Source organism: Mesoplodon densirostris, chromosome 6 (genome assembly GCF_025265405.1).
Source record: "Mesoplodon densirostris isolate mMesDen1 chromosome 6, mMesDen1 primary haplotype, whole genome shotgun sequence".
NCBI classification, from domain to species: Eukaryota; Metazoa; Chordata; class Mammalia; order Artiodactyla; family Ziphiidae; genus Mesoplodon; species Mesoplodon densirostris.
The window spans coordinates 127,904,993-128,048,197 of NC_082666.1; the positions used below are offsets into that span (position 1 = coordinate 127,904,993).

General features: G+C 48.5%; 2 protein-coding genes across 2 annotated transcripts; one reads left to right on the forward strand and one right to left on the reverse strand.

Annotated features, from left to right (window-relative positions):
• The first annotated feature begins 10,549 nt into the window (after positions 1-10,549).
• On the forward strand, positions 10,550-20,688 carry LOC132492556 (L-threonine 3-dehydrogenase, mitochondrial). Its single transcript, XM_060102199.1, has 8 exons — positions 10,550-10,733; positions 12,319-12,361; positions 13,219-13,289; positions 15,077-15,226; positions 15,315-15,487; positions 16,960-17,050; positions 19,474-19,743; positions 20,549-20,688. Exons 1-8 carry the CDS (start codon positions 10,550-10,552, stop codon positions 20,686-20,688), a joined length of 1,122 nt encoding a protein of 373 aa, XP_059958182.1.
• Positions 20,689-56,014: 35,326 nt separating this feature from the next.
• On the reverse strand, positions 56,015-89,220 carry FAM167A (family with sequence similarity 167 member A). Its single transcript, XM_060101579.1, has 4 exons — positions 88,870-89,220; positions 82,993-83,092; positions 71,996-72,768; positions 56,015-56,311 (listed from the first exon to the last, which is right to left on the reverse strand). Exons 3-4 carry the CDS (start codon positions 72,353-72,355, stop codon positions 56,048-56,050), a joined length of 624 nt encoding a protein of 207 aa, XP_059957562.1. The 5' UTR covers positions 72,356-72,768; positions 82,993-83,092; positions 88,870-89,220; the 3' UTR covers positions 56,015-56,047.
• Between the last annotated feature and the right edge of the window lie 53,985 nt (positions 89,221-143,205).

Below are 143,205 nucleotides of genomic sequence, written 5' to 3' on the forward strand. Positions count from 1 at the left end.
GAGAAGAAGTTGAAGAGATGGGGCCTTCTAAGAGTCTGTAAAACAGAAAGATATATTTCATAAAATCATGGATTCTTTATGTTGGAGGAGGCCTTAGAGCTGTTTTTCTAAATCCTAACATGCACACAAACCACTTGGAGAGCCCCTTGAAATGCAGACTGTGATTTAGTAGGTCTGGGAGGGGGTTGTTTTCTCCAGGGCCCACAGTTAGAGGACCAAGCCCCTAGGGTATATCCGTGGTTCTCACCATGACAGCTCATGGGGATCACTTGGTCCTCACCTTGATAGCACATGGGGAGCACTCGAGAAGCTTAAAAAAAAAACTTATGCCTGGGCCTCCTGCCACTCCTCCTTCCCCAGCCAAGGAGCTTCTGATTTATTTGGGAGGTTCCAGAACTCCCAGGTGATTCTAATCTGCAGCCAAGTCTGAGAAACCACTCCCTTAGGTGAGCGCTTCTCAACTTTAGCACAGATCATCATCACCTGGAGGGCTTGTTAGAACACAGCTCACAGGGCCCCAACGCAGAGATTCTGACTCAGCAGGTCTGGGGTGCAGCCTCAGATCTGCATTTCCAACAAGCTCCTAGGTGATGCTGACTCTGCTGGTCCAGTGGCCTTGGAGGTCATCTAATTTCACAGCGATATTTCCCATGTGGGAAACCAAGATGAAATGACCCTCTCAAGGTCTCTTTGTACCGTATCTCCTGACCCCGGTCCGGAGCTACTTCCCCTGCCAATCCCTCCAGCTTTCCCTTTGGCGTCCCGCATTCCTCCTCAAGTCCACTGCTGAGCCGCTAAACGCCAGCACGGACCGGTGCTCTGGGGCTCCGGGGGGCCGGGCCCCTTGTGTTGGGAGGCCCTATGAGCTGTCCCCACCTGGACAGTCCCACGCGAAGACCTGCAGACTGGCTCTGCCGCTGCCGAGGACGCCGCACGCCGGACTCGAACGCGTCTCTCTCTTTCCGCGAGCTCTCCCTAAAATGGGTCGGAGGCGGAGCCCGCGTGAGGGGCGTGCACCGCCAGGAACACTACTGGGACCCTCGGGGAGTACCATGGCAACCGGCGCCCTCCCACGTGGTGATCCGACGCCCTTGCCAGGGCGGCCCGGACCGGAGAAGGGGATTGGTGCACCGGGGGGCGGGTTTGCTCGCAGAGACTATAAAGGCGCCGCGCGCGGCAAGTTCTGGTTTCTGTTCCGCGCTCCCGGACTTCGGGCCCAGTGCATCTGCAGCTCCAGCTCCGGCGCCGCAGCAGCGCAGCATCTCTGGGCGGCTGCGTCGGAAGGTCAGTGCGGAGGCGGCCGGATGCTTCCCCGGCGACTGACCCCGGGAGCTGAGCCTCTTCAGAACCGAGACTGACGGTGCAGGTCCCCTTGACCACCTGGCCCCCGCTGGCCCGATCGGTGTGACGCGGCGCGGGACTGGAGACCCAGCGCTCCCGGGCGCGAGCGGGGGTCCCCAGCAGTCGCCGCGGAGCTGGGAGGCCGGGGGAGGGCCGGGGCACTGCTGGGGTCGCCAGGCGCGGCTCCCGGCCCTTCCTACTTTTCGGAAGGGCACACCCTGCCAGGGAATAGGGGCGGGAGCGGCTGTTCTCATAAAACCGGTTTATCCAGCCATGCTGGGAGGCGGAGGCCGGAGACCCGCGTACGGCCCAAGTCCTCGCGTCTTCTTGGGTTCCCTTTCCCGGGCCGGCGCGCGTAGGAGGGAGTATGGGGGTGCCCGCTCCGCGAAGCCAGATCTCCCTGTAAAACCCTCTGTAGCTCACGCTGAGAGCTCCGGTATTTTTTCCCCCGACGCTTTCTGGCTTTCGGATCAACCCCACATTGAGTCTAGACTTCACCAGCTGGTTGATGGAGTCTTTACACTGAACAGTTTGTTAAGTGCTTTTGTAAACTGCTTTTATTATGTGGTGGTCCGATCATTTCCCCCTTTCTAAGGACGGAGAAACTTGAGGTTTGGCGAGGTAGTGTACGCAGGCTCGCGCGGCGAGGGAGGGCCGTGCCTGGCCTTGAACGCCCTCGGCTTGTGGGTGCTCTCGTCCTGGGGAGCGGCGAGGAGGAGTAGCCGAGCTGTAGGGGAGGAGGGGCGGCGGGGAAGGTGCCCCCTGCGCCACCAAGAGGGTGTTTCCTCTTTGTCCTCTCTCTTGGGTACCTGATGTTATCTCTTCTTTTGAGGGAGAAGAGTGGGGGTGATGGAAGGAGGGTTTGAGACTCAACGGACCTGGTTTGCAACCCCTCCTTTTGGTAATTAGTATCTGCCTGACCTTGGGCGGGTCAAAATTCCTTCTGCAAAATGGAGACAAGATCCCAGCTTTAGAGTTACTCTGAGGCTTAAGTAAGAGTTCAGGAAAGCAGGTGCTTCGTCAGCGCTCAGTAGTTGAGGTGCCTGATTTTTCCTTGGGTCATTACTATGAAGAGGACACGTTTGCTTTTATGATTTAATGAGCTGGAGGATGTGAAGCGGAGACTGCCTTGCAAATGTGTCTTAGAAGCGTTATTAGTCCTTAGAAGTGTCATTAGTCCCCGGGACCAGGAAGTTGTCAACTGGGCAGTGGCTGACCTTTGGTGAAAGGTGCAAAGCAAGAGGCCCCACTTGGAGGGGCAGGGAACTCTCTGGAGATCCTTGAGATGGGAAGGAAAGGTAAAGGCTGGAGGAGAATAATAGGTTTCAGCAGGTTTATAAGCAGAGGGAAAAGAACCATTTAGGGGGATCGGTGAGACAAGGGCTGGGGAGTTTGGACGGGACGGGGGTTTGATGGGTCTCTAGGGTGGCGTTGATCTCCACTGGGCGAATTTTCTCACTCCTCAGTAGTATATGTATGCACTGACCATTTCTTGGGGCTGGATTTTTTTTTTTTTATTTAAGTTGTGGCTTCAATTACATAACATAAAATTTACCATCTTAACCATTTTTAAGAGTACAGTTCAGTACTGTCAGGTATATTCACAGTGGATCTCTAGAACTTTTTTATCCTGCAAAACTGAAGCTATGCCTGTTAATTGAATACTCGTATCCCCTCCTCCTTTCTCCCATCCCTTGGCAACTACCTTTCTACTTCCTGTTTCTATGATTTTTTGATTACTTTAGATAACTGGTATAACTCATATGAATGGAATCATACTGTATTTGGCCTTTTTTTATATAAAGTTATTTATTTTTGGCGGCATTGGGTCTTTGTTGCTGCGTGCGGCTTTCGGAGAGCGGGGGTTACTCTTCGTTGCGGTGCGCGCGGGCTTCCCATTGCAGTGGCTTCTCTTGTTGCAGAGCACGGGCTCTAGGCACGTGGGCTCAGTAGTTGTGGCGCACGGGCTTAGTTGCTCCGCGGCATGTGGGATCTTCCCGGACCAGGGGTCGAACCCGCGTCCCCCGCACTGGCAGGTGGATTCTTAACCACGGTGCCACCAGGGAAGCCCGCATTTGGCCTTTTGTGACCAGTTCATTTCACTCAGCATAATGTCCTCCAGGTTCATCCATGTTGTTGCATGTGACGGGATCTCCTATTTCAAGTCCGAATAATACGCCATTGTATGTATATACCACATTTTCTTTATCCATTCATCTGTTGGAGGCTGGATGCTTTTAGCTTCATGCTAAATGTGCTGGAGACATTACTTAATACATCTTTATTTACTGTCTCTGTGGCTGAGGATGATTAGAGCTAGAAATTTGGGGAAAACACAAGACAGCAAGAATGTTAAGGGAAATTGATGGCGCATTCTCAGGGAAAAGGCCTATTTCGTTGGTTTTCAATATTTCAAATTGGAGTTTCTTTTAATATTTCTGAAATAGAATTATCTGTCTTCAGAGCAATCACAATTGAATTAAGGTTTTTTTCCCCAAGAAACAGAAGTAATGTTTTCTGACAACAGGGGACATTCTGTTTATTGTGGTGTAGACAAACCCCTGTTATTTCTTGGTTTCTTCTTCCTGCCTACCTGTTTGACATGGTGTTTTGAGTTCTGACATGCATCAGGCACTGCTAGGAACTGCTCAGTGGGACTCACAGCTCCATGGGAAAGGCAGCCATACTGGCACCTGGCACCTAAAACCAACATGTCCAAAGCCAAGCTTGTTTGTCTTCTTACCTGACCTGCTCCTCCAGAAAGCCCGTGCTTACAGCAGCACAACTTGGAAGTCTGTGTTATTCTCCTCCATTCCTTCACAAGTTGCCCCACATCCAAGCAATCAAGGCCAGTTGGGCTCTGAGTCTGTATCTCTATCACCCCACTGTCTTCTTGACACCACTGCTTTCTTAGAGTTCTGCTCTGGTGAGTGCAGAAAGGGTAAATGCCGGGAGACAGGAAGAGTCATGTAACAGAGGCTTGGGCTGGGGAGACGCTCCATTATTTAAGGAGGAATGTCTGTTGGCCCGTTTCTTTTTCATCCCTTGGAGTTAAAGTAAGCAAGGTGCTTAGGGGAGAAGGTCTATGGACTCTCATCTGATCTTCAGTCATCTTTGACGGTTCCCCTGTATAAGTTTAATAACTAGCTTGGCAAAGCAAGTTTTACTTTAGAACAGCTTTTCTCAAGTGTGATCTGGGGAGCCCTGCGGTTCTTTGAGACCTCTGTAGGGTCCATGAGGTCCAGGCTATTTTTTTTTTTTTTTTTTGCGGTCCGGATGCATAGGCTCAGCAGCCATGGCTCACGGGCCCAGCCACTCCGCAGCATGTGGAATCTTCCCGGACCAGGGCACGAACCCGTGTCTCCTGCATCGGCAGGTGGACTCTCAACCACTGCACCACCAGGGAAGCCCCCAAGGTTATTTTTTTAAAAAATACTAAGAGACTGTCTGCCTTTTTCATTCTTTCTCTCTCAGGTATATGGTGGAGTTTTCTAGAGGCCAAATGGCTTGTGATGAGCTTTTCCTCTGATGGCTAATGAGATGTGTGCTTGTGTACTCTTGTGTTTCTAGAATCTTCTAAGGAGAGTAGGCTTTGAGTATAAATATGTGCATTTTCAGAGATGAACTCTGTTCTTAGTACTTCTTTGCATTCTTACTAGCTGCCTGCAGTTATAGCTGCTATCATCTCTGGGGACTGTTTTCTTTTAATAAGTCATTACTTTGAAATCCCTAAATTGAGTCTTGTGGGTATATGGAAAAAGAACAAAAAGTTTATAGTCTTGATTTTAAAACTTTTCTAAAATTTTAAATGGTATAAAAATTCTTTTGAACTTAATATTTTATTCTAACATAAAAGGAAATTAATTTATAGATTTTTTATATTTAAGGATAGATCAATGGTTTAAAAAGGGGGATATTAGAGGACTCGATTTTTTTCTACTCAAAACTGTACCATGTGTATAAATGCTGAAAAAAAAATGAAACGACGACATAACGGAGTTCTCTGACTCATGAAAAGAGGAATTTACTCCAAATAAATGTGCAGAACTAAATAATACGTGAAAATATGAAGGCTTTCATCAAGTTTTATGGATGTCAGAAATTTGTCTTCTGTGTCTGATGCCATAGAACTTTTTTGAATACTATTTTGGTCCCATTAGCATTATTCTTAGACCAACCATTCATCATCTAAAGAAAAATAAAATGAATGAATTAAATGTAGATATGGTGAGCTCTTTAAAAGCCAAAAATTATTTGTTACAGCTTTCCAAACTAGAAAAGAAAAAGCTATTAAGATAGGTTATCAAATTGCAGTGGCTGGAGAAACACACAATAAAGCCTTGTTTGGATGAAAAAGCATTGAAAGAAATAATAGCACTGCCACTTTCTAATAATACAGTAACTTGTCAAATTAAAGATTTAACTGCAAACATGAAGACTAGTTTGGTATCTTGACAGAGATGTGTATTTTTACCTTACAAATGGAAGAATTTGTAGTCATGGCTGCACTTGCCATTTTGTTTGTATTTATCTGGTATCAGTGCCAAACCAATTATCAAAGAATATCTTTTTGGTGAACGTTTGACAGCAAACACAAATAGTGCCAAAGTATTCAGCGTGGAATAACTTTTTTGAATTTCATGGTTTATTCCGGAACAACTGTGTTGAATTTGCACTGACGGTGCACAAGTCACACCTGCTAAACGTACTGGTGCCTTTGCAGGAATCAAGGCAGTGGCACCACTTGGTACTAGAAGTCATGGTATTCTTCACTGCCATGTACTTTCAGTGAAAAATAAAATTTAAAAATGGAAAGCTTTACTTAAGAATGCCCTTTATGAAGGAGTAAAAATGACTGATTTTATTAAATCTTGACCCTAGAGACATCTTTTTAAGGTGTCATGTGGTAAGTGGATGTACTTGTTCCATATTGAAATATGATGGTTGTCTTGAGAGAAAGCATTTTGTGTGATTGAATTGTGAGATGAACTGGTCCCTATTTTTCATAGAGAACCATTTTTGCTTGAAAGAATGACTGACAAACGATAGTTATTCATACCTGGATAATCGGCATACATTTTCTAAAAAAATGAACCAAGCGAGCCTGCCAAGGTATTTGTTGCAAGTTAAGTTGTATCCACTACCGTGAATTTGACAGCTTCCCAATACTTGGGAATTTTCTGATGAGATCAGTGATATCAACCAGTATGACTTTGGGGTATTGTACAGTGAAGTGTGTTAACAGTTGGAAGCTCTGCATAACTCACTGAACCAATATTTTCCCAAAAACAATGTATGAAATTACAAAACCATGCAGGAGTAAAAGATGTGTTCAAGGGACTTCCCCAGCGGACCAGTGGCTTTGACTTTGCCTTCCAGTGCAGGGGGTGCAGGTTCAATCCCTGGTCCGGGAGCTAAGATTCCTGCATGCCTTGCAGCCAAAACACCAAAACAGAAAACAGAAGCAATATTATAACAAATTCAATAAAGACTTTAAAAATGGTCCATATCAAAAACATCTTAAAAAAAAAAAAGATGTGTTCAAAGCATTAAATATACCAGTGGGTCTTAATGTAGCAGGTACAAAAGTTCACTGATAATGGCTTCAGATTCTACATTGCAACTAACCTTTAAGAAACTACCATGTGTTGAGTTTTGGATATCCAAGATGAGTACCCAGAATTATCTGAAAAGGCTTTCAAAATACAGCTTCCTTTCCCCACTGCTTTGCTTTGAGTCTAGATTTTCTTCATTTACTTCAATCAAAGCAGCAGACAGATTGAGTTAGAAGCAGATGTGAGAATGCAGCTGCTTTCTATGAAGGAAAACATCAAAGAGACAAGTAAATGTAAAACAGTGCCACTCAGTAAATGTTTTGTTTTGGAAAATACAGTTCTTTTCATCAAATATGTTTATTTTAACATGTTTATTGGTTTTAAATGAACTCATTCATAGGTTAAATGTTTCTCAGTTTTGCTGTCTACTACAGCAAACATTGTTAGATAGACCCCACTTAAAAGTTCTCTGTAGTCCCCAATTTTTAAGAGTGTAAAAGAGTCCAGAGACCAGAAAATTTGAGAGCTGCTGCCTTAAAAGTATAAAATTGAGTTTGACAGTGGCAAGATAATAATCTTGACTTGAAAAAGCTTCATGCGGGAGACGGTTGGAGGGTTTTTGGTTTTGTCTTTAATGTACATGCATTGTTCATCAAAGCAATCCCATTATAGGGACAGTAGAGCTGCTCGACGGTTAGGAACTGGGTTCCCTGAGAGGGGTGGTGCTTGCCATGGTTAAATGCTGTAATTCAGAAAGACATTCACAGGCCTCTGGCCTGTCATGAGCATCAGATGTTAACTAGTAATAGTTGTGGAATAAGAACCAACTCAAGCATGAATTGTCCACATTGTTAAACTAAAATACTTTACATTCAATTAAGAATTTGTACCTCCTTCATGCTTTCTCCTTCTGGGGAAAGAGAAGATGAACTGAGTTATATGTATTTCACATCCCTGTTTCACGTCTTCAGAGTTTACCTTTTCCCAGACTCCAGTGTCTTCAACCTTTAAAAGAAAAAAAAAAAAAACCCCAAACTTCTTCACCTGTGGCCATCACTACTTTGCTTTTGGGAACTGAGAATTGTCTTTGAGTTTCAGATGTTCTGGTAAACCTGGCTGCTTCTTGGCTTCCTCGCCACACTCTTGAACTTGCTGAAATAACTGACTTTAAGAATCAAAGTTCTTACCTGGTCTCGGGTGTCAGCAGTGGCTGCAAAGATGGTTTGAAGGGATGATGGAAGAAAAGCTTGGGTCTCTCCTATAGTGACCTCCCTTCCAATCCGGAGATGCGCCATCAGAAGGTTGTCTTCTGCTTGTTTGGGAAAGTTAGCTGGGATGCAGGGCCTCAGGACCTTGGCAGGGCTCCATCTCAGGCTGGGGATCTGATGGGCCAAGCCCCTGACCCTACAGAAGCCATCGGGGCTCTGCTCACCTTATTTCGGTGTCCTAAAGAACAAGACCTCTGTGGCTAACAAAAGGGTGTCCAAGCATAGGGTTTCAGCAGATTGTATTGCCCTTTTGTTTTCTATAATCTGGATTTTAGGGATTGCAGGAAAGCTTCTGATACCTCTGGCAGTTTTAACTTAGAATTACTGTTACCTACTCAAGGCACTGGGCTGAGTGTGATGCCAGGCTAAGTTCAGATCCTAAATGGGAAATGTCTCCAAGTGTGGCTTACTTTTTCTTGTTTTATAATGCAAAATATAAGATGGTTGAGATCTGGCCACTTCTTTGTGAGGGGGTTGGGCACTGGGGTCGCTCTGAAGGCTCATCCGCCAGTGCTGTTGGAAATCTGACAGCTGACGGACGTGGAGGCCACGGGCAGTGTGCAGAGTGCAAAGGCCTGAGCTTTGGGGGCAGGAAGGTCGCTGTTAGAACTGAGCAGCTCTGATCTGCTCTTGTTACATGTTTGCCTGGGTAAAGCTGATGAGGAAGGGGGGCTGGACTGCAATAATATATACATGATCTGGGAACAGAGGAGAAAATGGCTTTTCTAAATGATCCTTGAGTTGGCAGTGAAACAGAAGTTAGTCACAGCTTACTCAGTATTGCTGGGGGCCTTTTTACCTTAACTATCTGCTTTTCTAGTCTGGTTCATCCTAAAGGTAACATCTGAGTTAGCACGAGAGTCACAGGGCTCTGTGTTATTTATCAGGGGACCTGTTTGCACCTCGATGGTACGTGGACAGATGATTACAGTTGTGAAGATCTGAGGCCTTTGCGGGGATCCATGGTGTTCCTGGCGTGGACGGCTCTGTACCCAGTAACCTCTACTGTGACTTTAGATCCCAGTTGATGTCAGCACGGTGTGGCTCCAGTTCTAAATCTCGGCCAGTCTTTGTTTGCCTGCACTTTGCACCAGTGACGTTTATCCCCTTTTTGCAGGGCTGGGCTCACAGGGCTGGGCTCACAGGGCTGGGCTCACAGGACCGGCTCTTGACTGGCTCCCTGTCTGCGCCATCAGCAGTCTCTTTAGTTCGATTCATGAATCCAGAACATGGCTTTGCTCGTGAGCTGGCGATCTTAGTGTTAGTTGTGGTTAAAGGGTTTGTGGTTTTTTGTGTTTTTTTAAAGAACCCCATCCGTGCCTTCTTTCCCTTGTTCTTTTTTTTTTTTTTTTAGATGTTGGGGATAGGAGTTTATTAATTAATTTATTTATTTTTGCTGTGTTGGGTCTTCATTTCTGTGTGAGGGCTTTCTCTAGTTGTGGCAAGCGGGGGCGACTCTTCATCACGGTGCGCGGGCCTCTCACTATCGCGGCCTCTCTTGTTGCGGAGCACAGGCTCCAGACGTGCAGGCTCAGTAGTTGTGGCTCACGGGCCTAGTTGCTCCGCAGCATGTGGGATCCTCCCAGACCAGGGCTCGAACCCGTGTCCCCTGCATTAGCAGGCAGATTCTCAACCACTGCGCCACCAGGGAAGCCTAGGGTTTGTGTTTTGAGGGGTCGGGAGGGTAAGCAGTTACATACTGAACTCTGCTTCTTTTGTTTTTTTTTTTAATTTTATTGACATATAGTTGATTTACAGTGTTGTGTTAATTTCTGCTATACAGCAAAGTGACTCAGTTATACAGATATATATATATTCTTTTTCATATTCTTTTCCATTATGATTTGTCACAGGATATTGAATATAGTTCCCCGTGCTATACAGTAGGACCTTGTTCTTTGTCCATCCTATATATAATAGTTTGCCTCTGCTAATCCCAAACTCCCATTCCTTCCCTCCCCTACCCAGCCTCCCCCCTTGGCAACTATTGATACAAGTCTGTTCTCTATACCTGTGAGTCTGTTTTGTTTGGTAGATATGTTGATTAGTATCGTATTTTAGATTCCACATATAAATGATATGTGGTATTTGTCTTTGTCTAGCTTACTTCGCTTAGTATGATACTCTCTAGGTCCATCCATGTTGCTGCAAATGGCATTATTTCATTCTTTTTGATGGTTGAGTAATATTCCGGTGTGTGTGTGTGTGTGTGTGTGTGTGTGTGTGTGTGTACACACACACCACATCTTCTATATCCATATTCATCTGTTGATGGACTCTTAGGCTCCGTGTCTTGGCTAGTATAAATAGTGCTGCAGTGAACATTGGGGCACATGTATCTTTTCTCAACTCTGTTCCTTTGGTGTTACAGTGTCTGCAGAGATCATGCCGGTCGTTTGGATGCTGCGGCGGGTTGCCAGCCGGGTGCTGCAGAGACCGGCCTGTGGCTGCCAGGCTCCTGTCCTGCCCAGCCGGTTTCTGGGCACCTCCCCTCAGCAGATTCCAGCGGATGCCAACTTCCACTCTACCTCGTTCTCTGAAGCAGACCAACCGCGCGTTTTAATTACAGGTTGGGTTTTTTTCTTTTTTCCACATTTGTGGCTTTGTTATTTTCTTTGTGTGGCGGTGTATTTGTTTTTGGAATGTCTAACATGCCGCCAGGTAACACTTATTCATCAGAAACTCCCTTTTCCACTCCTGGCTCCCTCCGAAATAGCACAAGGCCCCTGTCCTTATTTTGCCGCTGTTGCCAGGGCTTGGTTTCCTTGCCCAAATCTTTTATTGTCTGAAGGGAGGACCTGGGAACCTGAAGAGGACCAAAATGCTGCTGTGGGACTCAGTTCCCCTTTCCTGCGAGGAATGGCCTGGGAGCCAAGGCGTGTGGATAGAACGTGGCCTCTGGAATCAGGCGCATCTTTCCTTGGCCAAGCTTCTCAGGCCAGGCAGTTCCTGCACATTTGTATGGAAGAGATAGCCAGGGCCTGCCCAGGGCCCGAGGGACGCCTCACCATCACCTCTTGACACTTGCAGCTCATTGTCCACGGACTGGCTTGCTGACCCCTCTCCCCTCGCAGCCACCCAACACCTGGTCCTGGTTCTGTATCTGCTCACTGAAAACTTGACTGTCCACAAGTCCTTCCAGCTGACTCAGGCCCCCCTCTGATTTGACTGACATGTTTTATTGTCCCCTGTTTGCCAGAGTTTCATCCCTTGGCTTCACGTCCTTATCCTTCTTACATTCCTCAGTGTGTGTGTGTGTTTCTTTCACCGGCACCTCCTCCTCCTCCTCCTCTCCTGCTGTAACTGGGTTTCAAGTGAGGCCGGTTCCCTCTGCGCTTCCCCCCGACTCTCCCAGCTTCTTGTCTGTGTGTTGTTTTATCCCCTCCTCCCTGCACCAACAGAGCATCTTCCAGGGCCCAGCGTTACCGTCAGTGGGCTGGTTTCAGTCCCATGTTAACACACGCTTACAGGAAATCCCAGTGTCCGTATCTTCCTGCCTCTTACTTTCTCCCAGATGGAATTTAGGGTTGTATTCCCCTAAAGGTGCTCCCAGACCCCCAGCTCTCCCGTTTCCATCAATGGCATTTGTAAGCGTCCAAATTAAGATGCTGTAATACTCATCTTTAATGTTCTTAGCCGCTCCTTGCCCATCCAGATATCTGCCCCTTTTTTCAGGTGACTTCTTGGCTTGTCCCTTCTTTCTTTCTCCCCTCATATTCCTCTCCAGGTCTAATGGAAGCAGGGTGCTTTGGATAATCCCAGCAGAGGTTGATATCAAACTATTATATCTAGCTTTGAGTGTTCTGATACCCGTAGCAGATAATTTTCACAGGCCATCAAATAACAAAGGCAAAGCCGGTAGTGAATTCCTGACCAGGAGGTGGTCCTGCTCTTCTGTGATTGTGCTCTTACCTGTACCCTGGCTTCCCCTCAGCCACTCTGTGCTGGAGAGCACTTTTGTCTCTGGAACTAATCTTACCTGGACCCGATCTCTGTCCTAGCTCCGAGGAGGTAATTCAGTTCTATCAGGCCAACCTGGGGCTTTACCTAGTTAGCTAAGAGTGCCAGTAGAGTTTTATTCTATTATTACATACTGGGAATAATTGAATTGGTTAGATTTAGATTAAAGATTCACTTTTTTCTTCCTTATCCAGGGGGTCTTGGCCAGCTTGGAGTAGGGCTTGCTAGCCTTTTGAGGTAAGAGCTCGCAAAGTTTAAATTTAAATTCTGAGTTTTTCAGGGCTTGTCTTTGGCCCCATTGAACCGTTGAATCTTTTCTCTCCCCTCTTGCTTACTTTAAGATATCGTATGTAAATGACCGTTTGGGATGCATTTCATTGTGCCTCTTCAAATCACAGACATTGTTTCAGGTCCTCGACTCAGCATCCCCCAAGCTGGTCCCTCGCCCTCTGCCTTTCCTAGGTTAGGCAAAGTAAGACCTGTCTCCCAGTAAATCACTTGGTTTTCAGGTGTTTGGGGGCAGAGGGAAGTACTGTATGTGTAGAAACTGAAAAGGAACAGTGTGGGATTTGGAGAGTGGGATAAAAGGATAAGAGGGGAAGGCTTCCCCGGTGGCGCAGCGGTTGAGAGTCTGCCTGCCGATGCAGGGGACACGGGTTTGTGCCCCGGTCCGGGAAGATCCCACGTGCCGTGGAGCGGCTGGGCCCGTGAGCCATGGCCGCTGAGCCTGCGCGTCCGGAGCCTGTGCTCCACAACGGGAGAGGCCACAACAGTGAGAGGCCCGCATACTGCCAAAAAAAAAAAAAGGGTAAGAGGAGAGAAGAATGGGGAGGGAAATGGAAAAACTCAGGGGCACTGGGAAGAAACAGGTGACGGATACCGGGATGATAATGGGCTGAGGTAGAAGCAGGAGGTGCCGCCCTAAGTGTGGCTGCAACTGCAGGGCCGTGAGTTGAGGACGAAGAGGGAAGAAAGGTGTGAGGAGGAGGGATTTGGAGGCTGATGGGACATGACAGTTCCTGTTGGAAAGCCTGTTTTCATAGCACCTGTTATGCCCTCAGTGTACCAACTCGCGTGTTTGATTTTCCCTTTAGGAAACGATTTGGGAAGGACAACGTGATTCTGTCTGACATTCGGAAGCCCCCTGAGCACGTCTTCCTTAGTGGTAAGAGGCTCACAGAGCAGGTAGAGAGGCAGCTCCCAGCATCAGTGTCACCGCTCATAACCAGGCTTGTGAATTAAAGAAAGAGGAGTATTTGAGGCACAGCTGTGCCACTTAAAAATGTTTCATGGTTTTGTCCTCATAAGTTCTATAAAACGGCTATGGGGGCTTCCCTGGTGGCGCAGTGGTTGAGAGTCCGCCTGTCGATGCAGGGGACATGGGTTCGTGCCCCGGTCTGGGAAGATCCCACATGCTGCGGAGCGGCTGGGCCCGTGAGCCATGTCCGTTGAGCCTGCGCGTCCGGAGCCTGTGCTCCGCAACGGGGAGAGGCCACAAGAGTGAGAGGCCCGCGTACCGCAAAAAAAAAAAAAAAAAAAAAAAAAAAAAAAAAACGCCTACGGTACAGCTACTGCTTGTTCAAGGGACCCAAGGACAGGAGAGTCCTTCAGACTTTGACATGAAATTGTGGAATAGTATCTTTGGATATTATTGGGAGCAGTATCTGTGGAATAAAACTGATTCCTATCTTTCAGAGTTTTTAGTGAACTTTGCTCAGAGAGAAAGCAAACAAAGATCAAGTTCTGAAATGAGGAAAAGGAACTTTAAATTTTGGAGAAATTAATCCTCGTATTTCAACGTGGACTTGTTCTTAAACTACTGTGCACACACACAGACCCCAGACTCCTCTGGTCAGGTTGTCTACAGCTCAAAGGTGTTCTTATAGTTCTAGTCCTTCCTGGTTCTGTGTCAACCTTTTGCTGTTTACCGTGGGGAAGAGTGGTAGTTTGCTGAAAGTGGGGGAAATTGGCACAAAATCGGCTCTACCTCTAGCCTAACCAGGTGTGGCGAACTCTTCATTTATACTTCTTTTATACCGTGGTGGGTTTTTTGTTTTTGTAAACCCATCTCTCTATTCCTTTAAAATATGCAACTTTTTTTTTTTTTTTTGGCTGCACCGTGTGGCATGCGGATCTTCCCCAACCAGGGATCGAACCCGTGCCCCCTGCACTGGAAGCGCAGAGTCTTAACCGCTGGACCACCAGGGAAGTCCTAAACTGTGCAACATTTTTTTTTTAAAGGGAATGCTATTTATTTATTTATTTTGGCTGTGTTGGCTCTTCGTTTCTGTGCGAGGGCTTTCTCTAGTTGTGGTGAGCGGGGGCCACTCTTCATCACGGTGCGCAGGCCTCTCACTGTCGCGGCCTCTCTTGTTGCGGAGCACAAGCTCCAGACGCGCAGGCTCAGTAGTTGTGGCTCACAGGCCTAGTTGATCCGCGGCCTGTGGGATCTTCCCAGGCCAGGTCTCGAACCCATGTCCCCTGCATCGGCAGGCGGATTCTCAACCACTGCGCCACCAGGGAAGCCCTATGCAACTTTTAAGCAGGGTGCAATCTCTGTGTGCCTATAGGTTTGACCACTCAAGCCAGTTGCCTGGTCATTACTCCGGTTCTTAATTTTATTCTGTTTGATACTGGCAAGCTACTTAACCTCTCTATGCCTCAGTTTCCTCATCAACAAAATATCCGCCTCGAAGGCTGTGAGAGTTAAATATACAGAAAGCCCTTAGAACAGCACCCGGCAGGTGTATGTCCTGTGTAAGCATTAGCTGCTGTCAGCCGTGGGGTGGCTGGGATTTATTATCCTCCATAAGGAAAATGCTGGTGAGCGTCCAAGTTGTTGCTACCAAGTCGGTACCAATGGAATTCAAAGTCCGTGGGCGAGGGGGAAAGACCGGTTGGACTTTTCAAGCCCAGACTTCTTTTACTTCCTGGTTCCACTGCTCCTTGCAGGCCCGTTTATTTATTCCGACATCCTGGACTACAAGAATCTGCGGGAGATCGTGGTGAACAACCGTGTCACGTGGCTGTTTCATTACAGCGCCCTGCTCAGTGCAGTGGGAGAAGCAAACGTGTCCCTGGCCAGAGCTGTGAACATCACTGGTGAGTCTCTGGATCTTGCCCCAGATGACCCAGATTTCCCAGTTCTTTGGGAAGAGGTTTCCCAGTTGACGACGTCGGCTCGTTTCAGGGCTGCACAATGTCCTGGACGTTGCCAAGGAGCACGGTCTGCGACTGTTTGTGCCAAGCACCATCGGGGCGTTTGGACCTACTTCTCCGCGGAACCCAACCCCTGATCTCTGTATCCAGAGACCCAGGACTATCTACGGGGTGTCCAAGGTCCACGCGGAGCTCATGGGCGAGGTAAGCATCACTTGGCAAGATGACTCTGTGTTTCCTTTTCTATTTCTGCCTCAAACACCTGCTGGTTCAGCCTTGGAGGGGACTCTCTCCCTCCCTTAATCTCTGCCTCCAGAAATGCTCGGGGACTGAGTGTGTTTGCCAAGTGGTCAGTAGTGACAGCTCCAGAGGAATCCTCAGTCCTGTGCTAACGCAACACTTCGTACACGCCCCTCGAATGGCACCCCGTCTTTCGTTTGCTGCCCACCTTATTTGTACTGCACTGTTCTTTCAGGTCCCCGATATTGGTAGTTATCAGAGGTAATTTTAAAATAACCTCAGACATCTTTTTGGTTTTATTTATTTATTTATTTATTTATTTATTTATTTTTACAACTTTATTGGAGTATAATTGCTTCACAATGGTGTATTAGTTTCTGCTTTATAACAAAGTGAATCAGTTATACATATACATATGTTCCCATATCCCTTCCCTCTTGCGTCTCCCTCCCTCCCACCCTCCCTATCCCAGCCCTCCAGGCGGTCACAAAGCACCGAGCTGATCTCCCTGTGCTATGCGGCTGCTTCCCACTAGCTATCTACCTTACGTTTGGTAGTGTATATATGTCCGTGCCTCTCTCTCGCTTTGTCACAGCTTACCCTTCCCCCTCCCCATATCCTCAAGTCCATTCTCAAATAGGTCTGTGTCTTTATTCCTGTTTTACTGCTAGGTTCTTCATGACATTTTTTTTTCTTAAATTCCATATATATGTTTTAGCATATGGTATTTGTCTTTCTCTTTCTGACTTACTTCATTCTGTATGACAGACTCTTGGTTTTATTTTTTAATATGCTTTGTCTTTCTAACTCTATAGCACATTTTAGCTGGTTTCTGATCCTTCATCTGCTATATCACAGTCACCATCTTTCCCTATACTCTTCCCAGCACTGCACCACAGGACAGGCTTGTGGAGATTTGCTCAGGACTATGTGCATGGTCTCCCTTCCAAAGAAAGGCTGGAAATCCTTACTCTCAGCTGATCTGTTATTTACAGTGTTATCTAGTGATGTTATCACCAGAATGATGATTCTTTGAAGATAAAAACTTCAGGGTTATTTGTTAAAAAGAAATGAGTGACTCTTAGCAATTCTAGAGCCTTCATTTCCTTGAGGAGGATTTATTTTTTTATTTTTTATTTTTCACTTAAAAAATATTTATTTGGCTGCGCGGGATCTTCATCGCAACATGCAGGATCATTTTTTTTTTTTTTTTTTTTTTTTGCAGCGTGTGGGATCTAGTTCCCTGACCAGGGATTGAACCTGTGCCCCCTGCATTGGGAGCACAGAGTCTTAGCCACTGGACCACCAGGGAAGTTCTAGGAGGATTTTAATATGACTGTATGGGATGAAGTTTCAGGAAAAGGCTGTTATTTCTTTGCATTGCTCTACCTGATTTAAAAGATTCTTTTTAAAGGAAGTTTTCTCTTTTTTTGTAGTATTATTATTACCGGTATGGGTTAGACTTCCGATGCCTGAGATATCCTGGAATCATTTCTGCTGACTCCCAACCTGGAGGAGGAACGACGGGTAAGTGTTATTTTTTATTTCTTTTTTTAAGTAAGATAAGCTTTCTAATGGCCGGGCAAAGTGGAGATGGATCTGTCGTCTTTTTAGTCGTATGCTGACCGGAGTTTTTGCATCCTTTCTGGGAAGTGCATCTGAGAAGCTCATTGAACCCCCCTACTGAATTAAACTTAAACTCATGCCAATGCTGTAAGTCCAGTGGGATTGGCCACCCACAGTGCCGGAGTCAAACTGACATTCGCGTTTGTTACCCACAACGTAGGAAGACATCAAATGAGAAATCACCTCTTGGGAATTCCCCTGCGGTCCAGTGGTTAGGGCTCGGCACTTTCGCTGCTGTGGGCCTGGGATCAATCCCTGGTCGGGGAACTAAGGTCCCACAAGCCGCGTGGTGCGGCCAGAAAAGAAAAGCCTCTTTCTTTGAATATACCTTTGTTTCTTCATACAGAGAGTTCTATTAAAATGGACTCTGCATATTTAGAAAGAACATAGCATTGCTCCCGCTGCTCTTGTTATTGTGCTTATTGCTGTTTATCCAAATTGTCTTAGTTTTTATTTCAGAAAAGCTTGCCCCAAAATGAGAGTGTGTTACTGCTCATCTCTAGTGCAGTTGGTTACTTGCCTGTTTAGGAGCCTGTATTATTCGTTGGTGAGTGGAGGACCAGGCCTGGTTAACTTCATTTTTTTCTTTTTTCTTTTACCAAGGAATAATTTACAATATTATATAAGTTTCAGGTGTACAACATAGCGATTCACAGTTTTTAAAGGTTGTATTCCATTTATAGTTATAAAATATTGGTTATATTCCCTTGTCTGTACAATGTATCCTTGTAGCTTATTTGGTTTCTGCATAGTAGTTTGTACCTCTTAATCCCCTACCTCTATCTTACCCCTCCCCACTTCCCTCTCCCTACTGGTAACCACTAGTCTGTTCTCTGTGTCTGGGAGTCTGTTTCTTTTCTGTTATATTCACTAGTTTGTTTATGTTTTAGATCCCACATATAAGTGATATCATATATTTGTTTTTCTCTGACTTGTTTCACTAAGCAAAATACCTTCCAAGTTCATCCATGTTGTTGCATATGGCAAAATTTCATTCCTTTTTATGAGTGAGTAGTATTTCATTGTGTGTGTGTATATATATATATATATATATATATATATATATATATATATATATATATATATATATATGCCACATCTTCTTTATCCATTCATCTGTCGATGGACACTTAGGTTGCTTCCATGTCCTGGCTACTGTAAATGGTGCTGCAAGGGACGTTGGGCTGCGTGTATCTTTTCGAATTGGTGTTTTTGTTTTCTTCGAATATGGACCCAGGTCATATGGTGGTTCTATTTTTAGTTTTTTGAGGACCCTCCCTACTGTTTCCACACTGTTGTCATTATTCACTTTGGACTTGAGCATGCGTCATATTCAGTAACTCCCACATTAGACATCCCTCCCATATGAGGGCTTCTGAGATACAATGTAAAAGATACTTGACAAAATCCAAGGGGTTTTTTACTGTAGATTTGTAGTATTGTCTGAAGTCCGAGAGGGTTGCGCCTCCAGCTTCGTTCTTTTTCCTCGGGATTGCTTTGGCAATTCTGAGTCTCTAGTGGCTCCATATAACTTTTAGGATTATTTCTTCTAGTTCTGTGAAAAGTGTCGTGGGTAATTTGATAGGGATCGCATCAAATCCGTAGAGTGCTTTGGGTAGTGTGTCCATTTTAACAATACTAATTCTTCCAGTCCAAGAGCATGGGAAATCTTCCCATTTCTTTGAATATCTTCAATTAAAATTTGAGGGATTTTAAAAGAGACTTTGGTTTTGGTTACTTTAAAAAATGTTGCCTTAATGTGGTGCATCGCCAAGTATGCACTAGGAACCCCTGGGAATCCTTGAGACCCTTTCAAGGGGTCCAGGAGGTCAAAACAATTTTCCTATCAGTACTAAGATGTTATTTGCCCTTTTCACTCTGCTTTACAAGTACACAGTGGAGTTTTTCAGAGGCTACATGATGTGTGTAGCACAGTGGACTGAACACAGAAGCAGAGATTCCCGCTGTCGCCCATTAAGACAGTAGAGAGGTTTTCAAAATGTAAAACACGCTGTTCTTCTCACTAAATTTTCTCTTGTTTGGAAAATGTGTTCTTTTTCACATAAAATATTATACATGTGAACGTGTGGGTTTATTATGGTCATTTTAAAATGCAGAAATATTTTTTTTTAATTCTCAGTTGATATCTGATATAGTAGATGTTGCTACAGCTCACCTTAATAAAACCTCTTTGGGGACCCTCAGTGATTTGTAAGCACATAAAGAGGTCCTGAGACTAAGACATCTGAGAACCACTGCCTTAATGCAAGAGGCTCAGTCACCATTTTGTTATGAGAAGACCCACAGACCAGGTTCTCTTTCAGACTACGCGGTCCAGATTTTCCATGACGCTGTCAAGAATGGCAGGTTTGAGTGCAACCTGAAGCCCAGCACGAGGCTCCCGATGATGTACATTGATGACTGCCTCCGGGCCACCCTGGAGGTCATGGAGGCCCCGGCAGAGTCCCTCTCCATGAGGACTTACAATGTCAATGCCATGAGCTTCACCCCTGCGGAGCTGGCCCAGGAGGTTCTCAAGCACGTTCCAGAATTCCAGATCACCTACAACGTGGATCCCGTCCGACAGGCCATAGGTTGGTACCCCATTGCAGAACCCCTCAAAGCCAAAATTAAGCTTCAGTCCGCCCCACAAGTCCTTGAGAACATAAACGGAGGAGGATAAGGAGAGCTCAGCACCTTCCCAAGGGGCCCGACACCTTCTGGAGAAGGAGCTGCTGTTGCACCAGAGCCAGCAGATGCTGCGGTTTGGGGAAATGATGTCTAAAGTGGGTGGGCTAGAACCATCCAAATAAACAGCTTGTCGGCACTTCACCATTTGCCAGTTTAAACGTAAAACAAGCAGGTGTAGTATGAGAGCAGCCCTGGGTTCTCAAAGGCTGTGACTGTGCCCCTGTGTGAGTGTCATCTGAGCATAGCAGCCCCACCTGACAAGTCTGCATGAGACTTTCCTCCGAGGTGATGGACTTCTAATCTAAGAAGGTGGTTGTGTGTGTGCCCGTAATAGCTGCTCTGCTCTACTCAGCTCAAGGGGGGATTTCAAATAGGACGTTTCTTTCGTGGATGATAATCCTTTATTTAAAATGTTCTAGAGGGCTTCCCTGGTGGCGCAGTGGTTGGGAGTCCGCCTGCCGATTCAGGGGACTCGGGTTCGTGCCCCGGTCCGGGAAGATCCCACGTGCTGCGGAGCGGCTGGGCCCGTGAGCCATGGCCGCTGAGCCTGCACGTCTGGAGCCTGTGCTCCGCAACGGGAGAGGCCACAACAGTGAGAGGCCTGCGTACCCACCAAAAAATAACAAATAAATAAAATAAAATGTTCTAGACCTTTTTGCAAATCTAGAGCCTGAATAACTTAAGCTCCTCTTCCATATCTTGTCCTAGCCGATAGTTGGCCAATGAACTTTGACGATAGCAACGCCCGGAAGGACTGGGGGTGGAAGCACGATTTCGACCTCCCGGAGCTGGTGACGACGATGCTGAACTTCCACGGTTCCGAGCGCAGAGTGGCCCAGGCTAACTGAAGGGGCCGGAGGGAGAGCTCGTGAGTCCTGGGCGGCTGTCCAGGGAAAGTCAGAACAACCCCGAGGTTCCAGACCCCGAGGAATCCAGATGATGCAGAGTTGAAGGACCAACTGGATGGAGTTTTCGAAGCTCGTATGGAACTGCCAGATGGAGAACTGACTTGGTTTTAGCATTTTCTCAATGCTGTAGGTTTGGTGGCAGGACCTCTGGAGTTTTGCTGTCTGCCTAACCTTGTCCAGACACACGAATCACAGAATGAAGACTTAAGTCATAATAGTTTTCCATCTTCTTAGTTAAGATGAAGCAACCATTTCCGAGAAGGGAGAAGTATGTGATGTTTGTATTAAATTAAACTTAAATATCGCTCCTAAGACTCCATTATTCTCTTGACTGAGACCGAAGATTACATTTTAAAGACTATCAAAGATAATCTCCCAATTTAAAAGAATTCTTTACTATCCCATCAGAACATAAAAAATGCCTCACGTATTAATCCCATGTTCACAGCGTTCAAGAGATTGATTGATTGTTGATTGATGATTGATTTTTGGCTGTGTTGGGTCTTCGTCGCTGCGCGCGGGCTTTCTCTAGTTGTGGCGAGCGGGGGCTACTCTTCGTTGTGGTGCACAGGCTTCTCCTTGCGGTGGCTTCTCTTGTTGCGGAGCACAGGCTCTAGGTGCACGGGCTCAGTAGTTGTGGTTCGCGGGCTCTAGAGCGCAGGCTCAGTAGTTGTGGCACACGGGCTTAGTTGCTCCGCAGCGTGTGGGATCTTCCGGACCAGGGCTCAAACCCATGTCCCCTGCACTGGCAGGCGGATTCTTAACCACTGCGCCACCAGGGAAGTCCCTGTTCAAGAGATTTTTAATGTGTCAAAAATGATCAGTTCTAATTTATTTGTCTGTAAGAAGATATACTGGTAGGAAACTAAGAATATCAAGAGATGATCTAGGGGACTTCCCTGGCGGTCCAGCGGTTAGGACTCCATGCTCCCAATGCAGAGGGCGCAGGTTCAATCCCTGGTCAGGGAACTAAGAAACCATATGCTGCACAGCGTGGCCAAAAATAAATAAAATTTTTAAAAAAGAAAAGAATAAAAAGAGATGCTCTAACTAGTAAAGGGGAGCACCTCTGACTTCGATTGCCTTCCTGCTGGTGAGCTGAGGGGTGGTGACCAGGACTGTGATCCCTTACCTGCCCTGTCAGCCTCCGGAGGAGCTTGTCTCAATATACAGATTTCTGGGCTCTACACCATCAGGTGGACTCAAGTGATAGAGATGGGAATCTCCAAGGACCACTGGTTATTGTCTTCCAGCTTCGGCCCCCTAATTTAGACCAATTCCAAACGCGATTTTCTAAAGAGAGCTTCATTACTACAGCCTTTCTATGCACTCTTAGGTGAGCCTTCAGAAGAGCTACGCTAACCCTCTGAAGCAGTTACTGTCTAAATATATAGACTTACTTTCTCCAGCTACCTCAGGATGTGCTGCCCCTGAAATCACTGGAAAGTGAAACTCCAGTCAATCAATCATAGCTCTCATGGACACAGCTGTCAAGGATTAAAAGGCATTTCTACTATCTGCTTAATGACAGTGTTATGTATTTGGAACTTGTAACTGCTCGGTAGAAGGGTGAATTTTTTTCTTTTGAGGCGTAATTGGATTTGAACTTCTAGATAATTATTTAATAGTTATGTTGATACAGTTTCCTTCCCTACTTAGTATAATTAAGCTTACATTTGTACGTTTTATTTGCTAAAACCAAACAGCTAGTGTTAAGGTCTTTTTTTTTTTACAACTTTATTGAGATATGTTTCACATACCATAAAATTCACTCATTTAAAGATTGCAGTTTGGTGATTTTGCAGTATATTCAGAATTGCGCAACCGTCACTACAGTCTAATCTTAGGCCATTTCAGCATCTCACAAAAAAACCTTCCCCAGCCTAAGCCACTACTAATTTACTTTTTGTGTCTATGGATTTGCCTGTTCTGGATATTTCACATAAGTGGAATCCTACAATATGTGGTCTTTTGTGAGTGGCTTCTTTAATTTAGCATAATGTTTTCAAGGTTCATCCATGTTGTAGCATGTGTCAATGCTTTATTTCATTGCTAAACAGTGTTCTGTTGTGTGAATGTATGACATTGTTTGTCAGTTCATCAGCTGAGGGATGTTTAGGTTATTTGCACTTTTTTTTAGTTTTTAGGAATAAATGCTGTTATGAATACTTGAGTAGATAATTTGGTTTTGAAGCTCATTAGAAACAATACTTCTAATTGTTCAGTTTGAAAAACAGTTCTTAAGTTCTCTTAATTTATTCTCAGTTCTCTTAAAGGAACAGAAATTCATTCCTTCCTTCCATGTTAAGGGAAGAAACAACTGAACTGAATGACCCTTTGTCCCTTACACCCTAGTCTTCCAGAATTTCCACCAGGTTCCTTACATGACCTTGTAATTGGGGCCCGCTGGAGGGATTTGTTCTAGAATGGCTTCCTTTAATCCTTCTAAATCTATAAATGCACCTCTGGAAGAACCTCAAAGAAGCATAAAAGAACAAATGAATCCTTCAAATTACATAGGTGATTCTTAGTCACTGACAGCTTTGCACTTTAAGACTAAAATTAGAGTTGCCCTTTCTATCTAGATACTCAATATCAGGTGCATATCTTGGGATCCCAGGAGATGACTCAATACTTTACTATAAAAGCTTTCCTTTCTGTTGGGAGAAAGGGTTTTTTGTGGTTAATTTGAAAGTGATCTGAAAAGCTACTTAGAAGGGGCAAGTGTGGCTTGCATCACAAAAATAGTTTTTTGATTTTTAAATAAAGAAGAATACAATGGTTGACCTTGCTCTGATGTTTTTCATCCTGAAGATTTCTACAGGCTACCAGTGTTGTTACTAGATCTGCTGGTGTGTTTTCTATGTGGCATTGCCATCATGCGCCTTTGTGACACTCCACAAAGAGCACAGCCCATGGCTGCTGTCAAGGTGTACTGTTTAAAATCGAGAAGCAGTCTCTGGGCAATGAATACTATTGCACCATTTAGGATACTTACTGTAGAAGGGGATGGGTGCTAATACTATTTTTTTTTAACTCATATAGGCCAGATTGCCAATTTGTTATTGTATTTTATGGTAAGGGCATGAGTGTTTTCAAGAGGCATTTAAAATCTTTTTTATTTAAAAATGTTTCTATTAAGAACTTAAAAATTAAAAGATACATAATGAAAAAAGTTGTCTTCTCCTCTAAACCCAATCAATAACAGATGTTAAGAGTATAGTGTGTGCCTATGTTTTTCCCCGTATGCTTATACAACATGGTATTAGATAGTCAAAAAAAATTTTTTTTTACCATAAAAGTAGTGCTAAGACAACACTGCTGAAAGTTTTGGAAGAGTCACTTGCAATTTTTGCTGCCTGACATACTAGCTGTTTTTTTAATATTCCCATCCAGTCTTCTCATACGTGTTACAAGTAACTTAAATGTAGTGTTGATATTTACCATTTAAAAATAGCTGTGTAATAATTCATTGAGTGGAATATCATAATTATGCAATCATTCCACTATTTAATTGCTTTATTTAGAAACCCAGAAGTATGCCTACTAAGTCAAAAGGTATAAACACTTTCCTTGCCTCTTAATTTTACATAGTCAAATTCCTATTGAGAGTGTTGAATTAATTGATGATGAAATTCTGCTCTACTATCAGCAGCCCTTGGTACATATTTACTTAGTAAGATATAGTTTACATGTATTTAAAAGTTTGATTTTTAAAAATATTTGGGAATATAAACTTTATTTTTTCGCTGGATAACCTTAAGATTCTAATTGAAATAGATTTGAATTAATGTAAGAAAGGTACTAAATCTCAGACTAATCTAATGGTAACTGCCTCTAACTTCAGTGCATTGGTTCCATAAGCCACCCGTGAAGATAGTAATTCTGTTTTTTAATCACATTTTATTAAGATAAATTAGGGTACTTGCTTTTTTGAAAATAGAATGATCTCATCAATTTTTATGGTTTTAATATCATGTATGCTTGACTATACTGAGACTAAATTGAACAGACAATGCCTCTTCTTCCAGTGTGAAGGAAGATCCTCCCAAAAGCTTTCTTTCTGCCCAACTTAAACATTTAACTTTTAGGGTTGCAGATGAGATGGTAAAATACCTACTTTTAACATTAGCTATGTGTTTCAAATTTGTTCATCTATAAACCAAGAAATGAGCTTTTCCCCCATTACCTTCATGTTTCATGAGTGTTACACACACTTCAAATTCACTGTTGAACGTTGACTTTTGTAGTCACCTAACAAATCAAGAGCAAACGATCTTTTCTTCCAATTTGTTTGAGATGCAGCATTCTTTTCATCCATTGTGTGATGCTGTTAATGGAAATTTTATCCCAGACCACAAGGACCCCTGTGGATAACACCAGGGCACTCAAAATCCATCCTGTGATTGCTACGCATCGCCTACGGTGTTGCTTTCCGTGCTTTTTAAATGGTGACATCCAACACTTGAAACTGTAGCTTTATGATCTCAGGGAGCGTTAGCAAATCTGTTTTTTTTAATTAATTAGTTTATTTTTGGCTGCGTTGGGTCTCTGTCGCTGCGCGCGGGCTTTCTCTAGTTGTGACAAGCGGAAGCTACTCTTCGTTGCAGTGCGTGGGCTTCTCATTACGGTGGCTTCTCTTGTTGTGGATCACGGGCTCTAGGTGTGTGGGCTTCAGTAGTTGTGGCATGCAGCCTCAGTAGTTGTGGTTCATGGGCTCTAGAGCTCAGGCTCTGTAGTTGTGACACACGGGCTTAGTTGCTTAGTGTTATTCTCTGTGCCAATAAGTGTGTGGATGAGAGCATTTCTTAAAAGAATTTATAAAAACAAAATCATTGGTGCTGTAAACCAGCTTTACAAGGATATCAAGTTAGTCTACTTTTAACACCTGCTTCAGGAATGTGGCTAAATGTACCGGACTCACCCTAAAACTACAACTCTGGTTCCTAGGGGTTGAAAAGCTGACGCCCACCCTGCAGGTTTGATGCTGTTTTTGATGGTGCTCAGGTAGGTGATACTGACACTATTCCAATTGCCCCCCCTGGTCGATAGCGGTTGTGCAATGGAGCCTGATTTCAAAGATGTTTGAGTGTGAAGAACATGTGAGTCTGAGTGTACATATCGAGATGGGGCTGCATTTGTACGTGGCGGGGCCAGGGGGAGCCCTGCAGCTGGGCCACTGTTGGGCTCACCACCTGCCTTTTGCATCGCTGGTGGGTTATCAGATCCGGTGGGCGCTAGATGAGTTACTGAGGGTGATAGGATGTGTATACCTGTGGAGGAGGAGAGGAGATGTGAACCGCCGGGAGAGAACTTCAGGGAAAGAGCAGGTTGTCTAATGTGTCTAATGTGGTCATGCTGCTCTCTGTACGTCACCTGCCCGACCAGTGCCTGCTTCACCTACACCCTACGCACATGACTGACCTTCCTATGTCCTTGCCCCAGACCCCAGCTAGTGATTGTTCTTATCTAAGGGGCTGTGAGGGGCATCCCCCTCTGCTAGTTTCCCTGGTAACTAATGAGCCCACCTGGCATCAATCCCCCTATAACTGGCAATCTCCCACCCCCCACCCCTGCCCTGCCCCACGAGCAAAGACTGCCGCCATATCCTGCCCGCCCATCCAATGCACACAGTGGGGTGTCGCTCCAGGACCTTGCTTCAGACGTGTAAGTTCCCCCATCCATTAAGCCACTCATGTCTCTCTTACTGACTCTGGGCTCTTTCTTTGATCTTGAAGCTGGGCAAGTGCAGGCCTTGTAGGCCTGCGGGGGGCAGCCCAACATGGGGTTAAGTCACATTAGGGTTATGGTCCCTGAGGTGACCATCCCTTTTGTTCTGTAAAATGTTAGGTAAATTTCAATTTCCCATTAATGAAGTTGCAACTATTTGAGTATTTTGGAGGGTGAGGCTACTGCAAAGGGCTGGGAATGGCCACCAAGGGTGTAGCTAGAATGCGAGACAGCCAGTGGGAGGCCTGGCCTTGATGACACCAGCACCTTCCATATTTAAAAAGGAAGAGGCTGGAATAAAAAGACAAGGAGCTTTCATTGTTTTTAGAATGATTTACTCACAATTGGTCATCCACTAATTATTTTATAGCAGGTTATGTATCAACATGAAACCAGAAATTTTCCAAAAAAGAAAAAACATATACTGCACAGTTTTTTTCAGTATTAGCTGATAACCATAGAGGTTGAGGTTCCATTCTAGGTATCTATCTTTTTTTTTTTTTTTTTTTTTTTTTTTTTTTTTTTTTTAGTTTTTAGTTAGTTTTTAAAAATCTTCAGAGGTTAGCTAGACTTACTGTGGTGATCATTTCACAATATTCAAGCAGCGTGAATGGGTAAACATAGTGAAAATAATGTCTCCCAGTGGGACCTCTCTAGAGGTGATCATGGCTGGTTACATAGTTGCATATTCAGATTTATATATATATGTGTGTGTATATAAAATAAATATATATAAAAATAAAATAAAATATATATAAAATAAAAATATATATAGCGTGTGTGTATGTCATGCCTTTCTCTTTAACAACCTATGAGACTAAACTGTGGGTTCATTTGAGTTTTCCTCATTTATTTTAAAAGCTGCATTACTTTTCATTGTATGGATGTACAAACATATACTTAACTGATTCTCTGATGATGGACATTTACACTCTTTTCAGTCTTTTACTATTACAAGCAATGCTGCAAAGAACATCACTGCAAGTATGGTAAACTTTTATTGTCTGAAAGAACCAAAGTCACTTTTTGGGAATTACAAAATAAATTTGTAATTTATTTATATACAAATAACTAAGTTCCTTTATATCACTTTTTTTCCTACCATAATAAAAATGTATTGAATCATACCACGAACTCAGAACATAGTGCTATTGTATTTACCCAAATGTTTTTATGGAAAAAGCTACATAGAATAAATGTCTCATGTTTCTTCAGTTGGGTTTACAATTGGGAGGCTGATTACTAAGACAGAGCAGCTGCTTTAGAAGTGGACCGACCATCATTTTCTGGGTCCTTACTTCATATTACTAGGTTTTAATTGTTGATGTTCATGATTTATATTCTATTCCAAATTAATATGACAAGATAATCCTCTTGAATTTTTTCATTTTGAAACATTCATTATCTGAAAAGAATCATCCAGCATTATCAGGATATGCAGATCAACTATACCAATTTCTTCACAAAGTCATCAAGTATCATGTTGAACTGATAATGAATAAACACTTAAATGCAAGTGGAAGATGGAAGGAGGGAGGCCTGTGTTCCCAGCATCACTCTACAAGGGCAGTTGCTGTTCACAGACACTCACTTGTCTATGGTGGGAGGTGTCTAGGACCCTCCCGCCCCCTGCACTGGAGCCTGCAGACAGCACTAGATCTGCCAGGAATCACGATCCAACGACCCAAAGGAGACCAACCGCCTAGCAAATACCCAATGACGCTTTAAATGTCATCCCCATTCTTTCCTTGATGACAATTTTGTATTTGAACATGAGCCTGCCTGGCACACTGGAAATCTACACATCTTCCAAACAAGTATAAAACTGTGAAAATCTGATTTTATTTAATTTTTATTTTTTGCCCACGCAGCATGTGAGATCTTAGTTCCCCAAGCAAGGATCGAACCCACGCCCCCTGTATCAGAAGGGCACAGTCTTAACCCCTGGACCGCCAGGGAAGTCCCAGAAAATCTGGTTTTAGAGGGAGGTTTGATTTGGGGAAGAAGCTTTGCACCTGGAGGAGAAATGAATTCTGTCTGTCGCTTTGCCCCCCGGTTGTGGATCTTGACCAAGTCACTTCCTGTCTTGGGTCTCCACTTCCTCACCCGTGAGAAATGATGTGAACCTGGCCCTGCAGGGCTGCTGCTTCCCCGCCTTCCAAAGCTGTGCTTTTAATTGAGGGACTAGACACATGCCCATAGTTAAGTGTTTTCTGAAAAAGTAACATTGGGTACGTTTGAAAGAATATCTGTAAACATGTAAATTATGAAGTATAAGAAAACCAGCTGGGGTGTAAACGTGGGGAGGGATAAATTGAGAGACTGGGTTTGACATATACACACTACTATATATAAAATAGATAAGTAATAAGGACCTACTTACTGTACAGCACAGGGAACTCTACTCAATACTCTGTAATGGTCTATAGGGAAAAGAATCTAAAAAAGAGTGGATAGATGTATATGTATAACTGATTCACTTTGCTCTACAGCAGAAACTAACACAACATTGTAAATCAACTAGACTCCAATAAAAATTATAAAAAAGAAACAAAAAACCAACTGCCACAAAGCCACCACTGTGCTCAGGAACTGCCCTTTCCCACGGGGCCCCTTCCCACCCACCCCACATTTTCCTTCTCTTGTGCAGTTTTGCTCATTAGAGCTGGACGTACAGTCTGTTTCCTCACTTCACTGGTGAGACATTAAGGTTCTAATGGAAGATGAATCAATATTCCTGTTCCTTTTTCTCCTCTAAATAAACCATTTTCAAAATACCTAAATTAAAAAATACTTTCCTTAAAATTATTCAGCACATTCATATTAAAGCAAAATTATTTGGTTGTCTTGCTGAAGACTATATAAAGCTGAAGTGTGGATTTCCAGTCAGTGAAATAGGTAGAATATATATACGGCAACAGTTTGAACATTTCTCGTTTTCTCCTTAAGTCATTGAGTTTTTGGGGGGGAAATTTTTGCTAAATATCTCCCATATGCTCTGATACTAAGTTTGCAATGTTTACTAAACTCTGGAAATGAACTGCTGTGCTGACATATTTATTCAGTCTTGAAACAGATGGGATTCTATTTGAAGGGGAGAAATGATTTTTTAGAATCTTTCTGTTTTAGTCAAAGATTAAAAAACTGTCCCTGTTCATATTGAATTTTGGTCATCCGGTAGTTTGTATAATTGTATGGAAACTGTTTTCAACACTTCTGTTTAAAGACAATTTACGACTCCCTGAGAAGATTCCTTTGCACTAATAAATAATGTCCTCTATTTTATATTTTAATACTCACTTTAGTGAGGGGGTGTGTGGGATGAATTGGGAGATTGGGATTGACATATATGCACTACTACGTATAAAATAGATAACTAATGAGAACCTGTTGTATAGCACAGGGAACTCTACTCGGTGCTCTGTGGTGACCTAATGGGAAGGAAATCCAAAAAAGAGTGGATATATGTATACGTATGGCTGATTCACTCTGCTGTACAGCAGAAACTGACACAGCAGTATAAGGCAACTATACTCCAATAAAAAAAATAAGTAAGCAAATATGAGTCTTCTGAAGTCTAGGTGATGGCTCGCAGTAACAGTTTCCAGGGGTAAGGTTTAGCTATAGAATGAATTCACAGAATAAAAGGAATACCTCTTCCAGCACAATGTGCAGGACTTTATGAAAGCTAAGCTTACAACAAACACAGTGATTCCTGAGATGAAATGGAGAAACCATTTATCCCTGTCCTGGAACCTCTGTGCTTTTGTCTACCAATACGGCCACTCCTGACCACAGCACAGGTTGAGAAAGCTGTTGAGCTACTTTCTCTCTCCATGGCTGTGTTAGTTATCTATTGCTGTGTAAAAAACAGCATGGCTTAAAACAACACACATTAAGCATTTCATAGTTTCTGTGGATCAGGTATGATCCTAGGAGATCCTAAGCAGGATTCTGTTTAGGAAGTGGCCGAATCAAGGTGTGGTCCAGGGCTGGGTTCTCATCTGGATGCTTTCCTCGGGGAGAACTGCTTCTAAGCTCACTCAGGTGGCTGGCAGCATTCGTTTTCTGGTGGTTATATCACTGAGGGCCCTGGTGTTTTGTGGCTGTTGGCTGGCAGTCGCCCTCAGCTCCTAGAAGTCAGTCCTAGTTCCTAGAAGCTTCTGGAAGTTTCTTGCCACGTGGGCTTTCCCATCATGATCACTTAATTCATCCGGCCAGCAAGGAGAGTTTCTAGAGTGAATCTGCTAGCAGGACAGAGTCTTACATAACATAACCCAGCCAAGGAAGGGACATTCCATCATCTTTGCCATATTCTATTGGTTAGAGGCAAGGTCTTGCTTACACCCAAGGGGAGGGGTTCCCCAGAGGAGTGACCACCAACAGGCAGGGACTGTGAGTCTGCCACAATGACCACGTTTGACGGCTGTCCAGCACCCTGAATTCATCATGATGTGCTATATTGTGAGGGTGAGGAGAGACTTGCAGTTTACTCCCAAAGCCTCCCATGAATTACATTCTTGGGCTCCTGCTGGATTTCTCCCTGGCCAGGTGATCAGGTCGGGACCACTGAAGATGCTCTGCTAACCTCTGACTCTACCCATTTGGGATCTGGCATCCTTTACTCCATCAGCCGTCTCTGAGAGACGATGCTTCCCGTCTTTCCTTTCACCTCAGGGTTTAACCGTAGCTAACACTTCTCCCTGTTCCCCTCTCTTCCTCTGGGGCCTCAGAGGCAGCTTCTCTCCCCACACTCCAAGCAGCTTTCCCATCCTCCCATCTATCTATCAACCAGGTTTCAGAGGGATGGAAAACCAAACTCTCAGCCTTACATTAGATGCTACATTTTTCAGGGCAAAAGGTGCTGGCTTTTATCAGATTCTCAAAGGGTCCCCCTCTACCCCAAAAGAGTAAAGAACCATGGTGTGAGGGGATCCTCACGTGTACATTTGGAGGAAAACGCAGACAGCTCATGTTTGGGGGCACATTTGGTGGCTGGGCTGGCCGTCTTCGCCCCGCCTCCCCGGCCCCACCGGCGGTACCAGGCCTGAGCCGGGCAATCCTCCATAGCCCCAGGTGTGGTCGGCCAGAGAACAGAACGGTAGGTCATGTGCCTGTGCCTGGCACGGTTCTCAGGCTCTACTTTGCTTATCAGACACTCTGCCCTTGCCTTGAAGCTCAGACCTTGTGAGCTGATGGCGTCCTCCCCTTGTGCCAGAGTCAACACGGCCGGGGCACGTGAAGCTGGCAGTGCTCCTGGAGAGGGGGTTGGGTGCCACCTTGTCGCTGAGGGCAGCAGGTGTGTTTGGCCTCATCTTGACAGGCCCCTTTGGTTCAGACCTTGTGAGCTGAGAGCATCCTCCCCTCCTGCCAGGGTCAACACTGCCGGGGCCTGTGAAGTTGGTGGTGCTCCTGGAAAGGGGGATGGATGCCACCTTGTCGCTGAGGTGCCAGGTGTGTTTGGCCTCATCTCAACAGGCCCCTCTGACGTCTCTCCTCATCCCCCCTCCTCCCGAGGCCCCGCAGCACTTATTTGGGTCAGTGGATCCAAGGGCAGCGACTCTTCCCTGTCTAGGGTCCCCCCGGGTCTGTTGTCAAGTAAGATCCACTGTTCTTCAAATCTCGGCCCCATGGACATTTCATTCTCACTGGCGGGAACCCTGGCAGGGCCTGTGCTTCCAGAAGCCAGAGCCGTGTGTAGGGGTACAGCACCATATCCCTGGGCAGGAAGCTCTGAACCTGCACCTGGCAAGTGTCCCTGGCTTGTGACGACAGGGCAGGCCGCACCGGTGGAGCAGAGACGGCGATCAGCTGAGCGTGTTCAGGCTCAGGAATTCTATGCGCCATCAAAGCTGCCGAGGCCTCCAGCTCTGTGTCAGCTCCATGTCATACTATGGAGGTTTGCAAGGATGCCACACCAGTGTTCCTGCCTTGCAGCCCCGGAAGAAAGAAGCAAGTTCTGCACATGGTCAAGACTCGAAAGGCATCTGCCGTGAAGCGTGGACTGTGTATTCTGGAAAGCGCGTCAGGCTGGCTGGGCCAGTTTGCAGGAGTGACGTGTGGCAAAAACCATACCTAAGGGACTTAGAGACATGAAAGGCCCCAACTTCTCATTCTCTGTGCAACTCATGTCACAAGAGGGAGGGAAGGAGGCCACGCTGGTTGATGTTGGGAAATGAGACCAAATAACTAGGTCAGAAAGGGTAGAACCGGCTCGGACGGGATGGGGGCAGGCGCCGTGGATGCGACCCAGCGACTTGGGATCAGATCGAACAGGCCGAGTCCCAGGGAGCAGGGGTCAGCGGGTACCCACCTCTGGTCAGAGAACAACCTGAACCCTGAACTAATCTGCACATGTGACTGTGATCAAAACACATGAGCAGAGCATCAGTAGAATGTGTGGGAAACGAGCATCCTGAAGGGGAGTCTAAGAATCTCCACCCAGGGCTTCTCTCTGGGTGCTGTGGATACAACACAAGTGCGCAGAGACCCTGATGCCCTTGGCCCGTGGGGACCCTCCAGCACGGGGCACGAGTTCTATCACCTTCTCTGTATGGCCACAGGTGAAAAGGTGGGGAGACACTGATACAGGTGACCTCAGAGATGTTGCAGTTTCTGGTCCAGACCACCACAATAGAGTGATTATCGCAGTAAAGCGAGTCACACGAATTTTTTGGTTTCCCAGTACATATAAAAGTTATGTTTATACTATATTGTAGTCTATTTAGTCTATACTATATTGTAGTCTATATGTACTGGTTTCCCAGTACATATAAAAGTTATGTTTATACTATATTGTAGTCTATTTAGTGTGCAGTAGCATCATATCTAAAAAACAATTTACATACCTTGATTAAAAGAAACTTTATTGTTAAAAAATGCTAACCATCACCTGAACCTTCAATGAGTCATAGCAGTAATAACATCAAAGATCACTGATCACAGGTCACCATCACAAATATAATGATAAGGTCCCAAGTCCTTGTGATAAGTAGGCAGAGGTCTGGGCTTGGTGTCTGATTGGGCAGTATGGTGAGGGGACCTCCAGGCTGAGGACCTACTACTGAGGGCGGATCATCCGTTTCCCTGTCCTGTGTTAGTCCGTTGAGGCTGCTATAACAGAATGTGATAGGCTGGGTGTCTTAAACAATAGATGTCTATTTCTCACAGTTCTAGAGGCTGGAAGTTCAAGATCAAGGTGCTGGCAGATTTGGTGTCTGGTGAGACCCTGCCTCCTGGTTCAGAGACGGCCATCGTCTCGCTGTGTCCTCACAGGGTGGAGACAAGGGATCCCTCTGGGGTCTCTTTTATAAGGGCACTAATCCCCCTCGTAAGGGCTCCATCCTCTCAACCTAATCACCTCCCAGAGGCCCCACCTCCTCATCCCATCACATCTCAGGTTAGGATTCAACATATGAATTTTGGGGAGACCCAAACGTTCAGTCCATCCACCTTAGCTGACTCACCCTTAAGGGAGAGCCCAGTGACTCCCTGGGTCACATTTATGCTCACTTCTGCCTGCTCTCCTGTCTTGCTACTCAAAGTGAGGTCCATGGACCACAGCACCATCCCTGGGAGCTTGATAGAAATGCAGAGTCTCAGGCCCCATCCCAGACCTGCGAGTCAGAATTAACAAGAGCCCAGGTAATTTGCGTGCACATGAACGTTTTGGAGAAACTACCAGAAACTAAGTTAGCAATGTATGGAAAAGAGTGGTCTCAGGAAAGGCATGGCCAGGGGAGCCCCACAGTCGTGGTGTCAAATCCTGTCTCCACCGTCCCGCCCACGTGACCCACTGCAAGTTACTCACCTCCTCTGTGCCTCAGTTTCCTCACCTGCAAAACGAAGACCATCACAGTACCAGCTTCATCGGACTGGGAGACGAATTACATAGGCTGGTGTATGAGAAGTGCCTGGTGTGTAATAGATGCTTGGTGGATAAGAATTCTCTTTCTGGAGCTTTCTTCCTGGCAGATTCTTCAGGGATGGGGCTGAGGAAAGGGTGTCTTTCCTCAAGTGGGTGAATTACTCCCAGATAATTCCAGTGCAAGGGCAGGTGACACTGCTTTGGGCCATTTACAGAACCTCACACCTGGGATTGTACCTGGGGCGTGCCCTTGTGCGCCAGGACGAGGCTGACTAGTGTTGGGAGGTGAGGCTCCCTGCAGTGGGGAAGGAGATGCTGCCCATGGCCCTGGCAGCTAGCAATGGTCCAGGCCCTCAGAAACGTGGTGGGTGATCAGATCTGTCAGGGCACAGCCCGACACCCACGGTGGCTCATGGAAAGGACACGGGGAGAGAGAGGTGGAGGGATAGGTTCAGAGCAGTCATTTTAGGAGCTTGGCTGGGAAGGGAAAGGGGTTTGTGATAATTGAGAACCGAAAGGATTTTTGAGAAAGGAGAGAACTGAAATGGTATTGGCAGTGGAGACTGGGGGGTAACTAAACTAGCCTTTATTTAGCCCCTGATATTTTTTCTATAGGTTTACTGTTTTAAAAAGCTTTTTTTTATTTTCTGGAAACTGTATGATATATACGGAAGTGCATAAAATAAAAATATACAGTTTAATAAATAATTACAAAGCAAAGTCCTATGTGGCCACCAACCAGCTCAAGAGGGAGAACCACGCCGGCACCAGAAGCCGGTGTGGACCATGGCCTCCCAGCAGGAGACCGCACGTGTCCCTATGTCTTTCTTCATGTCCCTATTTTACCCAAGAGGATACCGAGGCTCAGGTAGGTTAACTACCTTCCCCAGGGTCACACAGCTCGTAAGCAGCAGAGCCAGAATTCAAACCTATGTGTGTCTGACTGCAGGATGGGGCTAGGGGGCAGGGCTCCTGCATGGGGATGGGGGGTGGGTGGGCAGGACTGGAGGGTCAGGCCCAGGGCAGGTGGGCAGCAGCGGGGGGAATAGATTCGGGGACAGGGCTCCCTGAGCAGGGGAGGATAGAGGAGAGGTGAAGGGCGAAGGGGGAGCCCACCCCGCAGGTGTCTGTCCTCAGGTCCCCCGACTGTGCCCAGAGTGGTCACCCCTCAGTAAAGCTAGCAGGGGGCACCCTTGAGTCTTACTGCTAGAGAGAGAACTCGGCAGGCAGGTCTGGCCAGTGCAGGATCACCAATGAAAGAATATCCATGGACGTGACAGAAAGCCCAGCAGAAAGATGGACCTGCCCCCAGAGGGAAGGGTCCCAGTGCCCTCAGGGTCCACTGCTCTCAAGGGAGCTGGACTGTTTCCAGAGGAAAATGCTCTGCTGGTTGGTCTGAGGGTTCATGCTGAGTTTCAGTTGAGATAAGACAGATAACAAGGCACTGATCAATGGCAGGTCAAGGTAACCCTGCCAGAAAGACGTATCATTCAGAGGCAGCCACGTAGCCATTAGGCAACACTCGAATCTGATTTCTGCTTTCCCATAAGCAGCTGAGAATTTCTGAGACCTGTTTGTATAAAATTAGAAATTCTTAGAAAAGATACATGACAGATGTCACACCGACCCTTACCCTCTGCCTAGTTCACACCCCACCCCTCCAAGGTAAAATTTATTTTTAGTTTCTTATACATCTTTCCAGAGCTTTAAAAATGCATATCCAAGCAAATAAAGTACTAGAGTCTAACCCACCCCCCACTTTTTACCATAAAAGTAACTGATTGCATACTGATTTGCACCTTGCTTTTTTCCCCTAATTAAAATAAATTTTTGGTAGAATACACATAACATGAAATTTGCCATCTTAACCATTTTTAAACGTACAGTTCATTGGCATTAGGTACATTCACATTGTTGTGCAACTGTCCCCACCATCCATTTCCAGGTTTTTTCATCTTGCAAAACTGAAACTCTCTCCACTGAACTATAATCCCCCATTCTTCCCTCCTCCCAGCCCCTGGCAACCCCCATTCTACTTTCTGTATCTATGAATTTGACTCTTCTAGGTACCTCGTAAAAGTGGAATCACACAGTATTTGTCCTTTTGTGTCTGGCTTATTTCACCTAGTATACTTTCTTCAAGGTTCATCCATGTTGTAGCCTGTGCTAAAATGTCTTTCCTTTTTTAAGGCTGAATAATATTCATTGTATGGATAGACCACATTTTGTTTATCTGTTCATCCATCAATGGACACCTGGCTTACTTCTCATTGTAGCCCTTATAAATAATGCTGAGTATACAAATATCTTTTTGAGTTCCTGCTTTAAATTCTTTTAGTTATATACACAGAAGCGCAATTGCTGGATCATATGGTAGTTCTATTTTTAAATTTTTGAGGAACCACCATACTGTTTTCTACAGAAGCTGCACTATGTTACGTTCTCACTAGCAATGCATGAGTCCCAATTTCTCCACATCCTCTCCAACACTTGTTATTTCTTTTTTTTTTAATAATAGTCATCCTCATGGGTGTGAGGTGGTAGCTCACTGCAGTTTTCATTTGCATTTTTCTAATGATTAGTGATGTTGAGCGTCTTTTCATGTGCTTATTGGCCATCTGTATATCTTCTTGCAGAAAAATCCATTCAAGTCCTTTGCTCATTTTTATTTTTTATTATTTTTGATTAGTTTTTATTGGAGTATAGTTGCTCATTTGCTCACTTGCTCATTTTTAAATTGGGTTTTGGGTTTTTTGTTGTAGAGTTTTAGGAGCTCTTTAAATATTCTGGATATTAATCCCTTATCAAATATGTAATTTGCAAATATTTTCTCCCATTCTGCTTGCCTTTTTAATTTGTTGATAGTGTCCTTGGACACACAAAATTTTCAGTTTTGATGACCTCTAATTTATCTATTTTTCTTTTGTTTGTGTTTTTGGTGTCGTAGCCAAGAAATCATTGCCAAACGCAGTCATGAACCTTTTAAAATATCAAACTTAATATAAAAAAATCCATGTGAACAAACTATCAAAATCTAACCAAGATGAATCTTGCATGACTTACGTTCCTCATCTCACCGTGATCTCAGCCTTGTCCAACCCTCTTTCCTTAAAATTTTGATATTTTGTTCATCATGGGGCTTGGTGGGAGGCATTAATTTTGATCTTTAAAAATATTGCATTGAAAATACTAGTTGTCTTGATTACTGAGTTTCCCCGATACCCCCTAAAATTTTGTACCCGAGGTGAGTTCCTCCCCCCATCACCCTAGTGCCAGCCCTGCTCCAGAGACAGCAGTTAGCCAGGCTCTCTGGGGACGTACAGCTGTCTTCATGCAGGAGCCAGTTCTCCTCTTAGGTGAGGTGGGGTGAGCTGGAAACCCACCTCTGCAGAGAAGCCCCCTGCTCTGCCAGCAGTTAATGGACAAGTGTCCATTGTGGATCTCACCCAGATCTCCACCAGTGGCATGCTGGTGAATGTTCAACAGCTGGCCCTTGGTGGAGTGGGGATGGGCAGGGTGAGCAGGATTTGTAGTGTTTGCAGATTTCCATGACTAAATGCTCCCTCCATACGAGATTTCAAGCCACAAGCAGGATGTTGCTGAAAGCAGAGCTGGGAAGAGCTGGCAACGAGCAGACCCAAGCGTTGGGAGGTGTTGAAAGGAGAACCCAAGGCCACTGGGGGAAGGGGCAGCGCCTCCCCATGGGATGTTACCAGGCGTTGAAACTGCAGCACATCAGCCAGAGGGTAACCAGGAAAACATATCTAGATAGCAAAGGAGATTTTTTTTTTTTTTTTTTTTTTTTTTTTTTTTTGCGGTATGCGGGCCTCTCACTGTTGTGGCCTCTACAGTTGTGGAGCACAGGCTCCGGATGCGCAGGCTCAGCGGCCATGGCTCACGGGCCCAGACGCTCCGAATCATGTGGGATCTTCCCGGATCGGGGCACGAACCCGTGTCCCCTGCATCGGCAGGTGGACTCTCAACCACTGCGCCACCAGGGAAGCCCAGCAAAGGAGATTTAATGCAGGAAATTGGTTCCCCCAGGGGATGGAAAGGCTCAGGAATCATCCAGGGACAATGCAAGTCCAGGAGCGGTGAGAAGGCCCTCCATCCCTGGGCTGAGAGAGAGAAGGAGGCCATGGTGAGTACCAGAGCCAGGGGCTGGGGTCCCCTGGGAGAACCTGGGCCACAGAGGGCCTGTATGGCAGTGCTGGAACGGCAGACAAGATGGAGATGCTGTTGGAGATGCTGGTGGAGGGAGAGAAGGATGAGAGGGATTAGAGGAATACCCTGTCTTCTCTTCTCCTCCTGCCTTTCCGTCCCCACCAGTGCCTCCCATTGGAGACCTCACTGAGAAGGGAGCTTGCAGGCTGCAGGCTCCCCCTTCAACATACAGCAGAGCAGGGAAAGGATGAGGAACGGATCTGAGGGCAACCAGGCCCAGGGCTGGCACATCCAGGTGCTGGGCACCTAGCACTGGTCCATTATCACAGTGCCCATAGCAAGGGCCATGGGTACAGATGGCCTGGCTCTGTGATTCTGAGTATTGCTTGGTGATTAGACTATCTACAGAGAGAAAGGAGTTTGGGGCTTAAATAGTTGAGGACTTTAGATCTAAATGTGAAAATTACCCAATTCCTATAGAGCAGGAAACTGAAATGGGAGTAGATAAATGTTTGGAAAAAAAAATTTTTTTTTTGGCTGCACCGCATGGCATGCGAGATCTTACTTCCCCGACCAGGGATCGAACCATGCCCCCTGCATTGGATAGGTGAAGTCTTCTTATTTTTTTAATATTAATTTATTTATTTGGCTGAACTGGGTCTTAGTTGCTGCTGTGGCATCTTCATTGTGGCAGGCGGGATCTTTTTTAGTTGCGGCATAAGGAATCTGTAGTTGCAGCTTGTGGGATCTTTTAGCTCAGGCATGCAGAATCTTTAGTTGTGGCATGCGGGATCTAGTTCCCTGACAAGGGATCGAACCTGTGCCCCTTGCATTGGGAGTGTGGAGTCTTAACCACTGGACCACCAGGGAAGTCCCAGAAAAAATTTTTTAAATTAGAGACTTGGCTTAAGTAAATAATATTCTAACAGACCTCAAAACTTTGTTTTGTTTTACAAGAAAGAAATATTTCAGTTATTAAAGCTGATAGATTATTTTGATGAATGATAGTCATTACACTTATAAACCTAAATACAGAAAATAAGAAAGAAGCTGAAGATATTGAGAATGAGGAAATAATGAAGATACATATCATATATAAATATATGAGAAAAAATAAAGAATTTAAAATAAAATACCAAGTACAAGAGACAAATTATTAATTTTTAAATAAATTATCTATAGATGCATGTTTGATGAGAAAAGTAAAGACCATAATGGATTTTAAGTTCCTTCCATATGGCTGATTGGTGTTCACAAAGCTTCGTGGGTTGCAGATGAACATAAGTTGATAAAATTAAACCAATTCTTTAATAGGACATTTCAATGAACATTTTTATGACTTAGTTGGTAACAGAAATATTAAATAAATAGAAATATCAAACAGGACTATAAGGGCTAAGAAATTCTTTAGTGAAATTCCTTAGTTCAGTAGAAGATTCAGCACCAAAAACTAAGGCATTGATGCTAAGAGACATTTACTTAAGACAAAAGTCACCTACCAAATATCAACCGAATGTGCAACGTTGTTGAGAGCCTGATGTGATTCTCTAAGTCAAATTATGGTTCAGGCAATTACAGTTTCATCAAGCAGGTAATAGCTAGCCAGCCAAAAAGCAAAAACAAAAAAAAAAAACATGGCAAAAACTTTAAAAGATCAATACGTTATTTGGAAACTGCTAAAATGGTTTATTGATTTATTTTCTCAATCATTTATATCCCTTGATAAGTCATGGTAGTAGCTCTGTAATTTAGTTTATTTCAATATGAAATAGACTATATTTTTGCTGATTTGATTTGCATTTGATTTACATGATCCTTCCTGCTGTTCACTATTTTCAGATCACAGATGCACGGGGAGCTCATTTCATGGAGGAGAGGCTGCAGCTGAGTTTCAGTTGATAAGTTGGGAGAGGGCTTCAGCCCGTAAACGTGAGCAGGGATGCGTGAAAGAACTGATACAGGGGCTCATTGGACAGTCACATGTGGACAGGGAAAGCTTACTCGTCATTCCTTCAACAAATATTTATAGGACACCTGTGTGCCAGGCACTGTCTTAACTGCTAGGAATAAAGCAGGGAGCTGAAAAGATAAAGACCCTGCCTTTCATGGATCTTACGTCATTGAGGACAATGTTCACGTACAGAGGGATTTTTTTTTTAAAGAATATGAGAAAGAATATATATGTGTATAACTAAATCACTTTACTGTACAGCAGAAATTAACAGAACATTGTAAATCAACTCTACTTCAATAAAAGTTTTTAAAAATTGAACAATTTTGGCCTTAAAAGTTATACAGGGACTTCCCTGGTGGTCCAGAGAAGGGTAAGACTCCGTGCTTCCACTTCAGGGGTAGTAAGAAGTGGTTTGATCCCTGGTTGGGGAACTAAGATCCCACATCCTGCGCAGTGTGGCCAAAATAAAATAAAATAAAACTTATACAAATCCCTACCACCATGGGACACCCCAGTCCTGACCAGGTTGACACACTGGAGAAAGTATTTTACGGGTTGATGTTTGCTGCACTTGACCGTGAGACGCAGGCTAGGGTTATTCTGTGTGCCATGAACAAGGATGCATCCCGTAGGGGGCCAACAGGTGTCTGAGGAAGCCAAAAATCAGGTTTGTCTCACCCTTTCTGCTCCTATGTGTTCCACATTACAGAAAATGCAGTGAAAGTTATTAATTTTACATGTTACGATATGAAAAATGTTAGGTGTAGTTCACTTTAATTTTTCAAATGAATGTGTGTGACGGGGCATCAGAGAAGGAAGCATGCATATGTCAAAACTTTAAAAAGGATTGAGATGCACAAAACCAAGGGGTGCTTCACAATGGAGTTTCTCATCATGGAAAACAGGAATAACAATCTCTGCTTTCCTTCCATTGCCCTCAAAAGGCAGGACATAAATAAAGGGAATGGTGCTTATCACAAAAGTGCCCGACCCTATACCACCTCTTTCCCAGAGAAATGTTTATAATTTGAGGTATTTGCTATAATATGAAAAGAACCATTTTAAAATATGCAAGGAAAGACAAAAAAAAAACCCTATGTTTGCTTGACTTATCATATTTGACAGTTATGTTAAAAAGCATCTGAAAACTCTAAAGTAACTTTACCAGTTCTCAAGTAGCTTGGGGCTGTTAGGCTGGAGGCTTACAGCCCTATTCAGAACAGTGCTGTGTTATGGATTCCGCAAAGCTAGGTCTGATTTAAATGGCTCTCTCCTACTGTGGCCCCAGTGCCCTTGTCAGGTCCCTCCATATGACTTTGGAAAATGCCGTTAATACTTCTTGGAAAACGGACAATCCGGACATGGTGCCCCCATCCGGCGCCCATTCTGGGAGTCACGTGGGAGCTGATGGGATTTCGGTAGGAGGTAACTGTTAATGTTAGGACCACACACGGAAGAAAACAGTCCTGAGCTGAACAGGGTGTAACACTGGCTTTTAAGTTCTGGGAAGGCCAGGACTATGCCTTAATCCTTTCTGAATGCCCTGCTCCTAACAATGCCTTCCCCACGGAGTACCTGTTGAATTGAGATACTAATAAGCAAAGCATCATTAAACGCAACAATCAGCCATTATAGTCATTCCATCTTTTGAGAAACACATGTGGACTGGTCTGAGCAAGAAAATGAATGTTACATCCTAGTTCGACTTCTTAGCTCTGGTACTGTTGTTATTGATACGTTATTGCTCATGGTGATTTCGATTAATTACATAATAACTGAGTTACTCTTCCTGGGGGACAAGAGGGCAGGGAGGTGAGAGAGCTTGGAAAATTGGAAAACAGAGTTCCTTGGCACTTGGACTTGAATCGCAGGTCTATCATTTTCCATGTGATCTTAAAAAAAATCACTGGTTTTTCTGAGCCTCAGTCTCCTTTTCTGTAGTAATGGAGACCACAATAGTATCTAAGTCAAGAGTGGCTGTGAGGATTGTGAAGAGGTCTGGCCACAGACCATAAAATCCAGTGCAGATATGAAAGGCTCTCTGTGATATGATTATAACTGTGTGTAGGCACGGCCGGCAATTGATTCAGAGAAATAACCAACTGAACTTACAGGGGACAGCACACAGGATCCTGTCCACTGTACCATGGGAGGCCAGGAGAGGGAAAGGTGTTTCACAGAATCTCACTTGCTTTACCTCTTGTGTCTTCTGGTCCCCATCTCTAGGATTCCAAAAAGTCGTGGTTTTCCTTTTCATCTGTTATGTTAGTGTTTTCTAAGCCTTATTTTTTCCCAGATTGCTTAGGTGTTTTTTTGTTTGTTTGTTTGTTTTTAATTTATTTGCGCCAGGTCTTAGTTGCGGCACGTTTGTGGGATCTAGTTCCCCGACCAGGGATCAAACCCAGGCCCCCTGCATTGGGAGCTCAGAGTCTTAAGCCCTGTGCCACCAGGGAAGTCCTACTTAGGTGTTTTTTTAATCAACTTTATTGAGGTGTAATTTACTCAGGTATAATTTACTATGCATCCAAAACCCATTCTGATGAGCTTTGACAAATTTACATATTCATACAACCACATTCAAGACACAGAATATTCCTTATTACCCCCAAAAGTTCCCTAGGCCTCACCCCCAGTCAATCCCCACTCCTGCCCCAGGTAACAACTGATCTGCTTTCTGTCACCATGAATTAAATAAGACTTTTGTCTAGCTTTCTGTAAATGGAATTGTACACCTATTCTTTTGTATTTCACTTATTTTGCTCAGTATTTTCAAGATCCATCTATGTTATTGAATGTATCAGTAGTTCATTCCTTTTTATGCTGAGTAGGAATATTTATGCTATTCTATAAATATACCACAATTTTTTTATCCATTCACCTACTAAAGGACATTTTAGGTTTTTCCCCAGTTTTTGACTATTATGAATAAAGCTGCTGTAAACATTCATATATGAGTCTGTGTGTGTACATCTATTTCCATTTCTCTTGGATAAATACCTTAGAATTGCTAGGTCCTATGGTACGTATATGTTCAACCATATAAGAAATTCCCAAAATGTTTTCCAAAGTGACTGTACCATTTACAATTCCATCAGCAATATATGAGTTTGCTCCACATATCAATACTTGGTGTTACTAGTCGTTTTCATTTTAGTCATTCTCACGGGTGTGAAGTGGTTACCACTGTGGTTTTAATTTTCACTTCCCTGATTACTGATGATGTTGAGCACCTTTTCATGTGCTTATTGGCCATTTGTATTTTTTTTTCTGTGAAGGGTGTGTTCAAATTTTTTGCCCATTAAAAAAAGTAGGTTGTCTTTTTTTTTTAAATACTCTTCTGTAATGTGATTATTTATTTATTTATTTATTTATTTATTTATGGCTGTGTTGGGTCTTCATTTCCATGTGAGGGCTTTCTCTAGTTGTGGCAAGCGGGGGCCACTCTTCATCGCGGTGTGCGGGCCTCTCACTGTCACGGCCTCTCTTGTTGTGGAGCACAGGCTCCAGACGCACATGCTCAGTCGTTGTGGCTCACGGGCCTAGTTGCTCCGCGGCATGTGGGATCTTCCCGGACCGGGGCACGAACCCGTGTCCCCTGCATCGGCAGGCGGACTCTCAACCAATGCGCCACCAGGGAAGCCCAGGTTGTCTTTTTATTATTGAGTTGTAAGAAGCCTTTTTATTTTCTGAATACAAAGTTCTTTATCAGTCCTATATATTGAGAATATTTTCTCCCAGTCCCGGGTTTACTGTTCCATTAGCAATATCTCTCAAAGAGCAGACGTTTTACATTTTGATGAAGTCCAATTTTTTTTGGTTTGGGCTTTTTGTGTTTTTTATCTAAAAAATCTTTGCTTACCCCAAGGTCATAAAGATTTCCACCTATGTTTTCTTTTAGAAGTTTTATGATTTTAGTTTTTATATTAGGTCTGTGATTCATTTCGGGTTAATTTTTGTGTATGTTGTGGAGTGAAGCTAGGGTTCACTTTTTCTCTTTATGAATAATATGAGCATCCAGTTGAACAGTTTATTGAAAAGGCTATATTTTCCCCCACTGAATTTTCTTGGCAAGTTGTTGAAAATCAATTAACCATACGTGTGTGGGTCTATTTCTGTCCCCTCTGTTCTGTCCATTGATCTCTAAGTCTATCCTTATGCCAGTACTGTACTGTCTGGATTCCTATCCCCGCATAATGTCTTGAAGTCAGAAAGTGAGGTCCTCTAACTTCGTATTTCTTTCCAAGTTTATTTTGGCTCTTCCACATCCTTTGTATTTCCATGCAAATTTTAGAATCAGCTTGTTGATTTCTACAGGAAAGCCTGCTGGGAATTTGACTGGAGTTGTGTTATATCTATGAATTGGGTAGGGAGACTGAGTCTTCCAACCCATTAAAATGGTATATGTCTCCATTTATTTGGGGTCTCTTTGGATTCTCTCAATAATGTTTTATATTTATATTTCTCAGGGAATAGGTCTTACCCCAAATTTTTTAAATGTATACTTAATTATTCATGGTTTTGGAAGCTAATTTTAAAAACTTTCAACTTCTAATTGCTAGTATATGGAAATACAATTGATTTTTTAATATTGACTTTGTAACCTGAGATATTATTTATCTCACTTATTAGTTCTAATAGCTTTTTTTGTAGGTTCCTTGGGGTTTTCCATATATGTGATCATGCAGTTTGCAGTAAAGACGGTTTCACTTTTCACTTTCCAATCTTTCTGCCTCTTATTTATGTTTTTTGCCTCATTGCATAGGCCAGAATACCCAGTTCACTGAGGAAAAGAGGCCATGAGAGTCAGCATCCTTGCTTTGTCCCCAAACTGGGGATGAAGGCATTCAGTTTTTGCCATTAAGTATGATGTTAGCTCTAGATTTTTCAAATATTTCTTTATCAGTTTGAAGTGTTCTATTCTTAGTTTGCTAATAGTTTGTAACATCAATGAGAATGGAAACTTTTCAAATGTTTTTTCTACATCTGTGGAGATTATCTTTTTTTTCTTCAATTGTCCTGTTATGGTGAACTACATTAATTGATTTTTGAATCTTAACCAACCTCGAATAGCTGGGATAAATCTTGCTTTCTGTATATTGCTAAATTGAATTTGCGAGCATTTTTTTTCAATGAGAGATAATATTTTCTTTCTTTTTTATAATGTCTTTGTATGGTTTTGGTATCAGAGTAATGAGATTTTATGAAAGGAATGGGAAAGTGTGTCTTCCTTTATTTTCTGAGAGTTTGCAGAGAATTCATATTCTTTTTCCCTCTAAATATTTGATAGAATTCACTGGTGAGACCAGCTGGGTCTGGAGTTTTCTTTATGGGAAGGCTTTTAATTAAGAATTCAATTTCCCTTCAGTTAATTTACTTTCAGTATCATTGATTTTCTTCATTGTTTTTCTGTTTCTATTTAATTGATTTGGGGGCTGGTATTTTTTCTTTCCTTCCCTCTGCTTACTTCCAGCTTAATTTGCTCTTTCTTCTACGTTATTAAGGTAAGTGATTAGAATATTTATTTTATATTTTTCTTTCCTTCTAATATAAGTATTTAAAGCAAATTTCCCTCTAATTATTGCATTAGCCAGAATGTCATAAACTTTGATTATTATGTATCCATTTCAATTGGCTTAAAATATTTTCTAATTTCCATTATGATTTCTTTTTTGACTTGTGGGTTATTTAATAGTATGTTGCTTAATTTCTAATTATTCAGGGATTTTTTCAAATAGACAAGTCTAGAGAAGGGAAAGACTTGCACAGTCTCACTTGGTTTACCTCCCGTACCTTCCGGCTCCTCTCTTGGACTCGGTGTGCTCAGGTCTTCTCTTGTCATCTGCTATCTCTAATGTTCTATAAGCATTTGTTGTTGTTGTTGTTGTTGTTGTTTTTTACTGAGATCCAGGTGTGATGTCTTCACACCAAGAACACTTTGAGGTCAGCCATGCCTGGAAGGGCCAAGTCTTGATTTGCAGGTGACTTGCCTTATTCACAGCCGATTGGAAGGAGCACCAGCAGAGGGCGCCAGTGACTCAGGCCATGGGAAGTGACTGTCCTGCACTTTATAACCAACTGCTGTGGTTATAAATTTATATCTGGGTATGCTGCCAGGAATAATTAAGGTGAAGATGAACTGGTTGTTAGAGAGGAAGGTGGCCATTTAGAGAGGAGAGCAACCCAGAGAGGCAGGAAAAAAATAAGCAAGCAAGACTGTAAAAATAAAATGAACTGAGATACATCAACTGAGGACCATTAGTCATGTGGACAGTTAAACTATAAGGAACAGAGAACATTTCGCGAATGCAGTCATCTTGTTTCTGACTCATGGGAGGAAAGACAGAGAGAGATGATCAGCAGGGGTGGGGTTGAAAAGGCAAACTGAATTGCTTGAGTTACTATCTTAGAAAGTATTTCCCTCTTGAAGAGAAAGCCAGATTTTAGCTGCAAGCTGAGAAAGACTGCTAGAGCTTTGAAATGGAGCAAGGCCAACAAGGGGGAAATCTGGACCAGTCCAGGCGTTTTGATAGGAGCAAGCTGGTGATAGAAAGATGTAAGGGATTCTCAGTTTTCAGCTGTAATGAGGAAAATGGCTTCATTAATTAGAAACTGTAGCTTTTAAAAATGAGAATGAAAACACACCACATTAAGCAATAGATTTTAAAACATATCACACTCTTTTCAAGTTAATGGCCATTTTATTTTCTTTATAAAGGATTGTGTGCCACAACTGACATAAAACATGAATTTCAGTTGAGATGACATGAATGAAACCAAAGTGCTGTATAAAGCTTCAGCTTCTAGTCACCTTGCTTTTCTAGAATTGGCACAGTGCTTGGCACATAGTAAATATTAAAAAGTATTTGTAGAATTGAATTAAATTGTGACAGGGTACTCCCGCTAGAGATCTCAGTTTTTGAGTGGTGGAAATAGCATTTGAGCTTTGAATTTTCCAGCAAACATGAAAAATGATGACAATCACAAATGCCAAGAAAACAAGCAAATATCAACGTGTAAGTTCTTGGCGCTGCTACAGTATCTGGAAGACAATCCACATGTGAGTAGATTCCTCTGTTTTTCCAGCAGGGGGCACTTTAGGATTTCCTTAACTCAATAGGCCCGCATTATAAACTGAAAAAAACCTTTTGTTTACAGGGGGAAGAACTTCTCAGATCTGTTTTCTCAGACCTCCTTCTCTGTGTAGTTGGAAGGGAGAACTCGGAGGTGGGAGGGCTCCAGGGAAGAGAGGGCGCTTGGAAGAGCCAGGATGAGGAGTTAGGAGACCGCGGTGCAGTCCCAGCTCTGCACCAACCGGACGGTGACCATGGTCAGCCACTCCAGCTCCTGGACCTGCTTCTTTGTTTGCAACAGGAAAAAAAAAAAAATCGTACTCTGAGTGATAAAGGCACCCGACTCTGACAGCATACGGTGTGTCCCACCTGCAGCTTGGGGTCCATAAAAAGCCATGTTCCTTTGTTATTTTATATGATTTAATTGCAGCCCCATTTCATCAGGGTGAGTCGCTCTCCTCTCCCTTCTTCCCTGAGACTCCTCACTCCCAGAGGCTGCTCTTTACCCTCTGCTTTGTCCCTTAAAGTGGGTGCCATCACCTCCTCCCTGTGTCCCAGCCCCTAGGATGTGCGTCTCACCCGCACGTCCGTGATCCCCTGAAGTAAGGCGTTGGGCCTTAGAGGTGCTTTTGAATCTGTAAAGGAGTCAAGGTCGTTTTCCTGGGAAGGCTTCTGGCACGGATGCAGCTGGTCCATCCCTCTGGCTCCCTTCCCCCAGGGGTATGGTGGCTGACCCCCTCTCACCCACTTCCCTGAAAGGAACCACTCCTACAGTTTTTCTCAGGGAGACTCACTGTCTCCTCTGCTAGAAATAGAAGTGGCTGGAAACTTTTAACAGAAACTTGCTTTCAGAGCATTGCTTTTTACCTCCTGGGCACCGTGCTGCGTCTTTATGATGGCTCATTCGGTCTTGTCTTTCCTAGAGAGGGGTACAGGGAGCGGAGCTCAGAGGCCGCTGTGGGCGGGGATGGGGGATACAGGAGACGACATTTTGTGTGTGGATTGTGTCAAACTGAGTTAAATCGTAGAACACCCAGCTGGTGTCTGCAGAGAACTGCAGGATCGTTTGGGGTGGGAAACTCACACATCTGGTGTCAGAAGTGTTCCGGGCGGGAGTGTTTGTGTGAGTAAAAACCCAGTGGTGGCGGAAGGCGGACAGGCAGACAGAAGACCTCTTGGGAATTGAATACCTGCTCAGGTGCTGCCAGAAGCCCCAAACGACGCCCGCCGAGCTTGCTGGAATCCAGCACAGCTCCGAGAATCACGTTCCCTGACTCTTCCAGTGGTTCGTAAGCCTGGATGCCCTGGGTCAGGTCCTCCCCTGCTTGGGATGCTGGAACAATTCCACTTCCCGCCCACCCCGCCTGGTGCAATGGGACAGTGCAGAGAGCCCTTGTGCTGTCCCCCAGCCCTGTGCTGCCCCGAAGGGGTGTCGGATCCCGGGGAGGCTCTCGGGGCAGTGGGTGGTGCCCAGGCCGGCCCCCCCTGGGGAGGGGAGTTTACTGGAAGGAGGCAGAGTCCCTTGGGACCCTGGATGTCCTCCGACAAGTGGTCCTTTCTCAGGCTCCAGTTGTCCCCACGTGGAGGAGGGAGCAGGAGGAAGAAGCCATTGGACTGAGGGATTCCCTGTTTGACAGAATTATGGTTTAGGAAATAAATACACTCCAGTCCTGCAGAGCTGAACCACGCCTTACCGGACTATCTCCCAGGGAATTTCCACCCACTCCCGGCACCTGTCCCTGCCAGTCAGGAAATGCCCCCGGTGGACTTATCTCCCCGCGGTGAGTATGGGTGACTGCTGTCCAGAGCCCCCCAACGTTTGCGGTCTCTCTTCCTGAGTCAGTTTCCCTCGGAGACTGCCTAGCTGTCTCCACCGCTGTTTGCTTTGAGCCTGGGAAGAGGGTATTTAAAAATAGCCTTATCTGAAAGCTTCAGTGTGCCTGAGTGGTCCCCATCAGATAGGCCCGCGGTTGTACTTGGCCTGTGTGTCCTGGCAGGGCCACACTACTGTCCTCCTCCAGTCTCTTCTTCTCAACTGCAGACTCGGGGCTCTGACAGAGAGCATTCGGAAAGGGGGAGACGCTCTGCTGTTGCCAAGAAGCCAAAGAGAATGCTGTCTACAGAGCGTAAAAACCCCTTCCTAAATAAGACGGGTGAGATCTGCAGGGGCCGGGGTGGTCTCAGTCTTGACTGATGTCACCAGTGCATGAGGTGCACACTTACTGGGGCCACCAGGCAGCTATTGTAGCATCAGGCTGTGTCTCTGAAGGAAGAAGCTGCACCGTCCCCGAAATGTCACTTCTGCTGTCCCCGTACTCTGATCATCACCTTCTGTTCAGCTTTTCTCCACCAGCCCTGTCACTCAGCGAGTCCCAGGTGGCACCGAGACCGCCAACCATGGAGCCCACCGCTCTAGCACCGCTGTCACCCCCGCCCCCGTGTCCCCGTGTCCTCTCTCCCCTCCTCACTGGGTTTGGATTCCTTGGTTCAACACCATGGTTGCTCCTTTGCAAAACACTTTAACTTTTGATTCCTCGTCCTCTGTATACCTGCCTGACACACCCCCTCCCCACCGTCTGCCTGCCCTGTGTACGCACTGTGGCATCTAACCATTGCTGGAGGGAAAACAAAACAAAACAAAACACGCAACCACATTCGCTGGATTTGCATCACACTGAAAGACCACAAGCCTCAAATGGGCAGCCAGCACTCCTGGGTGACTTGACTACCATTCCTAATAAACGAACATGCCCATTCACTGAGATCATTATTTCAACACTTCTCTCTTCCCAAACCTCCAACATTCCACCACCTCCAAGTCACTCTCCTATTTCACAGAGAAAATAGGAAGGATCCAATGGGACCCTCCTCCTCTTCCCACCAGAGATCCCTTGACCCACTCGTCTTCAGCCTTCCCTCTCCCTACAGTGGAAGAGGTGTCTTTACTCCCCTCCCAGCCCCCTCTCTCCACCTCAAGAACTTCGCTGCTACAATTACTTTCTTCTCTCTCATGCACCATCAGTTTCTCCCTTCCTAACAGCTTATTGCCATTTGCATGTCTTAGATGCTGGCACCTTTATTATACATTTGTATTATGATTTGATACATTGTTAATATACAATGCACTCTATTATGTATTTATTTTGTTATACACTGTTTCGAGGAAGCCAAAAAATTGTTTCCCTGACTTTATGACTTTGTCCAGCTCCTATTTCTCTGCTCTCTTTACGGCAAACTGCCTCGAGAGAGTCAATTTCTTCAATTTCCATTTTCTCCTCAATCCACACAACTGGACTCCTGTCCCTACCCCTGGACTGAAAGGGCTATTACCATTGGAATAAAAGACAGATGATCTCCATCTTGCTTGAAAACACTGTTTAGCTCTCTGTCCACCTCTTCCTCGATTTCTCAGCAGCATTTGATATTGACGACTGTCTCCTTGAAACATTTTCTTCTTAAAGGCTCCCTGATGCCCCCTTCATCCGGTTTTCCTTGTACTTTACCAGCTGGTCTTTCTAAGTCTCTTGTGACTGTTCTTATTTCTCTCTCAGACCCCCAAGTGCTGGAGTCCCCACGATGCTGTACTTAGCCCCCTCGTCTATGTCTATGCTTTCTTCCTAGAGGAGTTTATCCAGGTGTGGTGCTTTTTAATATCATCCAAACACCCAAATCCACACTCTTAAATTTATGCCTCTGACATTGGCCTTTTCCTGAAGTCCGGGTCCTTATAGCCAACCACCTACTCACTTGCTGCTTGAATGTTTGATAGACATTTAAATATAACACGGCTGAGACAGAACTGTTAATGCTGCCCGTCTCCCCGACCCATGCTCCCCTCAAACTTTCTCATCTCAGTAAACCCCCCACCTCCCAATCCAGCTGCTGGCCAGAGGGCTATCCTTAGTCTCTATTTCCTGCCCACTCCACATCCAAGCTACCAGTGGACCCTGTTGGCTTTACCTCCAAAGTATCCAAAATACATCCCACACTAGGTCCCAAAGTAAATCCCAAATCAGACCGTGTGTCACCCCGTCCAAGGCTGCCATGGGCATCCAAGTCACTCGCGTCCACTGTCATTGACCTCCAGTGGATGCTACGTCTGCCCCCCTTCCCCCATACTTTCTACATAGACCTTGCTAACACTTAGATCATACATCACTCCCCTGTTCAAAGACCTCAAAACACTTCTGGCACAATCCCAGTAAAACCCAGACTCCTTACTCTGACCCACGAGGCTGACCCCACTCGAGCCGCACTGCCCACCACACTCCCTCCCGCCTCAGAATCTGGGTCCTTGTTTTTCTCTCCAGAACACTCTTTTTCCTGATCTTTGCGTGGCTGCAGTTTCAGCTGAAATAGCACCTTCTCAGAGAAGCCTTCCCTGACCACGTGGTAAAAGCAGCCCTCTCCCACACAAGGGAGGACATTGCTGTCACCTTTTACCTTCTCTGTGGCACTTAAAAGTATTTAACTTGTTTGGAGGCCAAATTAGAGTCATTTCCCTTTGGGCTGAAAAAGTGTGCAGTCCCATCTGCAGGGGTGGAAAGGCCCAGTGGCTTCTCGAGTGCCCTTTGAACTACATGGCCGACGCTCATGGCAGATCTCCAGGTGCCCATCCATCCCTCAGCTCGTGACCTGTGCTCCATGCAGCCAATTCATACTGGGAGCTCTTTGCAGGAAATAGATCCCAGTCACTCATCCGCTTGGTGTAAGCAGGTGGTATGATCTCAAGGAACGGCTAGAGTGCTTCTCTCCAGCTGTTCCTTCTACAGAATGGGATTCCTAATACCTGCTCTGACCTGCAGACATGGACTTCTCCTGGGAATGAGAGACAGGAGCCATTCAAGACATGCCTTCCCTGCCTGCTTTGTCCCTTTAAAGGTTTCTCCAAGTGTCTGTAGACCACCTGTGTCAGTCTCCTGGAGTGTTTGTTAAAGACAGATTCCTAGGCCCCGTGCCAGAGCTGCACATCAGAACCTCTGAGTGGAGCCCAGGAATTCCCTGGGAATGTGCATTTGCAGCAGGTGCCCCAGGTGATCCTCACGCAGGCTTCATTTTGAGCACTGCCACCTAAGATGTTGAAAAAGTTTGACACGAGTTCCCCGCACAGGACAGTAATGCTAAGCCCCGTACTTGGATGCCAGAAGTGTGATTTGAAATACGTGTCCTGTGGGTCCGCTATCCAGTCGTGCTCTGAGTTTGACCCATATATTCTGAATCCAATCAGAGTCACCTTTGGAAGTGGCTAATGGAAGAGTGAGTGGATTTGCTTTGGCTCCGGCCTTGGTCAAATTCAGGAATAATGAATGCCTGCATCTCTCAGTTTCACATCTTGAGCTCACATAGCCCGCACCGGGAAGCTCCTGATGGCAACACCACCAAGCAGCCCTCCTTGGGGGAAGGTGCCATAAAGGAAGGAGAGTGATTCAGGTGATTGTCCCTCCCTCCCTCCTCCCGCTTCTTTCTCTTTCAATTTAGTGCTTGACCCTGTGTGTGCTGTAACAGGAACAAGGTAAAAGGAAGCACATTTCTCCTCTTTATAAATATATTCTTTTGAAATATTTTAATTTCACTTTTTCTAACAGCAATATAGAAACAAACAATCATAAAAAATAAAATTATAAATTGTCCATCGATCACGTAATAGCACTTGGTATTGCTACAGGGAGGAGGCCTGAGGCTGGGTCAGGTCATCTCCAGCTTGCCCGGGATCCCCAGGCCTGTGACCACTGCTGAGCCTGCGAAGGCGTCAGACATCACCCTGCTAGGCAGTGTCATGGAGACTTTGAGTTTTACACCCAGGGGTCCTTGAGGGATGGCAGGGAGATGGGTAGATCATGAGTAAAACTGCAACAGTATCGTATACGCGTGGTAAAGCCGGAAGGCTGCGCTGGGGAGCTGGGCACGCAGGTTAGGCTGCGACTGATTCAGGCACCTCTTGACCCACAGGAGGCAGGGACTTCACAAAGCTGAACTGACTGGGTCAGTTGCCTGTGTTCGCCGTGGAGATAAGGATGCTAACAGACACTGGACAGTGAGTAAGAAAACACTCCTGTCTTTCCCCCGCACTTCTCTTCCTGACTCCTCCTCCCCCACCCCTTATCCCCAAATAAAATTCCCTTGGCATGAACTAAGCACAATCGCTGAGACATCTAACCTATTCCAAAAAGTGCGCCTGTTGCAAAACCTATTCCATCAAGTGTTCTCGATCTCAAAGAATCATCAGGTCAACGGAGCAACTAAATTGCCCAGTTGACTCCACCTCAACTGGGTTGACGAAATTCAGGTAAATCACTCAGCTGCGGCTGGACCCAGCTTTTTTAGTTACTGTCATGACTGGTTCCTAGAAAGAAAACTAATCAGTTTGGCCTTTTTTTCAGTTGTGGAATGGGCCTGCCTGTGTGGGTTCAAGGGTGTGTATGTGTACGTCTCTGAAGAGTGAGCGTGTGTGCAGGCCGGCCGGCCACCCCAAGACCTCAAGGGCTCTTCTGGAGGATGCCTGGCAGGCACGCCTCTGTAGGACTTGGCAGCGCTCATCACAGAACCCCTGAGGAGACGCATCACTAGCTAGAGGAAACCTCCCTCCTTCCTGCCTGGGGAGAAGCCGGCCCGAGAAGGCCTAGCTTTCCACTGAGGGCTTCTTCATGGACAAATGCTCTGCGCCTCAGACTTCTGCCACTGCTCAGAGCCGAAGCAAAAACAGACCTTGGCTACGTGGTGATACCGTCTTTGAAGGAAGCATAAACCCTCCGGCTCTTGGAAGTCACAAGGAAACACCAAATTCTTTTCTAACTAGGGACCAATCATACACAAACTCCCACTCCTGGCCCACAAGAGAGAAGCAACCACTTCCCAGTGTGGGTCATGGTGTGTGTGTGTGTGTGTGTGTGTGTGTGTGTGTGTGTGTGTGTGTGTGTGTGTGTGTGTGTGTGTGTGTGTGTGTGTGTGTGTGTGTGTGTGTGTGTGTGTGTGTGTGTGTGTGTGTGTGTGTGTGTGTGTGTGTGTGTGTGTGTGTGTGCCTGGGCCCCACTGAAATTACAGGAGGACGAAGCATGAAAGACAGAGCAACAGGATGCCTCACATCGACAATGGAACCGTGACGGCAGTAGGAATCGTAACTCGGGGGGTGACGGGGCTGAGTGAGTGGAGAGTGGCAGCTGGCAGTTTGTGGGTTTGGCAAAGCATTAGTACCATCTTTGGAGTTCAAGTTCATGGATACGTGATCTGTGTAGCGTAATTAATAATGACTATTATTAACACATCAATATTCTACAGCCGCTAAAGAGCCGTGGAGCCTGAGCGAGACCACTCCCCTCCCCTGGTCTCACTCCCTTATGTAGCAGGGGGCTCGGCTAGATGGGTCAAAGGTCAGTCCACCCCCCCACCACCCCCACGGGGCGTTCTACTGGGGTAACTTGCTGAGGTCTCAGTCCTTACCTTGCCGATCCTCCCACTTGCCTTGAGGGAGAATCTTTTAAAATCAAACCCTGAACCTCTGTACTTGACCTACCCACTGGCTTCGCCATTTGGACAAATATCAAACAGTTATTGACAAGTTAGCCACAGGATAGTAACAGTCTGATTCAATTAAAATTAGTTGTTTAAGTCAGGCACGGAATCTCAGTGGAGGCTCAGGGCGAGCTTCTGGGGAGGGCACGAAGGTGACGGAGGTGACACGGTCGGAATCCACCAGGAGGCCTCTGCTGCGCCCCCCCCTCCCCGCTCCCCGGGGAAATCCACTCCTAGGCGCTCCCCGGGGTTGTGGCGTGGCAGCAAAGGGGCTCTTTGGAGGTTGGGACTGGTGTTCGTGGCCAGAGCAGGCAGCAGGGGGAGGGTGTGCCTGCTCCCACCCCAGCTACACTGGTGGGACCACACACACTGGAAACAGCGTCCCCGCACTTGGAGGGCCGAGGTCGAAGGCCTCATCCAGGGCACTGGCTGCGGCCCTGGGGCCTGCTTCCCCAAGCTCCACGTGTTATTCCTTTTGGTCTTCCTTTGCTGGTGGGTCCCTGTCGAGGCTGCTGAGTCACCCACTTAGGGTGAATCTGAGCCAGTACTTAGAGGACAGCAACAGTGACGTGGGCGCGGCTGATATCTAATCACCTCCCCCTGGGGGTCGGTGCCCCTGGGGAAGCCTTCTGCAAGAATCACAGCTTTGGTCCCCCTTTGGGTTCCCAGGTCATAGCACCAGTGATTCCGGAAACAGGAACGTGGGTCACTAAGGGGAGGATGAGACGTGTGCCCTGGGGACCCACGTCTCGCTGAACAGCGGATGCAGCAGCCCTTCTGCAGGACTCTTTGGGTATTAAACCAGGGCCAGGCATGGGGACACCGAGCTCCACAGCTGGGCCCTGAGAGCACGTGTCACAGGTCCTGCGGACGCCCTGCCTCCGGGGAGACCCGGTCGGGTAGCTGGGCCTCAGCTGCCTTCCCACGCCCCACCCACCCACCGCCGCCCCCCACCGTCCACCTCCCAAACCCTCGTTCCGGCTCCACCACCCCGTCTAGGGCTTCTCAGCACAGAGAAAACCTGCGGGAGTTGATGTTCATCTTGGTGACCCCAATGAGCTTGAGTGGCGCGGAGAGACTGAAGGAGGAGGCGAGCGGGGCGTCGCAGAAGAGGTCGGACAGCTCGTCGCGCTCCTCCAGCTCGTAGGTGGCGTCGTTGAGCATGCGCCGGTGGAGGTCGCAGGTCTGCTCGATCTTCAGCTTGTGGATGTCACTGCGCAGGCGCATGAGCTGCCGGGCCAGCTGCTGGTCCTGAAGCCGCATCTCCGTCTGCAAGGGAAGACCGGGGGGAGGCGTCAGCGCCGAGCTGGGCCGGGGAGAGGGGTGGGGGGTCGGTGCTTCAGCTCCATAGTCCCGGACCCGCCCAGGCCCATTAAACAGGAGACCCAATGAAGGGCTTGCATCGCCATTTGGGGTCCACCTAGAGAGAGCAGCCCTTTCCCAGCTCAGGGAGGTGAAAAGACACAGAGAGTGAGAGGACAAATAAGGATGTGCGTGCCAAACAATCCTCTGTGCTAAGCTAGATACTGTGTCAAAATCCTTCTGGAAGACATGCGTGTCAGTCCTGGCTTAAAGGTATTTCCAGCTGTCTCATTGTTTACAGATATATATAAATGGAGTAAGGGTATAAAGAATTGCATGGGAATGATAAATACCAAATTCAGGGGTCATTTCTGTAGCGCAGCGGTTATCACGTTTGCCCAGATTCAGGAGCACGGTTGCCTTTAGGCAGGAAGCAGGGACTGAAATTGGGGAAGGTATTCAGGGGCTTCAACTCTGTTGAGGATGTTTTGTATCTTATGTTGGGTGGTGGGTAATGCTGTCACAGTATTTGTTAAACATTTAAGAATGTCTGTCTTAAATGCATTTTAAACATTTAAGAATTCGGCCTTGGAACCAGGTGCATTTCGGGGTAGAAAAATTAGCAACTTCACCAATAAGCATTTCATTGCTCTGTTTTCTCTCTTCCATGTTTTGATGTACTTCTACAGATCTCTTTTATACAGAGTTTATAGGTGAGAAAAAAACCAAGAGAGAAAGTCTTGCCTGGGGATCAGCAAAGTATTTAATGGCAAAACGGGGTTAAAATTCATAGCGTCCTGTTCATTAGTTTACTTCTCAATCCTTGGGCATCACAACCCAAATGTATTGCCAATCAGAAATTGTATGGGGCTTCCCTGGTGGCACAGTGGTCGAGAGTCTACCTGCCGATGCAGGGGACGCAGGTTCGTGACCCAGTCCGGGAAGATCCCACATGCCACGGAGCGGCTGGGCCCATGAGCCATGGCCGCTGAGCCTGCGCGTCCGGAGCCTGTGCTCCGCAACGGGAGAGGCCACGACAGTGAGAGGCCCGTGTACCGCAAAAAAAAAAAAAAAAAAAAGAAAGAAATTGTATGGATCTAGAATAGTGCCAAATCAATGCTGGCGGGCTCACCAGCTGGTCATTCATTCACTTATTTGGAGCCTCCAGCCATGCTAGAACTGGGCTAGGTGCTGCCTAAGCCCTTCTGAAGGAGATGGGGGTCCACTTTGTCTGAAAGTCAGTGCCAGCTCACACCACTGCTTTATTTAATATGGTCTTCTGTGAGTTTGGCTTGAAGCACTTCTCTTTGGGGTATCCTGTAATTTGAAGATAGATCTCTTTGAAAGCTAGGAACCCTATGGCTCAGATCTGGACCAAGGAATTGGCCTCAGGAATTGCGTCTTTAATCTGAAAAGATCCTTTTAAGTTGGAGAATTTCAGTTTTGAGCAGGTGTCTGGAAGTACCTGTGAGATGTGGTCAGCAGGGAGGCCTGGTGGGGGGAAGGGGCCATTTTTCTATGGCCAATAGGTCTGGTCCAAGGTCAGAGAACAATTTAGTGTTGAAAACCCATCAGAGTCAGCTGAAAGGTGGGGGGGGGGGCAGGGGTTGATAGTAAGGCATCTGTCCAGGTTCCTTGGGCTGGACAAAGGCCACCTCGGTGGAGACACCTCACACACCCATTGAGCTTGGAGGTGTTCGCCTCTGCATAAGGGGAAGGAAACGGCTTCCAGTGGGGAAGGTGATGCATGTCCCTCACTTATTGGAGCCCAACACCAGAAGAGGCTGATCATTCTGTTTCCTCAGTAAGCTTGGTCCTGAGGGCCCATCACAATGTGAGCAGCCCACCCTAGGACTGGCTTGCAAGACGTATTTCGTTATGACTCATGAATGTAAATCCACATTGCACCTGATGCTCAAAGACACAGTGTTTGTTCCAGGGCTACAAGGAAAAGCAGCAGTGTTGGCCCCCTTCCCACCTACTCTGTGGGCCACACAGGAATTTTCCAAGGGGGACTCCACACCTTAAACCCAAAACTGAGTCCCCGCTTAAGAGGTAACTCCACTGTAATCAAGCCAAATCCATATAGAAATGAGTTTTCTCAGCCCCCGAAGAAACCTGAGCAAAATGTGCAGGGCTAAGAGGCTTTTTCTCCCCCAGGAGTTTTTCAATTGTGTTAAAATACACAGAACATAAAATTGTACCATCTTAACCATTTTGAAGTGTACAGTTCGGTGGCATTAGGTACTTTTACATTGCTATGCAGCTGTCACCACCAACCATCTTCAGAACTCTTTTCATCTTGCAAAACTGGAACTCTGTCCCCATGATATAGTAACTCCCCATTTTCCCTCCCCCCAGCCCCTGGCAATCACTATTCTACTTTCTGTGAATTTGACTATCGAATTACCTGTGTACGTGGAATCAGTACAGTATTTAGCGTTTTGTGACTACCATATTTCACTCAGCATAATGGCCTCAAGGTTCATCCACGTTGTAGCACATGTTAGAATTTCCTTTCTAAGCCTGAATTATATTCCACTGGATGTATACATCGCATTTGGCTTATCCTTTCATCCGTGGATGGACGTCTGGGCTGCTTCCACCTCTTGGCTCTTGTGAATAATGCTGCTATGAACACAGGTGCACAGTATGTGTTCAAGTCCCTGCTTTCACTTCTTTTGGAAGTACACCCAGAAGTGGAGTTGCTGGATCCTATGCTAATACTATGTTGAATTTTTTGAGGAACCGCCATACTGTTCTCTGCACCATTTTACTGCAGCCAGTAAATGTTTTTATTCCAGCCAGTCCAGAGGCAGGAGTCAGCCCCTCTTTTAATTCTCCAGGAAATCCCTAGTGATCCATGGGACTCGGATAAAGAGACATCACAGCAAACCACTTACACACTTAGATTCTTCTGTCCTGAGTTTCCCGACCACCACCCTCCCTGATGCCCCCTTTCTAGCCCCTCCCCACTCTCAGAGCCTCACCGCCCCTCACACCCCCTCATCCCTTCAAGCAAAACCCAAGAAATCTCCATCTTCCTCTTGCAGAGCAGCTTGATTACCGCCTTTAGTTACTTCTTCCCTCCCTTGGGATTTCACCTTCCACCTTAGAAACAACCAGCCTCTCCTAAGAGCCATTCTTATCTGACTCAGAGAATCAAACATGTGTTGGCTACAGCCAAGCACTGACCACAGCACAGCTATTGCAACAGGGCTACGGGTCAGCCGCCACCCCCGTGGTGTGTGTGCTTTCTCGCCCCAAGGGAACACACCCTTTCACCAAATACTATACCACAATTAGAGGATTGCTGGAGTTACAGGCAGCGCCTCTGAGAATCCGACAAGTAACTTTACCCTGCAGAGGCAACGGGCCACCCTGGGAGGGGGGATTGAAATCGGCATATCCCACAGCTGAGCCTTTGCCAGGGAGAGCATTAAACTCATGTTGACAGTTGAGTCACCAGGGCCAGGTTTTAGGGCCAGCATCTAAGTCTTTTTAATAAAGGCTCAAAACCGGGAGGCCCTGCCCAATTTCAACATTCTGCACCTAGGCCTGGAGAGAAAGGATGTACATGGTGAAATTCTTACTTTTCTTTGGCCAATATTGTTCAGTTCATATGGTGCATTACTTATGATCTATTTGCTTCTTACAGCTCTTGGAATGGACAGTATCCAGGCAGACAGGAAAACAAAAATCCCAAGGTGATCAAGGGCATTTTGTTCAGTCCCGATTTCTGAGGCTGGAATCTAAGCTATCCCAGCCCAACAGCCACAATTAGTCTCTGATTGACGCTGAAGAGAGACTGGGTATAAAATCCAGGCCATTTTCTCGGAACATGCTCCCTTCTCTATGAGACTTAATCTTGAACCATGGGAAGCGTTTTCATAACCTGTCTCGTGACTTAGCTCAACTAAACGTCCAGTTATTGTTTTAATCAGCATTGTGTAGAAAATAGAAGCCTGGATAAACATGATTCATTATTTGATCTTCGGTTTGGCCTCTGAGAAAGAGCCAGAGACACGCTGTGAGGAAAGAACGTGAGGGTTGTCACTGAGGTGAGCTGCTGGGTGACAGCCACAGATGCTGGGAAAAATTAATTTTTTTTTTCAAATGCCCCCTAGAAACCAAACTGGGTTTGTGAATTGATTTCCAGGGGATGCTGCTGACTCAGGCAGAGGCTGGAACATGTTTTTCGGCCTCCGCTTGCTCTGCAGCCCCAGTCTTGGCGCTGGGGCAGGTACAGGCTGAATCTGGGTTCTCCTGATGCCCCTGGAGCCATTGTCTGCCAGGAGGGAAAGTCAGAGCAGAGCCCCAGAGCCAGGACAGAGAGCAGGGGGTGCTTCAGGCCCCAGCAGGGACTCTCCGTCCCCAGTGGCAAGAGTCAAGCTCTACATACTATATGATAAAGTCTTCGGTTTTCAAACTTGGAAGGTCCTAGGCCAAACTGCCACCTGCACAGGTGAGGCTGACCTTTGGGAAGGACAGGGTGGTGCATTCTGAAGGCCCCCAGGTCTGTGCCCAGAGGCTCTGGGTTCTAGTCTGCTTTGGTCTGAATCTCTGTGTCCCCCTCAAATTCATATGTTGAGACCCTAAAGCCCAATGTGTTGGTTTTAGGGGGTGGGCCTTTGGGAGGTGATGGCGGTCATGCGGGTAGAGCCCTCATGACAGGATTACTATTCTTATAAAAGAGACCCCAGAGCGTCCCCTCATCCCTTTCCATCATGTGAGGACACGGCGAGAAGTCTTTAACTCGGAAGACGACCCTCCCCTGACCATGCCGGGACTCTGATCTCAGACTTCTAGCCTCCAGAACTGTGATAATTGAATGTCTGTGGTTTATCAGCCACCCAGTCGGAGATGGTTTGCTGCAGCAGCCTGAATGGATGAAGACAGTCCCAGTCCAGACTATAAGGAGATGAGTGGCCCGGGGCGGGAGATGTGACCCCTTTGTGGAAAGAGGATGCTCGTCATCTCTCCCCACCTCATAAGGGTTGCATCCTGGACACGAGGGAGCCCTGGAAGCCGTACACCCAAGAAAGGAATTCTGTGAGAGGGGAGAGACGGGAAAGACAGGCCCAGATGAGCACACCCACGTTCACCTGTCAGCCTGCACCTCAGCATCCTTTCACGCCTCCCTGCCCCCCTCCCACTCTCTGCACTCAGTCCTGCAGTCAAGAGGCCAGCGGCCAGGTTTCTCCGCTTCTTCAAACCTTTCAAAGGTAAAACCAGCCCGCCTGGCTCCCTTGCTCTCTCCAGCCTTGAACTCCCATTCTGAGCCCCTGGCGCCTTGTGGCAGCCACGCTGGGTCTGTGTCCCCTGCCCCAGAACCACGCCTTCCCACGCCATCATCCACGTGCCCAGCTCGGCCCTTGCCCCCCATCCCTGCAGGCTGGGTGACACCCCAACCATAGATACCTCTTACGGCAACACCTACACACAGCATTGCCTGTCTCCTCACCAGACAGTAAAACACGCAGGAGAGATCAGGCCTGGCGCTCAAAAGGCATTGGCTGAGGTGGAAACACAAGTTGGAATAAAGTAATATATTTTTTAAGTTAAAAAAAAAAAGGCATTGGTCGAATGAATGAATGAATGAATTCAATCCTCCTAGAGCCAGGTCTTGATTTTACACAGGTGGGACAATCCTAGGACACCATCCTTGACTTTCCCACCCAGGCTGCCCTCCAGGCTTGGGGAGAGGCCTCGAGTAGAATGAACAGAGCATCAGCTTGTGGGTCCAAAGTCCTTCACCACCACTCACTGGAGGTGCCCCTCTGGGCAAGTTGCTCAAGCTGCCTGAGCCTCAATTTCCTCATCTGTGAAATGGGTGCAATAATATTGCCTGTTCTGCGAATTAAATAAATAAAACATATATAAGACACTTGGTCCAGGACATGGGGTTCCACAAATATTAGTTCCGCTTTATCCACTCTTCATAGTCAGAGCTAAGCCGTCAGTTATGTTTTCTTATTTCCCATACGACAGTCTTATCTCTCCTACTAGGTTTAGGATTTCTGGAGGACAGTGTGATTCTCTTTTGTTCCCCAACTGCCTGGAGCTGAACTAGTCACCAACCCATGTTTCCCACACACTTTGGGGGTGACTGCTCACACCTGACACCTGTGTCACCCTTCACATTGTTATCAACACCAAGTACAGCCAGCTGGGCTGGTAGGGCTATACTGGCATCTTGTCACCAAGTGGTCTGTCCAGAGTCACAGAGCCAAATGCCGAAGCACCTCAGCATTTGCCGTGGCGGCATCTCCCAGGCAGGGGTGTCCTCAGCTTGGACACGATGGCTTCAGGCCCACAGGGTGGGCCGGGGACTTCCCCAACTTCCCTGCCACTGCCCTGGACAGCACGTGGGGGCCTTGCTGGGCAACAGCTAGCCCCGGGATGGCGCCCCCCTGTGCCAGGCTGCTGGAGTGGGGCCCAGGGCACAGCTATTCCCCCTGAGCCACAAGCAAGACTGCAGGGAGGGCTTGCCCCCCGCCTCTCCTGCTAGGGTGTCTCTAGGCAAGAGAGTAGACAGAGATGAGACCCCCCAGCACTTCCTGCTCCGCCATGAGCTCCTTGGGTGGCCTTCTGAACTTCCACCTGCAGGGAGCACCCTCCTGCACAGGCAGGAGTAGCGCTTCATTAAGGGATTGCGTGGAGATCAGCTCTAGCCAGGGCCATTGTCAAATGTGATGGAACAGGGCTGAGGTGCCTGGCATCCTTAGGGAGCCCCCAGAAGACCCCTGGAGCACCTGTGTTGGGGCTTCTAGACTTTTCTTGGGTTCTTGGCTCCCCGGCTTGGAAACGGATGGGCTGGGAGTTTCACGTCTGACACCGAGTGAGCCCAGGAACCAGCCAGGAGCCCTGGCTGCCCAAGAGTCAGGAAGCAAGCCCTGTGGAACTAGGTCTCCTATGAGTGATTAAGGCACCCCTGAACCTGTGGTGTCTATCTATAGCTTCCCACCTGTGCCTTCAAAAGGAGGTGAAGCAAATCTGTTCTCTGCAAGTGTGAGCAAGGCCATTAGGTCTCCCAAGTCGTTTCACACTCCGTTACCCTGGAACCTGCCTCCTTAGGGGGGATGATGGTTTGGGCTTCACCCCGGGAGGGGCCTCACAGCAGCCTCAGTGCTGGGCTGGACCCAGAGCCCATCTCAGGAGGGTGTCTGCTGTGCCCGTGGGGCGTCCGTGACCTGGCTCCCCCTCACGTGCCGGAGCTAGGGGGTGAGTCCGAGCACACCCTGGGCGCTCAGGAAACCTCGGGGACTGCCGAGCGCCCTGCAGTGTGTCCAGCACCGACGTGGGGCCACCGGCCGGACTGTGGGAGAGGCCAGAGAGGGCAGGGGGAGCCCACGAGCAGCAGCTGCTAGTGGACACTCGCAGGACCTCTCCACCCATCTCCCCCTCTGTCTGGAAAATGAAGGCTCACCACCCCTTGGGTTCCTTCCTGCTCGAGCACCGATGGCTCCGTCCATAGTTGTAACCAGCACTGCGAGAAGCACTTGCTCCGGCAGGAGGAGGCTCTCCTCCTCAGCCCCTGTGCCGGGGCGGGGGGCGGGGAGGGGGGGGCGCCCGCCCTGTGGGGAGCCACGTGGGAGGTAGAGAAGCCAGGGCTGCCTGCCACCCGGGCCCCTCCCCGGCAACTGGGCACCTCGGGGCCTGGCCTGGCCCTGCCAGCGGCCAGGAGTGGTGCCCCCCGAGTGCCAGACCCTCGGTGCAGCTCTGGAAACCATCTCCCTGCTGCCGAGGGCTTAGCCACCTGGAGGCAGCCTCGGTGGCCTTTCCCTGGCTTTTGTCAGCTCGCTGGCTGAGTCTGGCTCATGCCTGAGTCTGGCTCATGCCTGAGCCTGGGGATGTGGCCAACACCTCGGGGCAGTGCCAGTTTTGGCTTTTCAGCCCCTGGAGGAGCCCCGGGGCAAGGGTGGGTCCAGAGCCTGTCAAATAACACACCCCTCAGAAATGGACAGTCCAGCCCAGGGGCACCTCGGACGTGAACAGTCCCGAGACCCTGTGTGCCACCCTCTGTGTCAGAATAATGAGCGTCCTCTCAGAGGCAGGAGAGTGCCTGAAAGAGTGCAGGATCGGGAAGCACTGGAGAACGACAGCCCAGAGTTCCAGGAGTTGAGACAGCGTGTTGACTGCTCAACTCATGAACTACGTTTGAGGTTTTGACGGCCCAAAACCTCGTGAACCACGATGCGCCTTCACCTCTTCTGACCTCGGGAGACCCTGGCTGGGCAGCAGGGGTTCTGAGGCCGGCAGATCTGGGCTCCAATCCCTGCTCTGCTGGTTGATCACGGGCGAGTCACTTTACCTCAGTTTCCTCACCCATAAAATGGGGGTAGTATTAGCGCCACCATAGAAGAGGCACATGGCTGTGCGTGCATACTGCCCGCCCACCTCGGGAGCCCAGCAGGTGCCCTCTGCCCTCTGTGCCCTCCTCACTGTCCCGTCACAACCCCCTGCCACGTAGGATGTATGATCTCCGCTTTACAATGACAAAACCCAGGGCCAGGCTAACGGGATTTCCTAAACTCACACAGCCAGGATGAGGTAGAACTTGACGGGACGTCTAATCTAGTTACACACTGCATGCTTTGCTGACTCCACCTGCGACCGGTGACTGGCCCTGTCACATTAGAATCACCTGCAGGCACATACGAAGTCCCAGCCTTATGGCATCTAAATTTCCACAGAGGGCTGGGAGGGATCCATGGTTTTACCCAATGCACTGGGTGCCTGATCCAGCAGTCACGACACACCAGCCTGGAGGGTAGATACCACGGCTGGGAGGGTGCCCCTCCGAGGAGCTGGGTTTTAATTATTACAGGACAATGGGAATGGGAACAAGGAGAAGGCTAATGTCAAGCCTTGGAGACGTGCATTTGGTTGCTAAGGAAGTTAGGGATGTGTACTTCCCTTTGGTTAATTTCAAAGTCCACCGTGCCTGGCACTCGGTGATTGCTCAACATGGGCCTCACACCCCAAAGCATTTGGGGACTATATTTACTGCTCCTCTAGCATAGCTCTTGTCTCACGGTGTCACTGTTTACATGTTTGGCTCAGCCACAAAGGGCGGGCCCCATAAAGACAAGGGCCCTGTCCCCACCGGCACCAGCACCTAAGCCCAGGCATTCGGTCAACACTGCTCGTACTGAACAAACAAATTGGATCGAAGGACGCCCCGCCCGCCTCTTACAGCCCCAGGACCACCTCGTGCTGTTCTTCTGGTTAAGTGCGGCCATCAGGTCTCTTTTCCTTCCCTCTCCCATCCTCTTCTCTGCATTGCAAGATGGCCAAGAGGTGGAAAGCAGGCAGGATGTCCTGGTTTGGAGCCACCTTCATCCCACTGGTTCCCACTGGTTAACAGTTCCTACCTAATGCCAAGCGGGGGATGTCTGGCGACGGCAGATCTCATTTTTTATCTTTTTCTAGGAGATCCGATGCCTTATTTAATCTGGAAGCTATGAGGGGAGGCATGTGTGCCAATTACACTGGCTAGAAGAGGAGCTTAGTTCTTTCCCGTCTTTTGTCTTTTACTTTTATAATCTTTTTGTCTCCCTAATCATATATATTTCTATTTTAGAAATTTCAGAAAGTACAGAAAAGTCCAAAGGATAATATCAGCTCCCAGAAATAAAGATCATTGATGTTTTGGAGTATTTCCTTTGTGGGCCCCTTTGTTTAGCAATTCTTTAGTAACCGCTAAAGGGCGGTATCTGGCCAGATTAACGAGATAGCCTTCCTCCTGCAGGAGCGGATGGGTGGAAAGCCCCAGCTACACAGAGGAGACATAGCCTCGGGCAAAGTGACACCTGGGCTAGAAACGCTTGTGCGTCAAACCCCAGCTCAGCCAGCAGCCCCCTCGGTAGCTCTGAGCAAGTTATTATCCTCATTATGGACCGGGCATGGCTGCCCCAATCCCTGCCATAGGGTTGTTATGAGGCATTGCTAATAACTCTCTGTGACCCCTTACATGTGTCCCATTCTAAAATCAAGGCCTGATTTTTTTTTTTCGGCCGTGCCACGATCTTAGATTCCCTGACCAGGGATTGAACTTGCGCCCCCTTCATTGGAGGGTTGGAGTCTTAACCACTGGACTACCAGGGAAGTCCCCCCATTCTGAAATCAGCAGAGTTTCAAATGCAGGCTTTTTGACAACTCGTGGGCCCACTGACTTGAACATCTGATGTGAGCACCTGTACCCAGTACAAAGGAAAGAGATCTGGGTCCAGAGCCAGGAGATGCAGGTCTGTGCCTTGGCTTAGCCACACCCTTACATATGACCTTGGGCAAGTCATTTAACCTCTCTGACTCTCAGGCTCATCATCTTTCTGAGCCTCAGTCTTCTCATCTGTAAAACAGGAATAGCAAATACCTCCAAGCCGTCTCACTCAGATACTGTACATAAACGTGCCTTGAGGACCATAAAATGCTCCCCCAGATGGGCGGGATTCACGCCTCTCACCTCCATCCCCATCAGAAGATGCTCAGTGAGCTTGAACTGTCATTTGGCCACTAACACTCAGTAGCAGTGGATAACACTGGCCTCAGAGGGCTGTGCCTGGACACACCAGTCACGTGCTTGTCAAGCGGGCAGCACAGGCAAGAGAGGGTTAACCCGGAGAGGCCAGCTGGGTCCAGGGCTACGGGCCTCCTGCCATGGCAGGCCTTAGAATAATTAACACTTGTCAGGTTTCCTTTCCCTTTTTCTAACAACCATAAACACCTTTTTGGCGGGGGTGGGGGGTGGGGGGGCTCTGTCTGTGGGGATCAAACCCAGGGATTCTGGCCACAAAGACAACGCCTTAGGAAGCTGGAATGTTTTGTTCTGGTTTTAGTTTTGGCACCGCACAGGCCAAGTAGACGATTTCTCCCTTTTCTTTATCCTTCATGTTGGCAAGGGGAGCGTTTGAGCAGCACTAAAGAGAGAGGCAGAAGGGAGTGTCCCTTTTTCTCTTGGGCTGCAAGCTCTGGGGCCAAACGCAACCAGAGGTTTGTGACATGTTCTGAATTTCAGGCTCAGCTAGAGGGCTGAGACCCACAGCTTCAGGGCCACGTCCTTTCTAGCTCACCCCTTCCGGAAGCGTTGCCCCAGCCCCACTCCAGGCCACCTGCACCTAGTGAGGCCACCCTGAAGGTGGAAAGCTGGAGGCTGTGGCCTCTGGCAGCGGGAGCAGCCTGGACCAAGCAGAGCTGCAGAGGCCACTTCACTAGGCTCTGAGTCGGTCTCCCCAGTAAACGATGCTGGGTCTCAGCCTGGGGAGTCAGGTGGCCCGAAGCTGCCAGGCACAGAGGCGGCAGCCCTGCCTGCCATGGCTGGATGGTGACACCTTTCCTGAATACACAGGGAGCTGAGGGTCAAGCCTTCCTGGCTGGAGGAGCAGTGCCAACAGGGCTTCAGGATTCCCACCCTCCTTGTACCCCCAACATGTTACTCTGAAGGAAAATCCTCTACTTGCAGGTCCCTGGGGGTGTCAGGAGCGACAGACAGCGCTTTCCCTGCAGTGAAAGCTGAGAGGAAGGGTGGACCCTGAGGGAGCTGCTAGGACACTCTCTGGCCTTGGAAATAAGCCAAGATTCAGGCAGTCGCTCTCTGCCTTTGAGCTAACCTCCTAGGAGACAGGGGTGGACCGCCCGTCCTTCCAGACCCGACATCGCCTGCCTCTAGGAGGGTCAGCGTTGACAACAAGAACCTTGCTGGGGGCTTCCCTGGTGGTGCAGTGGTTGAGAGTCCTCCTGCCAATGCGGGGGACACGGGCTCGTGCCCGGGTCCGGGAGGATGCCACATGCCGCGGAGCGGCTAGGCCCGTGAGCCATGGCCGCTGGGCCTGCGCGTCCGGAGCCTGTGCTCCGCAACGGGAGAAGCCACAGCAGTGAGAGGCCCGCGTACCGCAAAAAAAAAAAAAAGAACCTCAGTGGTTTCATCAACTGCTCCGGTATAAGCTCTTGATGGTCAGAGACCCGTTCAGGGCACAAACCCACGACTGAGCCCGAACTCCCAGCCAACTGAGTTTGGCATCATGTGGGGCCAATAGCTACACAGCTGACTGAATTACAGATTTTTCATGTTTCCTTGGCCACATCAAGAGAAAAGACAAATTTGCACATGGGTCTGATAAATCGGTAGAGAGAGCCTGCCCGAGTATAGCGAAAACTTGACTCTGGGCTTAAAATAAAACAAAGGTTATTTGAAAGCACTTTTGAAATCACTGTTTTTAAAAAACAGGTTAATTTTTAAGGACACCTTCAATGAGGTAACAGATGACGAATTAGGGAAAACAATGATGTGAAGTTTAATGTTTTGACTGAGAGTTAAAACAGGAGCCTGGGCGTGTTGATCAAATGTTCAACTCTGTTTTCAAGTCAGTCAAAGGATTTTATAAGTTGCCTTTGTTACTCGTTAATCTCAGAAGCAGGCAGAACTGCACATTTCAGTTGGCCTGCCTGCTGGTCTGCATTTGGGCTGCTCTGATCTCAGACTTAAAGTCTTCTGAACTAATTCAGCTCTTGGACCATTCGGTGTGGGATGATGTGGCTTCATCCCCGGAGCCCACTGGCTGAGTCCAAGCCCAAAGGACAGTTACAGCAGGGACGGGGTTTAGGGCACAGGCTTGGGAACCCTTGGGGGTTCCCTCTGAGGTCCCTTCTTGGTTCTCTGACCCCAGTCTTGCCTGCCTTTCAGTCCTTGATTCTCAAAGTGTGGTCCGTGGACCAGCAGTATAGCAAGCGCTACCTTGGCGCTTGTTGGAAATTTGGAATCATGGACCCCATCCCAGACCTGTAGGATCAGAATCTTCATTTTAACAAGATCAGAATCTTCCCATTAGAGTTGGAGAGCCTTTGCTCTGAGAGTTTCTCTACCTGCAGCTGGAGGAGGCCTGCCCGATGGGGCCCTGTGGGAGGGACACCTCTCACCCCCTGCTTTTCTCCCCAGAGCTCTACTCTCACTGGTGAAGGCTGAGTTCACCACTTACTAGTCATATAATTCTAGGCAGGTCGTCTGACTCTACGAGCCTCAGTTTACTCATCTGTATAATGGAGACATAACAGCAATCGCACAGGTCTGCTGTAGGAACACAAGAGACCACAGCGTGAGGGCTGGACTCTCAATTTTGTTTCCCCCTCTGCCCCACCTACTGACTGCCAACATCTTTGTGAGGTCACGGAACAAAATCAACTGCCTTTGGAAGACACTATGCAGTACAGTGGTTAAGAAGAGCCTGGGCGAGCCAACCAGACAGGCCACTGGTCAAATTTCTACCCTCTCACTTATTGCTCCATTCCCCTCTGAGCCTCAGTTTCCTCTTCTGTAAAATGGGGCAACAGGAAGGTGATGTGACACTCAGAAGAGGTAAGTCATGCATGTGAAACACCTGGCACACAGTAATCACTCAATTGGTAACAAATCTTAAGCTTATTATTATTATGCTTATTGCCCACCTTTGGAAGCACAGAGAAGTGGCGCGGAAAGGGGGAAAATACGCAAATATAAAGCATTATTAATAACGCCGATGTTCCCTGTACTTATTTACAACAGCCTTAGGCAGCCACGTTAGTCCTGACGATTAACGTTCCTCTCCCTGCCTGCGGAGTGTGACTCCATACGTCACCCCTGGGTGCCCTTGGTCTGGTCCACCTTCCTCCCCTCAGCCAGTGCACTCCGGCCGGGGCACTTCACACTGCTTGGCTTACAATGGGCTTGGCAAGAAAAATGAGCACGGCCTGTAGGTCTATGGTAGTGGTTCTCAACCCAGGCTGTACTTTGAGAATAGCTTGAAAAACTACTGACGCCCGGGGCCCACCCCCAGATGTTGGTTTGACTGGTCTGGGGTGTGGTCTAGGATTTGGGGGTTTCAAGGCTTCCCAGGTAAGTGTAACATACAGCCAGGGTGGAGAGGCGGCTCTCATCCGGCGGACGTGGGGGACAACTTGAGAGAACGCCCTACTGGTTCACACCCAGGAAACTCCTTCTCTGATTTCCACCCCCAACAGGGACCCATGCGGGATGCTAACTTACTTAGAAAGTCAAAGCCTCCACTCCCAGAAGCAATCAAACCTCAAATGAACCCAAAGCCAACAAACTGAATCCTTGATTGATGGGACTATTTTTTTGTTCCTCTTTATGAAAACAAATCAAAGCAGTGCAGCCTCAAGGATTTAAAGAGCAGCTTCGCGTCCACCCATCCTCCCCTCTTACATGCCCCGAGAGCACCCAGTGGCGATGGGGAGCCTGGAGACGCAGCGCGAATCCCCAGCGGCCGCGTCTTCTCTGCAAGCAACTAACACTCCAGTTACCGGGACGGACATAGTGGAGACGTGTTTTGAGAAACAGTCTCAACATCAAAGATTAAAACCAAAAAAGATGTCTGATTAATCAGATACTTGAGGCCCTGAGCCCTCCCGGCCCCAGTTCTTTACCTTAACTCACAAGGAATTCCAGGCCCCAAAGGGGATTTATTTTTCAGGATTCTGCCCAGCAAACCAGGCAGGCCTCTGCCTACCCTGTGGGACCAGGAGTTACTGGAGGCTCTGGAAGGCGGTTGGCCGTTGGTTGCTGGCTCACCTGTGTCCAGAGTGGCCCGACTGGGCAGCTGTGACCTGGGCCGCAGGTGATGGGCTGGGTGGGGCAGGAGTTGAAAGCACACGATTAGCATCGCACCTGGCTCTGCTGAGACACCAGCAAGCCCAGGACCAGTGATTCTCCCCTGGGCGACGGGCGCACGGCTCTGCACGCCAACCCCCTTCTCACGTGCTGAGCGACGCCCCTGATAGGAGCCTGCTGTGCCCGTGGGCAGAAAAAAGGTCGAGCTGCTGGCCCCGGCTCGCAACGCACACCCTGTGCTCACACTTTTTCCACCTGGATGCCCTCCCAGCTCTGACTTCTGGGCAGTTTCCTACTCAGCCTCCGAGCCTCAGCCCAAAGCCTTCACCCCCGCCAGGCCTGATCAGCCACGCTGCCCCTGGGCAGCTCCCTGTACACCCGTCAGTGTGGGCAGAGCGCTGCTGGGCTGAGCCCGAGCTGCTTACAGCAGTGCTCACGCTGCCCTGCGCTGCCCTGCGCTGCCCTGTGCTGCCCTGTGCTTGCCCCATGCAGCCCGCTGCCCAGAGCAGCGCCGTGGGGCGGGGGGTGGCTGCTGAATGAAGGGCCATAGGAGCGGCCAGCAGCTTGGGCAGGTGGCAGGGTGACAGGGATTCAGAGAGGAAGAGGGACAGTCACCATCCAGGAGGGAGTGTATGGGACTCTGATGCCAGGAGTGGCGCTGGGGACACCTTCAAATCATAGGCTCAGGGGGACTTCCCTTGCGGTCCAGTGGTTAAGACTCCACACTTCCAATGCAGGGAGTGAGGCTTCCATCCCTGGTCGGGGTACTAAGAGCCCACATGCTGCAAGGCGTGGCCAAAAAATAAAAAATAAAAAACACGGGCTCAGGCTCTCCACAAGGACCTGTGGTTGGGGGCTGATGGGCACATGGACCACATATACCCACACAGTAATGAGGCCCACCCTTGACTAAACAGGAAAATGTGCAGTTGGGAGGGGGAGAGATGGGGGAGAGACAGAGACAGAGAGACGGAGGGGTGGAGACAGAGACAGAGAGAGAATGGCGTCTTTTCTGGGGCTTCCTGGAGGGACAGCCACTCACTTACCAGCTCCTTCCTGAGCCAGGCTATAGCTTCGTCGATGCTCTCGAAGCCCTCCAGCCTGCCGGTGGACGGGGCCCCATCGTCCTGGCTGGCCATGCCATGGGGTGGAGGATGCCGCCTGGGCGCTCCTGGGGGGCGCGAGGGCCCCTCTTCCACACAGGCCCGCTGCCCGGCCACCGGCCTCGGGAAGGGCCACGTCTGCTCCTCCAGTCTGGCCTGCCATTCCAGGTAGGAGGGCCTGCGGGTCTCCAGCCTCAGTTTCTCCGTGAGGGCCTTCAGGCTCCGCAGGTGGTCATCGGGAGGTGGGGCTGCTCCTTCTACCCCACTGGCTGCGTCTTCTCCTCGGATCTGGGGCACAGACATTTTAGAACCTGCCTGGGCAGCCAGACATGGGAGGTGGTGGAGGGCACCGTGGGAGTCTTGGTGGGCGGCAAGGTCGGGTCCTGCTCTGGAAGGGTCTCACCCAGCTGGGGCCGAGGGTCCCGAGGGCATCGCTAGGACGGGCGCAGCTCCCGGAGTCCAGAGGGAGGACGGGGAAGCTGCGCAGTGTCCACCGGAGCAGCTGCCGACAATCGGGGTTTAAGATGCTGTGGGCGCCATGCTTTGCGAGAGGCAGGAACAGACAAGCGTTAGCAGGAATCTCTGGAGGCAGCTTTGCCGAGAAGACGTATCCGTGCTGGAGGTGAAGGCAGATCGAAGACTGGAAGGGATGCGGGACAGAGCCCCCTCCTCACAGGGAAGCGCAGGCGGTGAGAAGCCTCTGGCTGGTGTGAGGCCTGTAGGAAGGATTGGAACGGTGTCAGCGCTTATCCCTCCCCTTGATGCGGTCTCAGAAGGCGACACTGAGGCTCAGAGAGGCTCAGACACGGGGCTGCCGACTGCTAGTCCAGGACTGGAAGAGAGGCTACTTCAACGCCCTGAGTCCATGCAAAAAAGTTAATCACAAAAGTGTTGACTCTGTACAGTGTCTCACCACGTATGAAATGTGTCCACCCCTATTATCTCATTTACTACTCACTGCAAGCCTGTAATTACTTCTTTTTTTGTCCCCGTTTTACACACGAGGAGACTGAGTCTCCAGAGGTTAAATGACTCACCCAAGAGCTCCCACTGATTAGCAAGGACAGAGCCGGTCTCAGGCCTCTCTGAGCGCAGGCTGTCTGGAGGGGTGGAGGGGGGTCCCCATGCAGACGCAGGTGAGCCTTGGGTCCAGGCACCCCCTGACCCCACCCCGCCCCGCCCCGTCCACCACAACCCCGTCCTAGGCTCCAGCCCTTCGGGGCAAGTCCTCCTGCACACTCTCAGCTTCCTTCCCCAAGTACAGCACCGTATCTCTCACCTCGTCAGAGGAGGAAGCAAGTAAACCTGCAGCAGCTGAGGGAGAGCCGACCTGCACTCGGGTGGATTGTTAAACGGAGCGAGGCTGTGACTCACCTTCTAGAAAGATGGTTCTCACATTCACCTAAAAGGCCCACACAGCAGCGCCTCCCCGGCCGGGGCTGCAGTCTTCTGATGCGCTTTGGCCTTCCCACCCCCAGGGAGGAGGTGTGAGCCAGGCCCTTGCCCCATAATTTGGAGTCACAAGGCAGAGGAGTAGCTCTGAGCCAGAATTAGGCCCCGGGCTCTCAGCCTCCATATCCCACAGTGTCTGGCAGGTGGAGATGGGCCATCAGAATAGGAGACATTTGACTTGGGCCAGGAAGAGGAGCCCTTGGCTTTCAGGGTGAGCTTTAAAGATCTGGGCTGAGGGCATGACGCCGTGAAGAAGACTGAATCGGTCGGGAACAATGTCCAAGATAAAGCGTACGTGAAACAAAATATATATTCGCAGCCTGGAGAGGATGCCACCCTTGGTGTGGAAAAGGCGGGGAAGGAAGAGATTTTTATTGACTTGTGTGTGCCTGAGGAGAAAAGCTGAAACTAAGAGTTGTGATTGCTTGTCTGGGGTGATGGGGACCAGGCATGGGGCGATGGTGGGGAGGCTGGGCCACCAGGGAGACTGTGGGCTCCTCTCTCACTGAGGCTTGGAGCTACTCAAGAAGAGCTGAGCTTGCTGTCTTTCTGGATGGTTCCCGCAACCCCTTCCTGCAGTGGCATCTGACCAGAGGGATGCTCTGAGCCCGGCCCTGGGAATGAGAAGAAATCTTCCACCTCAACCAACGGCAGAGAAACCTAGCTCTTGCCTCCAGCCACACACATGAGAATCCCCTGAGGAAACCTCCACAAACACACGTCCCATGGCCATCCCAGGGGTCCTGATTCAGTAAGTCTGTGGCCGGACTTAGGCATCAGCATATTTTAAAGCTCCCCAAGTGACCTGAGATGACCAGGGTTGAGGACCACTGGTCTTAAGACAGAAACACTAGACTTGGGATCAGATGGTCCAGCCGTAGGTGCTGCCAGGCTTGCTGAGCCTCAGTTTCCTCACCTGTAAAATGGGGGTGATAATACCAACCTCCTAGGTTTGGGGGAGTGGCACAACTAAGGTTTGTATGTACCCTCTGCAGGCTTAGCATGCCCTGCAAATCTGGGGTATTCTCATAGGGGTCTTCTGTGCAGCCTCACCGTCACACAGGCTTCTTAAGAATCTCTCCAAATCTAAAGACCTATTAGCCGCAGTCTGGGGCCCCTCCCAGGCGCCGTCTGCCTCTTTGCTGAGGTGCCAGAGTCTGTTTGGAGTGTGCCAGGGTGGTGTTAACCTACAGGGCGTTCTCCACTGACCAGGAGTGCTGGTTATTTCCAGCGAAGCTTTTTGGAGAGGATCTAGTTGCAGATGAGCCCTGAGATTTGTGAGCAGAAGAAGCTGCTGGGACGTCTGTCTCCCTCCCCCTTTCTGCCACCTGCACCCTGCCTGCAGAGGGAGAACCTGTTAGGAAGGGTCTTCCTTCAGCGCCCCGGGTAGAGGGCGGTGTGGAGTGGACAGCTACGACTGCCTTCTTGTAGCTGCCTCCTGGGCAGGGGGCGGCGGGTGGAGGAGCTTATTTTATTTTATTTTATTTTATTTATTTTTATTTTATTTTTTTGTGGTATGCGGGCCTCTCACTGTTGTGGCCTCCCCCGTTGCGGAGCACAGGCTCCGGATGCGCAGGCTCCGGATGCGCAGGCCCAGCGGCCACGGCTCACGGGCCCAGCCGCTCCGCGGCATATGGGATCCTCCCAGACCGGGGCACGAACCCGTATCCCCTGCATCAGCAGGCGGACTCTCAACCACTGCGCCACCAGGGAGGCCCCGGAGGAGCTTATTTTAATTAGTGGTTTCTAAATCAGTTCAGAGAAGACCTGCACAGAAGGGGTCAGGATGGCTTGGAAACACTGGCGGGAACGTCAGTGCGCTGAGATTCAGCGGTGCTGACCCTTGATCGGCTGAGCTTTAGCGAGTGTGCACGTCCTCTCTCTCCAGCCTCAGAGCTGCCCCGAGAAACAGGAGGGGTCACCGCATTTCGAGAACGGCAAAATTGAGGCTGGGAAGGTTGAGGGACTCGGGTCAGCCTCTTTCTACTCCAAAGGGCATAGGCCTTGGGGTCAGTCCCCCAGGGTCCCAGTTCTGTGATCTTGGGCATGTGCCTTCATGACCACTCTGTGCTTCTGTGTCTTCTCCTGACAAGTGGGAAGAATCAGGACCAGCTATGTAATTTGCTGGGGTTGGTGCAAAATGCAATCAGGGCGCCTCGTTAAAAAGTACTAACTAAAAAGATTTTCGGGCTTCCCTGGTGGCGCAGTGGTTAAGAATCCGCCTGCCAGTGCAGGGGACACGGGTTCGAGCCCTGGTCCGGGAAGATCCCACATGCCGTGGAGCAACTAAGCCCGTGCGCCACAACTACTGAGCAGTGTGCCACAACTACTGAGCCCGCGAGCCACAACTACTGAGGCTCACGCGCCTAGAGCCCGTGCTCCGCAACAAGAGAAGCCACTGCAATGAGAAGCCCACACACCACAACAAAGAGCAGCCCCCGCTCGCTGCAACTAGAGAAAGCCTGCGCGCAGCAACAAAGACACAACGCAGCCATAAATAAATAAATAAATAAAATTAATTTTAAAAAAAAAGATTTTCAAGGGCCCTGTGGGCTGCCCAGGTCCCTGGCTCACGAAGCCGCAGCCCCAGGGTAATAACATCAACCTCACAGGTCATTTTGAATATTACATAAGGTGACAAATATCGAGTCTTTAACAGTGCCTGGTCTACAGTAAGCCCTAGACAAAGTGACACTCACTGGGGACGTGGCAAAGGCAGAGAGCCTGAGGAGGGAAGCCACAGGATGCTGCCAGACCTGGGGCCTGAGGCATCCGGAAAAACAGGGCCAGATGGTAATCCGACCAGGCCCAGGCATGCCCCGCCAGGCAGGCCACTGGGCTGCAGGGGAAAATGAAATTCCTGAAGCAGAAGACAACCCCCGGCGGCACGTCAGCCTTCCTGCAGCAGCAACGTGCCAGTGCTCAGGACCCACGCAGCACACAAGGACTGCTGTTCAAACATGCTCCTGGCTCGCTCTGGGCGCACGGTTGCTGCCACGAATATTGCCGTGCCAGCCGTGAGCTAATTCCCCCAGCTGCTGGGGGAGCCAGGTGGGCGCAGCCCAGTCATTCGGCCAACACCCCATCTCATCATGACCTAATCTGTCCACGTGGACAACATCCAAACCCACTTCCTAGATGGGCTCTGAGGGCAGGGAAGGATGCGCTGACCCATTCTCTCTCTCACTCTCTCTGTCTCTCTGTCCCTCTCTCAAGGGACACTCACTCCCTCCCTCCCTCTTGCCCTACGTTTTCCTAAGAAACTCGAAGCCCCTCTCTCCCTGTCTGGACCCCAGGCTCAGGCCGGCTCCTTCCTCTACCGGGGTCTCATTTCTCCTCCACGATACGCAACCCTTCCAACACTGAGCACCAGGCCCTGCCACGGCCCCCGTGACTTTGCACAAGCTGTTCCCTCAGCCTAGAATGCCCTTCCTCCCTCCTCTGCCTCAGTTCTCAGGGATTTTCCCCTTCAAGTTTTCCTTGACTTGCCCAAGCTGTGTGTGCCCCCGGGATACAACGAGACCACATCGGCCAAACAATTATGTCATCCCAACAATATTAGCTGACGCTTACTCAGAGCGGGTCACTCCAGGCATTGTTCTAAGAGCTAATGTGCACGAACACATTTAATCCTCACAATACCCCCACGAGGCAATATTATGCTTGTCTCCATGACCTAGATGAGGAGACTGGCGCACAGAGAGGTTGAGTAGGTTGCCTGGGGTCACAGAACTAAGTGCGAAGGTGGGATTCGAAACCCTGCAGCCTGGCTCCAGGCTGGCTCATAACACTGGGCTCAGTGGCCCTCTCAGGCCACAGCCTTTCTACCAGGAACTTTCTGCATGGTCTCCTCTGTCGGACTCTGAGCTTCAAGAGGGCGAGGACCAGGCTCTGCACCCTGGAACCCCCAGCCCTTAGGGCCAAGCTGCTCTCTTTAAATGTTTGTGAATGAACAAGCAAAGAGCACGGATGCCTCTCCCCCGGCATCTGGATGGGCTCAGAGAAGCAGAGGGGATCTGGGCTTCCCCACCTGTCCTCACAAGACCTGCCCTGACCTCGGGCGCCTGGACACAGGCTGTCAGGCCCAGCATCGTGAGGTGAGGGGACTTCTGCCCAGTGTCCCCTCCCTCCCCCGGAAAGAGCATTTCTGTTTCCTGTGAGGAAGTCACAGCTCGCGCCTCAGGGCGGCCACATGACTCAAACTGGCCCATCAGAGCCCCCCTGAGTGGCTGTGTCAGAACCACCCAGAAGCCGGCCGTGGCCTCGCGGCTCACCACAGGGAGAGAGTCTGCCTAGCAAATGAAGCCAAGCAGATGAGATAGCTTGAGGCCCTCAACTGGGCCCTGTAGGAAGCAGTTCCACCTGACCTTGATTATAGAGCCTTTATATAGCCTCCTACTTTGAACCAGGTTCCTGACACTTGGAACCAACATAAGCGTGTGTTGGACAAAGAACATAAAATGACACAGTGGATATTTGTTGAGCATGAGACTTGAGCTTAGCCAATCGGTTGCTCAGGCCCAGGATTCTGAGTCTGGGGCCTGTGAGGCCAGGATGGAGGGACGTTGAACCTTGGAGGAAGATGTCAAGTGCAGGGGATGTGGCCTCATCTCAGCCAAACCATCCTTACTGAAGGACTGTGGGAGGGTAATATTGTAATATAATAAGAAATATGTATTTGGTCTCCATCCCTGGTTCCTGACACAGAGCTCCTAAAACTCTTGTAATTTCCTACATGATGAAAGCAAGAAGAGTATTTTTTGTTAGAGTATCTCAGTTTTGTTCCCACTTCTTGAAACAGCTCTAGAACACTCAGGTGGAAAGAGGGTCATCTGTTATTAATAAGAAGCCCCCTTCTACTACACCTGAGTTTATGTTAATGAGGTGACTATTGGAAACCACTCAGGATGGGGGCTGGTTGCCAGGGGAACCAACCCGTGATGAGAGGGTTGGAACTCTCAGCCCCACCCCTGACCTCTGGGGAGGAGAGAGGGGCTGGAGGTTGACCTAATCACCAATGACAAGTGATTTAACCGATTATGCCTATGCAATGAGGCCTCTATAAAACGCCAACTGAAGGGGTTCTGAGAGCTCCCAGGTTGGTGAGCACGCCGAGGTGCTGGGGGGATGGCACGCCTGGAGGGGGTATGGACCTCTTCACTTGGATGGTAAATACAAGTACTAAATGCTTCCCTGAGTTTTGTGAGCTATTTAAGCAGATGACTGAATCTGAGGAAGGGGTTGTGGGCAATTCCTGGTTTACAGCCATTGGTCAGAAGTTCAGCTGACAACCTGGGACTTGCAATTGGTGTGTGAAGTGGGGGACAGTCTTGTGGGACTGAGCCCTTAACTTGTGGGATCTGACGCTACCTTTAGGTGGATAGCGTCAAAATTGAGTTAACTCGTAGAACACCCAGTTCGTGTCTGGAGAGAACTGGAGGGTTGTTTGGGGTGGGAAACTCACACGTCTGGTGTCAGAAGTGCTCCGGGCGGGGGTGTTTGTGTGGATAAAAGCCTAGTGCCCCGATGAGCGGGTCTCCGACACATCACTACGGGCCCTCTCGCCTCTCGGTTTTCTGAGCCGCCCCGATTCTGCCTGTTTTCTCTCTTGGGTCTCTACCTCCTGCCGACTCTGTGTACACCTTACGATAACACTGCTTTCTGCTGCTTACAACCAAGAGCGCTGACTGAAATGTGGGGCAACATACAGTTCATTTGGGGAGGCAAAGCATAGGACTGACAGCTAAGCAGTGTCATAAAACAACCTGAACACCAAAAGAGGCTCCCTCCCCCCATTTCCACGTGTCCCTTAGAGGGTGCCACCTCCAGCGGAGAACCAGAGAGTGGATGACCACTGTGGACTCAAAGAAGCTTTTACTAAGAGTCCATCTGCATTCACAGTTGGTATGTTTCTTGTCATTTAAAAATATATATATTCATTTATTTATTTATTTTTGGCTGAATTGGGTCTTAATTGCAGCACGCATGATCTTCATTGTGGCGCGTGGGCTTCTCTTTAGTTGTGGCATGGGGGTTTTCTCAGCTCAGTAGTTGTGGCGCGTGGGCTTAGTTGCCCCACGGCAGGTGGGATCTTAGTTCCCCGACCAGGGATGGAACCCGTGTCCCCTGCATTGGAAGGCGGATTCTTTACCACTGGACCACCGGGGAAGTCCCTGATATGTTTCTTAATTTACGATCTACTGCAGGCAGCGCTTGATGAGGATGTAATAACAATTTTCCACGGGGATAAACGGACACGCATGCTGCTGCTTCCAGCAGAAGTGCCACCCGTGGGTCCTCGTGCATAAGCTGACACGCCCTGGGTTTAGGCTTGGTGATACACGCAGCGCAGACTCCCTTGCACACGCGTGCAGGCCGGCCCTGGCCCCCAGCAGCAGAGCAGCGGGTAACACACAGGGGTTGAGGGCGGGGTTGATAAAGGCAGGAACGGACCCTTGAGACACCCATCCCTGCCAGACCTGCCTTGCTGAGGAAATTCAGATCCTGTGAGGGCCTCAGCCACAGCGCAGCCGATTCTTCACTGCAGAAATGTCCCCGCAGGACACAGAGCCAGCAGCGGGGCCCGCTCCCCGGGGCGGGGGTGTGAGGGCAGGGCCGCTGGCTCTGTGTCCACTGCCGTGCTTGCTGCTACGTCTGCTCGTCCACCTTCTACCTCTGTGGGCCTCGGGCCCCTGATGGATGAGCCCGACCCAACAGTCCCCCAAAGAGAGCCGCCCTGTGGGTGTGTTCCATGTGTCACCAGGCCTAAAACGCTCATTGCAGGGACTCGGGTCCAGGGCTCGGGGGCCGCCCAGCGTCTTGGGAGCAGGGGCTGCACGAAGGGAGGGACGGCACCCACTCTGGCTTTAACCGGGCCAGGCCTGCCTGCCAGCTCTCGGCAGGGCCACACATCCTCACCTTCTACCCACAGGCCGTGACCTGAGAGCGGGTCAGGGGCTGCCAGGGCTGAGGACAAAGGGGACCCCTGCTTCCTGGGCTGCGGGTCTGTCCTCTGGGACCGGAGCCCGTCTCCAGCAGGAGCTCTGAGACTTGGGGAGTCACCTCGCCTCGCCTATCTGGGTCTCAGCCGGCCCCTTTTTTTGTGCGGTACACGGACCTCTCACTGCTGTGGCCTCTCCCGTTGCGGAGCACAGGCTCCGGACGCACAGGCTCAGCGGCCATGGCTCACGGGCCCAGCCGCTTTGCGGCATGTGGGATCTTACCGGACCGGGGCACGAACCCGCGTCCCCTGCATCGGCAGGTGGACTCTCAACCACTGCGCCACCAGGGAAGCCCCAGCCGGCCCCTCTTTTGAAATGAGGTGTTGCAGCGTCCACCCTGCAGCCACCGCCGGGCTGAGGACAGAGTGGGGGAAAAGCGCTCCAGCGTCTGCACTGCGTTTTATAAGCTTCCAGCGTGGCTCAGGCCATGGCTCACGCCTGAACTTTTTCTTTCCTTTTCTAAAGCAGCGAGTCCCTTTTCGTTCCAGGTGGGTGACAGGTCGGTAGGTCTGGGACAAGGAAGTGCAGCTGGGACGAGGCAGGCTTTTTTAGGTTTAATCATGAAACCCCGATGTTTATCTTAAACTGAGCGCGCAGGGTTGGGCCTCAGGACTGACCTCCGGTGGCCGATGGAGGCTGTGAAATCCCGTCTGTGTTCTGTAGACTCAGGGAGCCCTAACGACCAGGTTTGAGAGGCTGGGGGACACAGCCCTGCGGCCCACGGTCACCAGGGCGCTTCCAGGAGCTGCCAGAGAACGTGTTTTCTCGCCTCCTCTGAGGTTGCCATGGTGACCGAAGCAGGAGGGGACACCCGCTGGTCTGGCCCTTCGCAGATCATCTTTCCCAGCTCATCTTTATTCCAGGTCTTGGTCAGAGCTGGTGTTGGGAGTGCCAGAGATGGGGGGAAGACATGGTGCAGAGACAGGACCCTGGGTACAAACTGTGCGTGCATGGCGGGGGCAAACTGAGCTGGGACGGGGTTGGGGTGGGGAGGTGTGTGTGGGCTTTATTGTTGCGTGTGCGCTCTGGGATGCTACTGAGGGAAGTGGAGTGGTACCTGGCTTCCTCCCATGCACCGGTGATGTACCCCTCAGGGGAGGGCATGCCCGCAGGGGCTGCGAGCTGCCACCAGGAGATCCCTCCGCTTTCCACGTCCTGGAAGCCACCCGTTTGCTGCCTGGATCACTCCTCCTGCCACAAACCATTGTGAGACTCCAGCCATTTCCTCTAACAGCCTGAGGCTGTGCTCCTGCCCTCATGCCTTGCTCCATCAACTGACTTCCCCCTGATCTCACACACCCGTTCAAGTCACCTCCACAGAGACCAGCTCTGACCAGCCCACTGAGATGTCCCTGCTTCCTTTTTCTTCATAGCTCTCCTCACTCACAGAACTAGGATGTTACACGTTGAATGTAAGTCCCCTGAGGGCAGTGACTTTCTCTTGTTCACTGCTGTGATCCTAGCACTCAGAACAGTGCCTGGCACATAGTAGGTGCTCAATAAATTTGTTGGATGGGTGAATGAGTTGTAGGATGAATGAAAGAAGGAGGACTTTCTGGGCAGTCGGTTTTATCCCTTTGTCCATCACAGGCCCTTCAGGGAACTCCCTTCTCACTGGGTCTACAGCTCTGCTTTGAAGCTCATCTGAGGGCTGGCCAAAACCCTCCAGGATACCCCACCTTCCAGGCCATTCTCCGACTGCTTCCAGCGTTGGCCTCTGTCACGCGCACGGCACCCTGGCCTGTATGACCTTGAACCGTGGGAGTGTCTGGCTCCCTGACTACTGTCTAGCTCCTCGATAGGAAGGACATTCCTTTCTCTTTTGTGTCCTGAGCACAGGGCACTGCCAACAGCAGATGTTCAGTAAATGCTGAGGACGGCGGCGCTGTGAGCTAGTGAACAAATTCACACCTCCAGATGGTTTCCTGCCCAGTAGAAGACCTCTGGCAGCTTCAAGGTCAGAATGTTTCTAGCGAGTCTGGGTGGGGGGCCGGGGTGGGTTTGGGAGACTGGTCTCAACCTGACGTTTTGGCCTTTCCCCGTAGCCTCAGGTTTGAATCTGATGAGTCTCTGAGCCTAGTTCAAACACCATCCCATTCTACAGTCCTCTGTACCGGGGGTGAGAGGCCCGGTGGGTTGCGATCCTCACTCCCTCACTGCCTGCTCCAGGAGTCCCAGCACTGCTGCTAGGGAAGGGGAATGGGGCCACCGTTTTGGACAGGCCCAACTCGGGTGGGAAACAGGAGTCCCTGACCGGGGCGTCAGCTCCAGGGACCCCATGCCCACCCCCAGCCCGAGTGACCGTGGCCACTCACTTCCCCTCAGGGCTCTGCTTCTCCCCTGCCAAATGCATGGTTTGGGTGGAGCGGCCTTGACACTTCCTTCCTCACCAATAAGCACAGAGCCTAGACCACGGCACCCAGTGGCGTTGTCACCTCGTCATGAAATCGCAGCCACAGGGCGCAGGGGGCACAGGGACCCACTCACCAGCGTTCTCTCAGGCGTTCCTCCCAGAGAAGTTCGGTTTGCAATGTCCTGTGCTAATGACCAAGGCTCAGCGTATCGCTCAGAGCTCCTGCGTCCACACCTGGAATCACAGGAGCAATCACAAACATTAGGAAATGACACTGCAGTTTACAAACGTTTTCCCCACTTTCGATGGCCCGGGCTGGAGAGGCCTTCCTGAGAGTTAGACCCCAGAGAAGTCACAAACCAGAGACGTTTCAAGACTTGCCTGGGGTCACACAGCTCTGTTCGGGGAGCTGGCTGGGCTTAGACCCGCGTCTTCAGACTCCAAGTGCAGCTTCCATTGTCTAGAAACCTTGCTGTCTCTCTGGGACCTCGTGAGACAAGAGTCTATAAAAATACTTGTTAAGGCCTCTGCACAAAGTGCTCGGTCCAACGCTGAATAATTGATGGGCCCTCCCCCCTGCCGCAGAGGACAGCGCACAGGCCTCCTGCCGCGAGGCTGGGGATGGGGAGAACTTCCCTATCGTTTTTGCCCAGTGAGAGAGGTGGCTGAGAAAACCGCCAAGAAAGAGTTGTGCGTCCCTGTGGGTCGGGAAGAGGCCCTGGCTCCCAGGAGCCACAGATCTAATTTACTGCTTCGCTGAAAGGAGCGGGGGGGCCTGCCGGGTCACCCGGCGTCACCGTGTCCCTTCCAAGGCCGCGAGGCCCTGGGAAAGGGCTGCTCCATCCCGACAGGCCGGGAGAAAGGTGCCTGAGAATCAGAGGGTCCCACGGGGGTGGTGGGGGGATTAGCCATGGGAAATGCAGAGTCCGAAGCGGAGATTCTCCTCCGTGAGAACCTGACGAGGCAGAGATGCTCAGGAGGGGTGAGGCAGCCTGTCGCCGCCCAGCCAACTGCTGCATGTGACCGCAGGACTCTTCTGGCCAAAGGCCATGGCAACGGGGATTAGGGGGGAGAAAGCAGACACAGAGTGGCCTTTAAAGCAATTTGCAGAGATCAAAGTAGAAGGCAGTTCGGGCGGGTGCTCTGGCTCTAAGGACAGGGAACATTTCACAGCTGAGCGAAACTCAGGCACCATTTCACAGCTAAAGATGCTGGGGCTATACATCCTCCGCCGTGGGGTACGTCCGCCCCACCAAAGTGTCTCCTAATTGGCATTTGTCTTGGCCCCCATCCAAGGCAGAGTTAGGACTGTCCGAGTCCACAGAATAATGGGCTCCAGCTTCAAATGTGCAGAAGCAACCAGCTCTGGCTCAAATGGGAGAGTGTTGGGACGATTGGCTTTCTGTTTTATTCTGCGTCGAAAGTTCCAGAGCCCAATGGTTTGGCAAGGACTTCCTAAGACGTTTCACTCGCTTATGTAGGGCACCTCACCTGCATAGTCTGTTTGGGCGTGCTGACCTCTCAGGGGGTTGGAGGGCCCTCAGAGGTGCCCTGTGTTTGGGCAGGGCCCGTCGTAAGGATGTGGGAGTGAGAGGCCGTTCCAGCTCTGTCTGCAGCTCATCCAAAGTGCAGCCCTGCGCCCCCTCTGGGGCCCAGGGAGAACAGAAAGTAGGGTGTGTGCCCCTGCTCCTTTCTCAGGTCAGTTGAGCTGAACGTAGCTGGGCTGCTGAGCTGCCTGAGTTCACACTTCACAGAGGGCAGGAATCGGGAGCCGGACAAAGAGATGGAGCAGGTTATAGGGATGGGGCAGGGCTGTGTGTTGGTGGACGTGGGATGATAGCCCAGCCCGGACACTTACTAATTCTATGACCTTGGGATCATAGTGGAATCAACTGCAAAGCCTTGGAAGGATCCGATGAGATAGAGTGTATGTGAATTCTTAGTCATGCCTCTAACAGGACGGTCACCTCCCACCCATGACAGCACTTGGCTGGACCTCTCCTTGGCTGCAGAACCACTAAAGTTAGCCCACACGTCTCTGTGCATTCCAGAATGCACAGGGCATCACTCTGTTGTCTGCCCAGGACTCTGGGCTGCACGTGGTCTTTTCTCGTCGGCGGCTCTGATCAGACACTGCACCTCCTTGAAGACAGGGCCATTGTCTTGCTTCCTTGGTGAGATGTCAATGATTGATCTTAAAACCCCTTTCACAGACATGAGATGTTCTGTGTGGTATCACTGGGCCAGCTGCAACCAGCGGCATTCAACGAGGGACACCCCAACCCAGGCTGGCATTGGCAGCCCGGTGTAGGGTCCGCTCTGCAGACGGGGCTCTGGGAAGCGCTTGGCTGTCTTTCTTACCGCTCAGCACCAGACATCTGAGAACTCGCAGAGTAAACGTTAGAAGCGCATTCTCCTAGGTGAAAATAGAGGTATTCAAGACATGCGGGCCACACGAATTTTGAGACACTCTTGACTCTTGAAGGAGCAAAGTGAAAGCATCTGGTGAGACCTTGGGGGGAGGTATGGTCGGGGCTCCTAGAGAGACAGATGGCTGTGACTTCACTGAGCCCGCAAAACAGGCCGTCTGGACTCTGCTGGACCCGCTGGCAAATAAACAGTGTTCAAAAAATGTCTAGGTGTGTGGCAGAATTCAGTCTGAGGCTTATTTCCATCCAGCCTGATAGGGAGGTTTGCTCTCACCTTCCCCAAAGTTGTCAGTGTCTGCCATCAGACAAGTAAACAAACAACAACACAGCAGAACCTGAGAATTTGGACCAAACTAGTAGGACAGTGTACACAGTAAGGCGGTGTCCCCAGGGTGAGGCACATGGAAATGCTCACAGGACGAGGGAGGTAGCGTCACTTTAACTTGATGATGGACAGGGGCGACCAGGGCCCGAAGTGGCCTCCCGCTCATGGATCCTGATCTAGAACCTTCCTGCATACTCATCACCCTGGACCGCCGCAGCTGGCCTTCTGGGGCTGGAGTGCCTGGCTCACGCTCAGGACCTGCTGGCTTCCTGGAATGAGGAAACACAGCTCAGCCTTCAGTGGGCCCTGAGCTATGGTCTCCGTGGAGGTCACCGTCTGGGCCCATTATGTACCTGGAGATCGGCTCTGGGCTGGGCCTTCCAGGTCCCAAGGGACGAGCCCTATGACAAAGTCTCTGGGAACTCATGACCAGCTCCCACATCTGGATCAGGATACCTGAGGGGAATTTCTGGCCATACTGGAGAGATGGCCTTGAAGAAGCGGGAGCTCAGTCTGTGCCCCGGGAGAAGCTGAAGCCCACCCCTCCCCAGGGCTCCGCAAAGGCTGCTGGGCAGGGGCCAGGCGTGAAGCGGCCCCTGATGCTGGGGACCTCACTGCCCCCCTACCTTCCAGGATGGGTGTGCCCACAGGGAGACCAGCTGCTGTGCTCTATGTTCCCTTCCTTAAGGAGTTTTTCATGGGCGAGCATAGCTGGGGGGGCCGGCGGCGGGGGACCGTCGGGTAGCGTTCAGAAGGAGAGGAGCCGGGAGAGGGCAGCACACACTTGTAACTTCTCCTCTCCACTTCCCTGTCCTCTTCTCTCCTTCCGCTCCCACACCTCTCCGGAGACAAGCGTGGAGGGGCTGGGGGCAGTGTGTGGAAGCACCGGGCTTTCGTGCACCAGGGCAGCTGTCCTGGCCACGTAGAAGCTGACATTTGCAGTCTTCCTAACTCTTGTCGGCAGCTTGACCCCCTATGGCGGCTCAAACTCTACAGGCTGATGGCAAAGCTCCTTCTAAACCCCATGTCCACCTCCAGATCCTTCTGGGTCCGCATGCCCACTGCCCTCCATTTAGCCCATGCTCGCCTCTTCGGGGTCTTCTTTAGAATTTGCCTTTCCTTCCTTTCTCCTGGCCCCAGTCCAAATCCCAGGGTACGTGCGCATATTAAGAGCCATCCTGGTTAATCCTAGAGGGTCTTCCATTCGTGAGTGAGAACTCTGTCCCACCTAGTCTACAAACCAGGGAGCAAGCTGCTCCGATGATCATTCATCTTCCACCTTTGCAAATAGCTCTATGCCCCAGGCAGGCAAAGAGTGATTGCTGGGTAGAGTGCAGCTCCCAGAGGGTGCTGGGAATTCCAGATGCTCCTGTAGGGCTGAGGGAGTCGTCCAGGGGCAAAATTTACCTAAAGAAAGCCGCCTGTGTGTGTGAGTGAGCAGCCTGACAAGCAGTTTCTTCCTCATTGGCCTGGGGCTCGGTGGATGTCTCTCAGCAATAGTTAGGCACTGTCTTAATTTACTTCCCCGCCAGAGTCCATATTGGAAGGAGACCAAGCGGGTAGACACGGAGGTGGGACTGTTAATTTAGTGGAAATCCATGCATGTCATTGGGAGGACAAGACAGGAGCGAGTGCATGAGAAGTTGGGGGTCTTCAAGGGGGCAAGGAGGAAAAGCGGGGTGAGGGAGGACCCTTCTCTCTCTCGGCTTCAGGGGAGCAGGTTGAAGCCAGCCAGGTCGAATGCAGAGCCTGGCTGCTTTCCTGGCTCCACAAGGCCCTCGAGGTGCCAGGGATGTTCCCAGGTCACAGGACAAGCCTTGCCCCACGACTCTCTTTTAGTCTGGGTCTGACTGGTTTCTTCCCCCTCCCTGGCCTCTCTGCTCAGACGTCCAAAAGCAGCCTTCCTTTGAGAGCACTGTCTTAGGAGTCAGCACGTTGGCTGAATCTCTCTTCTCTTTTCACCAGCCTCATGAGCCGCACCAAGTTACTGAATCTCTCGGAGACCCATTGGCAAAATGGGGGTATAATGTTCCCTCGAGGGTCAAACGACCAGCGGGTGTGAAGGGTTCTCAAGCAGTGCCTGGCTGGCAAGTGCACTCAGGGAAGAGCCGCCATCCTTATGCATTCTGAGTACAGCTTGTGGCTGCTTTGCCAGGCCCCTTAAAAATCTGCTAGCAGGAGCTCCCACCCTGCAGACGCGGTCAGGCCACCTCTGCTCTCCCTGGACTTTGCCCAGCTCTCCACGCTCCATCCCGCCTGGTGGGCGGCAGGACTGTCTCTGGGGCATCGGAAAGGAAGCTGCTTTAGAGCCACGCCCCTCTCGGGCACTTCGGGGATTGCCCTGTTGGTGGGACCTGGGCTCATTCCACCTGGGATTCACCAGGAACCGCTGGGAGCTGGTGGAAACTTAATCTGGGAGAACGCGCCTGTGGGTTTAAGACAGAGGCCGTGATCCACCGACCTGGAAGCAGCCCACCTTCCAGATCTTCTCCGGAGGGACAGGGAATGAAAAACAGATACGAGCAATAAGGGATTTTTTAAAAAGCAGAACAGCCAACCCGACTTGGTGCACAGAGACACCTGCCCCCTGGCCTCGGGCCACAGACCTTCCCGCCTTCTCCCAGTGACCTGGGTGCCCAGCCGCAGGGCTGACCCTCTCATTCCCCGGGGCCCTTCTGGCTGTACAGTTCCCTCTGATCGCACTGGCCTCAGCCTTTCAGAGCACCCTCGGGCCCAAGTGCCCTGGGTCACTTCTCCTGAGTTAGGGATTGCATCCTGGGGCAGGAATAACCACATCGCTGAGCCTGAAGTAGGCAGAGGGGACCAGGTGGGCTTGGCGGTGACCCGCGGTCTGGGAGTAGATCCGGAGAGACTGAGTGGGGCTCCTCCCTTTCAGACCTCAAGCCTCACAACTCCACCCAGATCTTCTCCCTGGAAGGGGCCAGCCAGGATATGGGAGATGGAGTCCAGCCGAGCTGTCCCGCTCCCCGTGAGGGGAGCGAGCCCCCAGGAGCGGGTGAGGCAGGACCTCATCTCCTGTGGGCTGGTGGGCGGGGGGGCGGTGTCCGCTCCAGGGCGCATTGGGGTCCGTGCTCCCCCAGCCCCGGACTGGGCTGCTCCCCGCCACTGCCGGCTCTGAGGACCTGCGGCGCTCCAGCTGGCAAGTGCACTCCCGGGTCAGTGCCACCGGCCACAGACACATCATCCCCAGCCCGGCCCCCAGACCTGGGATCGTCCCCGCCCTGCCGCAAACCCACCTTCCCGGGCGCTCCGAGGCCCATTCCAGGGGTGTCACCGAGGTCCCCGCCTCCTCCTTTCGACGCGGGCTCCCCGCTCGTCCGCAGCCCAAGGCCCGCGCTTCGAGGCTGAGCCGGCTTCTGCCTCCCTTTCTCTCTTGCTCCTGGGAATTCTCAGCACTATTCTTTTTTTAAGGGATTTTTTTTTTTTTTTCTTTTTTGCGTTGCGTCAGGGCGGTTGCCTGGCGACGGCGGAGCTATTCCACCGCGAGCCTTTCAGTCGAGATCCCCTCCAGCCTCCCATTCAAGTCTCTCCGCCTGCGGCTCCGGGGACGGGGAGGCGCCAGGCCAGAAGACGCGCGCCGGGTCCTAAAGCCGTTCCAGCGGCTCGTTCCCGGCCAGGACCGAACCGAGCAGCCGCCCTGCCACAAGTAGAAGCAAAGCACACGCGATGGCCCAACCCTAGACGAAACCAAACCCAAATAGACTTTAAAAAAACAAAAAACAAAACAAAACGAAAACACAGAAAACCGAAACTAAGGCAGTTTTCCTCCAAGCGTGGCCACGTGGCTTCGCCACTGTCAGCATTTTGCCTGCGTGGAGGGGCAGGAGAATCCCCTTCCAGCGGTATCGGCAGGCTGAGAGCCTACACTCCACCCACCAGCGGCTTGAGTTCCAGCTGCCAGCAGCAAGGCCCATACTGAGTGCCTATAGCACGTGTCACAACACCGTGACAGCCACTCGGTGGGGCAGATGTGAGCATCCCCAGCTTACAGATGAGGAAACTGAGGCTCAGAGAGGAGAAGGAGAAACAGACGTTCTTCCAGATCTGTCTCTCAGACCAGATGAGAGTAGCCCAGGGGGGCCTGCCCCAGACCATGTGTTTCCCCCACTAACCACAGCTTGGCCTTTAGGATCAGTTCTGACGGCAGACAGGGGACTCCAGTTCAGCTGGGAGTAGGGGAGGGAGGGGTGAGGGGGTGTTCTGCTTCCTCCTGGGACCTCTGTCCCCCAGGGCTGACTACTGGAAGTTTGCCTTACTCTTGCGGCAGCCCAGACATGGCTAAGTTCCTTTCCCAGACTCTTGGGGTTTGCAGGGTCCTTCAAAGTTATCTCATCTGCCATGCTCACAACAGCACTGGGGGTGCAGGGCAGGCGTCGTTATTTCCAGGGTAGGTGTACACACTGCAAAGTGACTTGACCCAAGGTGGCTCGCCTTGTTTTCTGTGGGACTCGACCCCCACTGTGCCTGAGACCCTTGTGCTGCCCCCTGGTGCCCGTATCCTTCACTGCAACTCCCCATCTGGGCCCTGTCCCACTTCCTTCCTTCCCTCTTCTCTAGGACATCCGCTAAGGACTTTGTCTAAGGAGACATCCCACTAATGGGAGCACCTCTTCATGCGAACAGGCTGGTGGTGCTAAAGCAGCAAGTGTACTTGAAAAGGGGATTTCTGAAGAGTCACAGCACTGACCCAACCTCTTGACTCTAGCTCCTAAATATGGATCCAATTCTTCCACTTCTTCCCATCCCCTGGGCCACTGCCCTGGCTCACGTCAGCTCGCCCCAGCTCCAGCACCAGCCCCTTGCTCACGGCCCTGAACCCACTCTTGGCCCCCCACCTCTTCCTCTGAGCCAGCTTTTCCTCCATAGCCAGAGCAAACGCTGCAGAATGGAAAGCCAATCCTGGCTTCTCTCTGCTTACAGACCCCCAACAGCTCCCATCCCTTCCAGGATCAAAACCCAGCATGGCCACCAGGCCCGTGTGGTCTGGCTCTGCCTACCTCTTGGGCCTGGCCTAGCTTGACGCTCTGTTCTCCAAACCTGCTGCTCCGGCACAGGGCGGGCCGCACTTCTGCCTCCTGAGGGAACCTAGGTGACCCTCTCCTTCCTGGGCCAATTGTCATTTTATCTTTATTTGTGAGGCTATTTGATTAGTGTCTGTCTCCCTCCGAGGCTGTAGGCTTTGAGGGGCAGGCATCTTGTCTGCAGGCAGAAGACGTGGTCCCACTCAGGAACTCGGCATCCTCCTGGGCTGGCTGTCCTTGGCCACACGACCCTGGCTGAATACTCAGCGTTTGCCCCACTGCTCACCAGTGTATTCCAGCCCCAGCATGTGGCAAGTGCTCCAGTGTCTCCTTAGCGGAGCCGTCCCACCCCACCTGGAGACGTTCTCTCCCATCTTCATCCTCCCAGGCCCTCATTCGGCATGGAGCTCCTGCTTCTTCTGAGTACATTGTCTTCTGTCTTCACACAGACAGGCAGCCTGTCCAGGGCAGGCAGGGTCTCTTCCCCCTGCTTCCCATTCTGCCTGGTACGTACAGGCCTGGATGAGGACCAGGAGAGTCAGCAAGGCAGAGACGAGCAAGACGAGGAAGAAGAGCCCGACCTCTGCTGGAACAGTCTCAAGTCTACTGCCTAACCATATGACGGGGTCAACTGAGTTATAGTTCGCGCTCTAGCACAGGATAGCATGTAGCCATCCAAATAACATTCTCAAAAAAAATTTGATGACATAGGAAAATGCTAATGATCTCGTGCTAAATAAATAAGACTGGAACATCCAATGTCAAAGTAAACAAGACATAATGAAAGCTTTAATTCTAATAATATCTAATTCTTTTATACGTGTAGAAAAAAGATTGGGAGGGTATATGCAAATATTAGCTGTTGTTTTTCTCTGGATGGTGCGATAACAGAGGATTTTACATTTCTTCTACAGACTTGCATTAATTTTTTACATTTTCTGCAGCGAATAGTTTTTGTAGTCAGCAATGTCAAGAAACACGATGACAAAGAGAAGATGGCCCCATGTTTGGGGTACATACCTGATGTCTCCTGCTCTGAATGGAGCTGTCTTTTATATGAGGTGCTGTGAGGCTGGGCTGGAGCCCAGAGCAGCCGGGCCACCTGGGAGCGCTTCCCCTCCAGTCGCCCTTTGGATCAGGGAACATTGCGCCGAGCCTGGGAGAGTAAGTCTGGACTTGGTGATAGCACACTGATTCTAAAGTTGCCTTTTGGATCAGTCCTATGGATCCAATTTAGTTTTCAAGAGGCAAGATGAGTGAGGCATCTTCGGATCCTACAGAAGTCCTGTGAAATAGGGCACTCAAGAACTATTCTCCCTACCTTACCTGTGAGGACACCGAACTTGGAGAGGTTAGGGGGCTTACTCAGAGTCACCCAGCTGGTCTGACCCCGAATCTAGGGCACTTTGTTCTGCACTGCACTGACCCCGTTGTCCCTGCAAGCAACGGGCAAGGCAGCCTCAGAAACCACAATGTGCTTGTTCCATGTGCGATGGCCAGGGATGACCTTGTGAGTGAGGTGACTTGTGAGCAGAGATTTGAAGGAGATGAGGGAGTTGGTCAGGAGGTGAGGGGAGGAAGGATGTTCCAGGCAGAGGGAACAGCCAATGCAAAGGCACCTTGTGGGCACACGTGCCTGCGCAGGGGTGCCTCGTGCGGGAGTGCAGTGTGGGGGTGAGAGTGGGTGACAAGAGTTGTGGGAGATGATGCCAGGGAGGTGACAGGGCAGGGGTGCTGGCAGATCCCATGGACCTGGCAGACCCTTGTAAGGACTCGCCTTTCCCCCAGGGAATGCAAAGAACGCACCCCTGGGATGGGTCTCTGCTGCCTTCAGCTCCCACAGCACAAAGCACTCTCTAAATTCGTCTTACCTGTTCCCACCAGCCTTTTTAAGCTACTCACGGACCAACTCCTTTGTCGAAGCCTCCTGTGTATCCTTCCTGGTGATGAAAATTTGGTCCCCGTTCATTGAATGAGAGAAGGAAGGAAAGAAGAAATTTCTGTTTGGTTCTATTTCCAGGAGACACGGAAGGTGATGACACCCTCCCCTGCTCCAGGGAGCAATTAGAACTCGCAGTCCCTGGCCAGGGTCTTCTAGTTTCTACCATCTGCCTTTGGGAGGGACTTTTCCATCATGGGCCCAGCATTTTAAGAGGATCCAGGAAGTGTCTGTCATTTGGAGACATTGATGTTGGCAAGGATAATGTCTCTTTGTTGCCCTTGTCTCTCAGAAGAGGTTGACTCACGCAGAAGCACTGAAGGGAGGTGGGGGACCCGCTTGCCATCCTGCAGGGAGCCCAGGGGGGGTCAATGAGCATTTATGGGCGGCTCGCTCTGTACCAGCTGGTGCGATGCCTGCCGTTTATTGGTGTAGGAAGTAATTAACAAAGAGCATCCACCTTAGACCTGGAGTTGGGCAGGTGTCAGATGCCATCTAAGCCCAGCTGAGGAGGGTGAGGGAGCTGGCTAGGAGAGGCAGTGGGAGGCCTGACAAGGAGCGTGGCAGGAGAGGAACATCATTTGCAAGAGTGTATTCAGGCCGGAAGGGGCTTGAGCATGGCTGAGAGGAAGAGTGCAGGAGGGCATGACCGGCCAAGGTGAGGTCTTTGAACATGACCCTGAGGGCAGGGGTTTAAGAAGGATGAGTGTCACGGCTTTTGTGTCTTAGAAAACCTGGATGGATGATGGGACAAGACAGGAGGAAAGGAGACCCATAAAGAGAGTGTTTCCATCTTACTAGGGGCAAGAGGTATTGAGAGTCCGGCAGGGAGTGGCTCACTGAGTTTCCCAGGGGATGCTGGATCGCGGGGAGTTGGGGGGGAAGAGGCACAGCAGGGGATCTGTAGGCCGGCAGGCTCAGGTTGAAGTCCTAGCTCTTCTGTGACTGGCATGTGCCTGTATGGCATCACTCAAGTTTTAGTTATAGTTACTTCATCTGTACAGTGGAAATCATTTTAGTAGTACTAGCTTTATACATGGGCAAGAGGGCCTGCCTTGGACCCCACGCATTAGAGAGCCCTGCTCTGGGTCTCCTCCAGGTAAGGGGGCCATGAGGCCAGAGAATGTGCCCACTCCAAATCCATTCCTTTCTTATTCTGTGCTCTAGGCATCCAGGATCCAGGAATTTCCTGCCCAAATGGCCAGCATCTGGGCCTGTGCAGGCCTCTTTCCTGGTCTCTGGAGTGTGGTTGAAGGTTAGACTCTCAGGATGGGGCTTCTCCTGCATAAGCGCAAGGGCCCTCAGGTCAGAAAGGAAAGAGGAAAGGCCACGGGTGGGGCTGAGAGCTCACCTCCCTGCCCCTGGCGTTCCAGGGGTCCAAGGATTTGGAATTGAAACCTGCCTTTGAGGTTGTTATAAAGATATGTTTGTCCAGGCAAGAGGAAAGAACAAACATTGTCTAAGAGTTTGTTAGCTTGGTTTACAACCCTCAAATATTTGGACACATGGCGCGTGGGCCTCCATTTATGTGTTGGCTTTGGACCTCTCAAACATTGAGGGTGGGCCTGATTACAGGCCCGGTTTGCTGGTTTGTTTAAGAAGTCTAGGACACTGCACGCAAGTGTGAACTCTTGTCACCCGGTCACTCTCCTCTCCACCATGGCTTGTCCTGCAGAGTTTGCATTTTTCTCTTATGGACATTTGTAAGACTCACCATCTAGAAGATGCTGCAGAGTATTTCCAGGCCCAGCACCAGCACATCTGAGTGACAGCTGGAATGAGGCCTCCCTGGCCCTCCCAACTTTGGAAGGAAAGCAGAAATGATGCCACTAATGATGGTGGTGAAGCAGCCCTGATGGTCAGAGGAGAGCCTTCTAAGCATCATCTCACCTCCTTTGAATGATGGAAAGAGCCTTGGATAGGAACCGGGAGATCCAGGCTCCAGTCCTGGCTCTGTTACTAATTAGACCTTTGTCAAATCCCTGGAACGAGAGGTTCAAGCTCTGGCACCTTCTGACCCAGGATTCCATGATCCTCCCCACCCACCGAATAGAATGTATCATGCTGGGCAGAAGGCAGGACCAGAAGCTGCCAAGTGGGAGGGCCTGGCAGATACTTCAAGTCTGGGTCAGCAAGAGGTCAAGGCCAGCTAGACAGAGAGAAAGAGTCCTGTGGGTTTGCAATGAGGCTGGGGTGAGAGCCAGCAGGTGAGACACTCACAGACAAGGCTGTACCCCCATATCTTGGGTAGCGCCTGCTTGTTCTCTGCCTTGCTTTAATCTGGCGGGTGGGGTGGGGTGAGTTGCTCCCGACCAGAAGGCAGGATGAGGAAGTCTAGGGCCTGCCACAGAAGTCTGCCCCTGATGGAAGCACAGCCGGCCGATTCCCAGTTGCTTCACGAACTCAGCAGTGCTCCTAGTGGCTGATGACTTTATTCTTTTCATTTCCACCAGCCAATCTCTAATGATACAGAGGCCAAGGATGGGGGTCAGGAGAAGTTGTCACATACAGGGATAAAGTTGATCTTTCTATCACTAAGAAAACCTAGACCATAAGCATGGGCTTCAGAGGCAGAAACAAGGCCAAGTCAAAAAAGATAACGGCATGCTTGTTATCCATCACTGGGGAGGAATTCTGGGGGAAACCAGTCTGTGGGTCTTCACGTTCACCCCCTTTCCAAGAACTGTACCACAAGGACAGACCTCCCTAATCTCCCTTATACTTAACTGCTCTCTCCAGATCCACTCAAACTGACTGCCCCCATAGAAGTTGAAGCAAATGGGAGTGTATCCCACTTTCTCTCCCACCCCATCCTGACCAGCCAGGAGGGGACGAAGTATACCGAGTGCCTAGTTTGGGCTTTGGGGACCTTGGGTCTGATCCTGGCTCTGCCACTCGCTGTTGGGTGGCTTTGGGCAAATATCTAACCCTTTTGAGCCTCAGTTTCCTCACCTACACATCAAGGGTAACAATGCCTCCCACAATGGGTCATTGTGAGGATTAGAAGCAATGCCTATGAAATGCCTGACAGAAGTTTAGCACAGAGTAGGAACCCAATAAATGATGGTTTTTTTTACCATGTCTGTGAGCCAACTGATCCTCTGATTGTGCCCCATCTGAGAAGGGTCATGCGTGTTGCTCATTCTAGCCTAAACCACAGCATGAGCAAACATGAACCAATCAAGCTGGCAGGATTCCCGAACGTCTTAGCTGCCTTGTTTGTCTTCCTTGAACGTGCAGTAGCTCTGTCTGGAACCTGACGCTAGGAAAATAGGACAGAGCACGGAGCAGAACAACATACCCCGTGGTTCAGCCACAGTCCTCGGGCACAGACTCAGGGCACGTCCTGGCGGGGATGCAGCCAGCGCCTAGCGTGGTCGCCTGCCACTACCCTGATGACCATCTCATGACTAGGACTGTCTCTGGTCCAAGGACAGAACTGGCAGCAGACAGGGAGAGGCACCCTGAGATGGGCCTACTAATGCCCTCAAGGATGTGGAAAACCAAGGGACGGGTGACAGATGGTGAACACACAGAGAAATTAGTTCTGCAGAACCCCCTGTGAGTCACTTTCAGGTTAATGCTTCATGATAGGATCAAAATATTTAGCAAACAGAATCAGCCCTCCTTGAAAATGGTTGTTGTGATGATGCCATAGGCTTATGAGAAGGGGGAGTGGGGAGAGAGAGAGAGAGAGAGAGAGAGGAAAAGAAAGAGGAGAAGGTGGAGGAGGAGGAGGGAGAGGAGAAGAAATGAGGAAAAGAGAAGAGAAGGAAAATATTCAGAATGGTTCTGTGATCTGAATGTACCACCCCAAAACTCATATGTTGAAATCCTAATCCCCACTGTGATGGTGTTAGGAGCTGGGGCCTTTAGGAGGTGACTAGGTCATGAGGGTGGAGCCCTCATGAATGGGATTAGTGCCCTTATAAAGAGAACCTACAGGGCTCCCTCGCTCCTTCTGCCCACGAGGACAGAGCAAGAAGACACCAGCTATGAACCAGGATGCAGGCCCTCACCAGACACCGAATCTGCTTGTGCTTTGATCTTGGACTTCCAGCCACCAGAACTGTGAGAAATGAAGTTCTATTGTTTATAAGCCACCCAATCTGTGCTATTTTCTTAGAACAGCTTGAATGGACTGAGACGGTGGGATACATTCTTCCTCAGTGGCCTGGCATCCCAGAGTCGTGAGCTGTGTGAGTGACCAGGACACAGCCAGGACGAACTAACAGCCTGACTCTTCCCCCTGCCCCTCAGGAAGGCCTTGGTCCATGCAGGCCAGGTGGTTTCGCTGTCACAGGAAGGGTCAGGTCAGCCCGGGGCTGGGAATTCTGCAGCGAGTGCCTCCCGCCATGGCACACCCCGAGTGAGGCAGACTCACTATGCTCTCTCTCTGTAGGACCCACTCTGTTCTCCTTGGACCTGACCTCATTTTACCAAGCCAGCTTCCCCTGTGGGCATTTCTGCATCCTTGCAAGTCAGGGCTCGTACACTGAAGGGGGTGGATTATCTTTGAAGTTTTCCAAGGAGAAAAAATAATGCATTGGCAGTTGGGAGAGAACAGCATCTCAGAGGAACTGTAAAATCCTCCCCCCATCCAAGCCCGCCCAACTGGCCCCTCTTACCCTGAAGTCCAGCTATGAAAACAATGCAGTCTTATGGGACTCAGAGTCTAAGAGAAATCAGATGGAACCCAAAAGAAATCAGGCAGAAGCCAAGTTTAAAATACAGCTGTGATCCAATGCAGGGGCCCTGGGTTTGATCCCTGGTCGGGGAACTGGATCCCTGATGCCACAACTAAAACGTCCACATGCTACAACTAAACAACAAACAAACAAACAAAAATCCCGCATGCCGCAACTAAAGGTCCTGCATACTGTAACTAAGACCCAGTGCAGCCAAAATAAATAAATAAATAAATAAATATTTTTTAAAACCCCAAACATCTTTTTCTGCATTATGTCTTTACAAAAGACGTCTTGCCTTCAGAAGAACCATTAACTTTCTAAAACCCACTCACATAGCAACATGCCCATGCAAACATATCTAGTACCTGCAAAACACTAGGCTCTGGGCTAGATAATTACACTTGTATGATCTGCTTAAGTGTTGGAAGGGAGTAGAGAAAATGTTAATAAATCTAGTCTGATGTACCTATTTGCAGGCCCTAGAATACATCGATTCTTTAATCTTTCCCGACGTGTATTGTGGATTCTTTTACCCTCTTTCCTCTCCCCAATAACCACCCCTTTAACTTGAATCAGTACCGCTCATCTGCACTTCCCTGTCACCCGAGACAAAATGCTACTCTTGACACTTCACCCTGAGGTCACCAACCTGTTGTCTGTCTCTCCTAATAGATTCCAAGCCTGTGAGGTCAGGGGTGGTGTCTTATTCATTTCCATCCCTGGAAATGTTCCCAGTGCCAGCACAGGACTGGGACACAGAGGGTGACTAATCAACGATGCTTGCATAAGTGAAGAAATGAATGAATGAATAAGCACACATTCTTATAAACCCTTGTGTCTAGCTTCCTCTGCCAAAGAAGAAATGGAAGGAAACAAACTAAGTCAGGGTTGCCAGAGTGTCCCGGATGGGCTGCTGGTGATGGGATGGGTAGTTTGAGAGCTGGGTCATCTTTCCTCTCCCGTCCTAGGCACGAGTCGACGTGGCTTCCTTAGTTCACCTGGGACGTGGTCTGGCCACCACTAGCCTCCCTGACACGGACTTACAGAAAGACAGCAGGGGCTCTCTCTCCCCTGTCATTAAAGGGTCTGTGTGATCAATCCTCTTTTCTCAGGAGCTAAGAGGGTAGTAGATTATACCATCTCCTTTTGCAGGAAATCAGTGAACGGTCAACTTTGCTTTGTCCTTTCTGCAGATGGAGAGGCTGAGGAGAGAGTGGGCACTTCCCTAAGTGCCCCACAGCCTGCATGGGAACCTGGCTGCTGAGCTCGGGACATTAAAATGTTTTCCATTTATGACTTGGGAAAATTCCACAACTTGCCCCAGCTTCCCTCAAGGCCCAGGGGGCTGAGGTGTTTGCACCTGGGTACCTGGGATGTGTGTGAGCTGAGTAGGGGCAGAGCCATGCAAGAGGTCCCCTACCCCGTACCTTTCCGGGCCTGGAATTCAGTCCCGTGTGTGGAGATGGTCTCTCCCAATGCTGAAGCAGGGGAGCGAGAACTTAGGCCGCTCTGGCTGTAGGCCCTCAAGTAGGCTAGAAACTCCCATGTGTCCTGTTTGGGACACTGTTTTAAGCTGGAATGTGGGGCAGGGCCAAGGCAGGACCGGAGTCTGGGGAAAGAAATGAGTTAAGTGGAGGGTACTGAGGGCAGATCAGTGGCGATCCCCCTCTTGGGAGCCTGAGAGGAGAGCTGAGGCCCCAAAGACCCAGGCAGCCTGTGCCTTCTCGCTGCTTGCTCTGGGCCTTCGAACTCCTGCTCTGGGTTGCACTGAGTCACCAGGCTTGGTCTCAGCTTCTGCTACTGTCCTGCATGGGGCCCAGGACCGTCCTGGGCACTCAGCCCCAAAAGCCCTTCCACAGACTCAGCCGTGTCCCATCAGGGGTGGCCACAGCAGGCCGGGGTGGCCCTTCAGGGGTCCAGGGAGGGCCCAGAGTTGCCAAGCTGCAGACGTTGCTGATCTCTCTTTAAACTATGGAGCAAGTCTGATTTGTGGCAGCTCAGCCTTCAGGGTTTGAAGCTCCCAGAACAGCTGCTCTCAGCTCAAGCCGGTCATTAGTGGGCTTGTGGGTTGGAGGTCTGGGAAGAGTTTTCCAGGAGGCAGCACATTGGAGCAGAAAGCGGACTGGCCTGTGGGTCAGGAGCCCCGGGATCCAGTCCTGGTGTTCCTGCTCGCCAGCTGGCAGCCCGAGCAGATCTCTTTCCTTCTCTGAACCCTGGAAAATGGGGATGGTAGGACCCAGATGAGGATTCTTCAGTCATTCACCAACTATGACCGAGCACCTTCGGTGTGCTAAGGACTGCTGGAGACCCTGGGGACGGAGTGACAGACGAGAACGGTAAGGCCGTTTCTTGTGGGGCTGACCTGTATTCTAGTCGGCGAAGGAGACAGGCAATAACCATCAGATAAACCAATCAATACGGTAACTTTACTTACGGATAAGTACCCTCCAGAAAATAAACCAGGGTGACTCAGGGAGAGAACCAGGGTTGGGGGAGTGTCCAGAGAATGCCACTGTCCAAGCCAGGGATGCCTTGTGCGGGGGAAGAGCGCTGGGGTGGCCGTGAGCGGGCAGGTGCCAGATCTCCTGGAAACGGAGCCCGTAGGATCCACTGTGACTGGGGAAAAGAGATGGAGAGGATGACTGCTGGGCACTTTGCATGGAGCTACAGAGTCAATGGTGGTCATTGATTTGGGGGACGCGTGGGTCTGGGGGTGGAAATTGAGATACTGGTCTTGGACATGTGAGGTCAGAGACCCTGAGTTGACTCCCAGTGCGGATGAGGTGAGGATAGTCAGGCACCCCGTTTCGGAACATGGTACGCAGCTGCAGAGCAGATAGGAGGGGCTCACACACGGTGAAGTTCTCCTGAGGTGTGGACGCAGGTTTCCAGGGCTCTTTACACACCTCCCGCCCACCCACCCCCTTTCAAACGCATCCCATCCCCTCCCAAGTGCCGTGAACACCCCAGTGCTGACCCCAAACTTCCTCTGCCGGTGGCTCTGGGGCCGTTCCCACTTCTCAGCACAAAATCCACATCCGTTACCTCCTGGATCCACAGCCTGGCTCCCCGTTAGCTGACCAGTAGGGAAGCAGCCGCAGACTACTGTCCACTGAGGTGTCAGTGACTCTGGACGTCTTATTCTCTGGTCGGGCATTATTCCCTCTTTCGTAGGCGGAGGTGGCTGTGCAGAGGCAAGCGGACACCGCCCCAGCCCAAAGGCCTCATAGATGGAGGTGTTGGGTGTTTTGATTGGGGGCATGGCTTTGGAGCAGTTCAGAACCCTCTGAGGCCTCAGATCTCGGTGTGGGGAGCTTCCCAGGGCAGGGGAAAGCTCCTTTTTCCTGAGGGAGCTTTAGAAGACACAGAGGATGGTGGCTCCTGGGAAAGGGTGCCCCAGAGACACTGCATGGTGGCTCTCACCCTTGGCCCAGGTGTGAAAAGTGTAGGTTTGGGTTCTGGTGATACAGGCAGGGTCAGTGAACTCTGGGATAAAGAAACATCTTAGCAATTCAAGGAGGGAGCGCCATTGTCTCAGCTACGCTAAAACGATGGGGGTCCCTAATGGACAGCTGTTCCTGCCCCGATAGGAGACCGTGGGCTCGTTGTTAAAGCCCATGGGCACTCTGTCTGGTGGATAACAGTACCTCCCTTTGCAACTGAGGGGCAGGAAGGCCAGTGAAGGAGGGGCCTGGGGCTGTTGGCTGAGTTGGGACCTTTACCCTTGCCGGGGGGCAGGTGAGCTACGACCTGCCCAGGGGTCCCACAGAGAACAGCTCACGCTGAGGGGCTTCGAGGGGACCCAGGGGCCAGTCCCCTCTCAGTACTGGCAGAGGAAGCCCGTGGAGAAGAGAAGAGGCCAATATTATCCCATTGACTCCCATTCGGTTTTCAAATATGGTGCGTCCGCTGCCTTGATCTTTGGGCACGATCACCCTGAATGACCCAGCCTCTCTGACTCCAAACAGGCCTCCTCTGTGCAGGGAGAAAACACCCACCAGTGGTCCCAGCTTAGTGTCCTCAGCAGAGAGCACGGGCGCCAGAGCCAGACGCTCTGCGTATCCATCCCGGCTCAGCCTTTTTACCACCTTGTGACTTAAGCAAGTCACTTAGCCTCTCAAGGAATAGAAAATAAACCACCTCATAGAATTGTTTGAGAACTCAAGGAGATAATAGCTGTACAGGACTAAACACAGTAGGTGAGCACAGCAACGTGCAATCAAAGTCAGCTGTCATTACCATCATCTGCATGGCCACCCCAGGGGTGCTCTTGCTGGCCGTGCTGGGGCCCCAGACCTCTCCGCAGGCCAATCTTTGTTGTCAAAAAGGTGGCAATTATGGCCAGGACCCATTGCCCTTCCCTGTGACCGGGCAGCACCCCTCTTACCAGAAGAAGAGGGAAGGGAAATCTGGCGAGGCACATAGAAACCAGAGAAACAAACACCAAAGCAAAGCTAAAAACAACAACTTCCACAATCTTCCACAGATTGCCCCAAACTGTTTAGTCTAGTGACCCAGACGGTGGTGGTCAACTTAACCTCAACAGCACTTAGCCTGGGGCCGTCCATAGTTGAATGTCACAGGAGTGACAATGGTCTGCTCAGCTGCCATAGCAAAGTAAAACAGACTAGTGGCTTCAACAACAGACGTTTATTTTCTCTTAGTTCTGGAGGCTGGAAGTCCAAGATTAAGAGGTTAGCAGGGTTGGTTCCTTCTGAGGCCTCTCTCCTTGGCTTGCAGACAGCCTCCTTCTCCTTGTGTCCTCGTGGCCTTTCCTCTGTGCATGTGCACAGCCTGTGTCTCTTTTTGTGTGTCTACATTTCCACTTCTTATGAGGATGCCAGTCAGATTAGATTGGGGCCGACCCTAATGACCTTATCCTAATTTAATCACCTCTGTAAAGGCCCTATCTATAAATACAGTCACATTCTGAGGTCCCGGATGTTAGGGTTTCAACATACGAATTCTTGAGGGACACAGTTCAGCCAAAAACTAATTCCATCCACAGAACTCTGAGATGTACAGAATACACAGACTTTAGGAGGACTTCAGAAATCACCAAGTCCATTCCCTGGAATTTGTAGATGAAGCTCAGGGTCCTGCAGCCATTTGTCCAGAAGCACAGAGTAAGTCAGTGCAGGACAGGGGCCAGAGTCCTGGGGCTGCCCTGCTAAGCCGAGTGGATTGGGCAGTCAGTGTCTGTATCGGTAAGAAGTAGGTGAGGAGTTCTCTCGCACTGGGCTGTCTGCTGAGAACTCAAAGTACGATCACGATCATAAACATACTTTGTAAACAGCAAAGCTCGCACCCAGGGATGTCCCAATGTTTAGACAGGCAGGAGAAGGTCATGGTAATAGAGGCTCTTTGTTTTTGAGTCTGTTCCTTACTCAGAATAAGGAGAGGAAACGGGCCTTCTGACTGTGTGCCGGGCTTTCTGCAAACGTTCACATTTATTCTTAATAACAGCCCTACTTCAGACTAGAGATTGCTACTTTTTTTTTTTTTTTTTTTTTTTTGCAGTACGCGGGCCTCTCACTGTTGCGGCCTCTCCCGTTGCGGAGCACAAGCCTCCGGACGCACAGGCTCAGCGGCCATGGCTCATGGGCCCAGCCCCTCCGCGGCCTGTGGGATCTTCCCGGACTGGGGCACGAACCCGTGTCCCCTGCATTGGCAGGCGGACTCTCAACCACTGCGCCACCAGGGAAGCCCACTACCCCATTTTGAAAAGGAGAAAATTAAAAATCAGAGGACTGAAGTCACTTGACCAAGGCCACTGTTTGTCAGTGGTGGATCCAGCGCTAAGTTATTCTGACATAGCCACGCTCTCCTCACCCCCAGGGTAAGGCCAGGGGCTTTGGGGAGGGCCTTAGCCAGGAACGGAAGCTTTAAACACCAACTTGCAGTGAGGTTCCTGGCTGGGAGAGCACATGCTCACAAGTGCCTGGAGAGCCTTCCTGTGACATCCAATTTTTATCTGGGAGGCAGTGGATACAACAGGCCATCCTAAGAAAATGAAGTGCAAAGGTTTAACACTGTCAGGATAGTCTCTGACTGCAAACCACGGTGCAGCTGTGCCCGTGGGGAGATGCCACACGTCCAGGCTCATGCCCTCCTGGGAGCCGTGGAGCCTGCCTCACTGTCACTTGTTTCATGTGTCCAGCCGACACGATCACAGTGATACTGGTAAACATCTACACGATGTCCACGGGTCAGGAACCATTCAAAATACTTTGTCCATATCAGCTCGTTGAATCCTCACAAAACCCTAAGAGACAGGTATTCTTGTCGTCCCCAGCTAGGTCGGGCAACTTGCCCAAGTTGTCTGTGCTTTAAATGTCTGTTGCAGGGTTTGACCAGACTGTCTTGCTCCAGTTGCCAAAGTCTCGACCACTAAGCTATTTCTAGGACATGTGAGGACTCACTCATAAGGATCTGTGTTACTGGGGCATCATGCCTTTATTTATTTATTTTTATTTTTCGGTACGCTGGCCTCTCACTGTTGTGGCCTCTCCTGTTCCGGAGCACGGGCTCCGGACGCGCAGGCTCAGCGGCCATGGCTCACGGGCCCAGCCGCTCCGCGGCATGTGGGATCTTCCTAGACCGGGGCACAAACCCGTGTCCCCTGCATCGGCAGGCGGACTCTCAACTACTGCGCCACCAGGGAAACCCCATGCCTTTGACTTATAAGAAAAGAACATCTTTCAGGGCCTTTTGAGGGCCAGACACTCTGCAGACCTGTCATCTCCAGAACCTGAAGAGCTGGGTTTTGTTATCTTAGTTTTAGAGACAAGGAAGTTGAGGCCCGGGAGGTTAGGTGATGCAGCTAGAATCTCATAGCCGACAAGTTTATAACACTGGGATTGTAACTCTTAGCTGCTCCTGTGCTCTCCCTTCTGGGACCATGCTTCCCAGACTCACAGACGTCCCTTCGAGATGTTTCCCACCAGTGTTTTGGGCTTTGTAAGCTTGATGTCTGAGTGGTAGTAATTTAGTAGGTCAAAGCCAGCATTTAAAAAATGAAATAAAACAAAGCACACAGAAGAAAGGGGAAGGGATAGGAATAGAACACAGTAGAATAAATGAAAGGTAAGACTAGATAATTTGGGGTGACACTTTGGGTTAGTTATTTACACATGTGTACTGGGTTGTAATGTAAATTGCAGGTCACAGTAAAGAAAGTTTGGAAGCCATTGCTGTGGGCCTTCCAGGCCTTTTGTCTGCAGGCACCTCCTCTAGGGCCCAGGGGTTATGACTTTCAAAACCTTAATCATGGGCCCTGTACCCTCTCCAGTTTTGAATGGAGCTATTTCTGAAAAAAACAAGTCCTTTTCCTGATTCACTTTGTTATAAAGCAGAAACTAACACACCACTGTAAAGCAGTTATACTCCAATAAAGATGTTAAAATAAATAAATAAATAAATAAATAAAACAAAAAAACAAGTCCTTTTCCTATTGGAGTTCCCAAGGATTAGGGATAAGACTGCAATTTGGTGAACTTCTGGATGACTGCTAAAAATCACATTCCCTTGCTGACTCAAGATTTTTTTTCAGGGCTGACGTCTCAGAATCTCCCTTTGCTTCTGGGCCACAGTCCACCTGTGAGTACAGAAGCTCTGCCCCGCCCCCTATCCCCCGCCCCATAACCTGTGTCATCCTGTTCTCTCGCTCTCTTTCTCCTTTTTTTTAAAATTTAGTTTTAGGGCTTCCCTGGTGGCACAGTGGTTGAGAGTTCGCCTGCCGATGCAGGGGACACGGGTTCGTGCCCCGGTCTGGGAAGATCCCACATGCCGCAAGATCCCACATGCCACGGAGCGGCTGGGCCCATGAGCCATGGCCACTGAGCCTGCGTGTCCGGAGCCTGTGCTCCGCAACGGGAGAGGCCGCAACAGTGAGAGGCCCGCGTACCGCAAAAAAATAAATAAATAAAATCTAGTTTTAGTGTCCCCCAGGGTCATACATGTATGTCGTTTGAAGACTCAGAGAGGTTTGCCATTAAAAAAGGGCTCCTTTGCCTCTGCCAGCTGCCTGCTCTCTCCTGCTCTCCAGACTCCATACTTTCAGAAATTTCAACAGATGCTTTACATTGACATTTACCCCCATTTCACCAAATATCAGTAGCATGTTTAGATTGCTACTTCTTGATTTTTTTCAGTTTCAGACATGACCTTTTGAGTTCTTATTATGAAGCAAATTTAGCTCTTTTCAATCTCTCCAGCACACCCTTCTTATCTCACCATCTCTCCAGTAGAGCCAAGGAATTTTTATAAGTATTCACTGTCTGTATTATGATTACCTAAATTCTACTCACAGCTGAGCCATATAGTATACTATACTTTTTTTTTCAAACACAGTAATAAACTTTCCCTGGATATAATTGACTTAATTTTTCATTTGCTTAATTATCTATATGTTTATCATTAATTCAACCCTCCAAGCTAGTTGTCCCTAGTGGTGTAAGTCTCTTCTTAATACATTTGGACATATTGGACAATATGATAATATAACCTTCTTGAAGAAATCCCCTAGAGCCCTCTGACCTACTCCAAAATGCATGGGTTGTTCCTAAGCCTGCATCACAGTTATTTTCTTGAGATTTCTCTTCATTATTTTCTTGAGAATCTCTTTCACCTCTCTCATCTTGGCTGTTCTCTTTCTGGGATCTCAAGTCTTTTTCTTCCTTGATTTCCTTTTTTGTTTTAATGGTGCACATCACCGAGTCCGTTCCTGAGAAAGGCAAAGTGGAACCAATGTTTTGAGACCTTGCATGCCCCAAAATGTCTTTATTCTACTCTCACTCCTAATTAATAGTTTGGCTTAAGACAGAACTCTAAGGCTTCCCTGGTGGCGCAGTGGTTGAGAGTCCGCCTGCCGATGCAGGGGGCACGGGTTCGTGCCCCAGTCCAGGAAGATCCCACATGTCGCGGAGCGGCTGGGCCCGTGAGCCATGGCCACTGAGCCTGTGTGTCTGGAGCCTGTGCTCCGCAGCGGGAGAGGCCACAGCAGTGAGAGGCCCGCGTACCGCAAAAAAAAAAAAGACAGAACTCTAAGTTGGAGATAATTATCCTTAGACTTTTGGAGACAGTGTTCCATTGTTTCCGGGCTTCCATGATTACTTCGAGGAGTCCAGAGCTATTGTATTTTGGCCACTGGTCCTCTGTCCCGTGTTTTTCTCTCTGGAGGCCTGTGGATGGGTATTCTCTGTACTTCATTGTTCTGAAATTCTATGATGCAGTGGTATACTTTATTTTATCCATCATGCTGAACACTCAGTGGGTGTTTTTGGTGGTGGTGAGAGTTGGCTGGGGTCCTCTTTGGAGAAGGCTGCCGGGATGCTCTGGTTCTCTTTATTCCCCACAGGAGGATGTTGTGGTCAAGAAGATCCCTCTCGGTGCTGGGTTTGGCATGAAGGCATGTTCACTACCATGGTGGCACTGGAGTCTAAGGTGCAGTTGTGTGTGCCGTGGTCCTAGGACCAGGTCTGGCATGTACAGAGCGGCTGTGGCCTCCAGACCCAGGGTGCAGGCATGCTCGCTGTGACAATGATACTGGTGTCCAAGGTGCAGGCACACATGGAGTGACTATGGCTCTGAGGTTCAGGGCACAGTGAACTTGCTGTGGGGCTGGTGGTGCCAATGTCAAGTGTATACAGAGTGGCTTCTGAGCTGGGGTCTTGGCCATGGGTACAACTGTTTTGGAGAGGGGAGGATGGAGTGGGGACATGGCAGCTCTAGCCCTGGGAGGGATGCAATGGCAGCTCCTTTCAAGACAGGGAGCACAGCAGTGGCTTCTTCTCCAGGGAGACACAGTAGTGTGGATTCCAAGCATCTCCGTTTGCTGAGGTCAGTGTCAGCAAACCCTGTGGAAGTCCTCAGTGGTGAAAGCTTCTTGTGTCTCGGTGGTGACAAAGGCTGCTGTGGTCCTCCTGATCTCCCTTCCCCCATGTGGGAAGGTCCTGCTGAGGGCATCCCTCTTGCCACTGAGCTGTGCCAGACTGGGGGATGGGGTGATCCCAGGAAGATGCCTCCTATGCTTTTCTACACAGTCATCCTTGGGTTTTGTGCTCCACTGAGTTGCTGCAAGTTCTTTCTTTCATTCAGAGCTCTGCCAGTGCTATGCTATTTCATCTGTTTGTAGTTCGTTATTTGTGTGTGTGTGTGTGTGTGTGAAGGACAAGCATTGGGACTTCCTAGTGTGCTAACTTGCTGAGATCACTTCTCCTCTTTACTTTTTTAACTTTCTTCAATTTCTTTCCTTAACGTTTGCTCTAGTGATTACAGTATGCCTCTTCAATTTATCACAATCTACTTTAAATTAATACTGATTTTTTGGTGACAAAAAGAAACTCTGGGGACTTCCCTGGTGGTGCAGTGGTTAAGAACCCACTTGCCAATGCAGGGGACATGGGTTCGATCCCTGGTCTGGGAAGATCCCACATGCTGCAGAACAACTAAGCCCATGCGCCACAACTACTGAGCCTGTGCTCTAGAGCCTGTGAGCCACAACTACTGAGCCCACGAGCCACAACTACTGAGGCCCGTGCACCTAGAACCCATGCTCTGCAACAAGAGAAGCCACTGCAGTGAGAAGCCCTTGCACCACAACGAAGAGTAGTTCCCGTTCGCCTCAACTAGAGAAAGCCCGCACGCAGCAACAAAGACCCAACGCAGCCAATAAATAAATAAATAAAAATTTTTAAAAAAGAAACTCTGCACAATGTAGCTCCATTTCTCACTCCCCCCTCTTCTGTGCTATTATTGGCATATATATTTATATGTGCTACAAACCCACAGTGTGATGTTATAATTTCTGCTTTGAGCAATCATATATTTTTTTAAGTTAAGAAAGGATAATATATCATTATATATTCTTTTTTTATTATTATTTATTCTTAAATTCACTTACATGCTTACCATTGCCGTGCTTTTCATTTCCTTTTGTCAACTGGTTACCATCTGGTATCATTTTCTTTCAGTTATAACGACTTCCTTTAGTTTTTTCCGTAGTATTAGATAGAAACAAATTCTCTGTTTTGTTTATCAGGAAAAGTATTTCTTTCACCTCCATTTTTTAAAAGATAGTTTTATTGGATAGCAAATTCTTAGGTGACCATTCTTTTAGCACTTTAAATATGTCATTTCATGGAAATAAAAACAGAAATAAACAAATGGGACCTAATGAAACTTAAAAGCTTTTGCACAGCAAAGGAAACCATAAACAAGACAAAAAGACAACCCTCAGAATGGGAGAAAATATTTGCAAACGAAGCAACTGACAGAGGATTAATCTCCAAAATATACAAGCAGCTCATGCAGCTCAATATCAAAGAAACAAACAACCCAATCCAAAAATGGGCAGAAGACCTAAATAGACATTTCTCCAAAGAAGATATACAGATTGCCAACAAACACATGAAAGAATGCTCAACATCTTTAATCATTAGAGAAATGCAAATCAAAACTACAATGAGGTATTAATTCACATCAGTCAGAATGGCCATCATCAACAAATTTACAAACAGTAAATGCTGGAGAGGGTGTGGAGAAAAGGGAACCCTCTTGTACTGTTGGTGGGAATGTAAATGGATACAGCCACTATGGAGAACAGTATGGAGGTTCCTTAAAAGCTAAAAATAGAACTACCATATGACCCAGCAATCCCACTACTGGGCATATACCCTGAGAAAACCATAATTCAAAAAGAGACATGTACCAAAATGTTCACTGCAGCTCTATTTACAATAGCCCAGAGATGGAAACAACCTAAGTGTCCATCATCCAATGAATGGATAAAGAAGATGTGGCACACATATACAATGGAATATTACTCAACCATAAAAAGAAACAAAATTGAGTTATTTGTAGTGAGGTAGATGGACCTAGAGTCTGTCATACAGAGTGAAGTAAGAAAGAGAAAAACAAATACCATATGCTAACACGTATATATGGAATCTAAAAAAAAAAAATGGTTCTGAAGAACTTAGGGGCAGGACAGGAATAAAGACACAGACGTAGAGAATGGACTTGAGGACACAGGGAGGGGGAAGGGTAAGCTGGGACAAAGTGAGAGAGTGGCATGGACATATATACACTACCAAGTGTAAAATAGATAGCTAGTAGGAAGCAGCTGCATAGCACAGGGAGATCAGCTTGGTGCTTTGTGACCACTTAGAGGGGTGGGATAGGGAGGGTGGGAGGGAGACACAAGAGGGAGGAGATATGGGGATATATGTATATGTATAGCTGATTCACTTTGTTATAAAGCAGAAACTAACACACCATTATAAAGCAATTATACTCCCATAAAGATGTTTTAAAAAATGGCATTTCACTGCCTTCTAGCCACCTTTGTTTCTGATGAGAAGTCAACCATTAATTGTGTTGTTGCCATAAATATGATGGATCATTTTTTTCTTTTGCTGCTTGCAAGATAATGTCTTTTCTTTGCCTGTCAGTATATAATTGTGATGTCTCGGTATGTTTCTCTTTGTGTCTATGTTATGCTGGGTTCATTCCATTTTCTGATTGTGCTAGCGTCTTTGGGCTGCTGTAACAAAATATCATAAACTGTGTGGCTTCTAAGCAACAGAAATTTAGTTCCCACTGTTCTGAAGGCTGGCAAGCCCAAGATCACAGTGCCGGCAGATTTGGTGTCTGGTGAGAGCCCCCTTTATTGATGGCCATGGTTTTGCTCGAGCCTCACGTGGTGGAAGAGTTCTCTTCGGCTTCTTTTATAAGGACGCTAATTCTTATCCTATTCCAGATAAATAAAAGAGGGGGGATTTTTTTCTATCCAATTTACATGAGGTTCCAGTCTCATGGCCTAATCATTTCCCAAATGTTCCACTTCCTAATTAGGTTGGGCACACGGGGCATCAGGTTTCAACACATGCACTTTGGGGGAACATCCAAAATGCTCTTCAGACCAGAGCATTGACCCTTTAAGTTAATGTCCTTCACTAACACTGAGGAATTTTCAACTATTTTTTCTTCAAATAGTTTTTCTGTGTCTTTTCTTCTTTCCTCTTTTTTGGGACTCCTATTTCATTTATATTTGAACATTTTACATTGTTTGTCAGGTCTCTAAGTCTCTGTTCATTTTTCTTAACTCTTTTTGCTCTCTCTCTCTTTTTTTTTTTTTTTTTTTGCAGTACGCAGGCCTCTCACTGTTGTGGCCTCTCCAGTTGCGGAGCACAGGCTCTGGACGCGCAGGCTCAGCGGCCATGGCTCACGGGCCCAGCCGCTCCGCGGCATGTGGGATCTTCCCGGACCGGGGCACAAACCTGTGTCCCCTGCATCAGCAGGCAGACTCTCAACCACTGCACCACCAGGGAAGCTCTCTCTCTTTTTTTTTTTTTTTTTTTTTGATTCAATAACTTTTATTGCTTTATCTGCAGATTCACAGCATCTTTCTTCTGCCATCTCAAATCTGCTGTTGAGCCTATCTACTAAATTTTCAACCTCAGTTTTTGTAGTTTTCAACTCTGGAAATTCCACTTGATTCTTCTTTACCACTTCCACTTTTCTGTTGAGATTCCCTTATTTTTGACACATTCTTAACAGAAATTCCTTTAATTATTTGAGTATATTTTCTTTTAATTTCTCCAACATAACTATAGGAGCTGCTTTGAAGTTTTTGTCTGCTAACTCCAGCATCTGGGTCCATGTGGCATCATAATGTTGATTTTTTTTCTGGTCAGAGTTTCTTGTTTCTTTGTGTGTCGAGTAATTTCTAGCTGAAAATTAGACATTGCAGTGAATTCTGTTTTTTGTGTTTTTTTTGCGGTACGCGGGCCTCTCACTGCTGTGGCCTCTCCTATTGCGGAGCACAGGCTCCGGACGCACAGACTCAGCAGCCATGGCTCACGGGCTCAGCCGCTCCGTGGCATGTGGGATCTTCCCGGACCGGGGCACGAACCCGTGTCCCCTGCATCGGCAGGCAGACTCTCAACCACTGCGCCACCAGGGAAGCCCTGAATTCTCTTTTATATCTGAATTCTGTTTCATTTGCCTGAAAGGTGTGTTTTGCTTTATTAACTTTTCTGCACTTGAATTGCAAAGGTGGTCTCCTCCATGGTGTATAGCCATCGATATCACCATGTAGTTCTTACTTTTAGTAATTTACTTTGTTTTTTAGTCTGGCTCCCTAAGGGTATTCCCTATTTGTGCACTATTTAATTTGGAGAGAGGTTCTGCTCAGCAACCTTGAACATGTGAGCCTTCTACCTTCTGCTGCCCAAGCTGTGCATGGCTGGAGGAGCAAATTCAAATCTACAGTAAGTCCTTAGGTTTCCTTTGGTTTTCATTTCTTGCTGGACTCTTTCTGGTCTCTGTGACTCGTGTGTATTTTAGGAGTCACTGAGGGACATGTGGGGAGTTTATTATTTCAGCCCTTTGGCGGCTCTCTTAACTTACTTCCAGGATTTACCCCCATTACATTCCTGGCTGATCTGCAGGCTACTCTGAACAGAAGTTATATTCTCAAGCCAGAAAAGCTGCAGTTTTTCACTTTGGTCTTGAACTGATTCCATGACCTTTTAACCCATAAACGGCATGTTTAACCTCCCCATTCCAGATCAGCTCTGTCACCTCCACCTGGCTGTTGGTTTTCACGAACAGCCCTCCAACAAGTCCATCATTCCCACGAGTAGAGCTGTGGTTCTCATCCCCCAAGCTAAGGCATGGGAGCGAGGGATAGAAGCTCCAAGCAGGAAGACCACAGACTCATGGCCATTCTGACGCAAGGGCAGTTTTTCAAGATTAAACACTTCTCAATTGGTTGTTCTGCCTTTGGTCATGTTCCAGTGCCTTTAAATGGTTGGTTTTAACAACTTTATCTGGTTTTTATACTTGTTTTTTTCAGGGGGAAATTGACCAGCTTCTCATACCACCATTCCTAAGTGAATCTTGGACTGGATTATTTCAATGTTTCTTCCTTTCAAATATTCTATTGCCCACAGCTTTTGATTTTTTCAGAAATGTACTGATGTCAGAAGGCTGGTGCAAACACGTAGAAGGATAGCTCCGAATTTTGCATAAGTCACTTTAAATGTGCAAAAATAAATGGGGGAGCCAGCGAGGCTGAACACCGAGCTGGGGGTTTCACAGCTGGGGTTTAATCTCAGCGCAGCCCTGGGAGCGCTCTCCAGGGTTCTCTAACAAAAGTTTCTGCTAAGGACACCCCTAGCCTCACCTAACACATCTTGCTGCTGTCTGTCTTCTGCCTTGCCTTGCCCCCTACCTCCCCCTGCCTTTTTCATGGATTCTATGACTCTGTCAGGGTGAAAGTGGCAGAAAGTAACTTTCACTTCTGCTTAGGCAACTGAAACTCAAGAGCAAGGTCATTTCCTTGTTCTTTTCTGAGTGGCTGCTGGAATACATTTTCGGGGTTTTTTCCGACCCCTGTCTGTTAGGCGTGGACAGGAAGGTGAAGGTTTTTTTTCCCCAGATCATGTAAAAACCAGCTTACCTGAACTCCCTTCCCTGCAAACGTCTCACATCCCCTCTCACCCTAACCTTGAATAGATCAGTCGGAGTTTGAGAAAATGGATTTTCTCTTTAGAAAGGTAGATTTCCTGCTCCCTGCTGTATTCTCTGTATCTTTGGGTCCAAGTATATAAAAGTTCTTCAAAATCCACAGATTAAAAAAAGAATTAGATGTAATTCAAGCAGCATCACTGGACCCTTGGTTAGTAAAAGACTCAACCCAGGTGTCTGCCTCTGAGAATTTGCAGGATCCTTAGTGATAAACCATGTTCAAAGCCGTCTCCTTGGTAACATCCCCCAATAATCCCTGATGGAGTTATTGTTCCTGCCTCTGTTCTAACACTGTGCCTTGTTGAGGCGTCTATGGCTGCACTTACCACATCCCATGATACTTGTCTGTCTACCAGACCCCTTCCCAGGCTCCTTAGACTGAGTCCCTCAGAGGAGAGCTGTGTCTATTATATCTGTATCCCCAGCCTCTGGTGTGTGCTTAGAGCGAACAGTCACCAAAGTTTGTTGTGTTAACTGAATTGAAATAACAAGACTGAATCATCTCATCTCAAATAGTAACTTTTAAATCATAAGCTTGGGAGTCCTTGAACTTGTGTTTAAATGTTTAGGTCCAACTCTCAGGTGTCAGGAAGTGAATACAAAAATAATAACACCTATGATTCACTGAGCACAACTGGTTCTGGGACCTGTTCTGGACCCTTTGCTCTCAAGGATGGAAGAAGACAAAGCAGTTTTTTTAAAAGATCAGATTTGGGACTTAGATTAGGCATATTCACATCAGCTACCAGTTATTTGGAGTTCACTACGTGCTAAGTACTGTAATAGAGACTTTTAATACATTAATCCATTTATTCTCACAAAAAACCTTTTGGGAGAAATGAAGCAGTCTGTTTCCAAGGAGCCTTAGAGCCCACGAACTCCATGTCGCTGCTGCTGATGCCATGAACATCTGTCAAAAAGCTCTTTCCTACCAGGAACTCACAGAGAATTATTGTCTTAGTCCTAAAATCCAAGGAGAGAAACTCCGTAAGGAAGCTGAAATTCTGGACTGTGGTCCCAGGGCAGGAGTAGAAGCAGACCTGTCTAAATTCGATCCCTGCCGCACCCTCACTGAGGTTCCCAGACATAAAGGCAGGAGAGGAAGCCACCCATTGGCTCCCTTTTGTCTGTGCATCAGAAAGCAGGTGACCAGTGGCTCCCCATGTCTGGCTGGACCAGCAGGTCTCCAGAGGTCAACTCAGCAGTCTTCTCGGTCCCATCGGTCCCTCCGCCGGTGTGGCACAGGACAGCACCTCACCACCCTAGGTGTGAAGGTCCTTCCCCATCACCTGCATCATTCTCCTCTGAGTTTTCATAGCTGAGTGAAATAGCACAATTGAAGAGGCTCTGAGATCAAAATCAAGGACTGGCTAGGGTGCCAGAAACAAGGGAATTAGCTGATTCTGTGCCACCTCTCACTCATTCTGTCATTTGTGCTCTTAGTATCCCATGGGCTAGGTATCGTCAGGACTATCTGGAAGACAAGAAAAAACCAGCAAGCCTGGGAGAATGGCCACCCTGCCCACCCAGATGGCACAAGGCAGCAGAGCCCAAGCTCCTTCTTGCCTTGAAGACAAACGCTGCAAAGCAGAGCAAAATACCTTGCCGAGTTAGCTTGGAGGTTACTAACTCTGCCAGGCTTGCTGCAGGAAAAACAACATCTGTGTTGTTAAATCAAAACCCTATGAGAAAATTTCCCAGTGGCCGAGGGGCATTGTTACCGATGTGGCCCAGGCCCAGAGAAAGACCAGCTGCTTGTGGTGCTTCCTCGCAGGCTTTTCCTGGACCCAGTGAGCCCACGGAAGCTTTTGAAGGGCTTGGCGGGAGGGGCGGGGCTCCTTGGGGGCAGCTGTGATCACAGACCGGGGAGCTTGCCACCTCGGCCGGGTGATTGCCGTCGTCAGCAGGAAGCGACGAGCTACTGAACTGATTGAGACACCTGGGATGGGCTCCTCTTTGGGGATTGCTTCCGAGCTGCTGGCTGTAGCTGGAAGGACACTGCCCCACAAGGCGCGGGGATCTGAAGAGCTATGGTGACGGGCCGCTGAGCACTGCCAAGGTAAGAGGCATCTTCTGCCTTCCCGACCATCTCATTTCCTCAAAGGGTGCCAACAGTGCCCGGAGGCCTGTGGGTGGGAGACCGGGCAGGAACATCGCTATGGGGGTTATGGGCGGAGAGAGAAGACGTTCTTAGGATCCGAGCCACAGCTATGAACAGATTGCCCTGTTGTTTGTTCATTTCTGTTTTAGAGGGTTTTTTGATTTATAAAAGTTCATCCATCCAGGGTAGATTCTGCTTCTCAGGCTTTCTAAGCTGGAAAAGGTGGTGAATGTGCCACAGAGGAAAGACAGGAGGAGGCTGGGCCGGGTGGTGGCGAGATGCATGGGCACTCACGGCAGCTGTGGGCTCCAGGCAAGGGCCTCCCTATAAGCGAGAGTAAAAGTACCATGGTGCAGAGCTGATGGAGGCCAGCGGTGGTGCATGGGAGTGTGTGGCTCAAGGTCGACGATTGGCTGTTGCCTTTGTTTCATTTTGGGTTTGTTTGTTTTTTTTAAACAAGGTTTTCCATTTTTCAGACATTTGGGGGTAGCGTGATGGAATAGGTTTAACGATGGCCTTTTGGGCTAAGAGATCTATTTGGCCAACTGTGAACAGGAAAAAACAGTGGACAACATATTTTGAAAGGATTTTAAAAATTCTAGGATTTTGACAACTTTTCTAGTCATTTCCTAACTGCGTTTACCACTGTGTTTAGCCTCAACTGCCCACATTACCAATGAACTAAAGAGTTATCACCATGTTTCCATCGTTATAGAGAATTCCATATAAATATGTTGATACTCCTCCCTCCCAGAAGGGAGCTTGATTCCCCTCAGCTTAAGTGAGAACTGGACTTAGTAGAGTGTATGGAAAGCGAAAAACGGTAACACTATAGTGGAGAATCCTGGCCACAAAGTCAAGGTTAACATCTCCAGGGATAAGTCATATTGTATTTATTGCGTAACTTTGTCTGCAAGGAGAAAAGTACTTCACCTGTGTGCTATTCTTCCCCCAAACCCATGATCCCAGTCTAGTCATAAGAAAACATCAGACAAACCCAAACTGAGGGATAGTCTACAGACTATTTGACCTTCTAGATTGTCAAGGTCATGACAAATGAGTAAAGATGGGGAAACTGTCACACATCAGGGGAGAAGAAGGAGACATGACAACTAAATCCAGAATTCATATCCGGGCTGGATTGGATTCTGGGACAACAACAACCTCAAAGTCATTAGTGAAAAATAGGTGAAGTCTAAATAAAGTCTGGAGTTTAATGACTATCATTGTACTGATGTGCCTTTCTTAGTTCTGGCAAATGTACCATGGTTAGGAAAGAAGCCAACATTAGGGGAAGCTGGGTGAAGGATGTATGGGAAGACTCTATCTTCTCTTTGTAATTTTTCTGTAAACCTAAAATTATTCCAAAGTAAAAAGCTAAAAAAACAAAACAAAACAAAACTATGCTTATCCCTCCTTGGAGCAGAAATGGTCAAAACCTGAGCATGCTTAGGAAAACTGGCTTCCATGGCCCAGGGGTCCCACCTTCTCTTTGAGCATTCTGGAACCCAGCAAGCCTCTTGCATTTTTTACCATCCTCTCTCCCAGCTCCCCACCTTATTCCCAGAAAGCCCCTTATTTCCCTCTCTTCATGGTATTTCTCATGATTCATTTATTTTTTCATGCAGCACGCATCTTTTGAGCCCTCACTCTGTGTCAGGGGACTTAGGGCCGATACCCCACCTCTGTCTCCTAGCAGAGCTCACTGTGCTGGTTCAGGCTTCTGGGCCCCCAGCACATGCCTAGCTACCCACAACTGGCCCCTCACCAGTGAGGAAGTAGGAGGCCGAGCGTGGAGGCCAGGGAGGGCCCAGACCTGGCATGGAACACCCGATGAACTCTGCCATCCTGAGCTCAGCCATCCCCACAGAATCTGTGGTCAGCCAAGCAGCAGTGAGCTGTGCTGGCCGACGTTCTCCCGTGAGCAGAGCATCTCCAGAGGGATGCAGAGCCTATCTGGGACTCTTGAAGTGCCAGCCCCTGCACTGCCCTAGAGTCTGCAGCATCCAGTTGTGACCACCAGGGGCGGCATCCTTGCTTGTAAGGGGCAGGTGTTTGGAAAGGTACCAGGGAGAGAGAGAAGCCTGACCTCCCCAACACACACACACAAACATACACACACACACACACACACACGCACACCCCACAGGCCTGGCAGAGCAGGTGTGCCCTTGTTCGAAGGTGATATCTCAGCCAGATTAGAGAAACGCTGCAGAAGCAGTTGAGAAAGAAGAAAGAATTATGAAGCTGTGGGGTGATAGCGTTTAGATGAAAATCACATCACTTAGATGAAGATCAAAATGAAAGCGCAGAGGTTACCACTGGGCCTACAGTCCCTTCCCTGCCATATCCCCTGCTCCCTCGCTGCTCTGGACCCCCTCCACAGGTCCACGCTCCTGCTGGGCCCCCCCCACCCTTCCTCATCCAGGCAAGTCCTGCTTGTCCTGATTCTCAGGATCAGAACCAATGTCTTCTCTTCTGTCACCAGTGCCCAAACCCATCCCTGTGTCCCCATGGCCTCCAGCACATGCTTAGGGCCATTTGCTTGCTGGTCTGCTGTCCCTCTGGACCTGGGCTCCTCCAGGACAGGGACCAGGCCCTTCCTCCCTTCCCTCTGGGTCCCAGCACCCAGAACAGTGCCTCCTAGCACAGGGTGGATTCCCTGTGGAGTGGTTCTCGAAGGAGAGAAACAAGGACACATTCTTGAATGCAAATAAGCTTAAGACATGGGGAAGAAAGCTGGAAGGAGGAAAAGCATGTGAGATTTCACGATCACCCTCAGTCACAGTGGACTCCGGGGCCATGGCCACACCAGGGCTTCAGCATGTTCTGCTCCTGCAAGGCAGAGTGGACCAGAGGAAGGTGCTGGACCCTGGGGCCAGCCAATCCTGCACTGGGACCTGGCTCTGCCACTATGGGGGATCTGGGTGGGCTGAGCAAATGACCTAGCTCTCTGTAAAGGGGGAACAGTTGCACCCAGCTCCAGGTACAGAAGTGAGAACTAAATTGAGCAAGATGACTGGAGCATGGAGGCTCTGCCACGGCCCCTCAGCTCCCCACGGGCCACTGCGTGGCTTGTGCGTGCCCCCTCGCCAAAGGCCTGATGCTTCCTAAAACCATGGGGGTAGAAAGAGGTTATCTCGGGTGCCTTGTGAAGGCCACTCTCTGCTGGCCTCTGTGCACAGCTTGTTACCTGGGCTGCTGCGCCAGGACCAGAGTGAGGCAAGTGGGGCTCCGAGGGTACAGAATTTAAAGAGGCTCAGCCTCTCAGGATCGCTCAGGTGCAGGGGATGGTCGAATGTATTCACATATCTGCACGGATATGAGATGCTCTGTGTTTAATGGATTAAGTCAGGAGTTCTGACCTCGAGACCACACACCCCTCTTAAGTTTCACGGGACCTGTGAGCTCCCTGAACTTTGTGGAAGTGTGCATTCTTCTGCAAAGAGCATTTATGGCTTTCATCAGATTCCCAAAAGGATCTGTCCACCCCAAAATATTTGGACTCACCAAGTCCGATGGTTAGGAAGGATAATTTAATTTTATCTCAGCGTGCTGTACGTACAAGGCAGGGGAAGGGACTTGGGCATAGGAGAGAGACAAAGCAGCCGTGGCTGAGAGGTCCTATAGCTGAGAGGTTAGATGCCTGGGCTTGTGGAATGGAGGGCCCAAGTTCAAGGTTCAGTCCTGCCACTTCCTGGCATGTCACCAAATGTCTTCCTGAAATAACAATTGTTTGACCTCACACTATACTAGCAGCCTCACCTATCTCAGTAGGGGACTTATACCCTTAAGTCTCATTTCTTTATTTGTTGATAATAGCACATCACAGTGTTATAAGAATTAAACTCCAAAGCCCTAATTCTTTGGTGAATTGAAGCTGAGGGGTACACAGTATTTCCATCTAGATTCTATTCAATGCTTCATGGAAGAATCAATTCTCCGTGTAAGAGGAGTCCTTGTAGTTTGAAAAGGCACATTTCACATTTGTAACTTCTTAGGTTTATTTGTATGCACAACATTTATCTTGAAATCTTGAAAAGGGAGAGTGTGATTTGGTTTCTCAAAAGAGGAAATGGGTTTAATAAGATTGAGAAACATGAATCTAGGTACCTTGGGTGCTCCCCCTGTGTCGAGCTTATTGAGCTGAGAGCTGTGTGTCTGGATCTCAGTGCCTGGGCTGTTCAGGGAACCACATTCCTGAATCAGGCCATACACCCAGCTTGGCAAGGACACACTGTGCTCCGCTCATACTAAAGGCTCCTGTAAGAAACAAGGCAGGCCCTTCACTGCGGCATCGTTGCTGCAATGCTGTTGAGACCGCCGCCCACCACTGCACTCAGCACCACCCTAAAAGGAGCCTCGGGAGAATTACTCTCAGACTCCAGACCCGGGAGACGCGCTCTTTGCCCAAGCAGCAGACACCAACTCTTCCAACGGGTCATTTCCCACCCGCTGCTTCAGACTCCAGGACACTTAGAGCCAAATTTCCGTCTAACCATATTAGCAGTTGGGGAGCCCCATCTCAGGGTCTGTATTTCTCTGTACCTGCCTTACTGTCAAATTTGCTTTCCTGCCCTAACTTACCCTTTGGTCTAATTTCTTTGTCTATTTTTCTCTCCTGTTATTTCATATTTATTTTTATAAGTGGCCCCAAATCTTTTTGGAAAAATCAGGAAATGAATAAATAAGTAAACCAAAACAGGGCAGTGTTTTGGAAAGAGCTTGATGCATGGTGAGGGTACTCAATAAGAATTAGCTCCCTTTCTGTGTACAAAGCATAGACCATGTCTTTATTTTTTTACCAAGAGGGCCAACCTATTGTGAGACATCCAGCTGTGAGTCTATTATAGTTAGACAAATAGCCTGTTTCAACTGTCTGTTTTTACAGTTATTCTAGCCTCTATTGTTACAGAGATTATATAAAATTATTTCACGGTAAGATTCTTTTTATTCCTACCATTTCTAAAGTAAATGGGACTTTTAAAAAATAAATTCATTTTTTTAAAAAAAGTATTGCACTTGGGGACTTCCCTGGCGGTCCAGTGGTTAAGACTCCATGCTCCCAATGCAGGGGGCCCGGGTTTAATCCCTGGTCGGGGAACTAGGTCCCACATGCGTGCCCCAATTAAGAGTCTACGTGCCGCAACCAAAGATCCCACATGCTGCAACGAAGATCCCGAACACAGCAACAAAGATCCCACGTGCCGCAACTAAGACCCGGCACAGCAAAATAAAATAAATAAATATTAAAAAATAAACATAAAAAAGTATTGCATTTGAAGATAGGACCAAAAGTAATAAGCCATTTTATGATTTTATTTGGGCGGCTTTATGGGAAAGGCTGAAGTCTCCTTTTCCTAATGAGATAGAGCCATTTCTATTTTGTGGTGTCCATCTGTCTGTCTGTCGGTCAGTCTGGCAGACTCCCTGGCACCTGTCAGTGCCGTCAGGGATGTGTCAGGTTAAGATAGGTGTCTCCAGGACTGACAGCAGGGATGTGCTGGCACATGCTTAACCACCAGCTTTCCGGGAAGCAAACATACACATTCACACATATAAGTTAATCATCAGTTTTACTTGTATGAAGGATGTATGATGCATAATTTACAAACATTAATATGTACAATACCCTTTCTTATAAATACCATAGAGCCCATTGATTCTCCATAGAATGCTTTTGTGGACTTTTGCCAAACCCTTGTATCCAAAGTCAAGCTATGGTTGCCATCGATGCACATGAACTTCACTGATATTTTCATTTATGCCAAGAAGTAAGATCAGACTGGAACCACAAAGACGTGTCGGAACTGCACTTGTTAGTCTGTGTGGTGACCCACTTCTTTACTAAATTGGAAAATCGTTTTTTATTACTTTAAACATTTTCCCCATTTTGGGGGGTGCTATTCACAGCTACAAATATTTTTAAATTAAATCAACATTATCAACATTTTCTCCATCCCTGTCTTAAGTTGGGAAAATCAGCGCAACAGATCAACCCCAGATGTATAGCTCTTGCCTATTCCTGTGGTGTAAACACTCTCGCCATAGCTGATTTCAAGCCGCCAACATGACTTGGCTGAACATGAAGCTGGGAAGCTGGAAAGAGGCAAGGCAGCACACCGTTATACTGTGTCCACCCTACAGACGCAACTGATAGAAGGAACTTCAGAAGCAGAGACAAGAGTAAAATATCTAGGGAGTGATGAGGTTTGAGTGTGTAGTACCTTCGTTTTTAAGGTCATTTAATTATATTTTATGTAATTTTAATCTTGTACATTTTAATTTGAATAACAATGTACTTAACAAACAGCTCACAAATACCCCCCAAATTTAACAATTGGCTCTTACAAACCAGCGTGAGCTGGCTCGAGCGCATGGCTGCCGGAGAGGCATAATATCTCAGCGCCAAAGTACAGATCTGCGCCTTGTCTGTATCTGGGCTTTGCTGAGCAGGGCCAAGTAGAGACTAACCTGCCTCCTGGGCTCTCCTGAGTCCCAAGCCTGGCAGAAGACACTCACGGATCCGGTGGTCCTGCTGTGTGCTTGGTGGCAGGGAAAAAGGAGGGGTGCAGGGCCCTGGATGGAGACCCTCTCCCCACAGCAGGCGTGTCTCTGCACCTGTTGCTGCAGCTGGCGACCTAAGTCTTGGGGATCATGGACCCCTGCTGAGTTTCATGGAGCCTATGACCTCCCTGAATTTGCATGCAAGCTTTTGTGGAATGGACAGGTCTTGAGCAAAGATCGTTTATAGCTTTCATCAGATTTCATCAAATCAGGAAGGTTTGGGGCTGCTGGCACGGGAAGGATTGGCTTCTGTTTGACTTCCAAGGGGAGAAGGCGGCTTTTCCGTGTACTCCTGGGACCTGCTTCAAGAATGAGGCAAGGTGGCCCCCGCAGGGGAGGCCTTTGCCACTCGTGTCACCTAGAAGTGTGGGCGGAGACGCTTCCTAGAGGTGACCGGGGCTCAGTGCAGGACACAGTGCTGTGGCTCCCAGCCGTCAAGGTTGAGATTGCAGATGTCGCCCCTGACAACCGGGCCCGGTGGCCCTGTCACAGGTGCGGAGGAGGGATGGGGCTCAGCGAGCCCATGTTTCTGCCGCGGCCTGACCCCCGCTGAGGCTGCTCCCACCTGGGCAACCAGTGAGAGGTGCCCGCTCCCACCCTCCCCTCCTGGTCAGGTGGAGCTTCCCAGGGTCCTCCACACCACATTGTCACCAAGACAAGTGCCCTCTGAGAACTCGCAAACGGGAAGCGAAAATAACACCTCCACAGAGGCTCCTGGCCCAGAGCCGAGTGGACAGGCCCTGTGACTATCTCCCTCCTTCTGGTCTTTAGGAGGATCTCATTTGCTTGCACAAGAGTTTGCTCATAGGAGGCTCACACTTTGGTGGTGTCGGGCAGGTTTAACACCTTTCTCCTCGAGGGCCCTTGAGGGACGCGCAGGTGGACCGAGGTGGGTGCAACTCGGCATTTGCTGCATCCATGCAAATGGCTCCGCCACATTCATCCTGGCGCATGGAACCTCTACTTGCAGCCTGCACAGAAAGCCACTCTCTCGTGATGTGCACCCTGCCCCCCTCCCGTCTGTTTGTGTGCCATCAGAACTGCCGCGGAGGCTGCCTGCCTGTGAAAGAGTCACCGTCACCACGTGTGGTCCTTCTCGTCCTGTTGATCGGAAAGGCCCTTGACAATGAAGGGAAGGGAAAGGTGTCAGAACGACTGGAGAGAAACACGGGCCTCAGGGGCTTCCCTGGTGGCGCAGTGGTTGAGAGTCTGCCTGCTGATGCAGGAGACACAGGTTCGTGCCCCAGTCTGGGAAGATCCCACATGCCACGGAGCGGCTGGGCCCGTGAGCCATGGCCGCTGAGCCTGCGCGTCCGGAGCCTGTGCTCCGCAACGGGAGAGGCCACAACAGTGAGAGGCCCGCGTATCGCAAAAAAAAACAAAAACAAAAACACGGGCCTCAGGAGCTGGTTTTGTCCAGGTGTATAATGTTGTCAGAAGTTTTATATTTAAGGTCTTTGATGAATTCTCTTGATTAAATACTTTCAGTTCATTGCAGGTGGGAGGGGCCACTAGCCAATCTCCCCTGAGCAGGTGCTCAAAAGGTGTTTCCAATGTGGTGATTGCTGCTCCATGGGGCCCTGTGACTGAGGAATGTGCCCCATCTCCCACCCCTGAGACAGGACCCCTTGAGGTTTTACCCTCAGAAGGCTGGAACCTGCCGGCACGCAGTGTTCGGTGGGGTAGTCCTTTTTGGACCCTGTTTTGAGAATTTTATACTAGAAAGACGAAAAAGAAAATCTGTTGCAGGCAAGGGGCTTGTTGATGTAGATGTGCTCACATACACACACGCACACACAGACACACAAGCACACACAGAGACACACCGGCTCATACGTACACATGGACACAAACACACACACACACACACACACACACACACACACTTGTCAACAACACCAAGAAACCACCCAGCACAACAAATTGCATTTGCAACAAAAGTGAACGAATCCACTCTGCCCCATAAAGAGATCTCCAGGCCTCATCCATTCTGGAGAAATCTAGTCGCTGGAGCACCTCCTCCCCAAAGTCCTTCTCCTGCTTCACACTTTCTACCGCACAATGTTTTCTGTCATCAAATGGCAACACATGTCTTCTTCTGCTCGGAGTGGGTCTTGGGAGGACCGAGAGCACCCACCACCACTCCCCCACCCAGAGCCAGGCCTGGCATGTTTGTGGGAGCACGGGGCTGGGACTGGGGCTGTGGGCAGGTCAGAGGGGAGGATGGCGGTGCCAGGCCCGCCCATCCTTGGGGGCTGGTGTTCCCTGGCCTGACTCCACACTCCGCAGGAGAGGCCGGGTCTGAAATCCCTGGGTGCCCTGCCAGCCCTTCCTCCCATCTCCTGCTAAGGTGGCCAGCTCCCCTGGCCTCTCCAGGAGGAGACTCTGTTCCTACAAAGGAGCCCCAAAGTGCAGGGGAAGCAGGAGTCGTAGCAAAGGCAGAGGACGGCTGGAGCTCCCCCAGGCTTCCCTGTGTGAGTGCAGCACTGTGATCACACTGACTTCTCCTTTCTCAGATGCGCCCCCACGTCTCCATCGCTTTAGCTCAGGTCCCCCCTACTCCAGCCTGGATGATTGCACATCCTGGGAGCTCATCTGTCTGCTTCCAGTCTCTTCCACGCCAGTCCATCCTGCATGTGGCCGGTGAGGTCTTTCTAAAGGTCAAATGTGGCCCTGTCACCAGTCAGGGTAAAACCTCTGTTGACTCCTCGATGCCTGAGAACAGAGACCAGACAGGCTGGGTCTCCTTCCCTAGCTCCTCTCCCGGTATCCACCTCCAGGCTCACTGGGCCCAGGGGTCCTGTCCCTGGGGGCTCCCTGTGCCCATCACGACTCAGAGCTTTTGCCAAATCCTCTACTTTGCCTGAAATGCCCATCTCCCCAGGGAGAGATCCTGTGGATCCTTGAAGGTCCAGCTCTAAAATCTCGTGAGCTTCTTATGGCCGTTCCCCTCTTCCCGGGCCTGGCTGGAGGCTCCCTCCATGGAGCCCAGCAGGGAGCTTAAGAGAAAGGGCTTTGGGCTTCAAGCTGGGTGGCACGGTCTCCATCCCAGGTCCCGTTTACACACCCCCGTTGTATCACCAACTCCCAGCCACACACCCAGATAGCAGAGTACCTTTCATGAGGTCACACAGATCATCGGTGACTGGCCTGGCCCTCGGGCTGGACCTCATCACTCTTCACTTCTGTCTGTCTGGCCTTAAGACTGCCTTGAAGCTTTCCCATGCTGCGCTTGCCAGCCTAAGGGGAGGACAGCGCAGCGCTGAGTTTGTTTCCTTGCTTTATTCTCTTTTACCTTCCCGAGATCCCCCCGCCCCAAATAAAGAAGAAGAAGAATGTCCTGCTTGTGAGAACAATGACACTAAGGGGAAACTTTGAAATTGTTGACAAGGACAACAGCTTCACAGACGGTAGCAGCATGGGTCAAGCACGTTTATGATGAAGGTGTTGCTGCTTCTGGAAGGACGTCTGGTGGACTCAGGGGGGTCAGGACAGAGAGTGGACCCACGTGGGAGGGTATGAGTCTCAGCCACACTCAGTGTGCAAAAACAGAACATCTAGTCTGAGCATCTTTGCTTCTGCTGGGTCGTTGGAAAACCCCCAGGGAGCTCAGCACCCTCCCCCTTTCTCCAGGGTTGGGTCCAAGTTTGGGGGTGGGGAGGTCAAGGGAATCAGGCCTTTGAGGCCTGATCCTCCTCCTCAGTCCACGCAGGCCACTGCTGGGATGTTTTATTCCAGCCTCTGCCCCGGGTCAAGGCTGTCAGGGTGCCACATCCTGGCAGCCACATCCTGGCATCTACATCCACGTGCGCTAAGCCAGACTCACGCGAGGCCCCGAGGACGCAGAAACAAGAGTCTCTGTGAGGTCAGATGTGCACCCACTGTGCCCACCCCTGTCTGATCTGTCTGTGATGGGGCTGTCACCCAGGTCCTGCCACGGGCTTCGGGGCCATCAGACGAGGTAGCCACTCATCTCTCTAGGGGCCAGCAGAGCCTCGGTGGAGGAGCTGCGGAAGGAGGGCAGCCCTGCATGTGCTGAGCGCTTTGGGAAGGAAAAGCCACATGTGCAGGATTCAGTGATGGCGGCTGTCGCTGTTCACGACCCCCCAGCTGCAGGGCTGCAGAGATGAGAGGGAGGCGGTTAGGAGCTCGCCTGAGGGACGTTAGCCAGGCCTGAGGTCAGAGCTGGGCTGTGGCGCCTCCATGCTAATGACTAGTGTGCTGACCGTGACCTTAAGAAGGTCAAGTCCTTATTGATGAAGCTGCTGCCAACCCGCACTGCCCCCCAGCTGGTTGCACTGCAGGAAGATCCTTGTCAATTTTCTCTTGGTGGCTGTTGTGAGAGTAGCTAAACTCCCAGGACCCATGCGGACCCTGCGGGGACCCTGTGTCTATTTCCAGCTTGGCAGGGGAGTGGTCTGTTAGCTGGGTGTGTCCTTTACTTCTGACTCTGCTTGTGGACGGGGGGAATCTTAAAAAGCAGAAGGTCACGTACATTTAGACATGAAATTCCTCATGCTGTTTGCAGGAACCAGTCTCCCTGTCAGCCCAGACTCGGATGACGAGGACCCAAGCCTAGGAATAAGGATGCGCCCTCTCTGCTCTTCCAGGTGCAGCCTGGGGTTTTGTGCTCCCTGAGGTCTGCGGAGCTCTGACCAGGTCCGCCGGGGACCTTCCTTCTTCACCTGCTCACAGGGAAGCCATAGAAAGGGCCGGGCCACTTAGAAGCAGGAGATCCGCCACAGCCATTTGGAAGAATAGACTGATTTTGTACAGATTTATCATTTACTTCCTTTCTTTAAAACTATAAGAATCATATAATACCAAAAAATGGAAATAGATATGAGCCATCAATAATTCCACTAACCTCTGATTTCTACCCAAGACTTGCTTCTCTTCGTTCATACGATGCAACTTCTTATTGCTGGAATCATAAGGGACAGAGACCTTTGGATTCTGGAGGTTTTTTCCTTGCTTTCTTTTTTTCATCTTAACATAAGCATCTTTCCCATGGCTACATGTCTTCACAGTGATCATTTTTGCTTGTTTGTTTGGTTTTTTGCGGTACGCGGGTCTCTCACTATTGTGGCTTCTCCCGTTGCGGAGCACAGGCTCCGGACGTGCAGTCTCAGCGGCCATGGCTCATGGGCCCAGCTGCTCCGCGGCATGTGGGATCCTCCCGGACCGGGGCATGAACCCGTGTCCCCTGCATCGGCAGGCGGACTCTCAACCACTGCGCCACCAGGGAAGCCCCACAGTGATCATTTTTGAAGCTGCATAATATTTCATTGCGTTAACTCTATTTCAAACTGGACATTTAGTTTCCTTTTTTTAACATCCTAGAGGGCTATGATTAAAAACAAAATCACATGTAGCTTGCAAAGTCATTCTGAACTACGTCACTCAGCCAAAGAGTATTCTTTGCTAGTCCTTCCGAGGAACGACAGTTATATAGGGAGATGGAATGCTTATTTGGGGGTGGAGTGGGGTGGACTTGGACTTGCACTTGAAGCCGTGGTGATAGTGGCCTGAGTTTTCATCCTCTCATCTAGCTCCCTCGTTGTCAGCAACTATATTCGCTGACCAGGGTTAGGGATGTGGTCTTTGGCTGGAAAACAGACTTTCCTCTCTGTGAAATGAAATGACTCATAAGGAAACAAAACCCAAGGCTTTGGCCTCATTTGTCCCATAGTCTAAACCAAGATTCTTAATCAGAGGTCCATGAATTGTTGTGAGGGTTTGGGGGAAGAAGCGTCCTGAAAATGAACACACAATTGGACATGTATGCACATAAGTGTGTTTGCGGGGGGGAGGTGTCTGTAGTTTCGTCAGATTCTCAAAGGAGTCTGTAGCCCCCAAAATGTTTTTAAAAACAACAGACCTCTCTTTCTCTCTCTCTCCTTCCCTCCCACCCCCTTTTGGGAGTCTTGGGTTGAAATAAAAGAATCCGAAAGATCTGTGTCTCCATACAGGAAGTCCAGGCGTGGAACAGTGACCATATAATCCCCATCTGGGGAGTCTTAGGATTTGAACCCAAGGCTGTCTCACTGCCAGCTCTGCGTGTGTGTACTCATTGTGCTAAAGTGCCTTATGGTTAAGAGAGTTACTTCTCTTTTTACTTCTTTAACCAAAGCCAATTGCGAATGTGTTCAAATAAGAGGCTCTGCCATGATCATGGCCATCCTTGGTTCTTAACAAGAGGAAATGTTTTGGCCTTGCATTTCTCTCCAGGGAGTTGGACTGACACAGAAATATTTGTGGTTGGTTAATTAACCATAGGAGATGAGCTGAGTTTATCACACGGAAATGTTGTCACTCAAGGCTTAAGGAGCCAAAGAAACTTTGAAATCCAAGAGACCAAACCCAACAGTTCAACCCCACGGGTGGGAGACTTCAACCCATGATTTCCTGAATACCAAGGGGCCGCTTCTCTTCAAACAGATGTTTTTAGTAACAACAAACTATTTGGCACCCTTAAGTGACTTTGGCTTCCTAAATGTGTTTGATTTCCTTTCTCTCTTAGTAATCTTGTCCTGAATCTCCTTAAACACAAGCGTGCATACCTGGAGGCAAGAAGATGGGGCAAAATTCAATCTCAGGTCTCCTTGCTTCCTCTGGGAATCTCTGCTAAGTTTACCACTTATTATTCCTGAAAATTGGCAGCCCTTAAAGGGGAAAGACTTCCTGAAATATGGGAAATAATCATGCAATAAACAAAAGAGTAAATTATTTTATTTTGGGCATCTTAGATGTAATACAATATTAAACATTAGATCAATGTGCCTTGTTGACCACATAGTATTGGCTAGGGATCGATAATCAGTTCCTAGAATACCACTGGCTTTTGGTATAAATGGCATCTTTTTACTATAGTCCTGGTAATTAAACTGATTACTCTTTATGGCAGTGGGATATTAGGGGGAAGTGGATAAGTAGGCATTTTCTTATATTTGGGTTCTCTCTGATTGATTCATTTATTCAAAAGAAGAGAAAGCTCTACAGCATATTAGAATACGTTCCAAGTGCTGAGATGGGTCCTGAAGATACAAAGATGAAAAAAAAAAAAAAGCCCCTTCCCTTGAGGCATTCACAAAGTCTAATTTAGAAGGCAGGCATTAAACAGAAGGCCCAAAGGACTGTGATTGGTGCTGTAAGAAGTGCTGTGGGCCAGAGGAGGGGGTGACGTAATGGAAACAGGGTGCCAGGATGATGGATGGGCTACGCCATGCATGAAGACTAGTTCTTCAATCAGACCCAGGGACCAACATCCGAGAAAATCAGGTTGGGTGTTTCCTTAGCTCTTTTCCAGAACTTATTATCATTTCTTAATGTGGTCTAATCAATATCATCGTTAGCATGTAAAAATCTTCACTCGGTAAGTCAGAAAGAGAAAAACAAATACCGTATGCTAACGGATATATATGGAATCTAAAAAAAAGGTTCTGAAGAACCTAGGGACAGGACAGGAAAAAAGATGGAGACGTAGAGAATGGACTTCAGGACACGGGGAGGGGGAAGGTTAAGCTGGGACGAAGTGAGAGTGTAGTATTGACATATATACACTACCAAGTATAAAATAGATAGCTCATGGGAAGCAGCCGCATAGCACAGGGAGATCAGCTCGGTGCTTTGTGACCACCTAGAGGGGTGGGATAGGGAGGGTGGGAGGGAGACGCAAGAGGGAGGGGATATGGGAATATATGTATACATACAGCTGATTCACTTTGTTATACAGCAGAAACTAACACAACATTGTAAAGCAATTATACTCTAATAAAGATGTTAAAAAAAACTTCACTCTAAACACTGCACTGAAAAAAATAAAAATAAAAATAAACACTGCACTGAAATCCACCTGATGACATATTATTTATCCAGTAGGGATATGGATAGTCTGGAAGATGGACAGTTCTAAATTTTTAGGTTTTACTATTTGGTCTTAACAGAGATTTTTATTATGTATGGTACTTTAAAGTTTACAGATTATTTAAATGATTTTCATTTGATCCTTTAAGGCAAGCAGGAAACATATCCCTAGCCCCATTTTATAGATAAAGCAACTGAGGCTCAGCGAGATTTAAAAATCTTGCCCCAAATCACACAAGCTTCTCAATAAACAAATATAAGTATTTCTTGATGGTTTGGGGGTCTGTATAATAATATATTATCAAGCCACGGTATAATAATAACTGACATTTACTGAGTGCTTACTATGTGTTAAGGCACTATTGTAAGTAAGTTATATAGTTCAACTTATTTAACGTAAAATCATTCAGGAACTTGCTTTCATAAAAGTATTTTTGGCTTTTTTGCCTTTGCTCATCTTATAGATGAGTCCAGATTATTCACTTTCAAGGTTTTCTGGGCAAAAAGCATGATTGCCTTTCCAAATAAGTAATTAATTATTCAAGAAAGACTGAAGCAAAGTTCTCCTTATTTTTTTTCTTTTTTTTGCCCTTGGTAGGATATTTTCTTTTTCTTTCTCTTTTACTTTCTTTCTTTTTTTTTTTTTTTTTGGCCGTGCCACACGGCATGAGGGATCTTAGTGCCCCAACCAGGGATGGAAGGCTTGCCCCCTGCAGTGGAAGTACGGAGTCTTAACCACTGGCCCACCAGGGAAGTCCCAGATAGAATATTTTCATAGTCTCTCACAATTTACCGGATCCCTGCCCACCACCTGGATTTGCTCTAGTGTTGCACCCCAGCAGAGTGTGCCTGGGTCCCAGGGCATGTCCACATGCTGGGCCCTGCTACGGCTGCTGCTGACACTGTGTGGTTGGCTCCAGAACTGGCATCCCCGCATCTTAAAGGAAGTGTCAACAGATTGGGAGGTGGGGATTGCAAAGACAGCAGAATGAGGCTGAGGGAGCAGAAGTGAAGACAGGTGATTCGTGGGCCGTGATAAAGTCAGAGAGGCGTTGAGAGGGGAAGAGAAAGCAAGGTCTCAGAGATATTTGCATAACTATTTCCATAGGGGCATTGTTTACAATAGCCGCATGGTTGAGTGGATAAATAAATTGTGGCATATATATGTCGTGGAATATTATTCAGCCTTAAAAAAAGAAGGAAATTCAAACACATGCCACTACAAGGATGAACCTTGAGGAGGTTATTCTAAATGAAATAAACCAGTCATAGAAGGACAAACCCTGTATGGTGCCACTGCTATGAGGTCCCTAGAGCAGCCAAATTCTTAGAGACCGAAAGTAGAACCGTGGCTGTCAGGGACTGGCAGAGGGGGAAATGGGGAGTTTTTCTTTAATGGGTACAACGTTTCAATTTTGCAAGATGAAAAAGTTCTGGAGGTTGGTTGCCCAGCGATGTGAACATTTTTCCTGTTACTGAACTTTACACTTAAAAATTAAGATGGTAAATTTCATGTTATCTGTCTTTTATCCAATTAAAAAAATTTTTTAGGGAAATACAATAGAATAGAAAATACTCAAGTGCATTACTTGAAGTAAGGGGAAATAATATTGCATGAGCCTTTGTTTCAAGGCGTGGGGCACGCATGTGCACCTTGGTATGTTCCATCTGGCAGGTGTACAGTGTGTTCGTACCGAGGGTCACCGTGAAAAAGAAAAAAATTGGCAAACGCCACAGTGGATGACTTCAGACCACACAGCCCACTGAGGCTTCTCGTAACCTGTGTGGCTGAGCCCTCCCTTGCAAAAATTAAGATGGTAAATTTCATGTTATCTGTCTTTTATCCAATTAAAAAAAATTTTAGGGAAATACAATAGAATAGAAAATACTCAAGTGCATTACTTGAAGTAAGGGGAAATAATATTGCATGAGCCTTTGTTTCAAGGTGTGGGGCACGCATGTGCACCTTGGTATGTTCCATCTGGCAGGTGTACAGTGTGTTCGTACCGAGGGTCACCGTGAAAAAGAAAAAATTGGCAAACGCCACAGTGGATGACTTCAGACCACACAGCCCACTGAGGCTTCTCGTAACCTGTGTGGCTGAGCCCTCCCTTGCCCGGGGGATGCAGCAGAAGGCAGCTGCTGCTCTATCAACCTTACCTCCCAAGGCGTCTTCCTGGTCCACTCAGGAGACACTTATTAATGTCTACTGAGAGACAGATACTCTAGGAGGTCTTGTACTTCTCCATCTTCTCCCATTTTCCCAGGAACTAAACTCAGAAAACTCCATGGATGTGGGAGAGAAAGGAAATGGCATGTATTTAATTTACTGCATAACTGTGGAGGGAGGGAAGAAGGGAGGGGGGAGGGAAGGCAGGAAGGATAAAGATGGATGTGGTCTTGATTTCTCAGACTGGCAGAGTGTAGCTAAACCCTCTGTAACCTCAGGAAGTTCAGAGGCTCATTGGAAGCCTTTCCAGGACTTGGATGGGGGTTCTGGGAATCTCAGGCCAGTTCCAGGAACGTGACAGGGAAAAGCACTCCATCCTGCTGGGCGTTCAGGAAGGACACTGGGGTCCCTGGGGGAGGAGGGGTGGCTCTGAGCTGCCCCACAGGTTTGCCCAGAGGGAGACCTTCTTTCTCTCTGACAGTTTCGGAAGGGAGCCTGTAGAAAGTGGAAGAGAGGAGCGTGTGTTTAACATAGCGGCTGCCATTAACACCTGGCTGGTAGCTTCAATAAAGTGCTGCTCACATGACATGCTGCGAGCCAGCTCCGCGCAGCGGCCCCCAGAGGGGGACAGGGCGGTTCAACTAACAAGAGGCAGAGCTGTGATGGAAACGCAACCGTCGTGATTTGAAGTCCCTCGTCGTCCTGCCACCTCGGGAAAGGTGGTGACAGTGGTTGTGGGCCATGAGGTGACGTGAACAGACAGTGGCCCAGCATGAGGGGGAGATTTTCATCCTGGCACATCACGTAATAACCCTGAAGCCTCAAGGGCTGCTGCAGGGTCCAAATTTGATGACCCTTCAACTGTGTCTTCTTATCGTGGAAAGGATGCCATGTCAGAAGAGGAGCTGTCGGTTCTCTCACTCAGGAATACCTGTGTGCTTTTCCTGAGACTCGGAGTCACATCCGTGGACAAAACAAAGCCCTCTCCTCATAGGGGAAGACAGCCACTAAACAAATTAGGAAATCCATGTAGTGTCAGGTGGTGATCGGGACTAGGGAGTAAAGTAGAGTGAAGTGCCTGACAGGGGTGGGTGGGGTTCACCTTTATTTTCAAAGGTCAGGGAGGGTCCCTCTGCTAATCAGGTGACACTCGAGCAACATCTGGGGAAGGATGTTCCAGGCAGAGGAAGGTCAAGTGCAAAGGCCATGTGGTGAGAGTGGGTTTGCGAGTTTATGGCCCAGGAAGGAAGTTGGGGCGCTGGGAGCAGAGGGGGGCAAGAGAGAGAGGGGGAGGAAACAGGAGGGAGGGGGAGGAAACAGGAGGGAGGGGGAGGAAACAGGAGGGAGGGGGAGGAAACAGGAGGGAGAGAGGGGTGGAGATCCGGGGTCTTGGAGGCCATTGTAAGGGCTCTGGACTTTTTTTTATTGTGATAGGACGCACATAACATACAATTTACCATTTTAACTGCGCAGTTCAGTGGCCTTAGGTACATTCACATAGTCGTGCAACCATCACCACTATCGTCCTCCAGAAGTTTTTTATCTTCCCCAGCTGAAACTCTGCACCCGTTTGATATAGCCCGAATTGGACCCCACCTTCCACCTCCTCCCCAAAATTCATATGATGAAGTCCTAAGCCCTAGTACCTCAGAATTGACAGTATGTGGAGATAGGGTCTTTCAAATGGTAATTAAATTCAATAAGGTTATTCTTTTATAATCCAATCTGACTGCATCCTTATAAGAAGAGATCAAGGCACAGACACACACAGAAGGAAGACCATGTGAGGACAGCAGAGGAAGATGGCCGTCCACAAGCCAAAGAGGGAGGCCTCAGAAGAAACCAAGCCTTCCGACACCTTGATCTTGGACTTCTAGCCTCCAGAACTGTGAAAAATTAATTTCTGTTGTGTAAACCACTCATTCTGTGAGAGGCAACCCTGGCAAGCAAACCCACCATTAAACACTAACTCCCCCTCCCCCTCCTCCCAGCCCCTGCAAACCACCATTCTACTGTCTGTCTCTATGAATTTCACTATTCTAGGGCCTCATATAAGTGGAATCATACAGTGTTTGTCCTTTTGTGCCTGACTTCTTTCACTTAGCATAATGCCTTTGGGGGTCATCCATGTTGTAGCCTGTGTCAGCATTTCCCTCCTTTGTCAGGCTGAATAATATTCCACTGTGTGTATATACACACCTTGTTTATCCATCTATCCATCCATGGACACAGGTTGTTTCCATCTTTTGCATTATTGAATAATGCTATGAATGTTGGTGTACAGTAAATGTTCAGGTCTGTGCCTTCAGTTCTTTGGGGTATATACCCATAAGTGGAATTGCTGAATCATATGCTAATTCTATGTTTAATTTTTTGAGGAACTATTATACAGGACACTGGAGTTTACACTGAATGAGGGGTGGCAGTTGGAGGGTTCTAGAGGGAGAAGTGACATGGTCTGACCTACATTTCCCAGCAGCGGGCTGGTGGGAGGGCAGGGAGAGGAGGAGGAGAGTGGTTAGCAGACCACGGCAAGGCCTGGCTTAGACTTGGGTAGCAACAGTGGAAGCAGAAGTGGTCCAGTCCTGGCCGTGTGTGGAGCCCCCAGAACTTAGTGATGGTTTGTTTGTGGGATGTAGGAGAAAGAGTGTGAACAACCTGAAGATGAAGCCGCCATTTAGAGAGATGGGAAAGCTTTGAGACCAGCAGGTTTGGGGGAAAACTAGGGGCTCGTTCTGGCCATTTCAAGTCTGAGCTGTTTACTAAGAAATCCAAGTGGCAATCCAAGTGGCGACGCAGTCAGCTCGTTCTCTGAGCTCTGCCAACCCTTCCTCTGGCTCTTTTCCACTGTGAGCATCATGGCCCTCCCAACCTCCAAGCATCATGGACCCTCCAGATGCCTCCAAGGCTTCGGAGAGCCTCCCGCTGTTGCAGCCTAGGCCTCGCCCCTCGGTGCCCCGCCTGCTTCCTGAGTCATATTTGAGAGACAGCTTTCCCTGGGTATGAGCAGCGCCTTCTGGGGTCGGGAGGCAGCCGTGCAGCTCTTGAAGACCACGCTCCCTTCTGCGCCGAGCCCGCTCCTGTGAGACCCTGCCAGCTGCTAGTACAGCCCCGGCTCTGCAGTCAGAGCTTTCGCCCTGCTACATGGTGGGGTCCTATTCCCCAAGGCCCCAACAACTGGATCCTGAGTCAAGGGGCGCCTCTCAGCTGAGGGTGACTTCTGGAAAGCCAGCGAAGAGAGCAGCCCAGCCCTGAGCCCAAGAGGAGGAAGCTGGACGTACTCAGATGCTGACTGACTGCGAGGGTGATGGATACCGGCCGCTCAGAGGTCACCTTACAGACAGGGAAACCAAGGCTGGGAGAGGGTGGGGGAAGATGCAGTGTCCACAGCGGGTTGATGGTTGAATCATGTCTAGATCCCAGTTCTCCCAGTTCTCCCAGTTGCCCAGGATGTGGCAGCCCCCGCCCGCCCCTGAGCAGCCCCTTGGCTTCACACAGGCTTTGGGGGTCACTTTATCCTAAACGAGGCACAGAGCATTTTCAAATTCAGGCTCCAGCGAAGGCTCTAGACGGCAGGTGATCCTGGCAGACCTTGGCTTCTTACCTCAAATACCCAGTTTCATGTGCGCTTATTCGGCACATTCAACTTTTAAAAACTAACCTGTCAAATCCCTGCTGGGTACTGGGTTGTAATTCTGAGCGCAGACATCTGGGAGGCGGGGCGTGTGGGGAGGAAGGGGCGTCTCTTTCCCCTCCACGGACAGCCCCTCCCACATCTGAAGGTCTTCCCCCATCTCCACACCGGCGTCCATTACCCCTCAGGGCACCCCCTGCAGTGTCTCCCACCTGGCGACCCTGCCTCTGGGTGTCGCTCCACGATCTCCACCCAGCAGCTGCCGTGATCCTTCGAACAGGTAAGTGGGTCCGCTTGAAGCCCTCCAGGGGCTCATGTGGCTTCTTGAAAGGAAGCCCGGCTCCCTCGCCTGCCCTCCTCTCAGCCCTCACCGCCTCCGGCCGCCCTGCCAGCTCTGCTGCAGGCCGAGCCCCCAGAGGGCCTCCCCTCCTGCCATCCCCCTGCGCTTCCAACCTCGGGAGCTGCCTGCAGTCTTCGCACGTGGGGAGGCCTTTCCTTCGCGGAATGGCCCTGGGCCTCTGTGGAGGTCCGTCACACCCTCGCTGCTCTCTGCACAGACTCGCCTCTCTCAAAAATGCTTGCCCTGGGGGGTTCCCTGGTGGCGCAGTGGTTGAGAGTCCGCCTGCCGATGCAGGGGACACGGGTTCGAGCTCCGGTCCGGGAAGATCCCACATCTCGCGGAGCGGCTGGGCCCGTGAGCCATGGCCGCTGAGCCTGCGCGTCCGGAGCCTGTGCTCCGCAACGGGAAAGGCCACAGCAGTGAGAGGTACGCGTACCGCAAAAAACAAAAACAAAAAACAGAAGTGCTTGGCCATTTCCTCTTGCTGTCCGGCCTCCCGTTGGCTGGTCGCTGTGCCAGCCAGCACACGAGCTCCAGAGCCCATCTCTGGTGTCCTCTCCCCACCGCGGGCCCAGGACCTGTGCTCACAGGCCTCCATCAGGGAGAACGGGATCCTCACAGGGAATGAGGGGGTCCCTGCTCCCTGTGGCACTGCCCGGTGCCACAGGGCCACACTGCCCCAGGTGGGCCCTCTCCCACGCATGCTGGCAGCCTACGTTGTCCCAGGAAAGCAGTCTGACGGTTTGGACCAGGAGTCCTGATCCTTGGTGTTGGTGCAAAGTGAATTCTGAGAGCCTGAACAAAAGGGAGAAATCTCAAAAGTAGGCAATCCAATATTATTTAGAGTAATGAGCTGTACATTGCATCACTATGACTTATTTATTTTATAACTGGAAGTTTATACCTCTTAGAAATGAGTTCTTTTTTTTTTTTTGGTTAGGACATGTCTTTCTTTTATTTACATAGCACTGAGGGAAAAATCAACACTGAGAATTAAACCATGACAAGGTGCTTGAATGATGGTGTTGATCAGTACTTGAATGTTACACAAACTTCTCTTGCCTCTTAAATTTCTTTTATCCAGTTCAAGGAATTCAGCCTTTGCCTTCATGTGCATGGCTTCAAATGTGATAGGGAATCCTTTTGTACATATCTTGGTTACGGACCATAGCAAAGTTTCATCTACTTGTAAATAGCTTCCATAATAGAAAAAAATTAATAACAACTAAAAAGAAATGAGTCCTTTTTGTTTGTTTGTTTGCGGTACACGGGGCTCTCACTGTTGTGGCCTCTCCCGTTGCGGAGCACAGGCTCCGGACGCGCAGGCTCAGCGGCCGTGGCTCACGGGCCCAGCCGCTCCACGGCATGCGGGATCCTCCAGGACACAGGGACACGAACCTGTGTCCCCTGCATCGGCAGGCGGACTCTCAACCACTGCGCCACCAGGGAAGCCCGAAATGAGTTCTTTTTAAAAAAGAAAACTGCATTTTCCAAAATGGTCAAAGGATATAAATAGGCCATACACAGAGGGAAAAGCCCATATAAATCAATAAGCATCTCAAAAATAATTGAGAAAAAAACAAACTAAAACAAAAATATTCCATTTATCATCCATCGGATTAATAAAACGTAATGTCTCATAATGCCAGTTTTGGCAAGAATATGGAAATGAGAACTCTTAGGTATTGCTGGGGGGAGGACAAGTTGGTACTCTGGAGACCCTTTTTGGGAATCCGCAACAAAGCTGAAGGGTCTCGCCCGACGGCCCCGTGGGTCCTCACAGTACACTAGAGGCACGTTGTTCAGAGAGATGCTCACACGTGTGCACAGGGACATGGGCTCTTCACGATGCACTTTGTCGTCGTGAAAAAGCGGAGACAACTCAACTGCTCCTTAGTAAAAAATAAATAAATGGACAAATAAAATGAGGTTTATTCACTTAATGGAATAAGATTTTTAAAAATCGAAGAACTAGGGACCTGTATAGCAAAATAAACGAATCTCAAGAACAAGTTTGGGTAAAAAAAAAAAAAGCCGGTTTCCAAAAGGTTCCGTGCATTAGGAAGCCATTTTTTTTTTTTTGCAAAACATACAAAAGTATATATTGCTTGTGGCTGTTTATTTGTATGTTATAAATGTACAAAAGCATACGTGGTAACAACACCCATTCACTTCAAGATAATGATGACTTTGGAGACAAAGAAAGGAGAAAATAATGATCAAGCTTTAGGTGTATCGGTGACATAAAAAGGGAGAGAGGGAGGAAGAAAAAGAACTGAAGTGTGACAAAATATTAATATCTGGTGTTAGTGTTGTTACATTTGTTTCTGAGCTTTTTATGCATATAAAATACTGTGAAAAAACTAATAGTGAAAATTAATAGATATATACACCTTAACCTAGGTGTATAGATCTATAATCTTGGGTTGGGGGAGGTATTTCTAAGCAGGAACACCAAAGGCAAAGATTGGTAAGAAAGATTAGTAAACTGACTAGATAAAGATGATAACCTTTTGTCCGCAATAAATACTGCAAACAAAATTAAAAAGCAAAAGATAAAATGAGAAAAATATTTATCATATATAGGACAGATTAATGTATAAATCAAATATATTTATGGTATAAAGAGGTCCTATATATAATTAAGAAAAATGATAAACACCTCAATGTAAAAATGAGTAGAGGACATGAACAACCAATTCATCACGTGAGAAACAAGAGTAGTTGATAAATACATGATAAATATTAACAAAATTAAAGCCATGTTGTTTATCACTTTTCAGTTAGTAGATTGGCAAAGGTTTCTTTGAAACTTGATAAAAGCTACTGACGAAGAACGAGGAAAATGAGCTTTCTTCATTGCTGTGAGAATGTAAAGCAGTATTACCTTTGCAGAAATTAATTTAGCATCAGAGCTCAAGATCCTTAAAAATGTGCATCGTCTTTGACTAAATAATTCCACTTTTAGGAATATAGCTTTTAAAATATTGACCCAACAACTAAACATATATTCTATAAGGATGTTTACTACAGGTTTATTTATAATAGTCAAAGGTTGAAAATAACTTATTTGAGCAGTAGTGATTAAATAATGTTAAGTCTATACATGACATGCAATTAACAATATTGGTTCCCAAACTGTACTTATGTATATATAGTTTACACCATAGTGTTTACTGAAATAACGTTATAATACTGCATTAACAGTCTGGCTCCATTTTCTTAAGTGTATACGCATATGTAAAAACTCTGGAAATTCATCTCCAAAGTGTTCATAGTGGTTCTCCATACGTGGTAGGATTTCAAGCCATTTTAATTTTTTTCTTTATATAGACCTGAATTTTCTGATTTTTCAACATGTGTATATTACTTGCTTAATAAAAAATTAGATTAAAAAGTAAAAGATAGCTTTTTAAAATAAAGTAATTTAGTAAGTATAAAAAGAATAATAACCTTTCTTAGAGAAAGGGCAGGGAAATACATACTCACATACACTTGTGTGGAACGCCTGAATGACAATTGGCAAAATATATGAGAAGATTTAAACATGTTACACTCTTCAGCCCAGCAATCCCACTTCTAGGAATTTTAACCTCAACAAAGATTAATGGGGAACATGAACAAGGATAAAGTACATGAACAAAGGACATCTTTGCAGCATTAGTTCTATACTAAAAAACTGGAAACAGCTTGGTGTGTAACCAGAGGAATGGGTAAAATAAGTATTGTACAACCTTCCGATAAGATGCCCTACAGCCGTGCATGTGATGCTACAGGCAAAATGGGTAACGACAGGAAAAGGTGGCCATGATACACTCTTAAAAACAGGTCACAGAACAAGATGTAGATAATGATACAGATTTTGCATTTTTAAACATGCCAATGGAAAATTACATACCAGAAAGTTAACTAACAGTGATTATCTCTGGATGATCGTGTTGTAAGTAATTCTTATCTCCCTCTCCTCTTTCTGAATTTCCTGTAACTACCAGCAAATTACATGTGTAAAGAGGAAACTATATTTAATATGATTCATCAGAGGAGGCTGGGTCCTCCGAGCATGCCCTGAACACATAAGGGATAGAATTCTGTCACTTCTTTCATCCTTTAGAATGTTGCTCAGGGGCACACGTCCCATATTTTTTTAGGTAATTGCTTATTTTCTTCTTTTTTAACTTCACATTTAAAAAACAATATTTAAGCGTATTATGTATTTAAGCATTTCGTTCTGTGTTTAATCCAAACCACACAGAGGTATGTAAAGCAAAAATGTAACATCTTTTTGCTTGCTAATTTCACTCTCCAGAAGCTGCCCTGTTAGCAGTTTCATTTATACCAAGGGCTTTCAGACATTTTCTTTTCATTTGCAAATATATTTATATACTCCCTTTTTTTTCTTTTCCACAATTATTTTATACAAAGTATTCTGCAATAAACTCTTTCACTTAACAATAATGTATTCCAGGCATTTTGAGTCAGTTAGATCTTTTATTCTTTTACTAATATGTCTACCCATTCATTTACTGAACTGGATTTTATCATTGTATAAGTTATTCATGAATATTATTTTTTAAATGTGGAAAGCTTCAAAGGGTCTAAACTGAAAATTAAAAGTTTGCCCTTACTGCCCCCAACCCAGAAATAAGCGATGATAACAGTTTTTGTTTTTAAATCTCCTTTTTGTTATCTTTACAACTTTAAAGAATACCAGTGCTTGATTGTAAATATATCTCTGGGCTAATTATATTCATTTCCACTATGAAAGATGCAGAAGCCCTTCCTTACCTGCCTTCCACCTGTACCCTCTCTTCTCTATCGAAATTTTCATCTGCGGTTGGTTGAATCCACAGATATAAAACCTGTAAATACAAAGGGCGGACTGTGGGACTTGAGAATGGGGGGATTTTGGTAAACATGGGGGCTCTTGGAATCAATCCCCCCGTGGATATGAAAGAGGACTGTGTATGGAATCAGACAGTATATACTCTTTGTGTTTTGTTTCTTTCTCTTAGCAGGGTGCTTTTGAGATTCACATGTTGTTACAGAGATTGTGGTCAAATACAACTGCATCTTTGAAATCCATTCATCAGTTAATGGACCTTTTGGTTGTTTCCACCTGGGAGCTAATGAGTAAAGCTGCTATGAATGTATGTGCACAAGTCTTTGTGTCAGATGTCTTCATTGCTCTTTGATAAATAACTAGAAATGAAATATCTGGATCATAGAATAACCAGAGTATCCCAAACTGTTTTCCCAAGTTTCTGTTCCATTTCACTTTGCCGTCAACATTGTATGAGCATTGCAGTGTCCCCCAATCCTTGCCAACATCTGCTATGATCTGTCTTTTAGTCGTAGCCATTCTGGCGGGTGTGTAGGGGTATCTCACGGTGATTTATTTTTTAATTTTATTTATTTATTTATTTATTTATGGCTGTGTTGGGTCTTCGTTTCTGTGCAAGGGCTTTCTCTAGCCGCGGCAAGTGGGGGCCACTCTTCATCACGGTGCGCGGGCCTCTCACTCTCGCAGCCTCTCTTGTTGTGGAGCACAGGATCCAGACACGCAGGCTCCGCAGTTGTGGCTCACGGGCCCAGTCGCTCCGCGGCATGTGGGATCTTCCCAGACCAGGGCCCGAACCCATGTCCCCTGCATTGGCAGGCAGATTCTCAACCACTGCGCCACCAGGGAAGCCCCTCACGGTGATTTTAATTGCCATTTCTCTAATGATTGATAATGTTGAGCGCCTTTTCTTGTGCTTGTTTGCCAGTCATATAGTATCTTCTTTACTCAAGTATTTGTTAAGTTGAATTTTTGCCTTCTTTTATTGCATTGAAAAGGTTATTTATATATTCTCATATCAGATATATGTTTTTCAAACATTTTCCGCTGTCTGTGGTTTACGTATTCATTTCTTTAATAGTGTCTTTTAAAGTGCAGAAATTTTTAACTTTGGAAAAGTCTAATTTATCATTTTTTTCTTTCATGCTTACATGCTTTTAAGTTCTAAGAGATTTTTTTTTTTTTGCCTAAGCCAAGATCACAAAGATTTTCCCCTATGATTTTTTTCTAGAACTATAATGTATCTTTTTTAGCAGCTTTTAGGATTTTTTCTTTACCACTAGTTTTCAGTAATTTGATCATGATGTAACTTGATGTGGTTTTCTTCATACATGAGGTTGAGTGACTTTCTTGAATCCTTGGGTTTATAGTTTTCATCAAATTTGGAATTTCCATCTTTCATTTCTTCATATTTTTTTCTCTTCCATCCCTTTTCTGATAATCCAATTTCGTGTTTTCTGACCACTTAATGTGGTCATTTGTCTCACAGGTCACTGTGCCCTGTTCTTTTTCTAGTTTTATTTCTCTTTATTTATTGAAAGCACTTCGCTTTAATTTCTTTTTCTATTGCTGCTATGTCTACAATCTCTAAGACCTGCATCCTGTTCTAAAATCCTACCATAATCTACTTTTACTTGTTTATCACTTATTACTTATACATAATTTTCTAATCATTTTTATGTTTTTCACAGATGTCATCACAAGTGTTTCATTTACATTACTTCACATACTTTGGAACACAGTAGATTCAGCCAGATTTCGAAGCCAGAGAATTGGTTTTTAAATATTAGTCTCTGACTCAGTGTATGGTCTTGACCAAGTCTTTAGACCTCACTGAGCCTCAGTTTCCTCATCTATAAAATGGGAAGGAGTATGTCTACTGTCAGGTCTAGATATACTATATGTAAAGCACATGGCAGAGTGTCCAGCCTTGAGTAGGAAGGAATACTAGGTCCAGTGCTAGTAATCATTAGTATTCATGCTCCCGTGTGATAGGCAAACCCTACAACAAAGAGTTTTATAAGTTAATTTTAGATTTTTTTGCCTCTAACCGGACATCCATGTCTGTAGATCCTCACAATAATTAGTTAACTAAAAAAATGTCAGGGACCTAAGGCCTTTTTTTTTTTTTCTTTTCTTTCTGTCTTTAACCTTTTCCAATTTCCTGTTTGCAAGCATAAACTAGAGCCAGCTTTTTCAGTCCGAATGTCTCCCCGTCCCCTCAAGCCTGGTAGAGGTGCTCCTCTGCGCAAGCCTCCCTTCTGTTTACAAATTCCACCTCTGAGCTGTGCATAATAAACATTGGAGAGGCGGCTCAAAAGGACTGATGATGGATAGTGCCTCTGAAAGCAATTCAGGTTGTGAACAGATGCGCATCTGGGAAGACACCTGTGAGCCTCAGCTTGAGAGAACGAGGCTTCAGGTCAGAGATGTGACACAAATCCCTGTTCAGTTGCTTCTGTTTCTTCACCTCCGTCTTCAGCCTCCTGAGGACGAGGATGAGGTTTCTGTTCAGCTCACAGGGTCGTTTTGAGGGACACGTGTATGGAGGACAAAAAAAAATCATTCCTTTTAAAGACAAGAGGATCACAGGCAGGAAAACTACAAGCATTATTTACGAGGGACTCAGATGAAGAAATACCCAAGGTCTTCAGGACTATCTTTTGATCTTTTTTGCAAGTAATACTCCAGAAATGCAGCCAAATGAAAGAAAGGGTCTTCATGAAGTGGGGTTGATGAAACTGTCTGCATCAGCATGGTCAGGGCAGTAATTAAAAATGCAGATCCTGGGGCTCCAGGCTGGACCTACGTGTCAGAACTGCTGGGACTGGGCCTCAAACTGGCTGCAAACTCCTAGCTTTGATAATGCAAG

Excerpts from the sequence above, each read along its gene's own strand:
- LOC132492556 (XM_060102199.1), top strand. The coding sequence starts at position 10,550 with ATGCCGGTCGTTTGGATGCTGCGGCGGGTTGCCAGCCGGGTGCTGCAG. Across the intron at positions 13,290-15,076 it reads TGAGCACGTCTTCCTTAGTG|GCCCGTTTATTTATTCCGAC; the intron begins GTAAGAGGCTCA and ends TGCTCCTTGCAG. Across the intron at positions 15,488-16,959 it reads ACGCGGAGCTCATGGGCGAG|TATTATTATTACCGGTATGG; the intron begins GTAAGCATCACT and ends CTTTTTTTGTAG.
- FAM167A (XM_060101579.1), bottom strand. The coding sequence starts at position 72,355 with ATGTCTGTGCCCCAGATCCGAGGAGAAGACGCAGCCAGTGGGGTAGAA. Across the intron at positions 56,312-71,995 it reads CCTGGCTCAGGAAGGAGCTG|ACGGAGATGCGGCTTCAGGA; the intron begins GTAAGTGAGTGG and ends CTTCCCTTGCAG.